At 37.5% G+C, this 144,179-nt stretch overlaps 5 protein-coding genes across 8 annotated transcripts in view; 2 read left to right on the forward strand and 3 right to left on the reverse strand.

Annotated features, from left to right (window-relative positions):
* Positions 1-3,626: 3,626 nt before the first annotated feature.
* On the reverse strand, positions 3,627-17,483 carry CLEC9A (C-type lectin domain containing 9A). The gene is made up of 6 exons (XM_003265473.4): positions 17,396-17,483; positions 15,518-15,598; positions 8,314-8,460; positions 6,053-6,204; positions 4,404-4,525; positions 3,627-3,759 (listed from the first exon to the last, which is right to left on the reverse strand). The coding sequence occupies exons 1-6, from the start codon at positions 17,481-17,483 to the stop codon at positions 3,627-3,629; spliced, it is 723 nt and encodes a 240-aa protein (XP_003265521.2).
* A 9,831-nt stretch (positions 17,484-27,314) lies between these two features.
* CLEC1B (C-type lectin domain family 1 member B) lies at positions 27,315-45,933 on the forward strand. 2 transcript variants are annotated; one of them, XM_003265472.4, is made up of 6 exons: positions 27,315-27,361; positions 39,751-40,011; positions 41,760-41,879; positions 42,020-42,174; positions 43,767-43,873; positions 45,707-45,933. In XM_003265472.4, exons 2-6 carry the CDS (start codon positions 39,948-39,950, stop codon positions 45,849-45,851), a joined length of 591 nt encoding a protein of 196 aa, XP_003265520.1. In that variant the 5' UTR covers positions 27,315-27,361; positions 39,751-39,947; the 3' UTR covers positions 45,852-45,933. The 2 variants fall into 2 exon arrangements, with proteins under 2 accessions (XP_003265520.1, XP_003265519.1); XM_003265471.3 differs by lacking the exon at positions 27,315-27,361 and adding an exon at positions 40,657-40,755.
* Positions 45,934-54,234: 8,301 nt separating this feature from the next.
* Positions 54,235-68,375, reverse strand: CLEC12A (C-type lectin domain family 12 member A). 3 transcript variants are annotated; one of them, XM_003265469.3, is made up of 6 exons: positions 68,095-68,375; positions 60,780-60,878; positions 60,325-60,513; positions 59,100-59,251; positions 57,703-57,812; positions 54,235-54,959 (listed from the first exon to the last, which is right to left on the reverse strand). In XM_003265469.3, exons 1-6 carry the CDS (start codon positions 68,183-68,185, stop codon positions 54,803-54,805), a joined length of 798 nt encoding a protein of 265 aa, XP_003265517.2. In that variant the 5' UTR covers positions 68,186-68,375; the 3' UTR covers positions 54,235-54,802. The 3 variants fall into 3 exon arrangements, with proteins under 3 accessions (XP_003265517.2, XP_003265518.2, XP_004092173.2); XM_004092125.2 differs by lacking the exon at positions 54,235-54,959 and adding an exon at positions 55,572-56,309; XM_003265470.3 differs by lacking the exon at positions 60,780-60,878.
* Positions 68,376-103,391: 35,016 nt separating this feature from the next.
* CLEC2A (C-type lectin domain family 2 member A) lies at positions 103,392-133,032 on the forward strand. Its single transcript, XM_003265664.4, has 5 exons — positions 103,392-103,486; positions 109,780-109,860; positions 113,165-113,331; positions 117,733-117,836; positions 132,735-133,032. Exons 1-5 carry the CDS (start codon positions 103,432-103,434, stop codon positions 132,805-132,807), a joined length of 480 nt encoding a protein of 159 aa, XP_003265712.2. The 5' UTR covers positions 103,392-103,431; the 3' UTR covers positions 132,808-133,032.
* Positions 133,033-136,148: 3,116 nt separating this feature from the next.
* KLRF2 (killer cell lectin like receptor F2) overlaps positions 136,149-144,179 on the reverse strand; it is a 14,707-nt gene continuing 6,676 nt past the window's right edge. Inside the window, exons 3-6 of the mRNA XM_003265468.2 lie at positions 143,148-143,195; positions 138,777-138,925; positions 138,406-138,518; positions 136,149-136,293 (exon numbers count right to left, since the gene is read on the reverse strand). Coding sequence (XP_003265516.2) covers positions 136,149-136,293; positions 138,406-138,518; positions 138,777-138,925; positions 143,148-143,195 — 455 coding nt within the window. The remainder of the gene's footprint in view (positions 136,294-138,405; positions 138,519-138,776; positions 138,926-143,147; positions 143,196-144,179) is intronic.

Consider the following 144,179-nt stretch of genomic DNA (forward strand, 5'->3'; position numbering starts at 1 on the left):
TGGAAGTGAGGCACAGAAAAAGCTGGATTGGTTTCAGCTTGGAGTTTGCCTTATTTGAACACAATTCAAATAGTTGGCTACATTTGATTGGCCAAAGCACAGTGATTGGCACAAGTGTAGGCTAGGGTCTGTTTACCCCTCAACTTGTTATAGTTGACATTATGTACAGAGAATCCTTTAGGCTGAACTTAAAATACGTAAGAAGGCAGCGTTAGGCTAAACTTGATTTATTAATAACAACAAACTTCTTTGGAAATTTGTATTTATGAACAAATTGTAGAAGGGCACCTACTTTGGGGAGCTAAGGATTTTATTACCAAATATTTTTGACAATGAGTGCAGATTTTCAATGAAAGTAGTTCATATAATAGGTACATAACAAGAAATGAGAAGTAAGCCTGCAGTTAAGCAATCATTATGTAAGCCTTGTCGCTACAGAAAGAAAATATGACTGATAGGAGGAAGTCAAATGATTTTGTGGACTAAGCTGTAAAACAGAGACATGCACTCATTGAAGTTTTGACTCCTAGCATCCTGTGTGGCTGCAGTCTAGCTCAGAGATGGATGACGAGCTTCTCTTTAAGTGCTATTGATATGAAGGGTATAGCTGCCTGCAGAGTGAGTTTTGAATGGTATGTCATTCCAAGTCTGGCACTACGGGATAGTGTCACTTTAGATTGTGAGGAGGAAAAAATAGCATACATTTGACATACTTCAGCTCCTTCCCTCAGCTTATTCTTCTTCATCTTTCCCCTTAATCCCTTCGTCTTTACAGCAAAACTCACAATATTGATCACAATGTGAACAAACATTTCAAAACAACAGAATAAGTGAATAGGATAACATTCTCACTACACACTTTTGAAAAATCGATATTAAGAAAAGGAAATAATGATAAAGTGAATTTTAAAATCTGATTTGCTAAGAACAATATCCAGTTGAGAATCAGAGAGGGGCACTGTATGAATTGGTTTTTCTGGATGAGACTTTTTTCTTTCTAGGTTCTTGTTTATGTAATTCTGAAGAAATTGCAGGAACAGTCAAATGAGGAGCCCAGCCTTTCCTGGTAGAGCTGAGATCCCGGTACACAATAAGCTCTTTCTTTTCCTGAGGATATTGAACCCACTCTCAGGATTTATCAACAGGAAACAGGCCATGAGCACTGTAACAGCAGGAAGTGTGAGAAGAGTAATGGGGAGCTTTTATTTTGAGGATGCAAACACATTATGAACAAGGTAGAAAAGTCTAGTAGGTTGTCTCCGGGCCAGCTTTAATATTTGGGAGTCAACTCCTCTGTAGAGAGATTCTTACAGTATTTGAAGATTACAAACAGCAGGATCCTCTGATTTAAAGTCTGCATGACTTTTGTACACGCTTCATTATATGAATAGATTTTTAGGCTCGAATAGTATATACTATTATTCTACCAATATTATTATTATTATTATTAAGTATATATTTTTATACATTTAATGTACTTTAACCAAACATGTAACAAAAGCTCTTCACATTTGCAGGATAGTTTTTAGTTTTCTTTTCGTTTGTTTAAGACTAACTTAGAACTCAATGAAAGAGATCTAAGATGCCCAATTCATTGTTGGTGGGACTAGGATATAAGACTGGCATACTCAGTGTTGTATTTGAAAAGCCTGGGTATCCTGGACCAAAAGCAACCTGCAGAGAAGAATCACCCAGCTATAGCATCTGTGTGGAAAGTAGCGTTGTTGCTGAGGAGATTTGTAGGAGTTGAAGTCAGCTGCACGGTAGATAAATTCTAATTTGAAAATACTGCATCATACACTACGGGATGACATCAGCTGAAGGATGTTTGCCTTTTGCTTTATTGTACTTTTTAAAGAATGATTATAAATGCTTCATATCCTTTCTCTAAACATAGTTCCATGACAATACTTTGAAGAATCTTTAAGGCAAACAGTCTTTGCTAGTAAATTCCGCTATTGTTTCTCCTTTATTCCAGGTTATTACATTCAGCTGCCAACTGTCAGCTGTAAAAATCAAACACAGGAGACAATATATGCTGTGTTTTCTCTGCTATTCTCCTTTTTCAGGTTTGGCAGAAAATTAGAGAAAAATATCTTTTACTTAAACTCCCACATTTAAACTCTAGGTGAAGGGTACATAAACAAAAACATGCTCTTCTCATCCTTACACAACCTTACCCATTGTAAAAGGTCATTTAGGTAAGAGGATATTTAGTTTCATTTAAATGATTTCCAGTGACTCAGAGAATTAGGTTTTTTTTTTTTACTTTATATATTTAAGTGATGCCTTTATGCTTAGGAAGAAAAGATGATAATCTAATGAATCTCAGCTCCTCCTTATGAGAAATGAAAAATTAAATAAAATTATACTGAATTAAGCAAATATTTATTGAGAACCTACTATGTGGTACGGCGTTCTTGTAGGGACGTAAGTGATAACAAGTAATATAATAATAATTAAAGAATCTGTTCTTTCTGTAGATCACAAGGTTCTTTGCTATTAATGGTCTCTAGGGAATAAGATAGTCCATGCTTCAGGGAGTCTACAGACTTAGGGCAGAGAATGTCTATAGATTTATTTGAGGAAAATCCATTAACTTTAAAGCAGATATTCTCTCCAGAGAGTTGCTGACATTTTACACAGAAACTTTAACTTCTCAATATCCCTGCAACAGGAGCAATAAAAGGGATCATTTTTGCCTGGAATGCACAAACAAAGGTTGATGTGTAGAGATGACTGGTGTAGTCCAGAGAACAAAACCAAGCACGGATAGAGTGTTCAACTCTGTGCAAGACTATTCTCAGCACTGACATATATTTACAGTCTAATCCTCATACAATATTTTGAAGTAAGTTCTGTTGTTATCTTACAATGAGGCAGTTGAGGCACTGAAAGATGTTATCGAAAGTGCTGGCATGTTAATCTTGAGGGACCAGACCATGAGCCCTTTGGTTTGCGAATGCCAGGCATGGTCATTGAGAGGAAAGAGGGAATTCACAGGATTCTCTGGAGAATATTCTGATCCTGGCATCCTGACTATTCCTTCTGCTTATGTCAAATTCTAGTAGTTCATCTTTCTAGAAGAAATCAAATCTTAAAAGGTACATTGTCTGCCTTTCTTCCAGTTTGGAAATTCGTATCTCTGTTCTTCTATCCTATCAGTCTAATAACATAATGCCTGAAAGCCTAGAAAATGCATAGAAAGATCTCACAGACAGTGAGTTTAAAAGGCCAAATTTATTTATTTATTTGAAAAATATTAGTCAGCTGTAACTGCATCACCTCCCGCAAAAACATAGATGTGTACCTCCTGTGAAATTTATAGTCATTCTGGGCTTTAAACAATAAAAATGATTTCCATGTGTTTGTTCTTAATTCTTCAGGGTTTTGTCCTCTGTAGCTCTAAATAAGTTTTATTCTTGCACTGTGAACAATATCAAATGAAATCTGGATGGTGTGGAAGAATATTCCCAAGTGTATTATTGAGTCCCAGGGTTGCTAATTTCATTGCCCACATTTTGGTTTACTGTTCTGTTTCTTTTTGGGGGGTGGGGGTGGGGGTGGGTTTTCCAATGGCGTGTTCCAAATAACAGTGTAATAGAACACTTTGAACACAATTTCTTTCAGGCAGTGGATCTCAACGCATACTTCTCACAGATAAAATACTTCCAAGTGCTGCAGTTAGATGAAAGAAGGGAATTGTTTTTCATGTATCCACAGACTTGGTTAGTTGACGGGGATCTCTCTACTGGCAACCTGGAAAGGCAAGTCAACATTTCTGAGGTTAGATTTGGGGGTTTCAGAAATGCTCCTGAGGGTAACTAAGGAGAGGTGTGTGGCTGCTTGTTTTGTTTAGTATTAACGTAGCACCCTCCTGTGGTGGTCTCATCCTCCTTCTTCAGTAACTGCTTCTTTCTCTCAATAAAGAATGTTAATATAATTTGAACAAAAACAGCACGTAAAGAAAAAGAAAACATAGATACCCAAAGACAGTCCCTAAATTAGAATCTCTTTGCTGACTCTTAATTTTCAAAATACTAAGGCACCTGATTCTGCTTCTCCATCTCTCCACTGCCATCTGAAAAGCTTAATGTGGAAATGAATACTTACTCTCTAAACATTGTGATACAAAAGAAACACACTTGATAATTATATTATTCATCAGACACTCAAATTGTGAGGTGAATTTTCTATAAGATAATAGCAGCAGGGCTGGGAAGGAAAAAGACTTAGAAGGCATGAAGCTACTCTTAATTTTGTTAGCTTTAATCCCAATTAGCCACCTGTAACATTATCATGCTGCTTGTCCCTTGGAGAAAATTCATGGTACAAGTTAAAATAAATTTTTGAATTCCCTCATGTTTCTAACTTTTCTTGTAGCATTTCACTCAGAGACTTACAGGCCAGGAGAAGGAGAGGAGCCATCTTGCCAAAGCCAGCGTCCGCTGTGTCCATCCTGAGACAACCCTACCCAGTAATCATAGCTTCCCTGAATCTTCCTCAAGCTGCCAGTGATAAAATCCTGTAAGAGACAAGAACTGAACTGTGAAATGAGAGAAACAAACAAACAAAACTCTAGTGAAATATAAAGTGTGACATTTTGCCTAACTAGAAATTAATGGGAACTTGAAATCTGGAAAAAGAGAGAAGGGAGTATTATAAAAAAGTGCAGATATACTTTTTACACTCTTTTCTATTGCTGTATGATCCATGTGGTGTTAAAGACTATGAAAAAAATAGACAACTGGGATTTTAAAAGTTTCAGCATATTCAGAGCCTGGCAGGTAGTATACGTCAAAAAAAAAGAAAGTGTTATACTGAATCTTCATTATCAAAAGTAAAAATATTCTTGACATCATGGACCACATAGAATGGTCTTTCTCAGTATACTTCGACGTGGAAAAATAGTTCATGAGATTCCAGGAGCACCTTAACTATGAGCACATTCGGTTAGAAGAAGCATTTCTAATTTGTGTCATCAAATTTGCACATAAAATAACTTTTTGCACATACAACTGTAATAATTTACTTCAAGTGTTCTTGGTTTACTGCATATCCTTAACAAATTATTTTCTCATGATTTTTGTTGAAATGAACTTCATCTAATTACTGAATATAGCAGGCATACATTTTTTAAAGGGCCAAAAATGTGCAATTTTGCATTCTATTTCATATATCTGTGGGTAGAATGAGTTCAAGGAAACATCTTGTTGTTCACTTGTTTTATTTTATTATTATTATTTTTTTTTGAGATGGAGTTTTGCTTTTGTTGCCCAAGCTGGAGTGCAATGGCGCAATCTTGGCTCATTGCAAACCTCCACCTCCTGGGTTCAAGCAATCCTCCTGCCTCAGCCTCCCATGTAGCTGGAATTACAGGCTCCCACCACCATGCCCGCCTAATTTTTGTATTTTTAGTGGAGGCAGGGTTTCACCACGTTGGCCAGGCTTGCCTTGAACTCAGGTGATCCACCCACCTTGGCCTCCCAAAATGCTGGGATTACAGGTGTGAGCCACCCCGCCCAGCCTATTCACTTGTTAAGACATTGGTAAACTAGATTTAAGGCTTATTAAACATTTCATTTAGCAGATACTTATTTTTCAAGACCTATTTATTTCATGGCATCACTTCAGTTTTTATACTTCTTTTTTTCTTGATAATTACAAGATTATTATAGGTTATTATATTTGCCTACAGCATTGAAAATAATATGTTAAAAACATATCTGCAACTATAATGTATGTATATCTTGAAGTGGATTATCATGCTACGAAATAGTATTCTCCTTATTCCTTCCTCTTTTTAATTAACCAAGGACATAGAACAAACATATTCTTCTCGATTTCAGATAACCATCCTGTTTTTATGTTTTCCCATTAAAAAGAAAACAAAAAATACGGATTCCAACTTTGTTTCTTTTAAACCTTTAGTTTTACAATTATACTGCTGTTATAGAATATTAAGGAGTTTTATCTTATGAGAATGAGGGGTTTCTTTTAATAAGTAAAATGATATTTTCAGAATAACATGAGACCACAAAACAGTGTTTACCATTTCTTCTTTGCTCTCTATTTGTAGCAGCGTGGAACCTTCCTTTAAATAATTCTCTTGACTGGTGTGCCAAATGCTCCAAATTTCAGAGACATAGTAACAGCTTTCTCTGTTCTGAATCCAATTGTTTGGACAAGGACTGCTGTTATAGGCTTTGAATATAAACATTTTACTTTAGTATCTTATTGTAAAATATTAACAACATATATCCCCCCAAAAAGCCTCTTGCCTCACCCACAGTGAGGCTGAATCCCATAATGTAATGGTTCACATGATGTAGCACTTACCAATTTCAGCTTTTCTGAGGCTCAATATGGTAAGATTCATGTAATAATTTCTATCTGCAATGGGCCTTTAACTTAAATATGAAATTAATTTTGGGATATATTTGACTAAATTTTTTCTCTTCTATAATAATTAATCTGATTATTCCGGTTTTATCAATCTTTCCTTTCTTTGAATTCACATCACTTGTTTGCTTATTGTTTCATGTCTGTTAGTCTTACTGCCCCAATTTAGCCAGAAATGTACTGGACCATTGGATGGATTGAATAATAAGCCTTGAATTTATGTTTAAATTCTGAGAGCTAAACAAGGAAATATTTTATAGATAATGGAGAGAACAAGTAATCCACCTTAAGGAGTGATTTGAAAACATGCAGGTGAGGAAAATTGGAGAAGAACATAAATGAACAATATGCTTAGTTTAGGACTCTGATACAACTAAGAAGTAAGCCTTAATATTTAATCAATTTTATGGAACCTGTTTTAAGATGGAAGATAGTCACAAAAGAAGGATGGTCAAATGTGTAAAAGGGGAGGCAAAGAGCAAGAATTTGACCAAGTGTTGGCCGGGCGCGGTGGCTCAAGCCTGTAATCCCAGCACTTTGGGAGGCCGAGGTGGGCGGATCACAAGGTCAGGAGATCGAGACCATCCTGGCTAACACGGTGAAACCCCGTCTCTACTAAAAATAAAAAAAAAATTAGCCGGGCGTGTTGGCGGGCGCCTGTAGTCCCAGCTACTTGGGAGGCTGAGGCAGGAGAATGGCGTGAACCCGGTAGGTGGAGCTTGCAGTGAGCCGAGATGGCGCCACTGCACTTCCAGCCTGGGGGACAGAGAAAGACTCCGTCTCAAAAAAAAAAAAAAAAAAAAGAATTTGACCAAGTGTTTCTGGCACTGGTTTATAGAAGGAAAGACACTGAAACTTCCACAACTCTGGTTTCTAGACAGTCCCTGTATTTAGGCCAAGAAATAATTCATCAGTAGCTTCCATGGGCCAGATGTTGAGTTGTTTAAAGCTCTTCACTATCTTTTGTTTGGAATGCCTGCTAACCAATATCCTGAACACTGTTAGAGTTATAGTATAAATAGTGTAGACAATGGTATTTGTGGCGTTGAAGAACACGTTGGACTTGTACGTCTCCAAAATGGATATTGTTATTCTATTCAAGGTTGATGGCTCAGAGGCGGGCCTCACTCGAGTTTGCAATGGCCTGCTGCATGTAGAAACATTGTTGGGCACACAGTGATCCTTCAAACATTTGATTAAATTTTAATCAGAAGGAACTATGGTTGATGTTTGACTTCTCTCACTGGCAATTATGTAAATGGTATCGAGTCTAGGAAAGTTAATTCTCTAAACTATATGTACAAGCATTATGAAATGCCAATTAAGTAACCATAGAATACATGACAAACTATATGACAGGTACAAATAGACTCTGCATTAGGTTTAAAATGCTTGTAAAGCATATAAAAGATTAAATTGGAGTAACTTCATAGAATTTTTAAAAAGAGCTAGGTCCTGCTTTGTAAAATAATTTTGTGGTGAATATTCTCATTTTCAAAATGAATTTTTCTGCTCAAAGCTATCTAAACTTGAATCTAAAACAGTATCTAAACTAAATATATTGGGAAATTTGGAGCTAGAGTTAAAATATCCTTACAAATTTGAATGGCTGGATAAAACTATTTTTTTTTTTGTGCCTGTGTTTTTTTAATCTGACCTACTAATTGCACACACACCTCTTTGGCATTTGACCGTACATTTCCTTTAGTTGCATTCTTCTGGATCCCTAGTGTTTCCACGTAGTATTGGATGTTATAAATAAGATTGAACTGAAGAGTGACCAAAATTATGTCACTCTTATTATAAAATCCTAACAGTTTTGCAGAGGACAAAATGTGTGTCACTGTTTCTTTTGAGGTATTGGTGTATATATTTAGATGTATACAGTGGAAACTGATTTTTATCCATTACCTGAACTTAAAGAGTTTTGCATGAAGGTTTGACAATATTTCATCTGAAGGGCATGGCTTCTCTTCCATTCTGTAAAGTTTAGCAGTGCCCTCTCTTGTTGGATAAGTTTTTCTTGCTGCTGCATCGCAATGGTGGACACCTGCAACACTTCAAGTGACAGCAATCATTCCTAATAAAATCCTGACATTTTATAGCAAAATAATCCTTCAACACAGACTAAAGACAACTATAAATTACTATTATTTTTGAGACTTGAAGTTGTATTATTTTAGGTTTTTGCTTAAAATTTACATTGTACAAGAATCAAACACTATAAAGGACGTGGAATAAAATGTCTCTTTGCTGCCATTTTTCTTTTTTCTTTTTTTTGAGAGGGAGTCTCGCTCTGTCGCCCAGGCTGGAGTGCAGTGGCGCAATCTCGGCTCACTGCAAGCTCCGCCTCCCGGGTTCACGCCATTCTCCTGCCTCAGCCTCTCCGAGTAGCTGGGACTACAGGCGCCCGCCACCACGCCCGGCTAATTTTTTTTGTATTTTTAGTAGAGACAGGGTTTCACCGTGGTCTCGATCTCCTGACCTCGTAATCCGCCCACCTCGGCCTCCCAAAGTGCTGGGATTACAAGCGTGAGCCACCGCGCCCGGCCTGCTCCCATTTTTAATTCACTTGATTTTACTACCCCCAAACAACCAGACTTACCAATTTATATTTTATTATTTGGGAGCTTTTGAATATTACACATAAGATAAAACAAAATGAAACTTTACAAATGAAGGCAAATAAATATAAAACTCGCTCTCTCCCCTTAACACAAGTGGTAACAATATATTTACATGGTTTTGCACCTTTTGTTTTATCATTAACATGCGTATTTGAACACAGTTCCGTATCAGTACATAGACATGCAAAATTTAGTTCAGTAGCACAACCAGGAAATTGACATTGATACAATCAAGATACTCGGCTCCTCCATTACCATCAGGATCTGTCCTTGCTCTTTTATAAGTACACCCACTTCCCTCTTGCCTTCACCCCTTGTTTACTCCTGGCAATCAGTAATTTGTGTTCCTTTTCTATTTTATCACATGAATGACATATAAATGGTATCTTACAGTATGTAACCTTTTGCTATTTGCTTCGTTCACTCAGAATAATCCTCTGGAGACTCATGCAGATTGTTGTTTAAATAAATAGCTCACCTATTTTGTATTGTTGAGTAGAATTCCATGATATGGATTACCACTACTAGTTTAACTGTTCACCCACTGAAGGACATCCGGGTAGTTTTCAGGTTTTAGTCATTACAAATAGAGCTACTATAAGCACTCATGTACAGGTTTTTGTGTGAACATAAATTTTCATTTCTATGAGGTATACGCTCAAGAGTGCAATTGCTATGTTTTAAGGAAGTGTGAAGTTTACATTTTTAAGAAACTGCTACACTATTTTCCAGAGTGGCTACAGCATATTACATTTCCACCAGGAATGAGTGAGTGATCCGCTTTCTCTGTAGCATGACAAGCATTTGATGTTGTCACTTATTGTTATTTTAGCCATTCTGATTATGTATGTAGTAATATCTCACTGTAGTTTTAATTTGCATTTCCTTAATGGCTAATGACATTGAACGTCTTTTCTTGTGCTTATTTGACATCTGTATATTCTCTCTGGTGAAACGTCTTTTCATGTCTTTTTGCCATTTTCTCATTGGATGGTCTAGTTTTTTACTAACTAGAGAGTTCTTTGTACATTCTAGGTTCTAATCCTTTGTCAGATATTGATTTACAACTATTTATTCCCAGTCTGTAACTTGCCTTTTATTTACTTATTTATTTTTGTAGAGATGGGGTCTCACCTTCTTGCTCAGGACAGTCTTGACCTCCTGGGCTCAAGGAATCCCAAAGTGTTGGGATTATAGGCATGAGCCACCACACCTGGCCTGTAACATTCTTTTTACCTTCTTCCTAGTGTCTTTTGCAGAGTATGTATGTTTTATTTTGATGAGGTCCATCCAGCTTACCAGTTTTTCCTTTCATTAATCATTTTTTAATGTAAGTCTAAGAATTATTTGCCTACCTTTAGATTCTGAAGATTTTGTCCTATGTTTTCTGAAAGTTTTACAGTTTTATGCTCTACATGTAAGACTGTGATCTATTTTGAGTTAACTTTTAATTTTTGTGTAAGGTTGAAGTCTTAGGCTTATTTTCTTTTTCTGTTTTTCTTTCCTGTGGATGTCTCATTTCTCCAGCACCATTTGTTGAAAAGGCTATCCTCCTTCTTGCAACTGATTTGCACTGCTGACAAAATCATTTGGGTATATTTGTATGAATCTATTTCGGGATTCTTTATTGTATTTTATATCTGTCTTTTTGTCCACTAATACACTTAGCTTTAATTCATACAGGTTTTGAAATCAGGTAAATTGATTCTACTCAGTTATATAATTGGTTTAAAATAAGTTTATGATATGTTAATCATTATTAGATTGTGGCTATTGAATAGACATATTGTACAGAGAGAATGGCATCAAGAAAAATTAATTAGTGAATTCAAAAACAAATAAAAACACCTATGCATGTCAGCCAGACCTTTAGGATTAAAAATCCTCTTTTAGAGCGAAATAGAACATCAAAAAAGGAGAACAAATGGGCAAATCTGTAAAATTATTTTCGTATTTTTAACCACAAAACGGAGGTAACCAAGATCACACGCAAAAATCATCTGACTAAGAGAGGCTGGGCGTGGTGGCTCTCGCCTGTAATCCCAGCACTTTTAGAGGCTGAGGGGGGTGGATCACTTGAGGTCAGGAGTTTGAGACCATCATGGCCAACATGGCAAAGCCTTGTCTCTACTAAGAATACAAAAATTAGCTGGGCGTGGTGGCGTGCACGCGTAATCCCAGCTACTCAGGAAGCTGAGGCAGGAGAGGCACTTGAACCCAGAAGGCAGAGGTTGCAGTGAGGTGATATCATACCCCTGCACTCTGCACTCTGGCCTGGGCAACAGAGCAAGAAAAGAAAAGAAAAAGAAAACATTTAATTACATAGCTACATATTCTGATCTGTTTTACTTATCAACATTGCTGCTGAGAAGAAAATACCAGAAATCAAAAGCCATGGACTAGAGAAAGCAGATGTTTATGCCCTGTCCATTGGTGGATAGTTAAAAAAACCCAGGCTGTCAGCTGCTTGGATCTTTTTCCCTCGTTTTAGCAAAATGATGGATCTAACCCGAGTCAAGTGTAGGACAGTGATGCTCTGATTTTATCCTATTAATAATCTGGCATGTTTAGACACTGAAAAATAATAATTTTCCTCTTAGATTCAAGATACAATTCTAAAATTTTATATTTAGATACTTTTTTAGATTAGCTATATTACAGGAGCTGTTGTTTATTAGTGTCTGAGCAGCTTATACTATATGAAACTGTAATAAAACTGGAGAAAGGGAAATGAGACTTCTCTTCAGAGTTTCACCCCAAATGGGAAGCGAAATATAGCACCTTTACTGGGGTTGAAGTTGTAATAAATTTGCAATGAGGAATAAAGACAAAACAATATAATTACCTAGGGAAAAATAGTAAAATACTTTTAACGTCCCCCAAATAAAATTATTTGTTATATGATATTATACATTATACCTAATTGATGAATTAAGAAAATGAACAGTAAAAACAAATTAAAAAGCTGATTTCTTAGAAAATATTTTGAACTAGAGTTTTTTTTAATAAAAAAATTAACGGCATAAATAATGTGGTAGAAAAATTAGAAAATGTGAAATAGTAGGAAGAAACTAAAAATTAAGTCTACTTACTTTGAAACCTACCACTCAAATAATGGCCATTAGTATTTGGTTTATATCTATTGAAACTCTTTTCTATGTATGTATATAGAAAAGTATTTTATATACAACATTTAGAAAACCATATTTTTATATAAATGTCTTTTTAGAAATCTGCTTCTTTCACGAGAAAATATTGCATAACCATATTTCCAAAACAATAACAATGGTTCTAGATTTCTTTAAATAATGGCATTGTATTCTTTTATATAAACATGGCAATTTAACCGGGTCAGATAGGTATGAACTGTCCTTTAGTAATATAATGAGCAATTTGTAATTAGCACTTTCATTATATTCATGTTATGATACTTTTAAATAAAAGGTTATAGTTTTCATTTACTACTTTTTGTCAGAAACATGGTCCTATTTAAAAAATATATATGTATATAATTTAAATATATTTTCATATTTGTCTTACAATGCAAGTTTTCATAAAGAAAATTAGATGTAACACTTTAATTTAAAATGGAACATAATCAAAATGGATATTTATTAAAAAAATAAACATGACTTTTGTAACTCAAAGCCTACTGGCTATAACATAATCTATAACCAGCTGGGACAAGTAATTAGTTATTGAACAGAATGTTTCACATGAAGAAGCTGCTTATTGCTTAACACAACAGTTTTATTATGGTAACTGGTTTTATTTTTTTAAAGCCTTAAGTGTTAAAAATGTATAAGAAGACCTAGGCAAATTATAAATTTAAAAACAACAACAATAAAAATTAATAGTCACTAGAACAAAAGCTAAAGGAAAATATACTTTACACCTGTATAGTGATATTTAAGTTTTGTAAGTATATATTTTTAGCTAGTAAGACAAAATAAAAAGAGCAAAAACTTTTATTCGTAAGAATTTTCTAGAAATTACTGGAAGTCTTAAGCACATGGTTTTCTAGCTATGTTTCTTTTATCCTCATCAAAGTAACATTTTCTTCATATAATTTGTGTTTGGGGAGTTAATATTTTTTAAATATATACTACATTCATAGGATTAAAACATTTAAAAAAATCCAAAAAGTAAACATTGAAATATCTTTTTCTCCTCATCGTCACTATTTATCTCACTCCTCTTGCCCTCACTTTTAGTATTTCTTATATAACTTTCCATTGTTTGTTTAAATTCAAGAAAATGTTCATTCTTAATCAAATTGTAACATAGCTTATACATTTAAAAAATAATTTCAGCTTTTATTTAGATTCAGGGGTTACAAGTGCAGGTTTGTTACTAAGGTACATGATGCTGATGTTTGGGGTACAATTGATCTCTTCAGCCAGGTTTTAAATGCTGCTTTTTTGCACTTTACATACAGAAGTGTTTCTTCTTTCTTTTGTTGTTCTTGCTTCAAGGTATTCTATTGTATAGATGATGTACCATTATTTATTAACATGGTCTCTTATCAATGTGGTGGGGGGTATTTGAGGCTTTTCCCCTATTGTTAAATTGCAGGTTTATCTATAGGAACAATTTCCAAAAGTGGTACTGCTGGGTCACAATTAATTAATACAGTTTAAAATAACTCACTATCTTAGGAACATGATTTATAGGTTTCATATAAAGAGATTTCGTTTACTAGACGGAGAAGACAGGTATACACTGAACAGCAAATCTTTTGACAACATGGACAATGTAGAGTGTACTTTTTTTTTTTTTTTTGAGACAGAGTCTCACTGTCACCCAGGCTGGAGTGCAGTGGTACAATCTTGGCTCACTGCAACCTCCACCTCCCTGGTTCAAGCAATTCCCCTTCCTCAGTCTCTGGAGTAGCTGGGATTACAGGTGCACACCACCACTCCTGGCTAATTTTTTTTGTATTTTTAGCAGAGATGATGTTTCACCATGTTGGCAAGACTGGTCTTGAACTCCTGACCTCAGGCAATCCGCCCGCCTCGGCCTCCCAAAGTGCTGGGATTACAGGCATGAGCCACCACGCCTGGCCTAAAGTGTACTTTTATAATCACCCTTATTATGTAGTGTATGATTTTTGTCTATATAGTAGACAAAATATTTGGCAATCGGAGACTATAGATTTATGTTTATATAAAAACCAAATTATATATCCCATTCACTTGACAACAGTGCTTCAAGGTGTTGCATCTTCAGTTAATTTTGTTTGTAATTGGAAACGATTTTATTCGTTAAGTTTTAAAATCTTATTACCCCAAATCATTATCATTTGTAAAATAACATTGAAATTCATTATATAGAATTAACATTTAAAGAGTATTTTTTGATATTTGCAACGCAAGTTAAATATGGATTCTTATATTGTAGAGTTACAATGAAGTTTGGCAAAGTGTCATTTAAAGTCCTCAATTTTTACAGAAGAAAGTGGATTATTAGATGTTAATTGACTTAACTGGTCTTTTAAATATAAATTGTTTCCACAGGTATTTAATATGTGTGCGTCTTAAAAAACAAACTCACATTTGCCTAAAATATGTATTTTTTAAGAAGACCCAAAGAGAGTAGATAGAGAAAAAGAAAGCTGCCTTGAAGTTCTAACATTTCTGTTAAGCTGTGAAACTTTATTTGAGGAGACCGACAAAGTAACAATTACTGATTAAGCTCTTGGCAATTCTTAAAACGTTCCTCTAAAAACCAACAGAAAATGAAGCTCACGACATTACCTAAGCAAGATCAAACTTCCTATACTTTGTGAATGCAAATCTGAACCTTTCCCTTCCTTATTCTCAGATTCATATTTCTTCCTCTCCAGCTGATGTCTTTTAGATAGAGATATGATTTGCAAAGGCATATAAGAAGGAAACATCTACATTTTTCTTAGTGCTAGCATGAGTGATGTTAGAGGTTCATAGTTCTTTTTCTGGAATCTGAAGCTCTGTAATTATTATATTTTATAAAAATTTCACTTGCCAAACATAAAAGTATGTCTTCTATTTGGACTAAAAAGCAATGTGATTAAATGTGGTCGAACGAAGCTCTCGGGTTTGCATTAAACATTTTAAACTGAAACTTGCCTAATATAAATAATCTTCTAAAAGTCAAATTTAATTTAAATGTATATTAGAAACAGAAAAGCAGAATGTGAAATCTTTCAAATTGCATGCTTTAGCACGTTAACATGACTCACAAATTGAATCAGAATATGTTATTATTTTCATTGTTTCTCCCAGAGACCTATAGCACATGATTTGAGTTAAAAAACATGCAATAGATCATTGACAGTTATCAGGGGCATCCAAGTGCTCAGAGAGTTCTATCAAATGATTGAAATTTGAGGCCATTATTTTATATCATTTATGTGCATTTACATATTAATTGATTTTCCATCCATTTATAAATTATGAAGTTTTATATATAATGATATACATATTTTGAAAATATCTTTTAGTACTTACACTTGACGCCCAAGAAAATGGATGCTGTTAATAATCCCATGCAGAAAGTACATGAAATCACCATCACAAGACAGCATGCTCCTAACCATGGAATAGGAAAAATGATACTGAGTTAGAGAAAGTAGATAAAAAAGACGGGGCAAGGACAGGTTGAGATTGCGTAAAAGAAGGAATTAACACTGGCATTTCTACTGAGAGTTGTTGAGGCCTGGAATGTGTAAAAGAAAAGGAAAAAGAGAACCTTTGCTCAAATGCATTGAAATACAACTCATAACTTGGAATATATGTGATATGGAAATTGCCAAATTAAGTAGATTTAATAGTATACTTCTGTTATCCTTATCTTTGATGTCACACCTTACCAACTAGTTATATGTATTCTTTTACAACAATCTTTTAGAGATTCCCCCAAGCCAAATGCTGGCTTTATGTTTTGAGATAAAAAATGCTGTCTCACATCTCCCCATCTCTTCAGTGTTACTTGAACATGATTAAATAAAAGAAAGATACACGTTTTAAATATACACTTTTAAATATACATTTTTGGAAGATGAACAAGTCTTCCAAGGTAATTTTACAACCCTGCAGAGAGGATGAAAAAAAGGAATATGTGATTTTTTGTATTCAAAACACTAATCAGAGAAAAATAGTTAAAATTTATCTTTGAACATTGTGATAGGCAGAGAAATGCCCCTGCCTGACATGCCAGTGTCATAATTCCTGGAACTTCTGAGTTACCTTATGTGGAAAAGGGACTTTGAAGATGTCATTAAGTTAAGGATTTGGGATGGGAAGATTAGCCTGAATTATCTGGATCCTTTTTAAATGAGAGGTAGGATATTGGAGGGACAGAGCATGGCATGATAATGGAGACTGAGAAACATTTAAAGAGGTTATGTTGTTGGCTTTCAAGACAGAAGAAGGGTCCATGAGCCAAGGAAAGCAATAAATCCAGCTCTAGAAACCAGAAAAGACAAGGGATCGAGTCTTCCACTCGATCCCTGCCAACACCTTGGTTTCAGCCCATTGAAATCCATTTCAACTTGTGACATCTAGAGCCCTAAGATAATAAATTTACATTCTATTAATCCCCTAAGTCTGTGTGATTGGTTACACCAGCAGACAGGAACTAATATAGATATTACATGATACAGACAGAACTAATCACTGTAGCCCACAACTCTAGGCCAATGAGATCTTGCCAGTTTTTCAACCTATGTTTTCTCTTTTTCTTTTTTTTCTTTTTTTTTTTTTGAGACGGAGTCTCGCTCTGTCACCCAGGTTGGAGTGCAGTGGTGTGATCTCGGCTCACTGCAAGCTCTGCCTCCCGGGTTCATGCCATTCTCCTGCCTCAGCCTCTCCGAGTAGCTGGGACTACAGGCGCCCGCCACCACCACGCCCAGCTAATTTTTTTGTATTTTTAGTAGAGACGGGGTTTCACCGTGGTCTCCATCTCCTGACCTCGTGATCCACCCACCTCGGCCTCCCAAAGTGCTGGGAATACAGGCGTGAGCCACCGCGCCCGGCCCTCTTTTTATTTCTTAGTATTTATCAGATAATTTGCAGAATGTTTTAATAGGAGTTCAATTAATTAAAGTTGTATTTTTTTTTCACGTATTTCCCAAATCCAGCTATTCCTTTTCTTTTCTAGAGAGGCAGAGGAAAAAATAGTTCCACGTATTTATCAAGTTCATTGCTCTTTTTATTTTTCAGCTTTACTTACTCTTTCTCCACTTCATTAGCATTTCAGGGACATTACAGTACCCTTAAGTAGATTATCTCAGATTAGAATAAACATCTTGGCCTCATGATAGAGCAGAAAAAAAACAAACAAACATGAACTCTAAAGTCTCACACAAAATAGTTAGAACTGGTTACCTGAACATTTGGAAGACAGACATTTCTGGTAAGTGTTTGGTGCTGGACTATCCCACTGAAGAGAGGTGTATATTTCTTCCTCGTGCATGTCTGAGGTGCTTTGATAGGAAAGCAGCCCACACAGGAGGCTGGAACAAATAACTCCTCTTGTGGTTTGGAGCAGATTGGTGTAAGAACTGAAATTGGTTACATTTTCACAGTAGTGGGAAAATATGTTTGTGTTTAAGGAGTAGAATAGATGCACCTTCATTCAGAAAGTGGAAGTTTATGAAGTCTAAGCCAAAACACAACTTGGTGAAAAAGGAAATGAGAGAGAACTGAATTCAGAATGGCCAATGATAGAACATTTTTTATCCGGTTTCCAAAATGTAGCAGATGTTGAAGGTGATAGCAGTGAGTTCAGAAGAAAAAGATGTAAGTGCAAAGAACACACTTGCATTTGGTATAGGAGATGAAGCATAGGGGTGACCTAGATAGTGAAGATATAAAGATAACTCACATTGGGCAAACCACAATGTAAAGGGTGGGAGATCACTGGGTAGCCTTAAACAACAAAGCTAGGAAGGGATTTCAACCTTAAAATAAATTTACATACTGTATATCTGTTAGTGTAATGCTACTTACTGTGATAAATAAACCTCAAAATATCAGTAACTTAACACAATAAAAGTTTGTATCTTACATAATGTTTTAGCTCCAGGAATCCTAGAGAGTGATAGCATTCCTCCAAATGAGACTTGGGATTCTTTCATCTTGTGAGACATTGGAGTCCTTGACTTCTATCCATTGGAAAAGAAAAGAGAAGGCGATGAGTCCACACCTGCTCTTGAAAGCTATAACCTAGAATAGCATGTCTCACATTCACATCCACCAAAGGCATGCCCACTTTTGGACATGAGGTTTGAGCTTGAAAAAGGCATTTTTTGCCTGGACAGCAAGCTCTTAATGACCACTTCACTCTAGAAGGAAAGCATGAATTATTTAGCGTTTCTGCCACATCTTGTGACTATAGCATCAGAAATTTGAGACTTTAATTATCATTCATCATTTGACCACTTGTCTTTATGGCCAAAGGTTATGTCTAAGTAACATAGTCTATGAGTCCCAATAATATGCAAAATTACACTGTTTACTTTTGTTTCAGTATCTCACTGGATTCATCAGTCTTCTCCCTAGCAATCAGGCCCCCAGAAGGAAACAAATGGCACACTCAAGGGGTAATCAAAGGGCATTTAATTAAAGGACTGTATATAAAGTTTCAGGAAGTGTTAAGGGAACCAAAAAGGGGTGTGACATATGCACTGGGAAGCTGTAAGGTCACCTGAAGAATTAAGTTGAAAATGTTTATTGGAACTGCATGACCTGCCTGACAAGGGCCCTGGACTAATATAGACAACGTGCATCCTTTGCCAAACCAACACATGGCAGGGAGAGAGCCAGTCGAATAAATACCCTACCTCTGATCATCAGTGCCTTCCATTGGCTGAATTAACTAGAAGCCAGGGGCCAAGTTTGTTTGCCCTGATAATGTGTTCATTTGAGCTCAGCCTCTCAAAGCACAGGTTGGAACTGAGAGAATCCCCAGGGGCAATTGAAGAGAATATCCAGCCAATTTTATTTATTTAATTTATTTATTCAATTATTTTTTTTTTAGACAGAGTTTCACTCTTGTTGCCCAGGCTGGAGTGCTGTGGCCCTATCTCGGCTCACTGCAACCTCTGCCTCCTGGGTTCGAGCAATTCTCCTGCCTCAGCTTCCCAAGCAGCTGGGATGACAGGCACCCGCCACCACGCCCGGCTAATTTTTGTATTTTTGGTAGAGACAGGGTTTCACTATGTTGGCCAGACTGGTCTCAAACTCCTGACCTCAGGTGATCCGCCTGCCTCGGCCTCCCAAAGTGCTGGGATTACAGGAGTGAGCCACTGTGCCTGGCCCCATTCTTCAGTATTTTATATGATGCTCATGTGACCTGAGATTCAGATCTGAAAATTAACGTAACTTAATCCCACATAGACTTAAAGCAGGATCACTTCTATCTTGAGGAGAAACAGAGGAAGAAATCAAAAGCATACCAAATGTACATTGAGACTAATGGTAGGAACACAGTAACAGAAGCTTAAGTTGTCATTAATTTCTAATTGTTCTCAAATTTTATCAGCACTAAAAATCAGGCTCAGAAAGACTCCTTTTCCCCAAATATAGAACATTCCCTGATAAATTTCATTGTATGGAGCCATTGGCTTCTCCCAATGAAGGACTAATATGTTCCTTTTATTATTTTTGATGTTTTTAATCGTACCTTTATTTATTGTTAATTATATTCCGAGTACTATTTTCAAGAACTTATACATGAATTATTTTGATCATTACCAATAGCTCAATGAAATAGGCACTATCATTGGTATAGAGTACAGGCATATCTTGTTTTATTGAGCTTTGCATTATTGCACTTTGCAGATATTGCATTTTTTAAAAAGTGAAGATTTGTGGCAACTCTTTGTCAAGCAATCCTATCGGTGCCATTTTTTCCAACAACATATGGTTACTTTATTCCTCTGTGTCACATATTGGTAATTCTCATATTTCAAAACTTTTCATTATTATTACCTGTTAACGGTGATCTTTGATATTACTGTCATAATTGATTGGGGGACCCACCATGAACTATATACCCATATAAGATGGTTAACTTAATTGATAAATATCAATAAATACTGTGTATGTTCTGACTGTTCCACCAACTGGCTGTTCCATCATCTCTGTACCTTTTCCTTGAGCCTCCTTATATTCCCCGAGACCTAACAATATTAAAAATAGTTCAATTAATAATGCTAGAAAGGCCTGTAAGAGTTGAAGGAAAGAGTTGCATGTCTCTCACTTTAAATCAAAAGTTAAAAATGATTAAGTTTAGTGAGGAAGACATGTCAACAGCAAAGATAAACCAAAAGCTAGGCTTATTATGTAAAACAGCTAGCCAAGTTGTGAATGCAAAGGAAACATTCTAGAAGGAAATTAAAAGTGCTGCTCCAGTGAACATACAAATAATAAGAAAGCAAGATAACCTTATTGCTAATATGGAGAAAGTTTAGTGGTCTAGATAGAAGATCAAGCCAATTACAACATTCTCTTAAGCCAAAGCCTAATTCAGAGCAAAGCCCTAACTCTTTTCAATTCTATGATGAGTGAGAGAGGTGAGGAAGTTGTAGAAGAAAAATTGGAAGCTAGCAGAGGTTGGTCCATGAGGTTTAAGGAAAGAACCCATCTCTAACAAAAAAATGAAAGATGAAGCAGCAAATATTGATTGAGAAACTGGAGAATGTTATCCAGAAAATAAAGCTAAGATAATTGAAGGTTGCTACATTAAACAACAGATTTTTAGTGTAGATGAAACAGCTTTGTATTGGAAAGATGACATCTAGGACTTTTACAGCTAGAGAGGAAAAGTCAATGGCAGGCTTGAAAGCTTCAAAGGACAAGCTGACTCTATTGTTAGGGGCTAATGCAGCTGGTGACTTTAAATTAAAGCCAATAGTCATTTATCATTTCAAAAGCCCTAGAGACCTTAAGAATTATCCTAAATATACCCTGCCTATTCTCTATAAATAAAACAACAAAGTCTGGATGACAGCACATTTGTTTATAGCATTGTTTACTGAGCATTTTAAGCTCACTGTTGAGAACTACTGCTCAGAAAAAAAGCCTTTTTTTCCTCAAAATATTACTGCTCATTGACAATGCCTCTATTCACTCTAGAGCTCCGATGAAGATGTACCAGGATATTAACGTTTTCCCTCCTGCTAACACAGCCTCCGTTTCTGCAACCAATGGATCAAGGAGTAATTTTGACTTTCAAGTCTTATTCTTTAAGAAATAAATTTCATAAGGCTATCACTGCCACGGAAAGTGATTCTTCGGATATATCAGAGCAAAGTACATTGAAAACCACCTGGAAAGCGTTTCCTGTTCTAGATGTCATTGAGAAGATTTGTGATTCATGCAAGGAGTCAAAGCATCAGCATTAACAGGCGCTTGGAAGAAGTTGACTCCAACCCTCATGGATAACTTTTAGGGGTTCAAGACTTCAGTGGTGGAAGTAACTGCAGATGTGCTAGAAATAGCAAGAGAATTAGAACTGGAAGTGGGGCCTGAAGATGTGGCTGAATTGACGCAATCTCACGAGGAAGCTTGAACAGATGAGGAGCTGCTTCTTATGGATGAGCAAATAAAATGGTTTCTTGAGACAAATATTACTCCTGGTGAACATGCTGTGAACATTGCTGAAATAATAACAAAGGATTTCAAATACTGCATAAAAACGAGACTCCGTCTCAAAAAAAAAAAAACCCTAAGGAGGTAGGTGGATGGATTTTAATATACAGATGGAGATTGATCATAGATAATATTATGGGATCTTTGGGATGTCGATTTTCTGTTCAGAAACCTTTGTGGCTGTGGCGTCTTTGCCCGAGTTCTTGTCCTGCATCTATGGTTGCTAGATTGTATGTTAATATTATACGTAGCTCTGTAAGAAACTGCCACACTGTCTTCCAAAGTGGCTATGCCTTTTTAACTCTCACCAGCGGTGAATGAATGCTCCTGTTGCTCCACATCCTTGCCAGCACTGGATGTTGTGAGTATTTTGGATTTTAGTCATTCAAATAGTATACAGTGGTTTCTCATTGTTGTTTTAATTTGCAATTCCCTCCTAAGGTATGACATTGAGCATCTGCAACACTGAACTTCTTAGCTCTCCAAACAAGGCTCAGCCTTGTCTGCATTTCTTTCCCTACCCTCACTTCCCCTTCTACTTGGAATGTTATTTGTAGCATTTGTGTCCTGTAACCCTGCCAATCCTTCCCAGCCCTCAGAGCCTTCACTGACAGCATCAGGCAGCTCACTCGTTCCTGCTGCCATAGTAATTTGTGCATAACTTTTCTTGAGGTTTATCACATCCTGTTATTATATGCTGTTTCTTCTACTGACATTGGTTGCTACTCCCATTTCTCAACCTCCTGGCTGTCAGGCCTCTGAGCCCAAGCCAAGCCATTGCACCCCCTGTGACTTGCACGTATACATCCAGATGGCCTGAAGTAACTGAAGATCCACAAAAGAAGTAAAAATAGCCTTAACTGATGACATTCCACCATTGTGATTTGGCCTTCCAAAGTGCTGGGATTACAGGTGTAACTAACTGCACCTGGCCTTGCTACTCCCGTTTCTAAATAAAATTTCAATCTGAGTAGAAACTAAAGCCAATTCCTTCCCAAAATGGTGAGGGCACTGACACAAGATCGAAGACCATTAGCACAGTCAGTAGCACCAGACAATGAGTCAGCAGAGTCAGTAAAGCCTCAGGCCACGAGTTAGAAGACACTTCACAGATTAAAGGAAATCAACAGAGGAGTAAGAAATAACCAGGGAGGGCCTCCTGGAGGTGTCGTGTTTGACTCCCTTTCCCTCTCTCTATCTCTATGTCGTGTTTGACTCCCTTTCCCTCTCTCTATCTCTAAAGAGAAAGTGCAGAGGACATTTTAGACTGAGGGATCAGTAGGAGCAAGAGTAAGGAAGCTGCCTGATTTTCAGAGGCTCTTTACTGCCTGCAGCATCAGGCCTTTGAAATACACTTAGGTCTTTCCAGCAGCAGCTCCAGCCTTCACCTCCACTTGCATCTTCCCTCATCCATCTCTGCAGATGATACATACTCCCACATATCATTCATTATTTCTCAAATATATCAGCTCACACCTTCATATTATTTTACATTTGTTCAGAATCTTTCCTAACCTGGAATGCCCTTTCCCCTTTCTCCTTTAATCATGCCTTTCTTATAAAGTAGGTTCAGATTACCTTCTCTGTCAACATCATCTGTAATGACATACCTTCCCCCCTACTGCCAGTGGTTCTTACCTCTTCTGCAGAGAGTCTCATCAGTTTGAATCATTTAGATCTTGGCTAACTTGGGAATCTTTACCATTGTGTGGATCAAATACCCAGATCTTGATAAGAAAAATAAAAATGCTGTTGTCACATAAATTGCTGGGTTTAATCATCTGTGGGCCTTAGAGTATGTTTTCTTCAGGAAGGTAGGCCATTGTGCTTCACAAGAGATTGCAAGTTATTTGAGAAGAGTCAAAACTTGTTGCCAGTCTAGCAGAAAAGCATTTCAACTTCGCCACAGATTGCCACAGCCGGGTACAAGCGGGAGCCCCGCCCCTTCCAGGTTGTGGGGGTGGGAGCTGCTGGATGAGCTGCTGCCGCGCTCCGCTCGGGGGCGCTGGACCACACCATCTCTGCAGCCTGCGCTCTCGGGGGCCTGGGAAACTTGACAGTTTCTTATAGAGCTAAGTATAGTATTAACATACAATCTAGGAACCATAGAAAGTGGGAAACCTGTACACACTGCCGAGACCAGCTCGGTCAGGGAGACCCTAACCTAGCGGCGCTAGAGGAATTAAAGACACACACAGAAATATAGAGGTGTGAAGTGGGAAATCAGGGGGGTCTCACAGCCTTCACAGCTGAGAGCCCCGAACAGAGATTTACCCACGTATTTATTAACAGCAAGCCAGTCATTAGCATTGTTTCTATAGATATTAGATTAACTAAAAGTATCCCTTATGGGAAACAAAGGGATGGGCCGAATTAAAGCAATAGGTTGGGCTAGTTAACTGCAGTGGGAACATGCCCTTAAGGCATAAATTGCTCATGGTATTGTTTGTGGCTTAAGAATGCCTTTAAGTGCTTTTCCACCCTGGGCAGGCCAGGTGTTCCTTGCCCTCATTCCCGTAAACCCACAGCCTTCTAGCATGGGCGTTCTGGCCATCCTGAACTTGTTAGAGTGCTGCAGAGATTTTGTTTATGGCCAGTTTTGGGGCCAGTTTATGGCCGGATTTTGGGGGCCTTGCTCCCAACACACACAAAAACTGGCACACATATTTTCACTGGAGCTTTATGCATAATTGCCAAACATTAGAAGTAATTATGATGTCTTTCAAAAGATGAGTGGATAAACAAACTGTGGTACATTCATACAATGGAATATCATTCGACAATAAAATGAAATGTTGTCAAGCTATGAAAAACATGGAGGAATCTTAAATGCATGTTACTACGTGAAAGAAGCCAGTATTAAAAGCTATCATATTATCCTAGCTATATGACATTTGAGAAAAGCCAAGACAAAGAAAACAAAGAGATCAGTTATGACCAATAATTCAGGGGAAGAGGAAGATTGATAGGAAGGGGGAAGATTGATGAGTAGATAGGGCACAGGGGATTTTTGTCTGCAAAAATGTACACCCATGTACATAAGCAAGGCTCTGAATTTTTTAAACTTTTCAAATTTTGAGGCAGGGCCTATTGAATGGGTTGGGGGAGACCTTCCTGATTGATAACTACTAATGTATATACAAATTTGAGACAGATATTTTGAGGGAGAGTGGAATTCAGGTACAACATACCTATTACCCCAGAAAGGTGTCAAGTGGAAGTAAAAAAAAAAAAGAGGTGTGTGAGGTAAAAAATTAAATTCTAAATGAGGACATGGAGGTTCTTGCGGAAAGTTTTTTCTTGTATGTGTGTATATATATATATATATACACACACACACACACACACACACACACACACTATGTTTATCCACTTGTTCATCAATGAAATGAGCATTTAGGTTGTTTTCATATTTTCACTATTGTGAACATGGGAGGAAATGAGATATTTGCAAGACCAACTCAAACATTGCATTAAATGGTCCATATTTAATATAAAGAAATCAAGATAATTAATATATACCTCTGGCTTTTCAGATAATGGATGTAAGCCCTGTCCTGAAAGGTGGCAATGGAGCAAAAGACCAGTAATATAAAATAATTCAGGAATCCATAACATGGCAAGACAGCAAGGATAAAAATTTTTAGAGGATCTCTAAAATTTCTACCTTACTCAACATAGAGAATAAGGAACTGGTAAGTATGTAGGTCTCCTGTCTTTTGTTAAAATTTACAGAGGTGAGGTGAGAAGGTAAGGATAAGCTAAAAAAAATTATTGAGTACCTAATAATAAAATGCTATGCTCTCAGGCAAGTCTATAAATGATCACATTTAATTCTTCCTTTGTGTGCAAACAACAGCCCTACAAGCCTGGTAATATCATTCCTAATTTTTAGATATGAAACCTAGGCTTTAGAGGATAAGAAACTTGATTTAGATCACACAGCCTGGTTTTGTATATTGAATAGGATAACAAGTAAAAAGAGACAGAGGAAATATATACTTCCTCATTTAAGTACTTATTTTTGTCTTTCATTATTGAATTCCAAATCTAACACATTATTTTGGAAAAGAGAATCTAGGGAAATAATAGTGTACAAGAAGAAGAAAATAAAATATAAAACAAGAGAATAATTTAAAAAATACATTGTATCTTGAATTTATAATTGTTCTAAGGTGGATACGTTGTTATTGTATAAAGTTAAGGTTTACACAACAACTCACCTGCCTTCTGACAATTCTGACAATCAAATGCAATACTTTGGAAAGTTTTAGGAGAGCACGTTTCACGAGGAAATCAAATTTTCAGTCTAGGTAAATGAAAAGTATACTGAAAGAAGAGAATTTACAACTGATTCTGGGAAGAAGCTTTAAAAAGTAAACATTTAATGGGACTTTTATTTATATTGGATTTAATAGAGTTTGGAGGCAGAGGAAAAGGCGGCATAAGAAAACAACTTTCTAACTTGTGCATTTTTTTCCAATGTCCATCCACAGCACAGAAACCATGGTGGTGTCATGGAATATTGTCAATTTCTGATACATTTCATCACGGTCAAGTCAGCTCCAGGAGGCAGCATCATGGAGGATTTGACTTATGTTCTGCTTTTGTCTTCTACAGAACTTTGTGTCTCAGTTATCTCCTTCCTGGCTGGGGTTATCACATGGCACATCCAACTATGAGTGTGGGAAGATGGCATAATCCTCTGACTGTGTCAGATTCTTAGGAAAGTGTGACTCTTATAAGGTGGCACAATCTCTTCCCTGATGTGTGTCAAGTTCTTAGAAAATTGTGGTTAGCTATTCCTTTTTCTTTTGGCAGGTTTTTGTCTTGGTGTTTACCAAGTGATCCGAGATAGAGAGAGAGGGAGAGAGGGAAAGAGGAGAGAGAAAGAGAAGGAGAGGGAGAGAAGGAGAGAGAGAGAGAGAGACAGTGAGATGGGGAAAAAGAGAAAGGGAGAGAGAGGAGAGAGGGAGAGAGGGACAGAAAGAAATGGAAGAATTGAAGGAAGGAAGGAAGGAAGGAAGGAAGGAAGGAAGGAAGGAAGGAAGAGGGGAGGGAGGGATGGAGGGAAGGAAGGAAGGAAGGAAGGAGGGAAGGAAGGAAGGAAGGAAGGGAGGGAGGGAGGGAGGGAGGGAGACAGGCAGACAGGCAGGCAGGTAGGTAGGCATTTCTAATGCACTCACTCATCTTCTAGTTTTCTCTTAAGTAACTTACATCATCTCAAAGAAAAATGTCCTCTACCTTCTCTATTTTAGAAGCCTCCAATCTGGTTTCTGAAAGAATATCCTCCTGGCATCTCTAACAAGGTATAAATATCAAGGATTATGTTCATAAAAAGAAATCTCTAATTCCCCAAGCTCAATTTCTGGCATGTGCAGTCAGAATTTTTCACTAAAACACAGAGCTTCCTGAAACATAGTGATATCACACAATTTTAAAGAGGTTCTGAAAGCCACATATTTTCACTTCAACCTTGGGAACACTCACTCTTCTAATACACTCCACAACTATTTGTCCCCATTTTGGAGATTTCACAGCACACTCTCTTTAATGCCATTATTAAAGCTGGCACCAAAAAGCATTTAACACCTGTCCACTCCCCCAAGGACACAGCTGGTGTTCTCTGAACTCCTACCTCTTTTTCTCAGGTTATCTCCATCTCAGTTATTCCTTGCTCCAGCAGAATCCTGAAATGTGAGTGTCGCGTAGCTCACTTCTTTAGACATTGTAAAGGAAAACACTACTTTATCTAATTAATGTTTCAGTATCTTGAGGCCTGGGAACAGCATGTCTTTTTCAAGGCTGGGAGCTTTGATACAGTCACTCAGCTGACCCAGACACACTCTACTGTCCCTCTGTAAGAGAAGAATGACAATTTGTTTCTCTGCAGAGAAAGTGAGAAAAGTCAAATATTCTCCTTAGAAATATTCTCATTAGAATGTTACAGATCTCAAACTGTCTGCTCTGTCAGAACTGTTTCTTGCTGTGCAGCACAGAAGGGGTGCTTGGAGGCACAGCAGGAGGAACATGAGGGAATTCCCATGATCCTCGGGGTACAGGCTGCTCTGAATGTTTCAGCAAAGAGTCAGATTGTCTTCTTTACATCTATCTAAGGCTAGCTAATCTGCCTGGAGACGTTGGCTCTAGTTTATTCTCAGCCACATTAGATATTAAGCAGAGACACACATTAAGACAGAAAGAGCTGTGCCACACGCCTGGCTGCTATTATAGAAAATTCAAACGTGTGTGTGTGTGTGTGTGTGTGTGTGTGTGTGTGTGTGTGTGTGAGTGAGAGAGAGAGAGAGAGAGAGAGAGAGAGAGAGAGAGAGAGAGAGAGATGGTGTTGGTAATGGGGCATGGAGAAGAAATTGATAGCTACTTAGCGACTTAACATGAGTATGAATGGGAGTGCCCTCTGCTGGCATGGTTGGGAAAGTTCCTAACAGAACAACCACCCTGGGATAATCCTGCAGACGGCAAGGAATACACAGGACAAGATTTTAAAAAAATAACTACCTGAAGTTTCAGGGGAGTAAAAGTGAAAAAACAGGCCGATTCTAGAGAGAAAGAGACCGGCACATGGTAAGGTGTTTTTGATTTTAGTTTGTTTTTCAGTCATTCCTGCAGGGTAGCAGAACTCTTGTAGGAAGCATGCGGTATTTCTGGACTACAAAATCAGATGATGCTGTGTGGGACAACCACAGCCACAAACAGTGCTGGAATAATTGGATATCCATACAACTACTGGATAATGGTGATCTCTGGAGTGTCTTTAGGACTTGAAGCCTCTTTAAACTTCTGTTTATTTACATTTTTTAAAAACTTAATAAAATAACCAACCTCGGCCGGGCGCAGTGGCTCACGCTTGTAATCCCAGCACTTTGGGAGGCCGAGGCAGGCGGATCACGAGGTCAGGAGATCGAGACCACGGTGAAACCCTGTCTCTACTAAAAATACAAAAAATTAGCGGGCGTGGTGGCAGGCGCTGTAGTCCAGTACTCGGAGAGGCTGAGGCAGGAGAATGGCGTGAACCGGGAGGCGGAGCTTGCAGTGAGCCGAGATTGCGCCACTGCACTCCAGCCTGGGCGACAGAGCGAGACTCCGTCTCAAAAAAACAAAACAAAACAAAACAAAAAAAACCAACCTCTATTTTCTCTCGCTTAGGTCTAAAAATGCTCTGAAAAGACGCATCCAGTAAAACTGAACTAAACTCACTGCGCAAAGCATTCTCACTGTGATATTATTAATTTCAACATAACATGAGCAATAAAGAGTTGACAATTTGCATAAACAGTGTTCTATTATCTGGAAGAACAGGAGAAAAACAACATGTTGCACATGTAGCTGGTCATAGGATTTATAGCCATAGGATTTACATACACCTTAAAGAATTGAATCTACTTCTAATCCCACCGTAACTTTTCATTAAACTTACTAATTTATATAACAAAGTAAATTGTTGTTAAGGATCTGCAGGAGGTGGAGTAATAGCCCCCAAGGATGCCCATGTTCTAATCCTCAGAACCTCTAAATATGGTGGCTCACCGTGGCAAAAGGGACATTTCAGATACCGTTATGGTTTTTTAATAGTGTAACTGATAAAATAAGCTACAGAGATGCTGTAAGTTTTGAAGGTTACAGACTTTGAGATGAGAAAATTACCCTGGATTATCTGGGTAGATGCAATTTAATTACATGAGTCCTTAAAAAGGGAGAATATTTCTTAGATGTGGTCAGAGAATGGTGTGACCAAAACAAAGAAAAGAACGCTCAGGGACATGCAATACTGCTAGCTGAAGAGGGAGGAAGGGAGACAGGAGCCAATGCATTTGGGCTAGATGATGGAAAGGTAATAAGGAAACAGTGTTTCCCACAGAGCCTTTAGAAAGAAATACATCCCTGACGAGAGCCTTGATTTTAGCCCAATGAGACTCATATCAGACTTTTAATCTGCAGAGCCTTAAGATAATACTTTTGTGGTAATTTGTCACAGCAGCAATATGTAGTCAATACAGAACCCAGGAAAATATGGGGAAGAGCGCTATATATGAGTGATGAAATTAAGGAATCTCCTCTAAAGCTTTCCTTTGGGGAGAGGCAGAAGATTAGATAACTGTACTTAGGGGAAGGATTTGGTATGAGTTTTGTGGTTTCAGATGACTGGGGAGTGATCTAAAACTTCCGAGGTTCATGTCTGTGTGGAGATTATCTTAGTCAAAGGTGTCGAGCTTGAGGTGCACTCACCCCACAGGTGTGAAGCAGGTGCAGAAAGGCAATGTAAAAACTTTCGCATTAGGAACATTGTGCATGATCTCTAAACACCTAAATTACGTATGTTGCTTGTTCATACTTTTTGTTTTTTTCAAATTGATGAAATAATCAAAAAAATGTTTGGAGGCTCTAAGTTATATATCAATAAAACTCCACTATCAAAAATATTGAAATAAATAATAAATCTATGCTTATGTTTACTATTCTAGGTGAATTAAGAAAAGGCAGAGACCATTGACATGAGGACCAGTTGAAATAGATGATTACAAAAATAAGAAATTAAGAGTGGTTTTCTATCTCTGCTCTGGTCCACGTCCAGAGTTGGTTCCTGCCGGTGGGTTCCTGGTCTCGCTGACTTCCAGAATGAAGCCACGGACCTTCGCGGTGAGCGTTACAGCTCTTAAAGATGGCACAGACCCAAAGACTGAGTGAGTGGTAGCAAGGTTGATTGTGAAGAGCAAAATGACAAAGCTTCCACAGCATGGAACGGGTCCCAAGCGGGTTGCTGCTGCTGGCTGGGGTGGCCAGCTTTTATTCCCTTATTGTCCCCTTCCGTGTTCCCTTTCTGTCCTATCAGACTGACCTTTCTTTAATCCTCACTGCAATTGGCTGCTTTTAGAATGCTGCTGATTGGTGCGTTTTACGTGGCTGCTGATTGGTGCGTTTTACGTGGCTGCTGATTGGTGCGTTTTACGTGGCTGCTCATTGGTGCGTTTTACGTGGCTGCTCATTGGTGCGTTTTACAATCCTCTTGTAAGACAGGAAAGTTCCCTGAGTCCCCACTCTATCCAGGAAGGCCAGCTGGCCTCACCTCTCGTAACTTCCACCAGATTTTGCAGAAACTGGGTTTTCATCCTCATTTCCTTAGTTCTTTCACATACCTTAAAGTTTCCTAACAAAGTATTAACTTCTCACTATCCATGAAATGATGCTTAGCTTGAACAATGATGAAGAATGTCACCAGATTCCTAATTATTTCTAAGAGAAAGAAGATTGATAACACTTATCACACACTTTCTATTATTATGATCCAAAAAGCTATATCGTCTATTGTTATTAGTGTATTATCGTATTAATTTAGACATTTCTGTATATACTTTTCTCCCTTAAAAACTTACAGCATCTCTGTAGCTTATTTTATCAGCTACACTATTGAAAAACTCACTTTGTTGCAGTCATTTACCAAATTCTCCTTATTTCTTCATTATTTTTTCAACTGTCTTAAATCTTACTGACCTCTACTCCTATCATGATTATCATCAGTGATTTCGACCTTCAGGTAGGTGACAATTCCAGTACTATGGGCTCTCAGTTCTTGAATTTGCCTCCAGTAACCTTACCCACACTCAGAAATCAGTTGCTCACACACAAAAATCAGTCACCCACTAGATGATCCTAGTTTAGAGCTATGCTATTCACTGTAGTAATCACTAGGCATATAATTGCTATTTAAATGTAAATTAATTAAAATTAAATAAAATTTAAAATTTATTTCCTAGGTCACACTAGTCATACTTCAGGTACTTAACAGCCACAGGTGACATTGGCTACGCAACTGGAAAGTGCAGATAAATAACATTTCCATTATTAGCAACATGGCTATTGAACAGCACTGCACTAGAGTGCAGACAATTTCATTTCCAATATGAGAAACTCCTCCATGATCTGTTTCAGATATTTCACTCTCTGACCTCCACCTCCTATCTTTCCAGCCCACTCTCTCTGCAGATTCTACACTCTACAGTATTTCAATGCCCACTGAGATAGCAACTTCACTGACCATGCCACCTTTTCATTGTTGTCAATCCCTCATGTCTCATTGCCTATTATACCTAGCATGCACCACTTACCAGGGCCAATTATAAAAATCATTTTCTTACCCACAGCGACAACTTCCTTGCTTACCTCTTCATTCATCATAAGCATCTAGAAAATGCAGCTTGGTTAAATCCAACCCTACCTGCTCTGTACATACATTAAAGTAGCTGAATGTGACCATATTAACTGGTTTTATCATACGTTTTTGAAATGTAACTTCTCAGCACTCTTACTAATCAATCTGTTCTGCAAATCTCCTAAAAGATTCTTCCCAATCTCTTTTTCTTTCTCAAACTCTCAAATTTCTTTCTGTCTTCTCTTTCTACAAACTAAATGGATAACCTGGCTTTTCCATTAACATTATCTTAAGAAAAAAAAAATTCAGAAAGAAGTTTTCTCTGTTTCACTAGTCAACTATACCAAAACATCTACATCAGTCTATAAGGTAGTATTCTTTTCAACAGTGGTTAAATTGTACTACCTCATCTAAGATCAATCTCCATCTGTATATTAAAATCCATCCACCTATCTCCTTAAAGATTTCAAGCTTGTAATTTTCCTTCTTTTTTTCTGACACTATCAATTTTTCCATTTTTTTAACGTCTACTTGTTCACTTACGTTCACTTCCCAAGATGATACAATATCTCCTATGTTAAAATAAGCAAAAGCCATCTTTTGTTCACCATAACACCATACACATGATCACTCCATTTCTCTAATTTTCTTAACAACAAATGGGTTCAAAAATTTCTCTATGATCTTCCCAAACCTATTCTAATTAGGCTGTTTCCTTCGTATTCCTTTTATTTTTTATTTTTTTATTTTTATTCTTTCTTTTTTTAAATTTTTTTATTTTATTATTATTTTTTTTTGAGACGGAGTCTTGCTCTGTCTCCCAGGCTGGAGTGCAGTGGTGCGATCTCGGCTCACTGCAAGCTCCGCCTCCCGGGTTCACGCCATTCTCCTGCCTCAGCCTCTGCGAGTAGCTGGGACTACAGGCGCCCGCCACCACGCCCGGCTAATTTTTTGTGTTTTTAGTAGAGACGGGGTTTCACCCTGTTAGCCAGGATGGTCTCGATTTCCTGACCTCGTGATCCGCCCGCCTCAGCCGCCCAAAATGCTGGGATTACAGGCGTGAGCCACCACGCCCGGTCCTTCCTTCACTATTTCCATAAAAATACTCCTGCTAAAGTCAACATTACCTCAATATAAACACATCAAAAGGCTAGTTCTCACGATTCATCTCACACATCGTATAAACAGATTTTTAAATAACTGATTATTCACTTTTCATAACAAACTTTCTTCTCCAAAATATTTTGTTCCCTAGGACACCATCCTCTTGGTTTTCCTTTCGCTTCACTCACAACCCAATCGTCCCTTAGATTAACTGATTCTTCTTTACATTAATTTAAGATGTTGTTGTGTCCTAGAGTTCAATTCTTGGTCTTCTTTTTTTTTTTTAAAAGAAAAACTTACCCTGAAATGAACTAAATTGGATAGTACCCAGAGAATGGCCAGAATGGGAATTAATTTCTTATAGATTCATGACTTGAGATAACAGCCATACATTGATAATGTCCAAAAATTGTTATCTCCATACCAGTGCTTGATCTACAGGACCACATATCTGACTGGATTCTTGGCATATTCACTTTGATATATTATAGGATTTTCTAACTTAACACATCAAAAAATGGGTACTTTTTCCCAATGTGTTTCTTCATCTTAATAAATGTACACTCCATACGTACAGTTTCTCTGATAAAAACTTGGAATCACCTTTGAGATTTCTTGCTGCTCTCACATGAATTAAACCTGTCAGAAAATATTTTTCACCTTGGAAAATATGGAAACACAGTTATTAAATGTGGAAGTATTATTGATTTAGAAGACCTTAAAAGAAACATTGAGTTAACATGACAGAAGGATTCATTCTCACTCTGTTCTTCCTGTTCTCACATTTCATGCCTATTTCAGAGGACACTTTTAAAGTGGGATTTAGATGGGAAAGTACCCAGAGAATGGCAAGAATGACAATTAATTCAGAACTATTTACAAAAAAGAAATAGGGAAAAGTGAAGATGAAAGCCAGAGGTATCAAAGACTTAAAGGAAACAAAAATAAACTAAAACCAGAAGGAAAATAAATGGCCACAAGGAGGAGACAGAGGATGGATATAGGATGGAATTTATTTTGAAATGTATTAATATATTTACCCAATCAGGTGACTATACCTGACCAGCATAATAAAATATCCCAATTAAAATGAAGCACTATGAAGACAGACGAATTGATTCAAATCCTGGAGCAACACTTACTTGCCCTGTGGCTTTCGGCAAGTTACTGAACCTCTGTGCTTTATTTTTCTTAATAGTAAATCTGTCATAAGTTTAATTCCTGCCACAAATATAACTGATAAAAGCATATAGAAAGAGCAATAAATGGCAGCTGTCATCGTAGAGGTAAGTTTGGATTATTCTGGATTATATTAAAAATGGAAGAAACCTGGGATATTGCCCAAGCACTGACAGTGAAGCTTCAACAAACCAATCCTCATTAGCACAACCAGGGTCTGCTCGAGCCTGTCCAGAAGAACTCGATTATATCACTTTTCTTCATTCATAACACTTTCCATAATATACAATTATCTTGATCTTTGCTTTCTATGTTTCTTTACTATCTGTGCTGACCACCCTCTACTATAATATAAGCTAAATGCTTGTATGATTCATTAACCGTTGGTCCCCAGAAAATAGAATTGTGCCTTGGACATCTGCAGTGATCAATAAACATATGTTCAAATAAATGATTAATTAATAGTCCCTGCCATGAAGTTTTGTAGTAATTTTAATTGGAAAGTACAATAGTAGATATACTTAACATTCTGTGAATCCTTAATTCAAATATACTAGATCATTTCACTTTCCCTTCGATACAGACAAGAGACAAGGAAATACTGGGTAGAAGCTGATGGTTCCTACCACACACTGGGGCCTGTTGTGGGGTGGGGGGAGGGGGGAGGGATAGCATTAGGAGATACACCTAATGTAAATGATGAGTTAATGGGTGCAGTACACCAACATGGCACATTTATACATATGTAACAAACCTGCACGTTGTGCATATGTACCCTAGAACTTGAAGTATAATAAAAAATATATATATATTATATATAAAAATAAGAGAGTGGTTCCCTGGCACGTGCCCCACCCTCAAGCCAGGAGACTGGCAGCCCCAAATGGGGACAGACATTCCTGTTTTCATGCCCCAAAAAGTTGCCTTTTGGCCTGCCATGCCCCCTACTCTGTACCCATATAAACCTTGAACTCCAGGCTCCAGTTCAGATGAGCAGACGAGGAGATGAGAAGACAAGCAGATGAAAGGTGGAATGACATGACAGAGAAAGAGAGAAGAGGAGGAACTTCTGAACGTCAAGAGGAGTTTGGCTGGGAGTGGTCAGAGAGTAGTTTGGCCGTTGGCTGGCCGAACTCCAGAGGAAGATCACCTTCCCACTTCATCCACCTTCCAGCTCCCCATTCATCCCACTAGGAGCCACATCCACAACTCAGTAAAACCCCCACATTCATCCTTTGCGTTCATGTGTGACCCGTTTCTTCTGGGATGCTGGACAAGAGCTTGGAATATAGAAAGCTGTCACACTGGCCCTCTGCCCTTGAGAAAAGGCCAAGGAGGCACTGAGCTGGTTAACACTTAAGTTGTCTGCAGATGGCAGAGCTAAAAGAGCATTGTAACACTGGGGTTCCAGGCACCCACCCCTAGACACTACAGTGGGGCCACAGCCCAAACTCACCCCAGCTCCTGCACCTGCCCGTCTGCATGCTCTCCCTCCCACAAGGGATTTGAGCTCATGACAGTCAAACAGACCCCTGTCACATACCCTGCAAGGGGGGCCAAAACTCTCCCATTTCACCTTAATCACACTATTTCCCTCAATCACACTGGGTGGATTAGATGAGATTAGATGGTACTGCTTATTTTTTATTTTTTATTTCTTTTTGAGATGGTCTGGCTCTGTCACCCAGGCTGGACTGCAATGGCACCATTTTGGCTCATTGCAACCTCTGCCTCCTGGGCTCAAGTGAACCTTCCACCTCAGCCTCACAAGTAGCTGGGACTACAGGCACACACCACCACACCCAGCTAATTTTTGTATTTTTTTTTTTTTTGGTAGAAGAAGGGTTTCAGCATGTTGCTCAGGCTGGTCTCAAACTCCTGAGCTCAAGCGATCTTCCTACCTCGGCCTCCCAACGTGTTGGGATTACAGGAGTGAGCTAGCATGCCTGACGTCTGGTATCGCTTCTTACAAGAAGTACATGTATTCGAACTTCCTGACCTTTATTCAGATGTTTGCCCTGCCTGAAAAACATTGCCTTCTCCTTTCTCCTCATAGTCAATATTTACCTTTTCTTCAAATATTAATGTAAATCTTAATCCAATTGATTATTTATTATTTAACTTTTTACTTACATATGTTTTGTATACATACGCCTGATCAACTTTGCCATATGACTGCAGACTGACACATTTTTTCCTTCAGTTTCCCTACTGTTTGTAACAAATGCTCTGCTGTAATTTTGGTCTGATAGTTATTAATTGTTTAGTTTATAACTTTAAAAAAAAGCTCATTTCACTTTGAAATCCACATGTTTAAGCTTTCTGTAAATGAAGGAGAAAATATTAATTATACTTTTCTATGACAGGAAATCCTACCATTTCCAAATTAAACAGTATTTAGTATTTGTGGAAAGCCTGGTAAGTCAAAGGCAAACAGCTTTAGTTTAAAAGTGGTATATGTTAAAAAGTCTCTGAATAGCTATCACCAGTTGCAAAATACTCACTTCCTTTTGTTTCTGTCTGGAATCATTATTGTGACACCCACAGTGGTCAACTCTTGTCTTTCTCTTTTACACATCCACTGGCCATCCCTGTATATTGATCAGTCTTAACCGCAATGTTATGTATTCCACTAATTTTCATTCTTACTGCACGTTCTCCTTGTCATTGTTATTAGTCTTTAACTCATTCTTCAGCCATAAACATAGATAATGGAGTCTATGAAAGACATCATAATGTAGTGGAAAGAATTTAGAAATCGGGTAAATGGTACTACTTTTTACAAGAAGTATGATGATGAAAAAGTTCCTCAAATTGCCAGGCGCAGTGGCTCATGCCTGTAATCCCAGCACTTGGGGAGGCCGAGGCAGGCTGATCACGGGGTCAGGAGATCGAGATCATCCTGGCTAACACGGTGAAACCCCGTCTCTACTGAAAATACAAAAAAATTAGCCGGGCGTGGTGGCGGGCACCTGTAGTCCCAGCTACTCGGGAGGCTGAAGCAGGAGAATGGCGTGAACCCGGGAGGCGGAGCTTGCAGTGAGCCGAGATCGCGCCAGCCTGGGCGACAGAGCGAGACTCTGTCTCAAAAAAAAAAAAAAAAAAAAAAAATTTGTATAGCTGTATATAGTTTCCTTAGTGAAGAAAAGGAGAAGAGAATAAGATATTCAAGCAGGGTTAAAATATTGAAGCAGAAATAAAATAAGCTAATAACAGGCCTTGGAGGGTGATTAAAAGGTAACTAGCAAAGACTCTGGATTTGGAAAAAGAAAAAGAAGCATTTGTGATCTCTGTCTCTCTTTCCTGCAGTTCTCTGCTTAATTTTTGCTGAGTAACTCAACTTACATTTATAGAATGTGGGGAGGGAGCAAAATTAGAACTCAGTGTTATCAAGGGCTAGTTCCTTTGACCCTCAGAGTCTCTGTCTTCACTCAGCTTGCTTCTAACACCACAAAGTCATGTAAGGGGGATACACAGAAAGGCAAACGAATACTTTGTGGAACACAGATAAGATATAAGACTCTCAGACTGTGGCTGGAATGATCAAAGATCCAAAAAGCAAGGTTAAATTACAATGAGAAAGAGGAATGAAGCAATGGGAAGTCCAGAGCCTGAGATACAGGAAAGGAGTATCTTCAAAGGCGACTGTTAACCCACTTTAGGCATTAAAAATAAATGGGACACGTTTTATAAGGAAATCAGCTGCTCAAGACCTAGAGAATGTGGAAACCTCAACAAAGCAATCTAATCGTTATCTTTAATACCATCTTAAAGTTTTTGTTAATAAACAAAAAATGTTTGCAATAATTAAAAAATTGTCTCAACGTCCTTGGATCTTACCTTTACATATCTGATTTAATGTAACAAGTTACATTTTCATATGTACCTGTTTGGTACCGAAGAGAACAGAGTAAAGCTTTATTGGAAAAGTGTTATTTGTACTATAACCTCCACACATTTTCTTTTCTCTCTGTTACTTTGTCACAGTTATTTATTCAATTATTTTTTAGTGTTTCTGTATATTTTAGGTAACAAAACACTAAAGTAAGGCAGTGACCAAAAGAACCTGAAAGAGAGGGATTATGGCGACAGAATAGCCTCAGGACTTGCTGATGAGTAGATGTAGAAAGGAAGGACGAGAAGGAGGATCAAACCCCATTCCAACCCCAATCTTCCAGAAAAGCCTGAGGATTAGTGATGGGAGAGTGAAAAATCCCTTTTGGTTGAAACAGAAGTTATGAGAACAGAAGCAGTGGTAAATGAATGGTAAGTGACTGAATTTACCCAGCTTATGATTGGGAATCCCTGAATATTTTAACTGAGATGACAAACTCAGCAACAAAAATGGTGTTGGGATCTAATTTTTTTTTTAATTTTTAGTCCTTTCTTAAAATTTGGCATTTATTTCAAGTGTGTTTTTTTTTTAAATTAAGAATTAGTTTTGGTAAAAATATTTGAATCATACTAAGTTTGGCTGTCCAAAATTAGGGAATGTCTTTTATGTGTGTTATGTTTATTCTTCACCTCATTCTCAAAATAATTTGAAGAGTATAGAGGAAGAAATTTAGAATGAAAGAGAATTTTAAGTGAATTGACAAGAAATTCAGAGTGAAGGAGATAGCAGGGGAGAAAAAAATCTACGGGCTATGCCAAAGGGCATGTTAATAAACAAAATATCTGCTACTACAGCCCACATAATCACTATATTGAAAAGTCCAACTAACACTCTGCTAATTAAAGAAAAATAGAATTCAAATTATTTATAAGGTAAATGCCTACTACTTAAAGCTTTGCTAGTCATGGCAATTTAACAAAAATAAAAATCTGCCGTAGAACTATGTAAGAGCTACTCTATGGCAAAATAGACAACATCCTCCCCAATATTCCTATAATAAATGCATCAGCTAGCTTTGTATGGCTGTTCTTGTAACTACTTTCAATGCAAGCTAAAATAATGTAAAAGCCCATTTCATAAAGTTAAATGTGTGCAATACATATTATATTGTGATGAAAGGGTGCTAGGAACCATTCAGTCTTAACTATTCATCTAAGCACCGCTGTACTTGAAATGAAGTGATTTCATCAAATCAAAATTCTTCCATTCCAGGAAAATCACTTTAAAGCACAAACACTACTAAAGAACAATGCAGCAAGTCACCAACTCTGTATTATTTTACTTGATTTGATAGTTTTCCTTCAATACCTAAATCTAAGCAATATCAGGCCTGCCTCATGTGGATCTTTTAATTAAAAAAAAAAGATGTATGAAATATGCAAGAAGTTGCGTAAATTCTAGGTCATAATCAGGAATGATCTCTTCCAACACAAGACTATGAACCAGCTAATTTAGCCCGTATCAGATCCAATTATATTAGACTTGCTTCTCACAATGAGACAAACTATATATCTGCTGGTGAGCTACCCATGAATTTTCATCAGAAATCTCTCATTTGAGCAATATAATTTAGACTAAGCTAGGGCTAAGATAAAGCATGAACCTTTGTTCTTAGAAAGGATACACATGATGGAATGTCCCTTTATTTAGTGTTGAAGATAAAAAAAAAAAGCAGGAAGCAAATACCTTATCTACTCCTTTACCACAAGTTATTATTATTTTTGTGTTTTTCTGTTCAAGGTCCATGTATCTCTGAGCAGCTATGAAAAAGCTTCCTGGAAAACAATGAGCAAAGGAAAACAAATGTGTCCCATCTCACATGGTTCTACCCTACTGGAGACAGGAAGATCATACACTGACAGTAACTGAAATTGTATTGGAAACTACATTTTGCAAAGTCATTGAACTCTGAGCTCAGTTGCAGTACTTGGGAAGCCATGCAGGATGAAGATGGATACATCACCTTAAATATTAAAACTCGGAAACCAGCTCTCGTCTCCGGTAAGAATGCTCAGAGCCAATAATTTGGAAATTAATTTAAAAAATGAGTTGATTCAATTTTTTCTTTTTCTACTATTGATAGTATATATAGTTTAATTTCTTTTTCTTGAATGATGTTAATGCTCTAAAGCATTTGAGTAGTGTTTTCACAAGCTCATACAGACCTATTTAGATTACAAACATCCAATATATGTGCAGGGAAAATTGCATTAAGGTACTGAACGTTTAATGCTCGAGGGCATAGAAGTCAAGGGGATAAGGGAAGAGAGTGTTTGGAAACTTCATTTTCTATATGTGAGCAAATGAGTGTGATTCTTCATTTGCTGCTTATTAAAGCAATTATTTGTGGCATGGGTGGGCATAAAACAAAACAAAACAAAAAAGACAAACACACCAGGCCTTAAGAGCAAGTAATATTTTAGCTTGGAGAGGTAAAGTCCATTGGGGATGAGGATGGATGTGTGGTATGGTGGTGGGCCATGCCTATTGTTGATGATCATCAGGAGAACACAGGTGAGATCTGCCAGCAAAGCTCTTTCTATTACTTGGAGGACCCTGAGAAGGCAGGGGCAGGGGCAGGGGTGAGCCTTCCCCATGGCTAACCTATACTGCCTGCTCCTTTATATCTTTATTGTATGCCTACAGTTGGCCCTGCGTCCTCCTCCTGGTGGCGTGTGACCGCTTTGATTCTGCTGATCCTGTGCGTGGGGATGGTTGTCGGGCTGGTGGCTCTGGGGATTTGGTGTAAGTGTTGACTCTGCCAGAAATTTGATTGGAGGAAGGTAATACTGAAGGGTCATGGCATATCCCACTAAGCTTCTCAGTAGTCACTATTTGTCTATTTGTCACTTCTCCAATTGTCCTACAGATAGTTGCCAAGAGAATCTCAATAAAGGAGAACGCTGACCATTTCCTTGTGATTAAAATAAGATCTTAAGATTTTAATTAATTAAAGGTTATTTTTAAGAATGTACTACTGGCCTTTAAGACCCTCCTCAGTGTGGATCCAAACTATCTTTAAAAACTTTTTTGTCCCTTTTCTTATCTTGCATATCCTAAGAACCAGCCAAACTGGAGTTTTTCAATTTCATATATAAATTCCATATTCTCTTGTCTGAAATGTTTCTCATTCTATTCTCTCTACCTAATATTTTCTGTTTCTCATTTTGTTTACTAAATTATTTGTGCATTTCTTCTTTCTGTAATTCTCACGGCCCTCCAATAGCACATTGTAGTCTTTGTAATTGTTGCTTGTTTGTGTATTTGTTGATTTTTTTAAAAGATGTCAGAATCTAACATTTATCCTCTTGTATTTCTTTATTATTCACCTGAATATCACAAGTACTTTAAGCATAACAAGAAATCAGCATGCATTTTTAAATGAATTAATAGTTTGGCATCACAGAAAGAACAAAAAATAAGAGGTCATTCACCTCTATAACTCAGCTGAGAAGCTTGTATTCAAGCAAATGAATACAGGCTCTGGGGATGTTATTGATGTTGGGATTCTTTATTTGTGATTGTCTCCTTCAAATAGTTCACTTATTAACCCTCAGGTGTCAGTTCTGTGTATTTCTTAATTTGTTCTTTATAGCCCCTTCACACTTTTCAACATTCATTTAATCATGTGAATCTAGTAAACTCTTCATATATTGGCAATGTTAATGAAATGAAAATTCAGTGACAGATCTTTGCATCATTTCTATGGTTCTAATTACAAATTATTACTATTTACTTTTTAAACCTAGCTGTCATGCAGCACAATTACCTACAAGATGAGAATGAAAATCGCACAGGAACTCTGCAACAATTAGCAAAGCGCTTCTGCCAATATGTAATAAAACAATCAGAACTAAAAGGTACTTTCAGTAAGTATTGTTTTTTAAACCTCTTCATCTCTCCAATCCCTGGAGCATTTCTCTGATGGCAACTGAAGGGAGTCTTGAGATCTGCAGAAAACATTGAATGTGGAGAAAATGTACACCATTCCTGTGCTTGGTTTCTCCAGAAGGTCATAAATGCAGCCCCTGTGACACTAACTGGAGATATTATGGAGATAGCTGCTATGGGTTCTTCAGGCACAACTTAACCTGGCAAGAGAGTAAGCAGTACTGCACTGACATGAATGCTACCCTCCTGAAGATTGACAACCAGAATATTGTGGTAAGAAGATTCTTATGTCAAATATTTTGGAGGCAAGGGAGAGAAACCTCAAATGTAACACTTGACCTTTTTTGTTTTTTACATTTTTCCTAACATTTTTCAGTTTGTACTAATCGAAGACCCTTATGAAACCTGGTAAGAATTACAGAACCCAAATATTCAATCCAATCATAATATTCTACAACCTTGCTAGAGTTGATCAGTCAAATTGACTTGTCCCTTCCTGACACCTCAGGCCTCAGTGTGTCACACATGAAGAGTCAGCCCAGTAATGTTCATATTGATTTGTGTCCTCTGTTGTTCTAACTTGCTGTGCTGTCCACTTACTGTTTCTGTGGACTCAAGACGCATACAGAAGATATCCAGTTAAATAATTAGCTTTTCTTTCCACTCCAGCAAAATAAGATAGTTTTCTAAAATCTCAGCTCTCTTATATAGATAATTTGAGACATATATGCATATTCTGAATTTGTATTAGTCTAGGCAGATGCCAGGTTGAAGATTTATAACTAAAAGTAGTCATGCAACTTTTTCAGAAAAAGAAATTGTATAGTTGGATTTCAGGTAGAATTTATCTGTCAGTTCTTATTGGGAAGTATATAATATTGATATATTTTAAAGAAAATATTAGGATATAATAGAATGGTTCCCAGTGGCTCCAGCTTTAAGAAATAAACAGTCACATGTGACTTTCACACAATATCTCCTGTGGAATGCCATTTTGAGTCTCACATATCTGTCAAGAAGCTCAAGTCATTTTTTATTTACCAAGAATGCATTATCACTTGTTATTCCAGGAAGTCTGAGAATACATAAGCATTTGGCCTTCACATAATTTTGTTACCCATAGATTGATTGATTCACTTATTCCTTCATTAATTCAGCAACTATGTGCTGAAACTATTCCAGAATTTGGACCTGTGCAGTTAATAAGACCGAAAGAAAAATGCTTAACCTCAACAAGAGTATATTCTAGTTAAAGCAACAGCCAAGAAACAAAACAAAGGATATAGTATATAGTTTCGTAGATAGTGATAATTGCTAATTAGAAGAAAGTAAATAGGGAAAGGTAGATGTACATTATTTACAAATCCTTTTGAGAAAGACATCATAAATGCCTTTATTCAATTAACTGAAACAAGTTAATACTTCTATATGTAAGATTTTATAGGCAAGCTGAGCAATAACCAAAGCAGGTAGAGCTTTAACTCTAAGGAATATACAGCTCATCAACAATGTATTTCTTTGCGTTTCCTTTCTCTGCTTACATTTATTCCTTTGAATCATATTTGGTATTCTATTTGGCAGTATAATACTCAACTGATTGAAGATCTAAATATATGTTATAAACACAAAGGAAGATTAGAATATCAGCTATTTTGTGTACAATTTTACCTGTGTCCTACAAGTTTTTTTTAAGTTCTCAGACAAGTCAAATTGGTATAATTTCAAACATCAAATGTAATCCATTAATACTAATATAGACATGTAATCCAACATTTTTTGTCCAACGTCTTATCATGAAGCTTTGTCTATCATACCAAGAGCTGTGGAGGGATTCTGACCATTGCGTTTATTTATGTTTACAATAGGAATACATCAAAGCCAGGACTAGTTTAATTCGTTGGGTCGGATTATCTCGCCAGAAGTCTAATGAGGTCTGGAAGTGGGAGGATGGCTCGGTTCTCTCAGAAAATATGTAAGTCACTGGACACTTAGAATAGGAAGCAGTACTAGAAACTCTTTTTCTTGAGATTCCTTTTTCTCTCAGTCCAAGTCACTGCTATGGGTTGTATAAGCAGCAGCTGAGTCACTTACCTGCTAATTCAAACAAGAGAGCACTGGTCATAAGACAATTCTTCTTTCTACTCTCTCCCATTATTTTGCTCTTTGTCTAAGCCACAGTCCACCTTTATCTCTGATATTATTCCCATTCATTTTTATATTCAACTTTACCATGAAACACTATGTGCATGTATGTGTGTGTGTGTGTGTGCGTGCGCACACATGCGCATGTCTGTGTGTTTTTGTGTTTTGCTTGCTCTGATTATCTTCACATATTTTTAAAACAAAATTTCATTATCATTATTTTACAGTTGAAAGTTGTTACCTTGAGAGTCCTTTTGAGTTTTCAGTATTGTTTTGCCTACTCTTCTATTCTAGGAGTGTCCAAGAATTGGATACATTGTATTTCAAAAGATAATTCCAGTGTCCATTAATGAAGCTTTGTCCTTCTACAAACAATCCAGGCAAAGGGATTAATTGCATCAAGAGTTGAGCTGCTTCCTATACGGCTTTCCAATCTCTAGTCTCAACATCTTTTGTTCATCCCGTATATCAAAACTGCAGTCTCTCTTCAATTAAAATTTAAACTGATAACCAAAACTTATATAATCTGATCATTACTGAAATTATTAAATTTTAAACAAACATTTATTAAGTATTTACTATAGGTGGGATCTTAGGATACTACAACTACAAGCAAACCTCTTCACACACCTTGGGCTTTATCTCCTATTGCTTGCTGCCTCATTCACAATATTGCAGGCAAATTAGGGTTCTTTCCATTCTTCCAACAAATCAAACTCGTTTTGTTACCTTAAGGCTTTTTTCTTGCTATTTTCTTCTTCTAGAATGCTCTGCCTCCACAACTCCATGACCATCTCCTCACAGAGACTCAAGTCTCTGTTTAAACATCACTTCTTCAATGAGGCTAACTCTATCAAAACTAAATTAGCCTCCCTTAAACCCACATCCATACGGTCCACTACTGTTTTGTTTCTTTGTAACTCTTACCACTGTCTGAATTTTTCTGGTCTATTTTTTGTGGGCTTCTTACTGGTATCGCCCCACTTAAATGAAAGTTCCCCAACAAGAAAGACATTAGCTTGCTTGTCTTTCTTTATCAGTGTATCCTCAGCACATAGAGCAACTTTGCCACATAGTTCTGCAGATATTTTCCAAATAAACTAATAAGTATATATTCCTTGTCCTCTCATTATAAGTAGTTTAGAAATAAATAAATATAACTTAACAGACAATTACAATACAACCTGCTATCCTAGATGATTTATCTTGTAACATAAATCCTGATTTCAAAACTACTGAATCAACTCACTTTTCCATGAGCGTATTCCCATCTAGTGCAGCTACTTCTCCTGTAGGGCTCTTCCATCTCCTGTCAGTTCATCTAAGTCCTGACCTTCCATCAATACCGAACTAAAGTCTGATCTTCTAGATAATGCATTTTCCCATTATTTTGGAGCCATCTCCATCACTTCTTCAGGGCTCCTATTGTACCTAGTGTTCCCTTGCTCTTAATTTTGTGCTACATCAAATTGATATTGGGCTTTTCAAGTATACATACCTTGTACTGCCAAGCAGGGTGGAACTTTCTCAACAATGAGAATCTTTTTTTTTTTCCTATTTTCCTCAGTCTCTATTTGGTGCATCAAACTACTATACACAGAGTTTGATTACTGATTGTTTGCTTAGTTTTCAAAGGAATTTATTCTAACTTTCCCATTCACAGGTTTGAGCTTTTGGAAGGTGGAAAAGGAAATATGAATTGTGCTTATTTTCGTAATGGGAAAATGTACCCTACCTTCTGTGAGAACAAACATTATTTAATGTGTGAGAGGAAGGCTGGCATGACCAAGGTGGACCAACTACCTTAATGCAAAGAGGTGGACAGGATAACACAGATAAGGGCTTTATTGTACAATAAAAGATATGTACGAATGCATCAGTAGCTGAAAATTGCTTATTTCTCCCTTTCTTCTCATTGGAGTTATTTTTAATATTATCTTTCCTATCAGAATTACCTAGACCCTTCTTTGAATATACAGAAGCCATCACGTGAGTTTATCATTTGCTTCCCAATTGTTCTGTTTTCCTTTAATTTTCTTTCTTCTTGTCCTTCATTTCTAATTACCTGAACATAGTATGATTTACTGCATCTTCAGATATACACATATAAAATCAAAATCAGGCCAATATAAGTTAGGGCTTAATTAATATAAGTTGTGCAAAATATCTATGTTTGAAATCTGTCCAAAATATCTAAGTTTGAAAGGCAGTGTAAGACAGTAAAAAGAATATTAAACTTAGAATCAGCAAAATAATTTAGATGTCAATTAACTAAATTACAATCATGAACCAGTTTCATAGCCTTTTTAACTTCCCTTTTCTCATATTTAAAATAAGAATAATAACACCCATCTTTTATACCTCACAGTTCTACAACCTAAAATAGAACTTTAGAGTGTTAACTGTACCAGAAACTCCATGAAAGCGAATACCATGACTTCCCCATTCACTATTCTATTACCAGCACCAAGCCGAGACCCTGGCTCACAAAACAGAGAGATATTTGTTTCTCTTTGTATAAGATAGTTCATGAGAAAAATGCCTCAATCATTAAAACATTACACAAATAGAATTACTATTCCAAGTCTACCTCTGGTTAGTTTCAACAGTAGTAATTTTCTATGCTAGAGAAGGAAAAGAAAGTTTGCAAGAAAACTCACAGGGTTTAACAAGTTTCAGAGGCTACTAGACAGAAGGACAAGTAAAAATGCTTTAATTAGTATTTTGCTAATAGTTCTGTGCTTTACTCTTGCTGAGTAACTCTGGAAGTATTTACAGAATATGTGGAAAGGCACACCCTTTCACAGGATAATAGGCAAAAATTGCATTTCTTTCCCACAGCTTCCCTTTTTTAACTAGTGGCTACAATTTATGAACATGATTCTCAAACATCTCAACGGAAGTGTTGGTTAAAACATAGAGAAACCAAATAGGAAACTCAAAAGCTGATGTTACTCAGTGCGAAGACTGAGAAGACACAGAGACCTGGGTTTTTACCAGCATCATGACACAATTCTTATACAAGTAGTCTTTAATACAGTTAGAGAAATATCACTACTTTAGAACTTACTCTCTATCTGGCTTTGGATAAGTAATTTAGTGTCTTTAAAACTCTATTTTCTCACCTTGAAATGGGTTTAATAATGTTACCTTGCTCATAAGTTAATTGTGAAGCTCATTTAATATGATTATATAAAGTATTGATCAGATGAGGATGTGGAGAAATAGGAACACTTTTACACTGTTGGTGGGACTGTAAACTAGTTCAACCATTGTGGAAGTCAGTGTGGTGATTCCTCAGGGATCTAGAACTAGAAATACCATTTGACCCAGCCATCCCATTACTGGGTATATACCCAAAGGATTACAAATCATGCTGCTATAAAGACACATGCACATGTATGTTTATTGCGGCATGATTCACCATGGTAAAGTCTTGGAACCAACCCAAATGTCCAACAATGATAGACTGGATTAAGAAAATGTGGCACATATACACCATGGAATGCTATGCAGCCATAAAAAAGGATGAGTTCATGTCCTTTGTAGGGACCTGGATGAAGCTGGAAACCATCATTCTCAGCAAACTATCACAAGGACCAAAAACCAAACACCGCATGTTCTCACTCATAGGTGGGAATTGCAATCCTAGTCTCTGATAATACAGAGTTTAAACCAACAAAGATCAAAAAAGACAAAGAAGGGCATTATATAAGTAAAGGGATCAATGCAACAAGAAGAGTTAACTATCCTAAATATATATGCACCCAATAGAGGAGCACCTGGATTCATAAAGCAAGTTCTAGGAGGCCTAAAAAGAGACTTAGACACCCACACAATAATAGTGGGAGAACTTATCACCCCACTGTCAATATTAGACAGATCAACGATACAGAAAATTAACATGGATATTTAGACTTGAACTCACTCTGGACCAAGCAGACCTAATAGACATGTACAAAGCTCTCCACCCCAAATCAACAGACTATACATTCTTCTCAGCACCACATAGTGCTTATTCTAAAAAAGAAAAATTTTTAAAGAGAGTTGTATAATTCAGCTGGCTATGATTAAGGAGAAATTACAATAGTCTTTCCAGAGATGGGTCTTTGATTTAAAAATAGATAATATAAAATTAATTGGTAAAATAAGATTTTGTTAAAATATTGACTTATTCTCAGTGCAAGAAGTTTTTAACTTTTAAATTTTATAATCTGTCTCTTTGACATTCTTCAGATTGATATCTCAGAATTTCACCTTTTTCTCTTTTAAAAAGGCATTGGATGTTCATTCTACCTTTTGTTGTCTCCTGTAACTTCTATTAATTATCTAATGTAAGAGAGAGAATTCTTTTTTTGAAAAACAGGCAAATGAAATATCTTTCGGACTTGTCTTTTATTCTGCATGTCTATTATATCTCTATCTTTATATATTTCATGTGAAAGTGATATTTCATTACCTAACTACATGAAGAAGCTCTAATCAAGTAATTAAAAATAAATAAACAAATAAATAAATGCTTACTGGACTGGTAGAAGCTACATAACCTTAGTAATCTTTGGTAAAATTAATTCAGTAAATTTAATCTGAAAATTTTGTCCAGTAATTTAAAATCCTAACATAATGATTAAATCTTCTTTATCTTTTTCACTAGCAATTTGGATTACTAGGGTTAATATAGTTAAAAATATTTTAAGAGTTAAAATAATAGGAGTATAAGATATGTTTTTGGTGAAGTTTATAAAACATAAGGATGTCAATTTTGATTAAGAAAGAAAATAATTGTGTTTTTGTTCTAGTTAAACTATTTAAGAGTTGCTTTAAAATGAAGGAAAAAATAAATAAATTTAAACAAAGAAGCCAGGGGAGCAAAAGTGAACTCTCAGCCCTGTGGTTGCCAAGAAAATAGTCGATATGGGGGAAGAGGAAAACCAAGTAACTATTTAAAACCAGAGGGTATAATGTAAAGGAATTGTTTTATTTTGTAGATTGGTATCACCGAACTTTTAAAAAAAATCTTTACCATAATGAATTGTCAAAATAACCATTTTAAGGACAAAATTCTTAATTTTAAATGCTACAGAATTTGAAAGCTTGTTTGGATTGATGCAAGACCCACAGCTCACTACTAAACAATCACTAATAAATACATGTGACCTAAATGCACAGGAGGTTATTTTTAAGAGAACAATTGGCCTAGTAAACCAGAAAAAAAAATGCCACTGTAAAGTCTGTTTGCCCTGTGAAGGTGTATTTGTTCATTTTTGCACTTCTGATAAAGACATGCTAGAGACTGGGTAATTTACAGAGAAAAAGAGGTTTAATGGACTCACAGTTCCACGTGGCTGGGGAGGCCTCACAATCATGGTGGAAGGCAAAAAGCACATCTTACATAGCAGTAGGGAAGAGAGAGAATGGGAACCAAGCAAAAGGGGTTTCCCCTTATAAAACCATCAGATCTTGTGCAACTTATCCAACACCATGAGAACAGTATAGGGGAAACCACCCTCAAGATTTAATTATCTCCCACCAGGTCCCCTCCTGCATCACGTTGAATTATGGGAGCTACAATTCAAGACTAGATTTGGGTGGAGACACAGCCAAACCATATCACTCCATCCCTGGACCTCCCAAATCTCATGTCCTCGCATTTCAAAATCAATCATGTCTTCCCAAAAGTCCCCCAAAGTCTTAACTCATTTTAGCATTAACTCAACAGTCCACAGCCCAAAGTCTCATCTAAGACAAGGCAAATCCCTTCTGCCTATGAGCATCCAGGCATTTCCATACATCCTCTGAAATCTAGGTGGAGGTTCCCAAAACTCAATTCTTGTCTTCTGTACACCCACAGGCTCAACACCACATAGAAGCTGCCAATACGTGAGGCTTACACCCTCTGAAACGACAGCCCAAGCTGTACCTTGACCGCTTTTAGCCATGGCTAGAGTGGCTGGGATGCAGGGCACCAAGTCCCTAGGTTGCACAGAGCAGGGGGATCCCGGATCTGGCCCACAAAACCAGTTTTTTCCACCTAGGACTCAGGGCCTGTGATGGGAGGGGCTGCTGTGAAGGCCTCTGACGTGCCCTGGAGACATTTTCCCCATTGTCTTGGTGATTATCATTTGGATCCTTTTTATTTACGGAAATTTCTGCAGCGGGGTTGCATTGAATTTCTCCTTGGAAAATGGGTTTTTCTTTCCATCACATCTTCAGGCTGCAAATTTTCCAAACTTTTATGCCCTGTTTCCCTTTTAAAACTGAATGCTTTTAACAGTACCCAAGTAACCTCCTGAATACTTTGCTGCTTAGAAATTTCTTCTATTGGCCGGGTACGGTGGCTCATGCCTGTAATCCCAGCACTTTGAGAGGACGAGGCAGGTGGATCATGAAGTCAGGAAATCGAGACCATCCTGACTAACACGATGAAACCCCTTCTCTACTAAAAATACAAAAAATTAGCCAGGCGCGGTGGCGGGCGCCTATAGTCCCAGCTACTTGGGAGGCTGAGGCAGGAGAATGGCGTGAAACCGGGAAGTGGAGCTTGCGGTGAGCCGAGATCGCACCACTGCACTCCAGCCTGGGCGACAGAGGGAGGCTCCGTCTCAAAAAAAAAAAAAAAAAAAAAAAAAAAAGAAATTTCTTCTGCCAGATACCCTAAATTATCTCCTTCAAGTTCAAAGTTCCACAAATCTCTAGGGCAGGGGCAAAATATTGCTAGTCTCTTTCCTAAAACATAGCAAGAGTCACCTTTACTGCAGTTCCTAACTGCAGTTCCTCATCTTCATCTGAGACCATCTCAGCCTGGATTTCATTGTCCATATCATTATCAGCATTGTGGTCAAAGCCATTCAACAAATCTCTATGAAGTTCCAAACTGTCCCACATTTTCCTGTCTTCTTCTGGACCCTCCAAACTGTTCCAACCTCTGCCTGCTACCCAGTTCCAAAGTTGGTTCCACATTTTTGGGTATCTTTACAAGCACTGCCCCACTCTACTGGTACCAATTTATTGTATTAGTTCATTTTCATGCTACTAATAAAGACATACCCAAGACTGGGTAATTTATAAAGAAAAAGAGGTTTAATGGACTCACAGTTCCATGTGGCTAGGGAGGTCCCACAATCATGGGGGAAGGCAAAACTCACGTTGCACATTGCAGCAAGAAAGAGAGAGAATGAGAACCAAGTGAAAGTAGTTTGCCCTTGTAAAACCATCAGATTTCATGAGACATATTCACTAGTATGAGAACAGTATGGGGGAAAATTGCCCTCCTGATTCAATTATCTCCCACCAGGTCCCTCCCACAACACGTGGTAATTATGAGCGCTACAATTCAAAATGAGATTTGGGTGGGGACACAGCCAAACCATATCAGCAGTGATTGCCCAACTCTCCCTATAAAATACCAAGTTAAGCACCCCAGGTGAAGAAGTTAATATGCTTCACATGAAAACCATGTTGGACTGGTTTTATGATAACTGGGTTATCCTCTCAGCAAATATACCTATTACCCAGGTCAAGGTAAATTTTGGGGTTCAGGGATCCCCTTTTACATTGGTGCCCCTCCCACAGAATCATAGGACTGTTTAAGAAGCCTTATCAAATTTGCTGTTCCTTATAGGTCTTATAGATGCAACTCCCTGCTGGAAACCCAAAACCTTTTTCACCAGAAAAGATAAAATAGGCTTGGCACAGTGGCTCACACCTGTAATCCAAGCACTTTGGGAGGCCAAGGCTGGTGGATCACCTCAGGTCAGGAGTTCAAGACCAGCCTGGGCAACATGGTGAAACCCCATCTCTACTAAAAATACAAAAATTAGCCAGGTGTGATGGTGGGCACCTGTAATCTCAGCTACTTGGGAGGCTGAGGCAGGAGAATCGCTTGAACCAAGGAGGCGGAAGTTGCTGTGAGCCGAGATCACGCCACTGCACTCCAGCCTGGGTGACAAGAGCAAGACTCTGTCTCAAAAAAAATAAATAAATAAAAGAAAGAAAAGGTAAAATGATCTGGGGCTAAGAATAAAACAAAACAAAAAAAAACAAACAAAAACATAGAGGTTAATAGAATTATAAAATTTAAGATGTTTAAACAAACTTTATCGAAGGTAGTTGTAAGCCCTTTACCTAAATGTCATTTGAAAATGCATACTACATCAGACTGAGAGACGTTTCCCCTTTCTAGTACTGTAAAGCTGAAGGCATATAAATCTGCTCTTTTAGTAAATGTTAATTGAACATGCTGAATGGGAACTAGTAAAATTGCCTGAGCCCACAAAGTATTGGGTAGAAGCTAGAGTGCTAGTCAGGACAAATACTCCACTTTATAGCCATTTGTGGCACATTTATTGGGGCTGATGGCAAAAAACTGTAAATACTTCCCAATGACAATATCGAATTGAGAATTTCCACCTGAGAGGCATTTACTGCCTTGCTATGGAATTTTAACTGAAGCTACCCCTATGCTAATAAAAACGATGGTGCCCAAAAGAGTCCCATAAAAAAATAAAAATGATTTACATAGAATCTTGCTACCTGAGGATATTAGGAGAAAATACTGATAAGTAGGGGGCCTCTTTCCTAGATTCTGCCATGCCTGATAGACAGCTTTCATGAGCTGTTGGCTTGTAAATGGCATTTCCCAAATAAACAAACATTGTTTGAAAGCTCCTGCTCTGGTTAAAGCAGGGTCAATAAAATCTTTTTCTTTTGAGTTATTTGAGTGAAGTATGTTTTTGTAAGCAAATTTATATTTCTGTTTGAGTTCTAAAATTTGGATTGTGATTTTATGACAGTATAGTTATTTGCATAAATTCAAAAAGCATCTTTTAAAACAGAATTTGAGACACTGGTTATTTTACTAAGACTTTAACTAAAATAGCATATTTTTAGGTAAAGTTCAGTCAAGGTCAACCTAAAGAAGCCTATATGGCCAATCAATTCTTGCTGCATTTTTAATTAATTAATTAATTTTTTTTTTGGAGATGGAGTCTTGCTCTGTCACCCAGGCTGGAGTGCAGTGGTGCGATCTCACCTCACTGGCACCTTTGCCTCCTGGGTTCAAGCGATTCTTCTGCCTCAGCCTCCTGAGTAGCTGGAACTGTAGGCGTGTGTCACCACGCCCGGCTGATTTTTGTATTTTTAGTAGAAACGGGATTTCACCATGTTAGCCAGGCTGGTCTTGAACTCCTGACCTCAGGCAATCCACCTGCCTTGGCCTCCCAACGTGCTGGGATTACAGGCATAAGCCACCATACCCAACCCTTGCTGCATTTTATGGAAAATTACCAGGCCAAGTATAATAAGCCTAAAACTTATTTTGCACACAAATTGGTCTTGCTATAATTTCTCTTTAATAGAAAAAAAGGGGGGGCTAAAGGAATTGCTTCAAAGGAAAACATTTAATACTCAATTTCAGCCCTAACCTTTTTTTTTTTTTTTTTTTTGAGTGGAGACTGAAATATTATTTTTTGGCTACAGTAATCCACTAGCGAGTACCAGATAATAATTTTTCTTCCTATTTTTAGTTGGTACCCTAATGGAATAGGTTCCTTTTTCTGTTCTGACACACAAATTACTCTTCTAATTATCAAACTATAAATGTTATTTATCTCTTCTTGTTTTACTTCCAAGAAAACCCAAATCATGATATTTTGAAGATCAGAGATGTGGCTCTCCCTCATTTTGGCATCCCACTGAGCCAGGATCTGTATTTCACTGAGAATGCTCTGCTGCAAAAACTATACAAGCACCCTTCCCTCTAGGCCCAGCTACTGTCACAGAAGAGAAAGGGGCATAAGATTGTAAGGACTGGTTTTAAAGAACAAAATTAGGTCAAGGTCAAACCTCCAAACCAAGGAGGGGTACAAAAATGCCTAAACAGCTGGTAAAACAAGTTTAGTTGCTTTCTAAATGATTATGTGTCATTTTTGCATCTACCCCAACCATGAAAATTTTTTTGCTTATTATAGAATTACAGGAAAATATTTACTAACAGGATAAAAAATACCTCGTAACAAAGCCTCTTGGGTATAATACTCCTGGTTATGAGTTATGAAGATAAACATCTATATATATATATTTCTTTTCAGAACAATGCTTACGTTTGCATAGCTAATTGCTGTATGTCTTTAACAAAAGCCAAGCTTACAGTAGCTCAACACACAGAAGTTAAAAATAAGTCAGTCTCGTAACTTGCCTTTACATTTTTGTTTATTGGCTTTTACTTAAAATAATAATTTTAAGAGGTAATAAGTGCATGTCCACATCCATTCTTATCTGAGCTAGTACAATCAATTGGCTATAAGTCTTTTGACTCATAAGGCCTTCAGCCATAGGGAGTCCCACGGAAGTATAGGATGGACCCAAGATGGGGAGCCATGCCACCCTGTCAACGCTATGGGACAAAATTAAAATTGGCTGGTTTTTGATGTTGCCTCTGGCAAATCTTGGCCAGAAGGGAAAGAATGTAAATGAAAATGAAAATTCGAAGGCCCCCCACAACCATCGAATGGACTTCCTCTTCCTCCAGGGTTCAGGCCATGATGGGAAGTGGGAGGTGGGACATGCTTCATTATACCTCTCCAGCATTAACATTCACAATCTATTCTCTCTGAAGCTTGCTACCTGGATGTTTCATCTGCATGATAAAATCCCAGGTCTTCAGACAAACTCAACCAATTATCAACCAGAAAATATTTAAATTTACCTATAGCCTAGAACCCCCACCCCCTACACTTCTTAAATGTATTTGATTGATGCCTCATGCCTCCCTAAAATGTATAAAATCAAGCTGCACTGGATTGGCCATCTTCTCACATATCATTCTTTTTTTATAAGTGCAGTAATAATATTGAACATATGAAAAATTTATATATCCACAATACATGTTATTTAAGTCAGGTGCGTTTCTTATAACCCTGAAAGAGAAAGTAAAGAATTACACTTGGCAAGTCAAATATTTGAAACATATTCACAGAAAAAAAAATTGCACTTCCAACATGATATTATTGCCCTAGACTCTGCATTGTTTAAACTAAATCTAATTTAATGTTCAGAGTATCAAGAATGTCCGAGTTAATTGTTCATGTTGCCACATATGCAATGTCAAATACTGCTTCATTTCTCCCTGCTTTTTCCACTTTCTAACATCTGATATTTGCTGTACTTCGCTTACAGACTTAGCACCCCAGCCCCTTCATATATAATATAATTTGGAATAATACCATTCCATAAGATTCTCTAGTCTAACTGGCCCAGTAGTAAGTCTTGGACCCTTTCTCCCTCAAGTGCTTTTTATAATCATCAAAGTCAGGAATTCACCTGAGGTATATGACACCTTAAGTTCAACATCATCTCCAAGTGACACTTGCAAAAGATTTTACTCTGAAGTTCTAATGACCAGCACATAAATACTAGATTAGTGATCAGGGACTATGCATTAAAAACAAATTTATAAATTAAAAATATTATCTTTTAGATTAATTTAGCATCAATACTTGGGTAAAAAAATAATGATATCAACCAGTAAATAAGTTCATCAATTAAATGTTTAAGAATGAGATTTATTTGTGGTGACATAGCACAGATGTCATTTATTACAGCCCCCTTTCAGAAACAAACCCCAAAACAACACAGAGTTAAAAAGTGAAGAGATATATATACATACATATATACACACACACATATATATCATACATACAATTATTATATACTTTTTCAGTTTTCTTTTTGGTAATTGAAAATATCTACAATGTTTTCCATTCCATTATAGATTACCATTCCATTTGCAATAATTACAAACACATACATATTCTACATTTTCAAAACAAGATTCCATCTGTACTCTCTCCTGACACACACATTACCTTTGTCTCTAGTCTTTCACTACAAATTAGGCCTTTAAAATATATATCCTTCTCCACTCCATTTGTAGATAGCTTATCTCCCATTGTATCCTATCATTGCCAACCACCAGAGGTAGGGCTGCCTTGTCTTTCTGACCCACACTCCTACACTTACTATTTCTATCTGAAGGAAAAAGCAAACAAACACAACAAAATAAAACAAAAATTCTATTTGCCATTATGGCCCAATGTGATGAGTATGCAGGGATCTGAGTGCCTAAACTCACTTGTGGTGGCACCTCAACACAGTCACTCAGAGCTGTCTCCTGCTAAAAATATATACTAAAAACATGTGTTAAATGATGGACTTCCAATAGTGTCCAGCAGGTTGAGACTCTGGTTTCTTTCTTCATCTGATATTTTCTGCTTCCCAAATTTCAGAGATTAAAAAATACAAATGGAATTTGCCACTATTTATATGTAAAGACTTTATTTTTTTCCCATTATAAGCAGAACACAACATATAAAGCCACTTAAAATAGTATATTTACAACCACATTCCTCATTTGCTACACAAATTATTTTATGTATCCTATATATGTGATATGTTAAGCCAAAGTGTATATTCTTTGACCTGAAATGCTCTTCTAAACCAGTCTTTAAATTTTTCATTCAAAAATGCTCATTTCAGAATGGAAGTTAGTGTAAACTCTATGGCAATTTTTCAAAGAACTAAAAACAGAATTACCATTTGATGAAGCAACTCCACTATTGGGTATCTAACCAAAGGAAAAGGAATTATTATATTAAAAAAAAGACACCTACACTCAAATGTTTGTTGTAGAACTGTTTGCAATAGCAAAGCCATGGAATTGTCCTAAGTGTCCATCAATGGATTATTGTATAAGAAAACATGAAACCGTGTTTTCTTTTAGGGTATATACACCAGGAATACTACTCAAGTATAAAAAAGAAGGAAATCATGACTTTGCAGCAAAATGGATAGAGCTGGAGACCATTCTCTTAAGTGAAATAACTCAGGAAGATAAACTTAAATACTGCATATTCTTACTTAACTGGAGCTAACTAATATGTACACATACACACAAAAAGTGGAATAATAGACATTGCAGACTCCAAAAAGTAGGAGGGTGGGAAGAAAATAAAGAATGAGAAATTACCTATTGGGTACAGTGTACACTATCCAGGTAATGGTTACACTGAAAATACAGACTTCATCATTATGCAATATATTTATATAACAAAATTGCAATTGTACCCCCTAAATCCATAAACTTTTTTTAAATGCCCATTTCAAGTGTCATTGATAACAAAAGTATCATTGCTAAAATTTATGTTTTGTTAGTCTGTGTATTCTTACTGAAGCATTTATCACACTATATTCTCTTTATCTCTAGCATAATTCAATCAGCCTGCACATACAATTGATGGTTAAGTAACTTTAATGATGAATCAATATTTCATTCATCTATGAACCCTAGAACTTAGCACAATATTAAGTATTTGTTAGTCCAGTGACTTTTCTGGGCTTCCACAGTTTTTCTTAGATAACATTATTTACAGAGTTCTCCATAATTTGGCTGCTGTAATTTTGTTAGTTACTTGTCAAAATTATGAGAAGACATTTATGGTAACTTTATGTATTAGAAAATACATCAAAGAAGCATGATAGAAAAGGGTTCTTTTAGGATGTAATTTCAATTAAAGCTGGTTTTAATTTAAATCTACAGTGCTCTTAAGGAAAATACCTCTACTCAAACCCAACTATAAAATTTTAACAAGAATAGACACTTACCAGGCAGAGGAGTTGATTATATTATCCACGCTCTCAGCAGAAATGTAATCTCTTTCAGGAGATAATCCCAGCCAATAGTCACGTGATCTACTCTGGGATTTTATAAATTCCTACAGGAAATACAGATGATCTGTTTAAGAAACAGTCTCCTACTTTTGTATTTTACATTATAATGTAATTTCTTACAAATTGCTGTTTTAAGGTAACATACTGGACATTGCACTACCACTATTAAATGTCATTATAAGAAATTGAAAGAAAGTACTCCTTACTACAAAATTTCAATATTTTTAACAATATCATTGCTGGTCTCACAAGAAGAGAGGCCCTACTAATCCATGTATAACCTTAATTTACAGTCAATGAAAAGTTCACAATGACAAGTTCAGTATTAAAAAATTTGAGCAGTAAATATTGTGTCCAGGGCCAAAGGAGGTGGGTAATGGCTATAAACAAGAGTTAACAGAAACAGAAAGAGTAGGAAAAAAATGCCACACACTCAGATGTGAGTGGTTACAGAACAGAATTCAGAACCAGTCCAGAATTTTGTAGCCAAATAACAGGTTTTTTTTCTTATTCCAGCCTTTAAAAATTTTTTCTAGAGTAAGTAACTGTGAATGGGTCACTTGAGAATGATCTGATGAGGAAGAGATTGTGGGTTGATTTCTCTCTCTTCTATAAAGGATGATGAAAGTTTCTTATTGTGGGGAAGCAGAGACTTTTAGAAAATGTAATTTGGTTAAAAATATATGATTACTATTTGAGAGACTAAAAATGCTATGTAATAAGTGTAACATGGAAACATTATTTAGACATGGAAAACTAAGAAAATGAATAAATCAATAAAGTTATTAGAAAACACATTTTTCCTGGGATTCAAGGACTCAGTGCAACATATCTGTTTGACACTTGCCTGTGCCATCTTACTTCAGTTCTTGTTTGTACATATTTTATGCTAACCTACTATAACTTGCCTATTTCTCTTAGTGAATTAAAAAATACAAAATGGTAGAAACAAAACATATTCTCCTGTGTAGTTCTTATGGAATTGCTAACCCTGAGGAATAATCTCTGTATCCTCTGTTTTTAGATAAATGTTTATAAATTATGTTCTGAGATTTGATTCTAGATTCTAATTTGGAAATGCTTACAGACCTATAGATTCTGGGTGCCCTGTAATACTCATCTACCTGTCAGCTAGTAATATTCCTCTTATGCTAAGGTCCTAAACTTGTATGTTTTACCTTGCCTATGATGTCTTGAGATAAGCGTACAAAGTTTCAGCCACTTCACACCCCAACCGAAATAAACCAGAATCACGAGTGGGTTGATTGAAGTCTTCCCCAACATGCCACACCCCTCTCTATCCCATGATGGTAGAAACACCTGGGCTTTACCAATGCATTTCTATTGTTTATCTTCAACAGGCTGGCATTCTGAGCAGCACAGGCCATTTTACTCTCCTGCCATGTTTGGACATCATCACTGAGGAAGTAACAGCTGTCCTTATGCCAAATCCATCTCCTTGGACAAGGCTTACATTTGTGCTCTGGAAGAAGAACATAGTTTTATTTGGGTTTTGTTGATAGTCATAATAATTCTTATTATTTCCTTTCCTCTCTGTGTGACATTGACCACATTTGCTGTTTATTCTTCTTTCTTTTTCTTTCTCTCTTTCCCTTTTTTTTTTTGACAGAGTCTTGCTCTGTTGCCCACACTGGAGTGCAGTGGCGTGATCTCAGCTCACTGCAGCCTCCACCTCCTGGATTCAAGCGACTCTCCTGCCTCAGCCACCCAAGTAGCTGGCATTACATGCTGTTTCTTCTTTTTACATCGAAGGGGAAGTAAGTGAATCCTGTATTCTAGTTCCTTATATACCGCCATAATGTGTCAGACACATAACTTGAACAAAAAAATTTCAAATTAAGCACTTGGAGTCAAGTGTATCTTCCTATATCAATTCCTCTTTGTTATTTTTTATATTCTTTAAAGACAATAAAAACTAATTACTGGAAACATTCTGTATAGTAATAATTAACCCCACCTATCTATACCAATCTTACCTTCTTTAATTTTTGTTCTCTGTTGAAGAACTTTGTTGAAAAGTTGAAATGTTGAAACTTTGAGGTTTCTCAGGAGCAAAAGGAGTATGTTTTAGCAACCATGACTATAGAAACTTATGGAGACACTAGAAGACCAATTCCCCCTGATCCCAAAGGTGAAGTCTCAGTTTATTTTTTTCTATGGACTTTGTTATCAATCACTGAAATTTAAGAATGAAGTCACCTGTAAAGAGGTGTCACTTCCTCCCTATCTTCTATTAACTTCAGTGCCCAGAATAATTATAGTACGTGACAGATTAGAGAAACTGACTTGTCTAACATTCTATTATGTAACCATTATCTCTTGATAATTTTGGGGCCTATTGTTATTATTACTTTTTCTGTTTTTCTTCTAACTGCATGGAAATATCAATGAATTCTCCATCAACCACATGTAATTCTTTCCCCCAAATTATGACTCCCTAGGGAAAGGCTGCTAGCTAATTATAAAATGATTCTTAAGAGACTCAGTGCTTCAGTTTATTGTCCAAAAAATAACTCCAAGAGAATACAGGATTACCTTGCTCTTTGCTATATAGCTCACGACATAATTTGGTGGCTACTATTTGCAGTGTGGTGGAGAGGTTCCTGATCTTGTTGGAGCTATTCATGTTACTCATCAGTTGCAGAGAAACATTTCTCTGGAGCTCTTCACTGATGTTTTGTAGTTTGTTGATTTTTTTCATTTCTATCTTCAAAGTTATGCGAACTCCACATTAAAAAAATGACAAAAAATTCACAATAGAGCCATCAACCTTTATCATTTGCAGAAGTAGTATAAAGATTAAAGGGGTAGGGAAAGCAATTACTCTACAGGAGTGAGGGAAAGAGACTAAGTTCCACATTGTAAGTCCTCCTTGTGGGCCTATCACCTGTCATTATAATAAATCTTCCACTCAAGGAATAAACTTTTGTTGTTAAATATTTGAAATTCTAGATACTTTCTCTTTTGACCAAAACAGAAGCAGTACATACACACGCTTGCCAAGACTCCCAATCCAATGAGCATCAGAAGGCACAGAAGAGTCAGAAACAAGGCTGCTGGACGCCATACACGGGAGGGAGCTGGAGGTGCTGTGAAAAGCAAAATTAACAGAGAGGCCTAAAAATGGTGTAACTTTCATTTGAATTATTTACTCATTCATTCATTCATTTTACCTTTATTTCCTAATATGCCTATTGGAAAGAAATGGATTTGCTAGCCATTGAAGAATAGTCAAAAAATATTTTTGAAGAATATGTCAAGAATAAATCAAAATCACTTGTTTTGTATGTAAATTGATTCTGGCAAGAGAAGCTGTTAACTGGTAGACCGATTTTAAAAAACAGATAAGCAAAAACAATTTATAACAGAGAATGGAGAAAACCAATCAACCTAGATATAGTGTATTTTGTTTGTACAAATTTGGGAAAAGTGAGTAGCTGGAAATTAACAGAGAAGCCAATAGGAGTAGTCTTTGCTTGAGTAGACAATTGTGGCATGTCAAGAAAAACATTTTCGGTTGTTTATGTATCCCCCTAGGTAATTATGAGAATTCAGCTGCAGAACAAACAAGATAGGCTGTCTCTTTGTAATGTCTTTGGGTGTCCTCCCATTAGCTTTTGATCTTAGTCAGTCCAGATCTACACCATTTTTATTGCAATTTTTCAAAATATTTTTCATGTTTTTTTGCAAGAAACTTTTATTGAATACTTCCTTTTTAGTGAATACTGAAGCCCAGAATGGACCATTTCTCTATTAAAAAAAAAGGAATTATAAACTTTATGAGTTAATTATTATCGTGACTATGTTATTTAAATCATCATTATGTATAAAGCTATTACACATTAGGTAAAGACTAGCTAGATATTTCAAGAAAATCCAATTCAGGGATACCATAAGAATCTTACTATACTTCTGAGCTATGTCTTACATCTCATAGTTGATGGTGCAATAATATTGTGAAATCCAGAGAGAATTACTAATAAATAGTAAAACTTAACTTCTGTAGACTTTAGAAAATACTGCTGAAAGAACTACATGTTCAAGATTTTATCTAAGATTAGAACTATAAATGCAAGTGCTTTCTTAAAATTATTTTCTTATTTATATATGTATTCAATTATTCAAAAGTTTATTCAATGAACTTATTCAATTATTAAAAAGTTCAGTTATTCAAAAGTTATCTTTTGAGTGCTTTGTATTTATTAGACATTATCCTGGGTGCTAAAAATATCAAAGTGAGCAAGATGTAAAAGTTCCTGTTTTCATAGGTACAAATTTTAATTGTAGGAGGAAATAGATAAATAGATACATAAGTGAGACAGGGAGAAAGGGAAAGAAAGGGAGAAAAGATCTCAAATTTGGCTAGGTTGTGCAGAGATTTGAAACTAAGCTGTTATAGAGAGCAGGCAGTTCAAATCTTATGAACAATAGGAACCAGCATGCAAAATCAGTAGGAAGAACATTACAGGTAGCAATTACATGAAGTTCAAAGACAATAATTTAAGGAAAAGATTTCTATTTGAAAAACAGAATATATTCAGAAGGGCAGAAGAATTGTGGCCAATGTGAAAAATGATGTTAAAGAAGGTTTTATTTGTTTTCTTTTGTTTTGTTTTTAAAATAACAAGGAGGAGACATTATTTACAGCCTTTTCTAGCCAGAATAAGTTAGATTTTTGGGGAAACCACTGGAAGAATTTAATCTAGGAGGGCAAAATAACAGAGTTGTTTTATCAGTAAGAAATCTGTTACAATATAACATGTGAAAGAGAACAGAAGTTTGATTAGCTAGCACTAGGGAATTTATGACCCATGGATAAATTAAGTATACATTTTTGAGCCAAAATCTATGGCACAAATTTCTGAAATTTTTCTTTAGAGAAAGTTGGTAGATATGCACATTTGTAGGCAGTATCTCATAGTGATAAGAAGCAAAACGCCATCTTTAGGATTAGCATGTGAATTAGTCCATTTTCACATTGCTAATAAGACATACCCAAGATTGTGTAGTTTAAAAGGAAAAAGAGGTTTAATGGACTCACGGTTTCACGTGGCTGGGGAGGCCTCACAATCATGGTGGAAGGTGAAAAGCACGTCTCATGTGGTGGCAGACAAGAGAAGAAAGAACTTGTGCAGGGACACTCCCCTTTATAAAACCATCAGATCTCATGACACTTATTCACTATCACAAGAACAGCATGAGAAAGACCCCCATCACATGACTGAATTACCTCCCACCTGGTCCCTCCAACAACATGTGGAAATTGTGGGAGCTATAATTCAAGATGTGATTTGGGTGGGGACACAGCCAAACCATATCATTCCACCCCAACCTCTCCCAAATCTCATGTCTCACATTTCAAAACCAATCATGCCTTCCCAATAGTCCCCAAAAGACTTAACTCATTTCATCATTAACTCAAAAGTCCACAGTCCATCTGAGACAAGGCAAGTTCCTTCCACCTATGAGCCAGTAAATTCAAAAGCAAGTTAGTTACTTCCTAGATACAATAAGAGTATAGGCATGGGATAAATATAGTCATTCCAAATGGGAGAAATTGGCCACAACAAAGGGGCTACAGGCCCCATGCAAGTCCAAAGGGCGTCAAATCTTAAAGCTCCAAAATCATCTCCTTTGGCTCCATATCTCACATCCAGGTCATGCTGATGCAAGAGGTAGGCTCCCACATCTTTGGGCAGCTCTGCTCCTGTGGCTTTGCAAGATACAGTCTCCCTCCTGGCTGCTTTCATGGGCTGATGTTGAGTGTCTGCAGCTTTTCCAAGTGGACAGTGCATGCTGTCAGTGGATCTACCATTCTGAGGGCTGGAGGACAGTGGTCCACTTCTCACTGCTCCACTGAACAGTACCCCAGTGGGGACTCTGTGTGGAGCTTCTGACCTCACATTTCCCTTCTGCACTGTCCTAGCAGAGATTACCCATGAGCACCCTGTGCCTGCAGCAAACTTCTGCCTGGACATCCAGGCATTTCCATACATCCTCTGAAATCTAGACAGAGGTTCCCAAAACCCAATTCTTGACTTCTGTGCACTCAAAGGCTCTATACCACATGGAAGCTACCAAGCCTTGGGGTTTGCACCCTCTGAAGCCTGAGCTGTACCTTAGCCTCTTTTAGTCATGGCTGGAGCAGCAAGTTCCTAGACTGTGCACAGCAGAGGGACCCTGGGCTCAGTCTGTAAAACCATTTATTCCTCCTAGGCCTCTGGGCGTGTGATGGGAGGGGCTGCTGTGAAGACCTCTGATATGCCCTGGAGTCATTTTCCCCATTGCCTTGGTGATTATCATTTGGCTCCTCACTTCAGCTGGCTTGACTTTCTCCTCAGAAAATGAGATTTTCTTTTCTTTATCATTGTCGAGCCACAAATTTTCTGAACTTTTATGCTCTGCTTCCCTTATAAAACTGAATGCTTTTAATGGCACCCAAGTCACATCTTGAATGCTTTCCTGCTTAGAAATTTCTTCTGCCAGATATCCTAAATCATCTCTCTCAAGTTCAAAGTTCCACAAATTTCTAGGGCAGGAGCAAAATGCTGCCAGTCACTTTGCTAAAACATAACAAGAGTCACCTTTGCTCCAGTGCCCAACAAATTCCTCATCTCCATCTGAGACCACATCAGCCTTATCACCATTTTTGTCAAAGCCATTCAAGAAGTCTCTAGGAAGTGCCAAACTGTCCCACATTTTTCGGTCTTCTTCTGAGCCCTTCAAAGTATTCCAACCTCTGCCTGTTGCCCAGTCCCAAAGTCTCTTTCAGATTTTTGGGTATCTTTACAGCAGCACCCTACTCTATTGGTACCAATTTACTGCATTAGTTCATTTTCACACTGCTGTTAAAGACGTACCCACAACTGGGTAATTTATAAGTAAAAAGAGGTTTAATGGACTCATGGTTCCATGTGGCTGGAGAGGCCTCACACTCATGGTGGAAAGTGAAAGGCACATCTCACATGGCTGCAGACAAGAGAGAACTTGTGCAGGGAAACTCCTCTTTATAAAACCATCAGATCTCATGAGACTTATTCACTATCACAAGAACAGCATGGGGAAAACCCACTCCCATGATTCAATTACCTCCCACCATGTCCCTCCTACAACATGTGGGACTTATGGGAGCTACAATTCAAGATGAGATTTGGGTGGGGACACAGTCAAACCATATCAGTATGTTTTGGTTTGAATTCTGGTTCTGCTGCTTATTGCTTGTGAAACCTTGGGAAAGTTATTTAACACCTTTTAACATCTCTGTGTCTGAGTTTCAATATTGTTAAAGAATGGGAGAGAGAAAGACTGCAAAGTATCAGAGACTAAATGATTTAATATTTATAATGCAATTAGAACAGAACTGGCACAGAGAAAACACTTAAAAATTGTATTTAAATATTTATTTATATGTGTATTTAATGAGACGAGGCTGTCTGGAGAGAGAGACAATTTTAGAAGAAAAATAAATATTACTATTTTTGACATTTTAAGTTTAAAAATGAGATTAGAACTCCTTACGGAAATGTGAATGTGGCATGTGTATTTTCTAGTCTTGAGATCCAGGGAAAGGTCATACAGAGATATTTGGGAGTCACTCTATTTAAAGTCAAACAACTGAATGAGGTAGATTAGAAGAGTGTACTGAGTGATGCAATAAAACGGGACTCAGGACAGGGCTTCAGAGTATTCCATCTTGTAGAGTTTCATCTAGGAGGAGGAGTCAACAAAGACTGATGAGAGGCAGGCATGGTGACAAGAGAAGCCATGAGGATATGTCAGGAGGGATGTGCAAAGAAAGCGTTTAGAGGACTGTTCAACTTTTTCAATGCTGCAGGGAAGTGAAGTAATGGAAGAGACATGTGACTATTGGGATGAAATAGGCAGGACATCAGTGACCTAAAGCTCAGTCTGTATGGCACCAAGGGGGCAGAATCCTAATAGAGTTGGTTGAGAACAGAATGAGAGGTGAAGAACTGAGAGTCAGTGACCAAAGAAAATGCTTTCAAAAGTTGAGTTGTGAAAGGAAAGAAAGAAGTTAAATAATAATGGAAAGGCTTAAGTAGTGGTCAAGCAAGGATTGTGTTTTGTTATAAAAGGAGGAGCAGAGTATATTGGTGAGTAGTAGAGTATGTTGGTGCACTAAAAAGGAAAAGCAGAGAAGGAAGAGAGAATAATGACACAGGAGAGAAAGGAAAAAATTACAGAAGTCTGTCTTTGAAAACGACACATGGACTGAAATTCAGAGCAAAATGAGGAGCTGTCCCTTCATAAGTACATACTTACCGTAAATACTATCTGGAAGGAAAGCAGAGTATCAGTAAGGACATGGTAGGATAGAAATTTAAATAACAAAAACAAAAAGTGTAGACGGATGCTTTTTTCTCACCAGAGGAAAGGTGAGAGTAACTGGGGTTGAAAATTTGTGTATTTTTCACCAGCAATATTGAACTCTGGGGCAGACTGGGTGGATATTCGGGTTTAACCAGAACTGGAGTTGTTTTTATTTGTTTGTTTTTGGGGTTTTTGTTGTGTTTAGTTTTGATTTGTTTGAGGCAGGATCTTGCTGTGTCACCCAGACTGGAGTACAGTCGCCTGATTTTAGCTTACTACAGCCTCCAACTCCTGGGCTCAAGTAATCCTCTTTCCTCAGCCTCCCAAGCAGCTGAGACTATGGGTGCCCAGTTAATTTTAAAAAATATTTTTTTATAGACATGGCATCTGTCTAGTTTCCCCAGGCTGGTCTCAAACTCCTGGCCTCAGATAATCCTCCCATCTTGGCCTCTCAAAGTGCTAGGACTATGGGTATGAGCCACTGCACCTAGCCAGACTGGAGTTTTTAAGGAAAAATTAACATACATTAAAGAGCAGAAGTGTAAGAGACTAAGAGTAGACATTACATAATACAATGTTATATTACATAATGTAGATTCTAAGCTGGATAATGAGAAAATTAGATGAGATTAAGAACATGAAGAAGACATGGATTCGATATTTCCATGAATTCAAGGAATTCTTGTGATGGGAACTTAAGGTGCATTGGCAAGAAAAGAGGTGGGAAAGGGTGTGAGAGGACAAGTAAAGGGCAATTGTTGGTAATATTAGGCTCATGATATGCCCATTCTCTTTCAGCATATAAAAGAAGAAATATAAACAAGGAAATAAAGACAGAAAATATTGTAAAATTCTTAGACCCTTCTTCTTTCTAAAAAAATTTCAGTATTAAAAAAGAAGCCAGCAGAATGAATCTGCTACCCTTTCTCAAGATTTACAATGCTCATCATAAATGGATCCAAGATGTAACAATGAAATTTCTGTTTATAGCAATGCTAGAATATTAAAGATGTTATATTCTGTGTGGGGAGAGGGGAGAGGACAACAACTTAAATAATATATGAGAATTTTGGCACTCTTCTCTCCTTATTTTTCTGTTTCTATCACCCTTCTTTGTGTTCTCCATTATCACTGTTTAAGTTATTTTTAACTCAAATACACTGATTTAAACTATGGATTCGCTAGGGCAGATTTCATTCCAAAAGGCTAGGAGCCAGAAGGTAAGAATCATACATAATAGGAAAACTATAGGATTCTGAGTAAGATGAAGAGTAGTTTTGTTTAAGTGAAAGTCAACACAAATGGCCCACTTATTTCATGATTTTGATTTGAATTGAAAAATACAAAGCTACCTGATATAATGTGGTTTTGAACATTATGAATATATTATGTCTTCTGATATTTCTTTACCTCTTTTCTTCCTTTATTCCTTAATGATTCATTTCATTTAACTTAACATATTTTATTTTTCAGTAAGTTAGTAAAAAATCTCCAAAAGAAGTAGGAGAAATTTTAGGGTGATTTATGCCTAGTTTGGTAGATAGTCAAATGAAATCCTTTAAAGGTCTCTCTGACTGTCTGACACAAAGCATTTTCTTATAAAAAAACACACACACACATATGAAATCATGACTTTCCTGAACGTATTTCTTTTTCCGTGGCTTCATCTCATAAAGAAATAAAATCTTCACACAACCCAATCATTTGAAAAATTCTGTCCCAATTATATTGAGTGTGATAATAAAATCTTCAAAAATGTAAAAGATTGAGTATTCAATGCACAGATAAGTGTTTTTACAAAACCCTTTTTTCCTAATCATTTTGTTTATATACTTTTGGTTCCTTTGCTTAAACATAAGAGACTTAATTGAAGATTTAAGTTGAATAATAGCTATATCACTAATATTGAAGATGCAAGGCTGTAACCACTTCTATTATACAAACTTACAACACATCAATAACTCAAAATCTTACCTTTTTCCCCAAATTTGCCAATTTCTTGGATTTTTTCTGTCTCACTGGAGTTCTGGAATTTAAGATCTGCATAAGTAACTTCTTCAGACATTGATGAATATGTAAAGAAATCTTGACAAAGTGTAAAACCACAGAAAGATGAGAGTGGGTTAACACAGCTGAATGTTAAACAGGACCTATAATTTTAAACTTCTGTTTATAAACGGAAGCTTAAGCTTACAAGTTTAAACTTCTGTTTATAAACCTACTGTACCAATCACCCATATGTCTGCAAATGAGCCAAATCTCATTTGTGGCTTCAGTTAAGAACACTGAACTGTTGCAACAGATAACGTCTTTCTTCCTCATATTTCTTCCTTTTTCTCAATTTCTATATATTTACCAACTGAAGAAAGTAGTTTTTGAAATTGTGTTTGGATAACATTACTAGTGTCATGCAAGAGAACACAAATAACTAGCACCACGTGGTGCAGACATAGTGTAGGATTTATTGGCAAAAAACTTTCAAGCAGAAAAGATGCAGTTCTCAGACACTCACTAATCTGCAGCTGTGGCCTGGCATAGATATTCCTTTTGTATCCTGATGAAGGTCCTGATAGAAGGGTTCTCTTCACTGGGAGACTGAACACACAGAGAGCACTCCCAAGGAGAATGAGACAGTTAGTGTCATTCCGTTGCCATGTTACATAGCTATAGGTTTGCCTAAGAGAGGTAGGGAATGCCTAGTTTCTCTAAATAACAATATATAGGTTGGTGCTAAAGTAATTCTGGTTTTTGCCATTAAAAGCAAAAGTAATTGTGGTTTTTGCCATTAAAAGTTTACAAAATTACTTTAGCACCAACCTATATATTAAGGGATTTGAGGCCCAGAAACCACACCAGAGAGTATGTATACTGACGGCCAAGGTCTGTATACTGAGGGCTCTGGAAACAGCTTTGCAGGCCGGGAAAACTATAATCAGCCTTGCTATCTCTCTGCAGACTGACTCAATCCATTTGATCTCCTCCTCAGCTAAGCTACCAAAAGTAGGATGGAAATGAGTCTCCAAAGTCCATCCAGATTTGTGTCTTATTAGTTTGACTCAATAGTCTTAGTATTTTTTATTTCATTTCTTGATCAAGAATGCAAGTGAAAGTGAGGGGGTAGAGAGGACTGTTTTTGAGTATGTTTTCTAATATTCATTAGTAAATCTTACTTTAAAATTCTTCTTGACATTGCCACATGTAAATCATAAAATGGTTAGGTATTATTATTATACATATAAAAGAGAATGCATAAATATTTTTAAAAATCAATTAAAAACTAATTGCTTTATTATGTCATGATAAACAGGAAAAATAAAAGGCTCCCTTTATAAGAGCTACTAAAAATAAATAGGAAAATATTACAGATAGAAATTAACTAGATATTTGCACAACCAAAATGAACAAAAAAATTTTAAAACTATTGAAGAAAAAAATAGAAAAACAAGCTGTGGGATTAGAAGCATCAATACTGTATAAAAAGAAACTAAATTCTCCTAAATGTATCAAAAACTCAATGTCAATTTAATTAAAACAATAGATTTTCTCCTGATAAAGAAAAAGCTATTGAAATAGATTTGAAAATATTACCATGAAAATATTGGCAGCCAAATTTAAAGGAAAATATATTCAAAACATGATTACTTCATCCTAAGTACTTTACTAATGTTGATTTTATCTTTACAACTCTCTAAACCAGGTACTATTATTATCACCCTTATTTTACAGATGGGGAAGTGAGTTGGGAAGTGAGCTGCGAAGTGGTTAAGTTTGTATCCAACATCACACAGTTGGTGAGTGGTAGAGTTGAGACCACCAAAGTCTCTGGTTTCTTGTTCAAATACATGCACAGGCTATAAGGCCTCTCCTGGTGGGAAAGACCAGCCCTCTATTTTTCCTAGGTGGATCAAATATTTGTATATAAATATTTGTTTATAAATATCTCTCTGTTTGTGAAAGGATGGAAACCAGCCACCACACAGGCAGAGTCCTGTTCTGTGTGCTGTTGCTCTGTTGTTTCATGTGGAACATTGTTTCATCAATCAACACTAGAAGATGAAACATATATGATGAACTGTAAAGGGAAACAAATGAAAAATCTCAAAGTCCTGTTTGCAAGGTGCTCTATTTTGTTGAAAATATTTGAATAACTATTACTTCATACAAAATCCTTGGTTTAGAGCCAGCTAAAACATTTATATCCACGAGAATAAGCTGAGATCTGAGATGACTAAATGGTTTCCCCTTCACAGCCTATATCAGTGTTTTAAAAATTTTGTTATTGATATATAATAGTTGTATGTATTTTGGAGGTACATGTGATATTTTGAAACCTGTATACAATGTGAATGACCAAATCAGGGTAATAAGAATATTCATTCCCCCAAACACTTACCTTTTCCTTCTGTTGGGAATAGTACAATTCTTCTCTTTTAGCTATTTTGAAATATACAATAAATTATTGTTAACTATAGTTTTCCCACTGTACTATCAAATACTAGAATTTGTTCCTTCTATCTAAGTTTATTTTTGTACCCAACCAACTTATCTTTATCCCCCATCACCCCTTTCTAAGCCCTGGTAACCACAATTCTACTCTCTGCTTCCATGAGATTCATTCTTTTAGCTCTCACATATGAGTGGGAACATGTGATATTTGTCTTTCTGTGCCTGGCTTATTTCAGTTAACATAATGACCTTCAGTTCCACTCCTGTTTCTGCAAATGACAGGATTTCATTTCCTTTTATGGCCAAATATATTGTGTATATATACTACAGATACCTGCACTCCCATGTTTATTGCAGCACTATTTGCAATAGACAAGATATGAAGCCAAACTTTATCAATTTTCATTCCAGTTGAATACTAAGAGACAATCTGCAAATATAATTACAAATGTCTTCCAGTATTAAACATAAGTGACATATTATCCATTACCTAAATTATGTATTTTTTGTGGGTTATTATTGTCAGGTCTCTGAGCCCAAGCTAAGCCCTCATATGCCTGTGTATATGCCTGTGACCTGTATGTACACATCCAGATGGCCAGTTCCTGCCTTAACTGATGACATTCCACCACAAAGGAAGTGAAAATGGCCTGTTCCTTCCTTAACTGATGACATTATCTTCTGAAATTCCTTCTCCTGGCTCATCCTGGCTCAAAAGCTCCCCTATTGAGCACATTGTGACCCCCACTCCTGCCCGCCAGAGAACAACCCCCTTTGACTGTAATTTCCCACTACCTACCCAAATCTTATAAAACGGCTCCACCCCTATCTCCCTTCGCTGACTCTCTTTTTGGACTCAGCCCACCTGCACCCAGGTGAAATAAACAGCCTTGTTGCTCCCACAAAGCCTGTTTGGTGGTCTCTTCACACGGACGCGAGTGAAAGTTATAATGGAAAAAAGGGAAAGAAATGAAGATAGCTGAAGAAAAGTGCACAGAGATAAAAATTTGGAGAAACACACCTTCAGAGTCACATAATTTAAAAGTTGAGAGACCACAGTGACAGTGATATACTCAAGTACAAAAAAGAAACACATACTTGGGATCCAAAAAAAAAAACAAACAAAAAAAACCATGTTACACATTAAAAGGAAAATTTAAGAAGATAAAATAACAGGACAATTTACAAGATATAGATAAGACCAAAGGAAACCATGAGGGATAGTGAAATACCCCAGGGCTAGCTACTGCGGGAAGCCATTACTACATTAGGCCTGAGAGAACAATGCTGGTAGCAATTAACTGAAGCAACAGGAACTATAGCTGATGAAGGCTGCCTCCCTGGAGGTACACTCAGTGAGAACAACTCCATATCCATTTCCTAGTGCTGTAGGGAAGGATTCGCCCACCTTTAAATCTTTGCCTATTCTTCCTATTAGCACAAACATACCTAGAGCTTCAGGACAATAGTGTCCAGGGATATTATACATAAGAGTCAGCATCCTAGGGCACTGTAAAGGGATTAGAATGGTGAAGAGTAGATCTACTGAAATCATTATCTGAACCATATGTAGGCCAGTTTTTATCATTTGGCTCGTCAATTGGTGTTTTGATATTTAATTCTTTTTTTTTAGGTTGTCTCACAATTTTTTATTAAATAACAGGCCTTATGTATTAAAAACAGAAATTTTAAATGATCTTCCTACCAAAAAGTTTTGTTTCTTTTTTTCTGGCAGTCACATAGAATATAAGCAGTAAACCTTGATTGATTGGAGCCCTCAAATTTTGCCTTCTCAGTTGTTTTACACATTTTATCCAAATTTTATAAGTATCTTTTTGTAGGTTTCTTTCATCTGATACAAGCTGCAATGCTATGACTAGAATTGGCTTTATTCTGGCTTTGTTCTCCAACAAACTAAAATTGGGAGGTTATATAGTGAGGAAGGAATGTAGCTATGTGCAGGCAGAAATGTAGCTGTGTGGGGAGTGTAAACCAAAAATGAAATTCTAAGGCCCCTCAACCATCTGAATGGACTTCTTCTTCAACCAGGGCTTTTTGAAAATTTAACCTGAGAGATGGGTTCAGGCCATGACAGGAAGTGCGTGTCGAGCACACTTCATTATATCTCTCAGGCATTAATACTTAAGTCTCTCTCAAGTCTGCTATCTGGAGGCTTTATTAGCATGATAAAACCTTGGCCTCTACAACCTCTTATCACAACCCATACATGTCCTTTCTATTGATTCCAGATCTTTAGATAAACTCAACCAATTGCCAATCAGTAAATGTTTATAGTTGATTGAAGTCTCATGTCTCCCTAAAATGTACAAAACCAATGTGTACCTGAACCACCTTGGATGCATGTTCGCAGGGCCTCCTGAGGGCTGTGTCACGGGCATGGTCATTCGTATTCGGCTCAGAATAAATCTCTTCAAATATTTTACAGAGTTTGATCCTATGTGGACAGGGGGAAAATAGAAGTTAGGCAGAGGTAAGGAAAAAATCATGCTGGGTGAAGGATCTGTAGTCTCATTGCCTGGGTGTGGTGCTCTGATGAGTTTCAGTTCCTTGCCTGAAAGTCGGTTTCCTGAGCAAGAAACTCAGGAAAACAAACAAGTTTCAAGTTTTAAGACCAGACAGGGTCCATTTCTATGTGTCAAAACAAAACAAACAAAAACACCTGTAAATACTAGCTCTATAAGATAACGGGGCCGATTTCAGTCTCTCTTTTCTTTTTATCACTTCCTCAATCATGGAGAATCTGGTCATTGATCCTTCTGGCTGCTTCATGCTGAGGAGGGGTGAGGTGGAATAATGATAAGGAATGGAAATGTGCCACTATAATCAGAAGTACTCATGAGTACCGGGTCAGCATCTGGCTTGTTGGAACACTATGATCTGGGTACTTTTATTTTAGTTTTAGAACAACATTTTAGGCCACATTGAACTAAGATAATAAACAATATAGGTAAACCAATTTTAAAATACCAGAGAATTTGGAGTGGATCCCTTGGGGGATCCAAGAGAACAACCCTAAGCCTACCAAAAAATATTCCTGATTCATTATATCTTATATGTGAAAAGCTGTGGTTTTTAAAGAGAATAATAACAACTGAAAAGTGCATATTCCTTTTACAGTTTCTTATCTAGGATCTTTGGCTGGGCTTTGAATATTAACTTAAGGCCATGTGTAGGTTCACCAGAGCATGACTGTTTCCCCTCGACGGATCCCACAGTGACTAGTTTTACTGAGTATGTTGAATTCATGGTTTAACACTGGCTAACTTGACAGACGAGTGGGTGGTCAGCAGCACCTCAAAAACACTGACCTATTGTGGTTGCAGCTAGTCTTCAGCCTGATGGGATTTCCAGGTCTTTGGTATGATTTGATTCCCTGGTTTCAAACAGGGAAGAGGCAAGTCCATACAGAAATGAAGTCTATTGGAGACACTAGTTAATATATTCCCTAATTGTTTCATGTATGACATAGCTTCTGTTTCAGGGGAGGAAAAAATCCTCAAGCATCAGAGAGTCCAGGAAAACAGTCTCCAAGTAAACATTTTGAAAGGGGCTAAGAGCTAACCCATTTCTGGGAGCTACCAGTACCCTCAGCAGGGCAAGGGGCAAGACCTTTTCCCAGGTAAGATTTATCTCTTGGAAACTGAGGTCCCCTTGGAATATGCCAGAGGGAGGATTGATTGCCAAACTTTATTTGGTTCCATATCGTTTCCAGGGTGGTATGACTACCTGCCCCAAGTCCATCGTGTTCCTCAGTGGGACCCCGTAACCAAGGGACTTAGAGTCAAAAAAGACTTATAGTCAATTAAACATTCTGGGCCAGACAAGAATAGAGGTGCCAGAGACTCATTACCATTAAAACTCAAAGCAATGCAAGAGCCAAAAACCAAAAAGTAAGGTTAATATTTCTTTCTTCTTTATTTATTTTTTTCTTTTGGCAGAGTTTCACTCTTCTCTCCCAGGCTGGAGTGCAGTGGCACAATCTCTACTCACTGCAACCTCCACCTCACTGGTTCAAGAGATTCTCCTGCCTCAGCCTCCACAGTAGCTGGGGTTACAGGCGCCCGCCACCACACCCGGCTAATTTTTTGTATTTTTAGTAGAGATGGGATTTCATCATGTTCGCCAGGCTGGTCTCAAACTCCTGACCTCAGGTGATCCACCTGCCTCGGCCTCTCAAAGTGCAGGGATCACAGGCGTGAGCCACCACGCCCAGCCAAGTTAATATTTCTATCATTGTTCCTGGATCAAACTGAGGGTCAGACTGCTATTTCTTCCAGCCCAATAACAAGATGCAGATGAACTGGGGAGGAAGAGAGTTTTTTATTTCTTTAACAAGTTATAGGGAGAAGGCCTGGAAAATATTGCCAGACCAACTCAAAATTACAAAGTCTTCCAGAGCTTATATACCTTCTAAGTTATATGTCTGTGTGTAAGTGCATTCATCTAAAAACATGAGTGATTAACTTCTTTTAATCTATAACTGAGATCTGAGTTCTGAAGACCTTCCTCTGGAGGCTCAGTAAATTTACTTAATCTAAATGGGTCCAGGTACTGGGGTGATTATCCTATCTTGTCTCCTGCTAAATCATGGAGGTTTGGGAACTTCCTTGAGATCTCCAATAAACTTGTTTGTGGAAGCCTGGGAAGTTTCTTCAGACCGCCAGTAAAACTCGTTTAATCCTAATCTGGTCCTGTTAAGAATTCCTTCATTATCTTGTCATGGTCAAAGGCCCAGCAAAGTCCTAGGCAAAACTCTTGGTGGGCTTTTGTTAAAATCCAGCCTTTGTATAAGGGCACTGGCTTTTTTAACTTTTAACATTTAAGTTAACCACTCAGTCAGTACTGAAACAGTTGTTATGGAGGCCTGCATTAGTGAGACCTGGCCTGCCACATCATTATAAAGCCAGTCCCCCGTGGCTTACATTTGAAGCATATCCGTTGCTTCATCTGGAGTGCTCCACTTGGCATTTATAGGTGGAGTAGGACAATTCTCCTTCTCAGAGTAAATAGTTCTCACAGTGTTTTATCCAGTCCACCAAGGAGGCTGTTCTTTTGGGAATAACCTCCTGTGTGCCTGGATTATATATACCCATCTGCAATTGTTCAATTGTGAGTTGTGGGTTTTGTATCAACTGGCTCTTCTACTCTGCAGCATTTAAAACCAAAGACATTGTGCCTAAATTAATTGCTCTCACAATTTATTTTAGTAAAGGTTCAGGAAGCTAATGATACTGATTTGCAAAATGGAACAATTCCTTCACATTATACCTTCTAGTTTCAGAAGTTACTTAATTCACTCCTTCCCCACATTGACTACCTTCCAGGAAACCACAGGTCTCAGAGGTACTTTCTGGTTTCCTGGCATAATTTTGTCCTTCGTGAGCAGCCTTGAGGCTAGTGATCTGAGTTCAGACAGACCCACATCTAGGCTTGGTTTGGCCCCAAGGCCTGACCCAATATTCTTCTACTTTAATTTTAGCTATTATAGATGTGAAAGGAAAATAAATCTTGGGTTCCCCAAATCACTAAGCCAAAGAGAGAAGTCAGGCTGGGAAATGTGTCAGGCAAACCTGGCTCCCATTTTATTCCATTGAATTTCACCCTGGCAATGTAAATTGATAGCTTATCTTCACAGGTATGGGACAAAGGATAGAACTTGAAGTCAACCCTCTGCTCATCTGAAACAAATGCATATCTGATTGCTTCCTCTGCCCTTTCGTTTGTATAAAAATGCAGATTCACTGATCTAGACTGAGGCATAAGTGACTGTTTCTTTACCCCACTCTCACATGTAATTGTGTATTTAGTGAAAGGCTGATCAAAGTCTCAAAAGAATACAATCATTTGTCTCTTATCTACCCACACCATTTTTTCTTTTTTTTCTTTTGAGATGAAGTCTCACTCTGTCACCCAGGCTGGAGTGCAGTGGCATGATTTTGGCTCACTGCAAACTCTGTCTCCCGAGTTCAAGTGATTCTCCTGCCTCAGCCTCTCGAGTAGCTGGGATTACAGGCATGCGCCACCACACCCAGCTAATTTTTGTATTTTTAGTAGAGATGGGGTTTGTCCATGTTGGTCAAGCTGGTCTCAAACTCCTGACCTCAGGTGATCCGCCCACCTTGGCCTCCCAAAGTGCTGGGATTACAGGCGTGAGCCACCACCCTACTCACACCTTTTTAAAATTTCTTCCTCTTTTCCCAATATCTGCCCCTTCCCCTTTAAATATTGAAGCCCTCAAAAGCATCTTTGGAGAAAGGCACAGACTTGTGTTTCAGGCACATATCCCTACCCTTGGCAAAATAAACTTTGAAATTAATTGGGACCTGCCTCAGATACATTTTGGTTTATATTGATAACAAAAACCAAGGGATTGAAAATTTTGCTTTTTTTTTAAAATTAGTTTTTATTTCCTTATGCCTCCAGTGAACCAACTTCTGAGGTGTTGAATCCATATCTAAATTCCACTGGTAACTTATACTTTTAATAACTGAATGCAGCACAGCACAGATGTATCTCCATACCATGGGTGACCAGGTTGCCATAGGTCAAAGGTTAATCTAATAACAGGTGTACTATAGTTTTCTTCCAAAACATAATGTTTCTCTCTCTGCTCCCCATTTCCATGAAAGGCAAATCACAGTAGGACCAATTTATTTGCAAAATCTGTTTTAATCTTATTATAGTTTGCCTGATGATTTGCATAAACTGAAGCAAGAATTATTGTTCATATAGGCTTTTTTAAATTGGCTTTGCTGGAACTTTTCATAAGGAATCTCAGATTTGATTTTTAAAGGCCTCTTGAGCACAACCAAGAATTGATCTGTGCTTGCAGATTTCTGTATGAGTTGGGTGAATTCCTCTTTTCTTGAGGTCCCAAAATAACTTGAGGTTTCTGGGCCTGAGAACATTCATGTTTCTCATCTATAAAATGTTAATATCTGATAGACAGCCCAGGATTTCTTGCTTCCTAGGTTTCCGTTAAAATTTAGGGTTACTAAGAATAAGAATTCTAGCAAATTGTATGATTCCACGTACAATGTGCCAAAGAAGATGTGTTCTTATTGATTAAAGAAATGATTTTGTTTAACTCAGAAGTTATCTAAAGGTTAATTCAAATTATCGATTTAGGTTGTTTATGAAACAGGGTAGAAAGGAACCAGTAACTAGGGGAGAGAGATATAGATTAGTCCCCTGTGTTAGAACAAGGTTTTCTTAAAATATTGATTGGACAAGAAGTTTTGATTTTGATTCTATAATCTGTTACTTTTTGAACACTTCTCAGATCTATATCTCCAAAGTGCAACTTTCTTATGTTTTGTTGCTTTCAGCTTGTCTCCCCTTGAAGGAGCCTGAAATGAAACCATCTCCTTCAACTTTGTCAGTTCCTGTATTTTATTTTATTTTTTTCCCTCTTGCCTTAACTGCTGTCATGGTCTGATGCTGAAATATTTATTTTTAAAGTCTAGAGAAACAGCGTTTTCCTCCAGTATAACTTGATTCTGTCCTCTTGGCTTTTCTTGATATGTCTACATCATTTATCAGGTTTGACTTTCAGGTTTTCAAGATGGGATTCCGATAGGGGAAGCAATCACAATGCAGGAGGTTTTTCTTTGCCTTTTGGTAATTGACCTAAGAAACAGATTTTACATTTTATCAAAATAATTTCATTGTTACTAGGTTTTTGATTGCTTAGGAAAACTGAGATTTAAGGAATTAAGGTTTTTACATCATTTAACTTTCTGTATTGAAACCCTTTCATAATTGGAAATGACCAGACATCTCATGAGCATCCAAAATAACTTCAAGATATTAAATTACACAAAAAGTTCACTTAGAGCATTTATGCCATTTATATTTCATTCACTTTTTAAGCAATTATCTATATTACTTACGAGAAAAGAGATATCAAAGCTATTCATTATTTCCTTGTTAACCATTTTTATAACTTGTATATATTAGATGTTCACCTAAGTAAGAAATATAAAGTTGGCCGGGCCTGATTGCTTACGCCTGTAATCCCAGCACTTTGGGAGGCTGAGGCAGGAAGATCATGAGGTCAGGAATCGAGACCATCCTGGATAACATGGTGAAACCTCTTCTCTACTAAAAAATACAAAAAATTAGCCGGGCGTGGTGGTGGGCGCCTGTAGTCCCAGCTACTCGGGAGGCTAAGGCAGGAGAATGGCATCAACCCAGGAGGCAGAACTTGCAGTGAGCCGAGATCGCGCCACTGCGCTCCAGCCTGGGCAACACAGTGAGACTCCGTCTCAAAAAAAAAAGAAACATAAAGTTAAATACATGGATACTTGCACCAATAATGCAAAAGTTTCAGCTATTTTTATTAAACTAACAACATTAAATTAGTCTTATTTATCAAAAAATCACACAAAGATAATTTTGTTCTTGGCTGGGTTTATAGTCTTATAATCTTTTTGTTGAACGCTGACACCTTTAAATATCTAGCAGAGACAAATGTAAAACCCAAACAAAAAAGTATGCTGACAATTCCAAACACATTTCTATTTTTATTTTACAAATGATCTAAAAGCTCTCTTGTTTATTAAAGATTTACTTAAGTCATGTAAACCTGAAAAATGCTTAGACTCATTTACTTAATTTATGAACACTTTTTAATTTATAAGCCAATTTGCTACCCTCTAAAAACAACACGTAACATCTAGACACATTTACTTACATACACACAAAGATCCAACAGCTTTTACCTTTAAATTCCAGCCATGAGATAGCAATACAGACTCACTGATTTATGAACATGTTCACATGGATAAACTTTATTTGTTCTGATAGGTAATCCAATAAAGGTTGTGAAACAAAATTTTGAGTAAAGCAGTTTCCATGATAGTTTATTTATTTATTTTTTTTGAGACAGGATCTCTGTCACCCAGGCTGGAAGTGCAGTGGTGTGATCAAGGCCCACTGCAGCCTCAACCTCCCAGGCTCAGGTAACCCTCCCACCTCAGCCTCCTGAGTAGCTGGGACTACAGGTATGCACCATTACACCTAGCTAATCTTTGTATTTTTTGTAGAGACAGGGTTTCACCATGTTGCCCAGGCTGGTCTCGAACTCCTGGGCTCAAGTATCTGTCCACCTCCGTTTCTTGCGCCCAGCTGGCAGTTTGATTTTTAAAGGCCAAATCTCTCCGGACTCCAAAGAACTCTGTAGCCAAACGGCACCACATACTAATCAGGCCTGCCTCTCCTTAGAGCAGCAGCATAGAAGCCTGGAGACATGGACTTCCATCCCATATTCGCATCCAACAGCAAAATAAGTCCAAATATAAGGCAGCACTACAATTCAAAGACTGTCTGAGATCAAATGAGATTGGGCATGTTCACTATGATATGGGTATAGATGTTCCCTCACTCCACTGGCCCACAGCCGCATGCAGACCAACCCTGAAGAAAACGCCCAAGTGGTCTGCACTCAGATCAAACCCTGATCTCCCACAACTACATCAACACACAAACAACCACCAGAATACAATCTAACTGCTACAACAATAAGCAAGTCCCAAGAGAGTCCAAACTGAAACAGTTGAGTTGCTTTCTCCCTGTTTGTTGGGCTGGTTCAATCTGCAAATGGAGATTCCTTCGGAATTTCTCAAATTGAGAAAAGCAGATCCTGCTGTCTGGACCCACAAATGACACTCACTTATCCAGACACATACTCAGTTACTAACAAGCCCCAAGAGTGTCTGAACTGGAACAGTCAGGGTGTTTCCTCTCTCCATCAGTTGGCCTTGTTGAACTTGCCGACGGAAATTCCTTCAGAATTTCTCAAATTGAGAGGAGCCATTCCCACTGTCGGTATCCACAAAAGACACTCACCTATTCACATGCAGATGTCAAATTTCAAAGGCTGTTCTTCCTAGGCAATCAGAAATGTGGTTGGGGCTTGCAGCAGCAATGCTAAATGGAGACTAAAACCCACATCCTGCCTAAAACGGATGGGCTGCTCCTTAGGTTTGCAGAAATTCTCCCAGCTGGTGACAGCCAAGCCAAGAGCAATGTCTTCCTGATGAGGGAATCAAAATCTGTTACTGAAATGCCAGAGGTTCAGTCTAGGTCCCGTTACTCATCGCACAGAATGCCAATCACTGAGGCAAGTATTTCCAGGGGAGATGACTTCATTCAGGAGCTGCAGCTGAGAAGAACTGCAGATCAGTTTCAAATTCATCTCCCCAAGTGACTGAAATTGGGGGTTTACATAGCAGAGGAGGAATGTAGCTACATGCACGAAATAATGTAGCTATGTGTGGGAAAACAATTTGAATTTCAGATAAAAATGACTAATTTTTAATGTAAGTATTGCTCATCAATGTTTGTATTTGTTGTCTCTGCAATTATTTGTGGTCGATTGAAATTCAAATTTAACTGGAAATCTTGTGTCTTACTTTGCTAAATATGGCCACCATATCCATAAGCCCATTGGAGTGGATTGGCTGAAAAAAATGAAGACAAATTTGTATAGGCAGCATACATTCTTTTAATGAGAAGAGTGACTTAGTCTCACCACGCACGCTAAAGTACACTCTCCCCACCCCTCTACATACTTTGTCAGTCAACCTATTCACCACTCAATCCCATGTTTTCACAGCATTTATCAAGTATTTAGGTGCCCAGTTAATACTTTCCAGATGATTGAGAGGCATCAGGACGTTCATTATGTTTCTTTTATGGACTAACTGCCTGCTACTCTAGGTCAAGTCACAGAAAACTTATGGACTGAAGCAAGAGCCCAGCTACTAAGGTTTCTGGAAAGTAACTTTGCTAGTAAAAGAAGCTTCATAATGCCTTCAATGGTTATTTATGTTGTAGCTTGTGTCAGAATGTCCTTCCTTTTTAAGGCTGAATAATATTCCATTGTATGTATATATGACATTTTTTTATTCCACGCATTGATGGACACTAGCGTTGCTGTAACCTGTTGTTAGCACAAAGTTCTAAATTCAGACTGCCGCAACAACAATAACAAAAAACTGAAATATATGCACTTATACACCAAAATGCTAGGTCTAGTTGTCACCTTCTCTGCCTCTTTAAATTTTTCAGGGCAACAGGAGATTTGATGGGGAATGAACACCCCACAGCTCTGTCCAGGAGTGCCTGGAAGTGAGGCCAGTCAAGGGAATGCTGCCAGACAACCAACTCAGCTTCAGACCATCTTCAGATCGTAACCCACCAGGGACCGCAGGCTTTGCCAGACCACATTTTTGGTTACTGCAACTCAAGTTGGCTTCTAAATCTCAAAAAATGTGATAATGATACAGATTTTTTTTATCTACTTTTGTCTAAAACATTTAAATTCTCATTCTGAAGTAACTCATCTCCAAATCCAATGCTAGAAAAACGGAAATAATTACAGGCAGATGCAATGATTTAAAAGATTCAAATGGTTCCTTGAAGTAAAAAGAGCAGTCTCATGTCAGAAATTAATAGGTCCAGTCTAGCACAATATTGAGACTCCAAACTTCAATTTAAACTCTACTTGGAAGGCTGTAGAAGAGGAGGCAGGCTGTTTTGCTGCCTCTTTTTTTTTCCCTAGCATCATCAAATTCTCTATTCATTGGCTGCTGTTTCTTAAACATTTCATGGGAAAGAGAAAATAGAAGCATAGGGATCTGCTGTTAATGGCTCTTTCTCTTACCAAGTGCTGTTGGGGGTTTTTCAGAAGTCATATCATATGACTGAAACTTATCTCCTGTCTGATTTCTTCTCAACTTTTGGGATTTTACAGATTCTCACCATTAGGATTTCAGTGTCTGGCAGTCCTCTGGCAAACTACTTTTTAAAAATTATGGTAAAATACACATAACAAAATTTTTCATCTTAACCATTTTTAAGTGTAAATTTCAGTAGCGTTAAGTACATTACATTGTTTTGCCATCAATCTCCAGAACTATTTGCATCTTGCAAAGCTAAAACTCTGTATCTGTCGAACAATGACTCCCCATTTCCTCTTTCCCCCATCCCTTAGCAACCACCATTCTACTTTCTGTTTCTATCAGCTTAACCCTTCTAAGTAACTCACGTAAGTGAAATCATACAGTACTTGTCCTTTTGCGGCTGGCTTATTCCACATAGCATAATGCCTTCAATGTTTATTTATGTTGTAGCTTGTGTCAGAATGTCCTTCCTTTTTAAAGCTGAATAATATTCCATTGTATGTATATACCACATTTTTTAGTCCACCCATCGTTGGACACCAGGGTTGCTTTAACCTGTTGACTTGTGAATAATGCTGCTATGAATATGGCTGTACAAATCTCCTGGAGATAACCTGCTTTAATTATTTTGGCTATATATCCAGAAGCAAAAGTGCTATAATTTAATGTTTAATTTGGGGGGGAACCACCATATTCTTGTCTGTAGTGGTTGCATTATTTTACATTGCCATGAAAATTTCACTAGGGTTGCAATTTATCCATATCCCTATAGTATTTGTTATTTTCTGGGTTTTTTTTTTTTTCTCCACAGGAGCCATCTTAATGGATGTGAGGTGATCTCTTAATATAGTTTTGATTTGAATTTCCCAAATTATTAATGATATTGAATGTCTTTTCATATGTTTGCTGGACATTTGTTTATGTTTTATGAAGAAGTATCTATTCAAATCCTTTGCCCAGTTTTAAATCAAGTTATTTGTTCTTTCATTTGTTTGTTTTCTGCTGCCCTATAAGAATTTGTGATATATTCTGGATTTTAATTCCTTATGAGATATGTGATTTCCAAACATTTTCTCCCACTTTGTAGGTTGTCATTTCACTCTGTGGATTATGGTCTTTGATGCACAGAAGTTTTAAATATTAACATAGTCCAATTTGCCTATATGAGTGGTAGTGGTACCACTTCCTTTTTTTATGTCTTGCAATGAGTAAACAACCTACACACACACACACACACACACACACACACACAGACACACTCTTAAAAAATATTTTGGTGGCCAGGCACGGTGGCTCACACCTGTCATCCCAGCACTTTGGGATGCTGAGGCGGGTGGACCATGAGGTCAGGAGTTTGAGACCAGCCTGGACAACATGGTGAAACCCCATCTTCACTAAAAGCACAAGAAATTAGCTGGGCGTTGTGGTGGGCACCTGTTATCCCAGCTACTCAGGAGGCTGAGGTAGGAGAATCACTTGAACCCATGAGGCTGAGGTTGCAGTGAGCCGAGATCACACCACTGTACTCCGGCCCAGGCAACAGAGTGAGAATCCATCTCAAAAAATACGTATTTTGGCAATAAGACTGCTTTTGGTTATGTAACCAAATCCATTCTCTTCTTCTATATTTCAGGTAGAATCCTAATTTTGTCAGTGGAGAGTGAGTGTATATGAAATTGTCTATATCTATATCTATATATCTGTCCCTAGTTCCTGTGCAGGGCTTCTAAAAATGTAATTTCCTGAACAGTAGGGGTGCTAGGGACATCTTTTATTATTTGGTTTTTAACCTTGGTTCCTAACAGAGAGTGCCTAACACCTTTGTAATTGCCTGCGTGATGGAAGCATCTGACACAGAGCTCCTAAATCCCTTGGAATGTTCTGGGCAATAGGAGTATCTCTGGTTCGAATGAGGTGACTCTTGGTAGGCTCTTAAATGAAGGCTGGTTGCCAGAAAGACGAAGAGATGGTTAGAGGCTTAGACATTTCAGTCCTACCCCACATTCACCATAGATGGGAAAGGGGCTGGAAAAAGAGTTAGTAATCAATCATGCCTACATGATGAAACCTCCATAAAAATCCCCAAAATACAGGGTTACAAGAACTCCCAGGTGGACAAACAAACTTATGTGCCATGAGGATGATGCACCCCAACTTTATAGGGACAGAAGCTCCTGCACTCTGGACCCTCTCAGACCTCCCCCAACTATCTTTTTATCTGGATGTTCATGTGTACTCTTTATTAATATCATAAACTGGTAAACATTGAGTGTTTCTCCAAGTTCTCTGAGCCCCTCTATCAAATTAATCAAATGTGATGAGGGGTCGAGGGAACCCTCAATCTGTAGCTGTTTGGTCAGCAGTTCCAGAGGCCCAGACTTGACACTGGCATCTGAAGTGGAGGGCAGCCTTGATGGGCTGAGCTCTTAATCTGTGGAATTTGATGCTAACTCCAGATGGATACTGTCAGAATTGAATTGAATTATAGGACATACAGTTGGTGTCCCCTAGAGCAGCAGTCCCCAAGCTTTTCGGCACCAGGGACCGATTTCAGGGAAGATAATTTTTCTACAGACCCTGGGGTAGGGGAAGATGGTTTCAAGATGATTCAAGTGCATTACATTTATTGTTCACTTTATTTCTAGTATTATTACACTGTAATATATAATAAAATACTTATACAACTCACCATAATGTAGAATCAGTGGGAACCTTGAGCTTGTTTTCCTGCAACTAGATGGTCTCTCTGGGGGTGATGGGAGACAGTGACAGAACATCAGGCATTAGATTCTCCTAAGGAGCATGCAACTTAGGTCCCTGCATTCACAGTTCACAGTAGGGTTTGCACTCCTGTGAGAATCTAATGAGCAGCTGATCTGACAGGAGGTGGAGCTCAGGCAGTAATGCAAGTAGTGGGAAGCAGCTGTAAATACAGATGAAGCTGCTCTCTCTTGCCTGCTGCTCACCTCCTCCTGTGCAACCCCGTTCCGAACAGGCCATGGACCATTCCTGAAAGGCCATGGACTGGTACTGGCCCATGGCCTGGGGGTTGGGGCCCCCTGCCCTAGATAATTTATTGATTTGAGGAGAAACCCCCTCCCCACACATCTGGTGTAGGAAGTGAAATATTAAGAGTATTGTAAGAAGAAAACAATCCCCCTGCCCCCATATATATACTTGCTTCTATGAGGGAGAGGTTGATCTTATCTCTAATGATTTGGTTGAATTTAATCTAAGCCAATCATACTGTTTCTATTCCTCTTGAAAGTTATCATCTTAAGAAGGAATATATGGTCTGTCAAGGTAAATGAAAAATGAGAGAAATCTTCTGGTTGAATTCTAGGAACTATTTTCCATTCATTAAGAAGATAGAGGCAGAGAGTGGCATGGTGCAACTTCATGGTAAGGATCACTAAGGATTGTCAGCAGCCACAAGAAGCTGGAAGAGAGGTGTGAAGCAGATTCTTCCTCAGAGCCTCTTTATTCCAGATTTCTGGCCTCCAGAACTGAAAGAGACCATATTTCTACCATTTATAGCTTTGAAATCTGTGCTAATTAATTACTGAAGTCACAAGAATACATTACATAAATAAGTATAAATAATTCTTATGTATAGAATAAGGTCTATACACATAAAATATATGCTTATACATGCATATGTGTTTGTTTGTATATGTATTTGTGTGTGTGTTTATATATAAAATTATATATATATCTATCTCCAAGCTGGAGTGCAATGGCAGGATCTCGGCTCACTACAACCTCCACCTCCTGGTTTCAAGCGATTCTCCTGCCTCAGCCTCCTGAGTAGCTGGGATTACAGGCACCTGCCACCACGCCAGGCTAATTTTTGTATTTTTAGTAGAGACAGGGTTTTACCATGTTGGCCAAGCTGGTTTCAAACTCCTTGACCTCAGATGCTCTGCCTGGCCTCAGCCTCCCAATGTGCTGGGATTACAGGCGTGAGCCACCGTGCCCAGCTGTATATGTATATTTTAAAGAGAATGTCTGTGGGGAGTAGGGTGTGTGTATAAACTTTACTTTGCATGGTTCTAATATGCATAAACTTCACTTCTCACAGTTTAATTAAATAACCCCAACAGCACAGTTTAATTCTTTAAGAGTGCTTATCTCTGTTTGTATTATATTTACTCTAAGTAATTGTATAAAGTAGAAACTTTCATGCTAGCTTTTCCGCTCACAAATCACTATATACATGTTTGTTTTGTGATTAACGACCAATCATGTCACTTTTTTCCAAGTCTGTCAATGATTGATTGGTCACCATGCATCTTTTATCAGTTAATACAGAATAACATGGAGAGTTATTCTGTATTGTTTTGTAAATGTCACACGGGTTTGTCACTGTATGACAAATTTCAAAGGAAATTTGAAACAGGAAGACAAGAAGAGGAAGATAATTGAGACAGGAAATTGGTTAGTGACACAAAGTACAGCAAAAAATGACGCTGGAAGGGAAAATAAAATAGAAGAGAAATGAAGTTAGAGAAGCAATAACTGTTGATAGGGTTATTAATACTTCACCTTTTGAAGAGTCTGTAGATAATGCAACCAGAGGAATTTAGTAAAGGCACACTCATTGACAAAAATAAGGTAAGTGGTTGTGATTAAAAGAATGAAGAGGTACCACAGGAAGTTATACGAGCTAAAGTGTTCACATCAAATGAACTCTCAATGTGTTTCCTAACATTTCAAGTGCAAAGAATAGTATGTTGGAAGTCTATCCAAATTTAGGAATAAAAAAGCTTGAGAAGGCATCTAAAAGATGCTGGCTCCATATTGTAAGTGATACAACAACAAGAGCACGTGCTCAATTCACACTACTCTTTTTTTTTTTAAGCAAAACATTTGAAACTCAGTGTTTTTAATGTTTTAATTATAGCATACTTTAAAAATATTAATTTTATTGTTGTTCACATTTCCCTATACGTTTATGAGTGAGAGTAAGATAATTTTCAATCAGGAAAAGTGGATAAAGGAAAAATCATACTTTTCCCTATTAGTAAAATAGCTTGGTGTGATATCAGCTTGTGCAGTAATTTTTATTATCACACACTACAGTGCAAAATAAAAACTGCCTGTATATGAAACAAGCTTTCATTAGTTCCTATGAAAACATGTAAAAACAATGGCTTTGTTTTCCCACATTTTACTAAACACTCCACAGGTACACTTAGAACACAGCGGTTAAAAATATAGAACAGAAAAAAGTTATTAAAAACAAGAAAATGGGGGCAGATCCACCTTGTGGCGTGAGAGAATGTGTACACTTTCCAGTGCAGGCAATTTATGTTATATGCCTCTGTCCGATCTGAGATTTTTAGGGAGACAATATAAAGAAGCCCGAAAGGGAGGGTATGGGACTCCCCATTCTCTACTCTGCGTAGCAAGCAGGTGGGAGGTGAGGTGTCCATTAGGCTGAATTCTCAGTGATCGCTGTGCCCCAGCCAATGGTGGGCTGCGGAAATCACGGGCTGTGGAGTCATTGCTGCCGGGGCAGAGGCACCGTTGGTGCATGCCCGGCTGCCGTTGCTGCCCCTGCCTCGTACAAACGTCAGAGAAGGCACATGACACGCCCCTGGGGGCCATCTGGCCGAAGTCCACCTGCGGGGCTGAGTGGAGGATCCTAGGTTGCTGTGCTGTTTCTCCTACTGTCTTGCTGCTGCACCACCCCTCAGAAAAACCGGGTCCTCAGTTTCCTGCGGTTTGCACTCACCAAATATAATTAGCAATTTGCAGTTCACCCGCAGGATTATTCCAGCCTCTGTGATCACACACAGAAGGATGAGCCTTCCTCGTGAGGGCTGGAGATGGAGGGAGAAGGGATCCAGAGTAAGGATGGGACGGAGGTTGTGGAGCAGAAGACCAACACGCCAGGTGGGTGAGGTTGTGTGATTATTCTAGCATCTTTTCTGGATCCCAGCTTGTACCCTTTTAGCATTGGGAGGGAGGGGCAGGGTAGGGGATAGCGACCATAATACAGGTCTTAAGTAAAAGCAGTTTTCATTAATAAAACAAAGACTTCAATAATAATAATAATTGGCGATTCCAGCCTTCTCCATCATATTGGAAAAGACAGTATTTCATTAAAAATACTTGGAATTTTCCCTTGGAAAAGGCAGTATTTCATTAAAAGAAGCTACGAGGAAACTGTTGGTTTTCTGTTCTGGAAGCAAGGCAGAAGAATTAGGAACACAGTTCTGCCAAATAGCACAGCAAAGTGGAGCCAAAGCACCTTCGAGGCTCCTGATGTTCAAATGTTAGGTCTTAGTTCCCTTTCTTGTTTTTCTAATATATTAATCGCTGAATTGTGAACAGTAGAACACACGGAAGATAGAGAAAAGAGATAAACATGACGGGTTTTTTTGTTGGTTTACTTGTTTTTTTTCTCTCTGGAACATAAAAAATGACATCTGTTTCTCTTTGGTATAATAGAAAGGAAAATAATGATCATCTCAATTTTTATATGTGGAGGCATTGCTTTTCTTCTCTGGGGGATTTTAAGATTTCCCAGAAAATGTAAGTAAACAATTTCTGCTAAAATTATTAAATTAAATTGTTTAAATTATTGTATTGTTGATTCAGTTGGATACCAATAACTAGCCTTTCCTTCCTTAATATAGAACAATTTAGAGGTAAAAGCATTTTCCAAGATAGTGCATCTAATTGCTCTTCAAACTTAGTCAACTGCTTCACGTTCTAGAATAATCAGTCTTTCAATAAATACGTATCAAGCTTCAGGCACAGTGCTACATGCTGATGATTCAACAATGAAAAAAATGGTATTTCTTGCCTGAAAGTAATTTATCTTTAACTGAATAAAGAAGCATGTAAGCAAACAACTGTAACACAAAAGAAATAATTACTAAATAGAACTATGTTGAATTTGAAGCAGGAAAGGAGATTATAAGTTAGCTGTTGTAGTCAAGGCTTTAATGAAGGGAGAAATATTTGTGCTGAATCTTAAAGTCAAGTAGGCATTTATCAAAGATCATCTTAGAAAGAACATACATGTCAGAGAATCACACCAGGCATAATTATGATGGAGTTACAAAGAAGTAGGGTGAGGAACTGGCAATTGTATTATAGTTCCCTAGTGCATTAACTCTTTCACTGCCGTTCATTAGTAATTTATACCTTCTCCTTCATCTCCATTCTCCTCATGCTCATTCTCATGTCTATACCCTTGCTTCCAACTTGTTCTAATTTTAACAATTTGTAGGAAACTTCCCAATGCTCCCATCACCACACCAACTTACTTACTCCATCTCTGCCCCTACACTCTGCCTAGACTCCTGGAACTGTAGATGCAGTATTCATGTTCTACAATAGATCCTATATTCTTTCACTGGATCAGTAATATCACCCTGGTAATTCTCCACTCTCCTACATCATCCTTTTTTCATCCTCAACTGAAACATCTCCATCAGCAAATATGACATACTGGTATCTATATCAACCTTGAAAAAATAAACAACAAAAACAACAAAATTTATTAGACCCCACTTATCTTTTAGCAACCAATTTATTGTCTTTCTCCTTGGTATAGCAGCCTCCTTAAAAACTTCCTTTGATGGCTTTTCAAAATAATTTTTTATCTTTCCATTTTCTGTTAAATCCACTTGGATCAAGCTTCCACTCTGCTTTTTCCACCAAACTTGTCTTTCAAGTTCACCAATAACTTCCATATTGCTAAATCGACTGGTCCATTCTCCTTCCTCACCTTATTATATAACCTGTCTGCAGCTTTTGGCACTCCCTTTTTCTAAAAAAAAAAAAATTCATTTGACTTACATGACGCCATATTCTTGTGGTTTGCTTCCTACTCTTTTCACCAACAACTCTGATTCCCTGATTGTCCTTCACTCCAATCTATTTTATGACAAACTACATAATTTCAGATGCATAAGTCCCATAAGAGTAGGTATTTCTGTATGTTATATAGGCTATTCGTAGAGCTACAAAAATGTCTGGCATGTAGTAGGTGCTCAATCGGTAGTTGTTGACTGCGTAAATGAAAGAACGAATTAATTAGTAAATAAATGAGAAAACTGGCTTTCTGGTGACCCAAGTTTTGAATTAAGTATTTGGGTTTTATATTGGTTACTGATTTGAATTTGATATTTTAAAATAATTTTGAACATGACACTTTCAAATAACTTTGATAACTTGATTTTTTCACTTCACTCTCAGGTCTCAACTATATAGAACCATATTGCTAGTTGATCCTTCCCATTGAGGATTTTCCCACTCACAGATTTGAAGATGAACCAATTATTCATTTTAGCTGTGGGTAGGAGGTGCTCTCAGAGCTTGTTTCTTTCAGGATTATACCTTAACAAGTAACTTCCTTTATCTAGTGCAGTAACTTAAGGAGTGAAAGTGGAGAGTAAAAAGGGAAATTTTAGCATTCTTTTCTCTCAGTGTTTCTTGTTTCATAAAGGACAAGGAAACAGCGCCTCCTTCTAGAGAAGTGCTGTCTTTGAAAGACAATATAGTCTCAGTTAAGTTGATGATAGGAACCAGCTCACTGAAGTTATGAATATAGAAAAACTTGTTTATTTACACTGCAACTTGTTCTAGAGAGCATAGTAAATTTTAGGAAAGGAACAGATGAACAAAGAAAAGTCATGTAGTCTAAAAATTAGGAGGGAAAATGGCTGGAAGATACTGAATTTCTGGAAGTTTGTTACTGAGTTTTTAAATTTTTCATAGGTCTCATTCTCCAGTGCTTATTCCTTTCATGTTCTGTTCTTGATATTCAATTTTTTTGAACTGATGTTTAAAGTTAAGTCATTCAAATTGAATATGTAAGTAAAACACATTTAATTAGTCTGAGCTATATAATAATATTTTACTCTGAAGCTCACTCTTTCTTTCTCTGATACTTTCTTTATTCTTTTTCTCTATTATCTGTTAATTTCAGTTGGAATTCCAAGGCACCTTAGAAACAAGACATGCCTAGAAAATTTAACTATATGTCCACAAGGCTGGAACTGAATCAGTAATAATTACTTCTTTCAATCTGAACATGAAACAACTTGGATCAACGGCTGAGAAAACTGCAAAAGTTATTATGGATCTCTGGCCAGGCTCGACTCTCAGAATGAAATGGTTAGATTTCTCCTTTGCAATATTAATCTCATTTAATAGCTACTAAAAGACAGGCACACTCCTAGGGTGTAATACATTAGCAAACCAAAGAATCAAAGATCTTTGCCCTTGTGGAGTTTACATCCTAGGGGAAGAGATAAGCAATGAAAAATTATCTTATTAAATATGTAAGTTATATATTGTGTTAGAAGTTGGAAAGTTCTATGCAAAAAAAAATACAAATTAAGGGATATAATGAGTTCTCCAAGTGGGTTTACTGCAGGTAAGATTATATCCCAATAAGATGGTGACATTTTAGCAAGGATGTGAAGCAGGTAAGGGACTATCTGGAAGTGAACTTTTCAGGAAAGGAAAATGGCTAGAGCGTGTGTCTTAAGACCAGTGAATGTCTGGAATATTCAAGGAACAGAAAAGAAGCAGCCAGTCAATGTATCTAAAATGAGGCAGCAAGTGAAGAATGTGGATCATTAGGGTCTTGCAAGCTATTGTAAGGAGTCTAATTTTTGCTCCAAATAAAATGGGGTGATATTGCCAAATTATGAGGGAAAATGTAATAGGATCTGACTTAAGTTTTAAAAGAATCATAATCCTTGCTGTGATGTGATTGGCTACTGAGTGGCAAATATGAAAGGAGGGAATCATGTTATAAGGCCTTTGCAGTAACCGTGCAAGATAATAATGGACTTAAACAGGGTCAATGGCACTGGAGGGAGTGAGAATGAGAAAACTAGAAGAGATCTACAACAGCACTCTGTATTTTGTAAAAGGAATCTTTGATGCATTATCTGGGGCCGTCTTTATATTGGTTTGAACTGAGCAAGCACAATGCAAACAAAACGTGGATGTGGGCAGATGGAGCTACATTCAGCAATTGGTAAGCCTTACTAACATGTATTTACTATTAAATGTGTAAAGTGCGGTAAAGATTCTGAGTCTATAATTGGCTTCCTCCATAGATTCCTCCACATCATCCTGCCAAAAGGCCCTCAAAAAATAGATGCTGAAGAGAATATTTAGACAAAGTTATGGTTTTTAGTGAGAGTTGGCATCACATACCAACATTTACGTATATATGTTGAATTGGTATATACCACATGTGAGTCACAAGTGTTCCCTTTATCCTGAACTGGATCCAAGTCTAAGCAGTTTGATCCTTTCCTCTTTCGACCTGGGACCTTGCCTTTTGTTTTTTTGTTGTTCCTTTGGCCTTTCATTGATGGGAGAGCATTAAAGGGTATACTGAAGCCTACACTTTCCACACCCACCAGTGGCCTGACATGGACGAGAGTAAGTTAAGAAGAGAACATGTTTGCCTCAGTTTACCTTTGTTTAAAATTCAAGAACTTCTTTATATTCCATAGCTTGAAAAAACTCATCATACACTTAGAATCTGTTTTGTTCTTAAAACACTTAAAAATTTCTCCAACGTCAGGGTGGAGAAAGTCATATAAAGGATATTGAGTTCTTAATATTCTTTGGTGAACTAAAGGTGACCACTAGCTACCATTTATTGACTGCCCACTTTGTAATAGATACTGGTTCTGTAGCACTCCATGCCAGATATTACATGTTGTATATAATATAATAAAATTAGTAGCAGAAGTTTCTAAATTTGAGACAATTCTCTTATGATTATTGTGTTTACATTCAATTTGGGGTGAAAATGCACAATGATTTGAGAGTGATAATGTACCCAATATTATATTTTATCTTTGAAAAATGTAAAAAAAAGACATAGATTAAACTTTCTGACTATAAAACATAATGTTATATTTTCTTGAAAGAAAATATTAACAGCTTAATGTGGCATTACATATTATATATAGGCCCATCAAAAAATGAGACAGGAGTTAACACTGGTGTATTAATTTGCTAGGTCTGCTGTAATAAATGCCACTGAATGGGTGGCTTAAAGACAGCTCTGGGGCCGGGCGCGGTGGCTCACGCTTGTAATCCCAGCACTTTGGGAGGCCGAGGCGGGCGGATCACGAGGTCAGGAGATCGAGACCGCGGTGAAACCTCGTCTCTACTAAAAAATACAAAAAAATTAGCCGGGCGTGGTGGCGGGCACCTGTAGTCCCAGCTACTCGGAGAGGCTGAGGCAGGAGAATGGCGTGAACCCGGGAGGCGGAGCTTGCAGTGAGCAGAGATTGCGCCACTGCACTCCAACCTGGGCGACAGAGCGAGACTCCGTCTCAAGAAAAAAAAAAAAAAAAAAAAAAAAAAAAAAAAAAAAGACAGCTCTGGAGGCCATTAAGTCCAGGATCAAGGTGTTAGTAGGGCTGGTTTCTTTTGAGGCCCTTCTTCTTGGCTTGCAGATGGCTGTCTTCTCACTCTGTGTTCATGTGGCCTTCCTTCTGTACACACTCAAGTCTGTGTCTAACTTATTTCTTCTTATAGGGACGTCAGTCATATTGGATTAAGGTGCACCCTAAAGACCTTTTCTTACCTCAATCACTTCTTTTTTAAAAAAAAACAAATACCTTATCTCCAAATCTGTTACATTCTCAGGTACTGGGAGTTAGGCATTTAATGTATGAAATTTGGAATCCTATAATTCAGCCCATAATGGTTGTTATTAGTTGGCACTATGGATTGGATAAGCATAAAAATACACATATATTTTGGGAATGGGCAGGATAAAAATTTGAAGTTATCCTAGAAGTTAAGAAAGTGTACACCAGTACTGTGAAGTTCCCCCAAATAATTACAGTATAACCAAAAATGTATCATGATTAACCATCCTATTTTCCCCCATTTTGAATTTTGAATTTTGAATTTTGAATGTTTATATGTATGGCATAAAATATAAATGTAGAAAATCTTTTCTTTCGATTTTATTTATGTTTACTTATGTGTATCATAATCTATTGAGTAAAGAATACCTGTTTCACTACAGTGATGGTGATAAAGAGTGGCCAAATGAACATTTATTTCAGCATTAATAGACCAATTTTGTAATATATGAAAGGTATGTTCAATGACATGTCAGTTACACTCCCCATCTTTATAATTTCTAAATGGCTAAACACATTGATATATCAATGTTTATTCTACAGTATAAAGGGAAGAATCCAATCCATCACAAAATGATTTATAATATCAACACAAGTTTCCAGGACTGTGTTGTTAGGCACTGAAGTCACAGAGTGTCCTTTTCTTCCTACCATCAGGGTCCTGAGGTAAAGTTTGGAGAAAGATAGGAGGAGAGCAACAGCTTATTTCACTTCCTCTACTCCTTCCACATTGCACGTGTTTTAGAAACAGGGCTAATGAAATTTACATTCTATTTTCGAGGCTGTGCTCAGTTACTTCTCAGGAGGTCCAATAAATAAAGAATTAATCTATTTGTTTTGTTCCAGGTTCAGTATTGAAGAAGGTGGTGATTGTGCCTTCATACATAAGACAGGCATAAGTAGTGCCAATTGTAATGATACAAAAAAAAAGATATGTTCACAGCAGAAAAAGCTACTGTCCTTAGATAAAGAGTTCTCCCATACAGGAAATAAAATAATTAACAAAAACCCATCCTTTTTATGTATCATAAATGAATATAGATGCGTTTCTCTTCCTGTGAAACATGTTTTGACTGATGAGAATTTAAATAATATTCATCTTCATTTAAATAATTATCAAGAAACCTAGAAATTAAAATGAGTTTTTACATGGTGTTGCTAGATTATATAAATTGTTGCATCTAAACCCATGGGCATAATGGTGATCTTGGTCAGAACTGATTTATCAGCAGTTCCTTGGTTGAACAAATTGAAAGGTAAAGGGAAGGGAGTGAAAGATACCTCCACTTGACTGAAATTCTATTAAATATGACTAAAAGAGATAAAAAGATATGCAAAATTTGGTAAGCATCCAGTGCTTCACTCATCTTAGTGGTATGTCACTCATTTAAGCGAACTACCATTCAACCCAGCAATCCCATTACTGGGCTTATACCCAAAGGAATATAAGTCAGTCTACCATAAAAACATATGTGTTGAGTACGTTCATTGCAGCACTATTCAAAATAGCAAAGACATGGAATCAACTTAGATGCCCATCAACGGTAGACTGGATAAAGAAAATGCGGTACATCTACACCGTGAAATACTACCCAGCTGTAAAAAAGAATGAGATCATGTGCTTTGCAGCAACATGGATAGAGCTGGAGGTTGTTCTACGAAATGAACTAATGCAGGAACAGAAAACCAAATACCATGTGTTCTCACGTATAAGTAGGAGCTAAACATTGAGTACACATGGACACAAGGGAACAAAAGGCATCAGGGCCTACTTGAGGGTAGAGGGTGGAAAGAAGGTGAGGAATGAAAAACTGTCTATCAGGTACTATGCTTATTACCTGAGTAATGAAATAATTTGTACTCCAAACCTCCATGACCTATATAACATGACCATTTACCTGTATAACAAACCTGTACATATACTGCTGAAACTAAAATAAAAGTTAAAAAATAAAATTTGGAAAGAAGGTCCCTGGGAGAAATATTCAGAGGTTGATTAGGGTCTCTGACCTTGCATCACCATCAGAGACCAAATTTCCTGGAAATATTGAGCCACGTACAACTTCCCATGATTCCCTAGGTCTTTAGTCAAGTTATGAAACTAGCGAATTATTTACATTAAGTCGGTTTGTTGTTGCTGTTGTTGCTGAAACTAGTGAAAGCATCGACTTTTGTGCTATGAGTCATGGGAGCAAAAAGTGAGTATTTAGAGATGGAGAGGACCACGAAGAAGGAAGCCCTGGTGACTTGAAGAAATCATGGAGAGTTCTCTGGATTCTCACAAACCTATGGTGTTTAGATTCCAGGTAATACTTACACAGGTCTCAGAAGGACAGAGGGCAAGGGTTAACATCTGGCTGTTATTAAAAGTCTCTGCACCTCTTAATATTTTACTTTGGCCTGGTTTTCTTTTCTTCACTTTTACATTTCCTGATATAATGAGTAATTCTCTTTTGAGTATTAACTTGTACCATGAACTATGCTAAATATTTTTACCCCTAAATGATGAATAATTTTTATCATTTTTTGCTTAAATAAATGAGCAAATGAAAAATTGTCTACCTGGGATTATAGTAAATGGTAGAACCACATTTTAAATTCAGCTGGGTCTCACACACATTACAGACATTCAAACAATATGGAAAATAATATTGAAAAAATAGATGGTTGGCTGGGCGCGGTGGCTCACGCCTGTAATCCCTGCACTTTGGGAGGCTGAGGTGGGCGGATCACAAGGTCAGGGGATCGAGACCATCCTGGGTAAGATGGTGAAACCCCATCTCTACTAAAAAATAGAAAAAATTAGCAAGGCGTGGTGGCAGGCGCCTATACTCTCAGCTACTCAGGAGGCTGAGGCAGGAGAATGGTGTGAACCCAGGAGGCGGAGCTTGCAGTGAGCCGAGATTGCGCCACTGCACTCCAGCCTGGGCAACAGAGTGAGACTCCGTCTCAAAAAAAAAAAAAAAAAGAAGGGAAAAAATAGATGGTATGTTTAGCATCATCAGACGCAAATTTTGTCAGCATCTTCTCATCTTCTCATTCTCTATGGGGCCGGGATTTAATAGTGTGTAAATTGTGTTAGCAGGTTAAATGCAGGTGTTATTAAATTATAGTTTACATTCTGTACAAGAACAAAATAATCCTAAAATTTTCAGATTATTGTGCTACAAAAAATGGCCATCGTTAGCAAAAGGAGGATGGGGAATGAGACTTATGCATTTTTAACGTCATTAAACATTTCCATTAGCCATCTCTGGAGTGGTGACTATCACATTAGAAGGGCACTGCTTTGCATCTCCTAATGATGACATTTCTATCAAGCTGTACTGAAATATAAATAATGTTAAAAGGAGTCAGAGCGCCCAGTGGAGAAAATTTGACAGGTAAAGAAGAAAAGAGGAAGGAACAAATAATGGGCTACGGGTTGAATTTTATGAACGTGAGCAGAACTTTGAACATTTTTAAGTATACTTATTCAGGCTAGGTGAGTGGATTTCATCCCCTTCCAACTTATTCTGAGGACAGTACCCAGAGTGAACATATTAAATGTATGTCAGATCACACTGCTATTCTGCTCAAAATAATTTTCCATCTTCCCATTTCACTTAGAATATTAGCCAGAGGCCTCAGAAAGGCAAAAACAGAATTACCCTGTTGGTACTTAGCTGAACTCTTCTCTCACTGTTCTCTTCCTCCAGACACAGCTGGCTTCCTCACTCTTTCTGGAATGTGCCGGGCATACAGGAAAGCTTTTATTTAAAGAATGGGCTGGGCGTGGTGGCTCACACCTGTAATCCTAGCACTTTGGGAGGCTGAGGCGGGTGGATCACCTGAGGTCAGGAGTTCGAGACCAGCTGCACCAACATGGAGAAGCCCCGTCTCTACTAAAAATACAAAATTAGCCAGGCATGGTGGTGCATGCCCATAATCCCAGCTACTCAGGAGGCTGAGGCAGGAGAATCACTTGAACCCAGGAGGTGGAGGTTGCATGAGCCGACATCGCACCATTGCATTCCAGCCTGGGCCACAGGACAGAAACTCCATCTCAAAAAAAAAAAAGACACTGTGCTTCTGGAAATAACCTAATTATTACCAGAGGAAGAATTCATGTCTATGCCATACAAGAGCTTTCACCCTTTAGAAGTGTTTTACTGAAGGACACACACACACACACACACACACACACTGATCAAATTGCAGAATGAAGCATACAGAGAATGGCATTTATTCTGGCAAGAACTGTGCAAATTGTTACAAGAAACATAAGGGATGGCAAGTATGAATAATTGTATTTCAACAGATGCAGGAAGCAGTTGAAATATGGCTTCTCAACATCTGGGGCTTGCACACTTGCCATCTGGAAACCAGATTGGGTCAGTTACATGTGGAAAGGAGTAAGTTATTGCCAGATCACATTTCCATATTAAAAGAAGTCTCCATTACCAGGTTCTTTCTTTAAAGACACCAAATAGACCAGTGAGTTACTAAAAATGGAAGGAGGTCGTGAGAAAGCAAGTCATACTATGAACAGGACCTCACCTTTTGAATTGCCTCTCTAGCAAAATCAACTGCAGAAAGGAAAGACACTGTCTGTTAAATGAAAGGTAATAAATGGAATTCGCAGATGGACAAAAATACCTCCTGAAATCCTGTAACCCAGCAGGGTACAGATGAGACACGCCCTATGCAGATACAGTGTGCAACTACCGGTGTGACTCTGAGTGCCCGTTTTCTGTCTCTGCACCGAAGCACCAAAAGCAAAGATTCCAGGCTGAAGCAAATATTTTTCTTTCTTTCTATTTTTTTTTTTTTTTTTTTTGAGACGCAGTCTCGCTCTGTCGCCCAGGCTGGAGTGCAGTGGCGCGATCTCCGCTCACTGCAAGCTTCGTCTCTGGGGTTCACGCCATTCTCCTGCCTCAGCCTCCCCGAGTAGCTGGGACTACAGGCACCCGTTTCCACGCCCGGCTAATTTTTTGTATTTTTAGTACACGCAAGGTTTCACCGTGTTAGCCAGGATGGTCTCGATCTCCTGACCTCGTGATCCGCCTGCCTCGGCCTCCCAAAGTGCTGGGATTACAGGTGTGAGTCACCGCGCCCAGCCCCAAATATGTTGTTTTATCTGTTAATGAGAGCAGGGAGCTCAAACTAGGGAAAGGTGTAAATAAACAGGATCATTTCCATTTATAATACAAGGAGGCAAATTAGTTGAGATTATTACATAGGTAATTGACGAGGATTTGATTAGCCAATGGATGTAATGTGCCTAACATGGAGTAAACAGACAGTACCTAGTGCCTATACCTGAACACATTTGGAAACATGGGGTATTTATTATTTGAGCAAACACCTCCAGCAGGCTTAAACTCTTTGGACAAAAAGCTAATGTCAAATACTGAACAAAGGAAGTTGCTAGAGGAGTGTCTTACTCATTTCTTTTGAAAATCCTAGTAGACTTTTTGAAATCTCACTTTAGTACTTCGTATCTTCTGTAATTTGGTGTGAAAACTTCAATTTTCACATCTACACATATAAGCACTCACACAGATACATTTACTGAAATATAGATGCCTGTATTCATATATTCTAGAACACATAAATACCTGTCTATTTATCAACTGAAAATACATATATACACATATATGCATATGCCACATATTTAGACACATATAGACATACATTAATATATTTACATGTATATGCACAAATATAAATGTGCATATAAAATACATAGTGTATTTATATAGTAAATATATATAGTAAAAAACTGAATTGGCTATATCTACTAGAAGATAAAGTAGACTTCCATAGAAGGCACATTGCTATGGATAAAGAAGCACATTTCATAATGATAAATAGGTCAATTCATCAAGAGAACATAATCATAATTGTGTGTGCATCTAATAAGAGAGATTTAAAATACAAGAAACAAAAACTGAATTGAAAGGAGAAGTAGACAAACACAATTCTAACTGGGAATTTCAACCACCTTCTGCCAGTTATTGATAGAATAATTAGAGAGTAATTTATAGAAGAAGGCTGAACAACACCATTAACCAAACTTTCATTAATACTTATGAAATACCCACCCAACAATAGCAGAATTTACTTCTTTTATCAAGTTCATGCAAAAAAATCAAGACAGACCATACCTGGGTCACAAAAAACATTAAATAAATGCCAAAGAATTTTTAAAAATTGAAGTATTCCTTTAATCACAACTGAATCAAACTAGGAACCAGTAACCCACATTATATCTGGAAAATCCCCACATATTTAGAATGCAAAAACATACCCCAAATTAATGCATAGGAAAAAGAAGAAATTACAAGGAAAATTATGAAATATTTTGAACTGAATGTAAATGTGAACACAACATCGTTTCGTGGGATGAAGCTAAAAGAGTGCATAGGAGGAAATGGAGAGCAAAGCAGTGCTAATATTAGAAATGGAGAAAAGCCTTAAGTTAATCTAGGCTTCTACATTAAAAGAGAAAAACAAGAGAAAACTAAACCTAATGTAGAAAAGAATGAAGTGAAAACAATGAAATAAAAACGAGAAAACTAAAAGAGAAAATTAATGGAAACAACACCTGATGTTTTGGAAAGATCGACTTTTATACAGTTCAAAGATGGATAAACATCTAGCCAGATCAGTAAACTAAGACTAAGAATAGAAGGAAACTTTCCCAAGCTGATAAATAGCGTCTTCAAAACCCTACACTTAGCATACCTTATGATAGAAGATAATGGTTTCCTCCTAAGACTGGAGACATTGCAGGAATAGGAAATCTTCCCCTTTCATTCGACAATTATGCGGTGCTAGCAGTAAAAGAAGGCAAGAAAAAGAAACAAAAGGAATGCTTATTAGAAAAGAAGTAAAATGGCCTTTATTCACAGTGGCATAAACACTTCTGCAGGAAATCCTAAGGAAGCTAAAAAACAGATAATAGAAAGAATAAGTGAATAGTTCAGCAAAGTCTGAAGATGCAAAGTAAATAAACAAAAATAAATTACATTCCTACATCCTAACAATAGACAATTGGATTTTTTTTTTTTGAGACAGAGTCTCACTCTGTCGCCCAGGCTGGAGTGCTGCAGTGCTGTGGCGCGATCTCGGCTCACTGCAAGCTCCGCCTCCCGGGTTCACGTCACTCTCCTGCCTCAGCCTCCCGAGTAGCTGGGACTACAGGCACCTGCCACCACGCCTGGCTAAATTTTTGGTATTTTCTTTTAAGTAGAGACGGGGTTTCACCGTTCTAGCCAGGATGGTCTCAATCTCCTGACCTCGTGATCCGCCTGCCTTGGCCTCCCAAAGTGCTGGGATTACAGGAGTGAGCCACCATGGCCAGACAATTGGAAATTTAAGTTCACTCTATAATACCATTTGCACTGATATCAAAAATATAAAATACGTGGGGATAAAAATGATGATGTATGTGCAAAAGTTGTATACTAAAAACTCTAAAACATTGCTGAGTACTAATTAAAGGAGACTGAACTTTCAGCTAAGTGACAAAGTAATTCAAAAAAGAAAGATAATCTCAGCAAATGGTCCTGGAACAATGGGATATTCATATTTTGAAAATTTTACATCGATTTTTATGCAAAGTATCCCATATGCAAAGCTTTTATCAAAATGAGCCAAAAACCTAAATATGAGAGCTAAAAGTTTAAAAAGTCCAGAAAAAAATGGGGTAATCTTTGTGACCTTGAGATAGGCAAAGGTTTCACAGAGAAGATACAAAACTCACACACCATGGAAAGAATGATAAATTTGGCTTTATTTAAAAGAAATACTTTTGACATTTCAAAAAAAACTGTGAAGAAGTAAATAATAAAGTCACACAATGGGAAAGAACATTTGCAAAACATATATACAATGAGTGACTCATATCCAATATTCAAAAAGAACTCATAACTTAATAATAGGCAACCCAATGAAAAACTGGCAAAGTATTGCACAAACATGTCACCAAGGAAGACATAGGATCAATATGCACACAAAAAGATGCTCAACATGATTAGTCGCTAGAGGAATGTAAACTGAAACCATATGCGAGATCAATACATATGTAGTAGAAGAGCTAAAATTAAAACAGATAGACAATAACAAGTGGTGTTGAAGATATGAAGTAACTGCAACTGTCTCATATATTGTTGATGGAAACTGAATCTCATACACCTACTTTGGAAGACAGTTTGACAGTCTTTTTTTTTTTTTTTTGAGACCGGTCTTGCTCAGTTGCCCAGGCTGGAGTGCAGTGGCACGATCTTGGCTCACTGCAAGCTCCGCCTCCCAGGTTCACACCATTCTCCTGCCTCAGCCTCCCGAGTAGCTGGGACTACAGGTGCCCACCACAACGCCCGGCTAATTTTTTGTATTTTTAGTAGAGACGGGGTTTCACCGTGTTAGCCAGGATGGTCTCGATCTTCTAACCTCGTGATCCGCCCACCTTGGCCTCCCCAAGTGCTGGGATTGCAGGTGTGAGCCACCGCGCCCGGCCAGTTTGACAACTTTTTATAAACATACTTATATGATGCAGCAATTCAATTTCTGGGAATTTATCCAAGAGAAAACTTGCTCACACAAAAATGCTTGTGTACAGCAGTTTCATACATAACAGTCACACCCTAGAAACAAAAGTCCATCAACTAGTGATCGAAGAGATAATTTCTGGTATAACATACAATGGGAATACTACTAAGAAATAAAAGGGAATGAACTACTTACATGCACAACAACTTGAGTGAATCTCAAAAGCATTATAAATGAAATAAGCAAAAGACAAGACACTACATATTATATGACACCATTTATATAAAATTCTATGAAAGGGGCTGGCCGTGGTGGCTCACGCCTGTAATCCCAGCACTTTGGGTGACTGAAGCCAGAGGATCACTTAAGCCCAGGAGTTCAAGACCAGTCTGGGCAATATAATGAGACCTAGTCTCTACAAAAAATAAAATTAGCAGCGCATGATGGTGCGCGACTGTAGTCCCAGCTACTTGGGTGGCTAGGGCAGGCGGATTCCTTGAGCCGAGGAGGTCAAGGTTGCAATGGGCCGAGTTTTCCCCACTGCACTCCAGCCTGGGCAAACACAGTGAGACCCTGTCTCAAAAAAAAAAAAAAAAAAAAAAAAATTCCATGAAAGGAAAAACTATGTTGATATAAAGCAAATTAATGCTTGCCAGGGTCCAGGGTCAGAAAAGATAGTGATTACAAAAGGAAAAAAAGAAAGATGATGGAAATGTTCCATAGCATGGTTGTTGTGGTGTTCATATGATTGACTCTACGATCCTTTTGTTACTGATGAGTTCATTTTCAAATTCCTTCCCTAAACTAACAAGTCTGCCTACTTTTATCTTTGATCTAAAATTAGTACTGACATTTTCCATTTGGATTTGGTGAGTCTCTTTTGACTGAAGCTTGCTCTGTGCCTAAGTAAGTGACGTACATAAAAAGCTTTCTAGTCCTCTCCTACTATCTCCATCAGTTAGCACATTGCTATGAATAATCCAGAGCTACGGGATGGCAGAGCTGATGGCTTCATACATCGGATAAGTAAGTTTTATAGAGTGAATGAGAAGGAACTAAAGGAAAGATAAAACAAAATACAGGACAGCTTAAAAATGTGGACTCTTTACTTACCGTGAAAGTCTACTAAAGTAAGTGAGGGATGGGGAAGCACTTCTGGAGAATTGTGGAAGCCTGCTAGAGCATGTAGAGTTTTATGTCTGAAAGAGAGGGTATAAGCTTGTGTGAAAGAAGGTTTTGGGAGAGAATTTTATGGTACGTGTATTACATCTCAATGAGAATGTTTTTAAAATGTACTTTCACAGGAAAAAAATTGCTTAACACTTTTATACAGAATAAAAAGCAAATGCTTCACTCTGGAAGGAGGCTTGATGATTGTGACTTAATGAGACTGAAAAGAACTTTTCAAAAATTGTTAAGATTCAGCTAAGGATAACAATGAAGTTTGTTTTCAGTGGATTGAAACATAAACCAATAAATAAAAACAAGGTACACATACAAACACCCTCCATTCACAATAGTTCTGAGGGTTTATGTTAAAGAAAACGAATGAATTGTATGCCAAATGACTGGAATAGGAAGCCTGCCAAAACTTTAAGATAAAGACAGTGAAGAGATAAAAAATAAAATCTTGAAATGAGTTATGGACTCCAGCTGAAACCACTGTTAGAGTTTACTGATATGAATTCCCAGGGCAACTGGGATAATTCTTTTAATAATAAGTAAGCCTGATACTCTTAAGGGTTGAAGAGACCTCAGTAGCTACCTAGTAAAACTTTTCATCTACTGTGCCATTTCTAGCTACAACATTTCTAGCGGCCTATACTAGAATGTTTTCAGTGATAATATCTCTCCGTCTTAGAAGACTTTCCATTTTAATTTAAGGACGTTCTAGTTAGGAGTTTCTTTAGGGTAAGGTTAAATTTACTTCCTTGTATATTCTAACTGTTGGTTATAGTTACGAACTCTTGATCTATGAAAACCTCATAAGAAAATTTTTAAAAATTATTCTACATTTTACACAGTTGGACATTAGTATTACAAAAAGAAATAAGATTCCATTCCTTTCTCCAAATAAATTAGTCAGGCTTGTCTGGGTAACAGATTTAAGAGTTTAGAGAGTAAAAAGTGGAAGAAAATTTATCTCACTGCGTAACGAAAAGAGACAAAACATGAAGTACTATGAAGCATTTACTGGAGGATTATGAGAAAGCCGGGCTGCAGGAATCACTAGAACATCTATTCTGAGAATTTAATTAAAGCATAATAAAAATGCTCCAAAAGAAAAGATACTAATAAAATGAAGAAGGGCCAAGAACACAATAAAAACCATGTGAAAATAATGGTTATAGAAATATAATGTTTGAAATAAAGAACATTTTGAGGAGTTAATTAGTAGAATGGACGCTGATTAAGAATGAATAAGACCTAGGAGACGCTATTAAAAACATGACAGAAAAGAAAACAATTAGAAAATATAAAATAAAAGCTGAGAGATATGAAAAATAGAAGTAGAAATGCCACCTTCCAGATAACAAGAATCTGAAACAGAGAGAGAGAGAAAAAGAATAGTGGATAGGAAATATTTGAAGAAATAATATTCCAACTTCTAAAATTAATAAAAGCCAAATACCTCAAACTGAAACTTCAAAAGTGTGCAAACAAAATAGATAAGAAAAAACATGCATCTTGGCACAATAGAGTGATATAAAAATATACAAAATTTAAAAATGAGGTAATAGGAGATGTTAGTGAAAAAGAGAAGAAATGAGAGGGATAACAAATCAAATGGTGGCTATTAGAAAAGACTACAGAACTAGATGGCTAAAAGTTTGCAGAAGAAGATACAATAAAGAAAATATCCAAAAAGTACAAATAATCACAAAAACCACAAATATTAAAATTTAATAAAACATTATGGAAATAATTCATCAATTATTATGGGGCAAACTCTGTTCCCTTAAAATTTTATATATTGAAGCTCTAACCCCCTCTACCTCAGAATGTGATCTGGTTTGGAGATAGTGTCTTTATCACGTTAAAATTAGGTCGGTAGGGTGGGACCTAATTTAATATTACTGGTGTTCTCATAAAAAAGGAAAATTTAGAGACAGACCCATATACAGGGAGAACACCATCTTCAAGCCAAGGAGAACGGCCTGGAGCTGATTCTTTCCTTACAGACCTCACAAGGAACCCATCCAACCAACATCTTAATTTCAGACTTCTTGTCTCCAGAACTGACAATAAATTCCTGTTAATTTTAGCCGCCCACTTTGTGACAACTTGTTATGGCAGGCCTAGCAAACTAAAACACTAATGCATTTATAAATACAAAAAAAAGAATGTAGAGGTCTAAAAAAAATAAAATGCCAAAATGTAATGAGAATAAATAATTATAGAATTATAGAAATTAAAAATAAATAAATTGAAAAGGCAACTAAAATAGAGTAATCTACTGATCTTTCAAGAAACAGCTAATTTTTGTATTGGACATCTTGCTTCAAAAAATAGTAAAAACCCGATTTAATAGACTTTTTGATTTCCAAACAAAGTCGGAACAAGACAAAAAGAAACAGACTCATCTTCTTATGAAATTAGAAGTAGAAATTCCAAGAAAATATTTATTTACTATATACAACAAAGCAGTTAAAAATTCATATTCAAGAAGATTTATCTTAGGAATGCTTTGATATCAGAATATCAGTGCAAGCTACCCCACTGAAAATTTTTGGAAGGCCACATGATTATTCAGTAAGTGCATTTGATAACAACAAGAAAACATATAACATTCAACGTCTATCTGAGATAAGTCCCTCTTAAGAAACTGGGAATAGAAAAATTCCTTTCTAAATTGCTAATGTTGTATGTCAAATTTATACAGCATTTTCACAGTGCTTAATAACGAAAATTTAAACATTCCATTTAAGATTAAAAACAAGAAAAAAATGTTCACTGTAACTACTACTGTTTAGCAATAGTGTAGTACAATGCTAAAGGTAACCAGTGATATAAGAAAACAAAAGGAATTATAAAGGAAAAGGATTGCAATGGAAGAGTTGTATCTGCAATATTTTCAGATAATTTGATTATATAAAAATAAATACCAACAGAATCAACTAAAAAACTATTCGAAATAATACCAGAGTTCAAGAAGTTTACTTAAAAGAGCACATTTAACAAATCAATGCTATTTCTGTATATTAGAAGTGTTGTTTTTATTTAGTTTTTTCAGCTTTTTTTTTGTTGTCACTGTGAGAACAGTAGGGATGACTTCCAATCTATTGCAAATATGGCATGCCAGAACAGGAATGAAGGACACGTATTTTAATTAAAAATAAAAACTGCTAAAGAATTTTCCAGAACACTTACACATTTTTGTACTTCAACCAGTTGTGTATGTGTTTCGGTTGTTCTATTCCCTGCTAACACCTGATACTGTCAGTCTTTTTCATTTTAACAGTGCAAGTGGCATGTAGTCATATTCCATTGTGGTTTTATTCTGCATTTTGCTTGTGACTAATAATATGGAACATCTTTTATGTGCTTATTGCTCACTTGCATGTATTCTTTTTTAAGTATTTGTTCAAGAATTTGGTTCTTTTTTTTTATCAAGTTGTTTGTACTTGTTTAATTTAGAGATATATCTCTAAATTACAGACCTTTTAATATTTTCGGCACTAGTCTTTTTTGCATACATGTATTGTGACTATTTTCTCCCAGTCTGTAACTTGCATATTTATATTCACAACAGTGTCTTGTATCTTGAAATGGGCAGAGGTTTAAATTTCTCTTTCTTTCTTTCTTTCTTTCTTTCTTTCTTTCTTTCTTTCTTTCTTTCTTTCTTTCTTTCCTTTCTTTCTTTCTTTCCTTTCTTTCTTTCTCTTTTTTTTTTTTTAAGACAGAGCCTCACTCTGTCGCCCAGGCTGGAGTGCAGTGGCGCGATTCTGATCACTGCAGCCTCCGCCTCCTGGGTTCAAGTATTCTCCTGCCTCAACCTCCCGAATAGCTGGGATTACAGGTGCCTGCCATCACACCCAGCTAATTTTTTTGTGTTTTTAGTAGAGAAGGAGTCTCACTATGTTGGCCAGGCTGGTCTCAAATTCCTGACCTCAGGTGATCCACCCGCCTTGGCCTCCCAAAGTGCTGGAATTACAGGCATGAGCCACTGTGCCCGGCCCTTAAATTTCAATTAAATTCAATTTATCATTTTCTTTTAATTTTACACTGTACTTTCTCTTCTCTCTTTAAGACATCTTAACTAATTCTCATGGTCACAAACAATTTATTTTATGTTTTCTAGAAATTTAATGGTTTCAGATTTTATGTTCAGGTCAATGATATGTCTTAAATTTTGTAAACTGATGTTGTAGTATGGTAAAGTCTTTTTTTCTCGGTTGTTTCAATACCATTTGTGTAAGATGTGGCTTTGCCCACAAATTACTATTTTGAGTGTCTGAAATCTGTGCAGTGGTTTGTTTTTTTTCTTTTTTTTTGTTTTTTGAGACAGAGTCTCGCTCTGTCGCCCAGGCTGGAGTGCAGTGGCGCAATCTCGGCTCACTGCAAGCTCCGCCTCCCGGGTTCACGCCATTCTCCTGCCTCAGCCTCTCCGAGTAGCTGGGACTGCAGGCGCCCGCCACCACGCCCGGCTAATTTTTTTGTATTTTTAGTAGAGACGGGGTTTCACGGTGGTCTCGATCTCCTGACCTCGTGATTCGCCCGCCTCGGCCTCCCAAAGTGCTGGGATTACAGGCGTGAGCCACCGCGCCCGGCCTGTGCAGTGGTTTTTATCTTTTCCTCTTCCTTGTTCTTCATTTCTCCTTAATCTTTTTAAAAAAAACGCATTTTGTGTTTTCTATCTTTCTATTGTTTCTGTTGATGTAAGATAAATTACCAAACTCTTCTTCCTATCAAACATTCTCTTTGTAAACATCTTAGAATCTGGCTTCTCTCAATCCCTTCTTGAAATTGCTTTGTTGCACATTATCTGTAGTCTGGTGATCTCATGAAAACTAGTAACTTTTTTTAGTTTTCATTCACTAAGGCTGCTTTAAGCTCTGAAGAAAGAGAGAAAGCTTATGATTTCTTTTTAAATTTTTCTTTCTTCAAGTCCTCTTTTCTAATATTTAAATACATGTATGTATATGTACATGTATATATACATACATATAAAGCATATATATGCATATAGGCATGCATACATCTATATAATCTGTGTTTATGCATATATGCACTATATACACATATAGTCATGCACCACAGAACAATGTTTTGGTCAATGACAGATTGCATAATGACAATGGTCCCATAAGATTACAATAAAGCTGCCCTGTAAAGGTGTACCATTTTTTATCTTTTGTATGGTATTTTCACTGTACCTTTTCTATGTTTAGATGCAAGTATTTAGCATTGTGTTATAATTGCCTGCAGTAATTAGTACAATAACATGCTATCCAGGTTTGTAGTCTAGGAGCAACAGTCTGTAATATATAGCCTAGGTGTTAGTAGGCTATACTGTCTAAGTTTGTGTAAGTACACTCTATGATGTTCCCACAATGACACAATCACCTAAAGTCACATTTCTCAAAATATCTCCCCATCGTTAAGCTATGCATGACTGTACACACACACACATACACACACACACACACACATTCTTCCTAGATTGTTTCTACATCTACTGATGATCTATCAGCTACAATTACTTTATCATTAATAGAATTATTATTTGTTCTTAACCTCATAGCATTTCCACGAGTGTCAAATCCTGAGTCTTCTCTAATTTTGTTTGCTTACCACAAATAAATAAATTACTGCTTTTATCTTGAATATTCTCTTGCTGAAACACATTGTTTCTTTCCTCCATGGCTTAAAGAATAAAGAAAAACATATCTCTCATTTAAGGTCTTCTGTCATGACTTTATGACTCCTTTCTTTCCTGTCTTTAATTCTATTGCCTTATATATCTGTTATAAACATTTGTTCTAATCATGGACCTTTTGATGATCTTTATGCTTTTTTGCTTACAATCCCCCATTCAAACTATTTCTACCTTTTGAGTAAACTTTCCTTCCTCATTCCCCCAAGACTCAGTGATTTCTCCACTCACCACTCTCTCCAGCTGAATAGCTATAGCAATCATTTTTTGGTACTTATCTTCCTTGCACTTTGTGATGGTTTGCTATCGTTTGTTATTTTGAGATGCATATACTTGATTGAGGGTTTCCTGATTAACAATTATAGGAGAGGAATACACTAGTAATAATATCCAGTCAGTGTTTATTCAGAAATTTTATAATATGTGTTGATTTAATTTGCAGTTTGCAAGTTGAAAGAAAACTGGAAGACTGGCCTTATGTGCTTCCTGATTTTTATTTTTACAGTTTGCATTATTATGATAGGTGAGTGGTTTAATTCATACACTTTCTATGGTTCTTCACACCTGATGGGTCCATGTATATCTCAAGTTTAACTCCAAATCTCCCAGATCTAGAGTGAAAAAGGGTTTTATAGACACTTGTCCTCAAATTTTTACCAGTTCAACAGTTTTTACCATAATCCTTGCCTCTCCCCAAAACACTCTCAGTTTTATAATAAAATTATGTTCTTGACTTTATAGTCCTCGATGCTTAAGAAAAATAATCTTAAATTCTTAGATGACCACCAGATGGCAACAGCCAATAGCTATGTTACTGAAATGCCAGGGGTTCAGTCTAGGCCCCATTGCTCAGGGTACAGAAAGCCAATCCCGGAGACAATGACTATTCCCAGGGAAACAGGATTTTTATTTGGGTGGTATCAACAGGGAGAATGGGAGATCAGTATCAAATTCATCTACCCAGTTGACTAAAATTAGGGGTTCATATAGCAGGAAAGAAAGGTAACTACGTGTGAGAAAACAAGAATTAGGGAGAGGTAAGGAGGATGTTAGGCCTGGTCAACAGGGAGCTTACCTAATGGTAGGGGTAGGGAAGAAGAGTTGGTCAGCAGGGAGCAGGTGGTCGGTTGGAAAATCATGACAGTGAGGAGTCCCTTGTCTGGAAGTGGTGATCTGGTGACTTTCAGTTTCCTGTTAACTATCTGAGAGGCCTAAAGGTCAGATTCCTAAAGAAGGAACTCAAATAAGACAAATGTTAAGTTTCAAGTTTTAAAACTAGGAGGATCAATTTCTATATTTATAAAAAAAAAATCCCACATAAACATCAGCTCTATGGGCTTGTTACAGATAATTTTCTTTTTTAGAGTTTGTGAATTAGTGAGCCAATGTTAAATACACCATACTCTGTTATTTGTATTTAATCCTCATTAGACTAGGATACAGGTATAAGAAAATCCATTTACAGACAAAAAATATACAGGACAGAATGAGTAAGTTGTCTCTCACAAATAATACATTCCAGACCTAGGATCAAAAACCTTGGCTGTATAACTCTAATGCTTGATAAATTTTAAAAACTATGCAGCTTGACCTTCATAATTGTAGCATTCCTTTAATTTCTTTTTAATCAAGAGTAAGTTATGTCACTAATAGTTTGTCCTATAAAACTTTATTTATTTCTATTAGTTGGGATGCAAAATCTTACCTCTACCCTCTCAGGGTTTTTCTGCTGGGCCTGAGAATGAAATTGGCACAAAACACATCAACTTGAGCAAAGCACATGCGTTTAGTTAATATAAGTTTGACGTGACATGCATGTCCTCCTTATGAAAGCCTAAAGATGCAGGTAGAGTTGCACACTTATATACTGAATTCAACAAAGGGTAATAAATTATGAAAATGTGGCAAGACAAAGGGGTTTGATCTAGGGTAATTAATTGGGTAGAAAAGTGACCGGAAAAATAAATGTTAAATTAACAAATGCTGTTTGCACACATTTCCTTTGGCCTCAACTACCTATCCTTGACTATAAGAATGTTGCTTTCCTTCTGGTATAGAGAAGATATCTTTCACGTAGGTATTTTATCTCCTGCTTATAAGAAAAAGAAGGAAGCTCGGAGTGTTTTCTCTTGCATCTGCTGTTTTAAAAGTGCCTTTAACTCAAAAGAGTCTATATGCTTGAGTGACATATTTCGGGGCATCATGTTCTGAACTCCTTCACTATCATATTAAGTTAAATGAAAAAAAAAAAAACAAAGAAATAACGGCATATGTGACCTGTTGCAAGATTGTCTCATTGGAGTTGCAATATTTGTAAAAATGAAGTTGTTAAATTTCCTCTGGGTTCTATGGGTTTATTTTGTGAAAAAGATCCAAAAGTAGAATTTAATTCCTGAGCCATGGCCAAATAGTCCCCAGCACTTGGTTTTCCATATGCATGCTTTGCTGAATTTAGCACTTAAATTTGGTTAAGTAGCACCACTCTTTGTTTTGTTTTGGTTTGATTGGGTTGGGTTGGGTTGGGTTGGGTTTCAGTCATTCTCAAGAATACTGATAGCCTTCTTGTTTATAGTCTCTACTGTCAGTGTAGTCTTAGAGCTTAATGTTATTGCTGTCTAAACATCTGGAAGTTAAATATAGACAAGAGTTTCTACAATAAGTTTTTATGTTCATTTATTCATTGATTAAAAAGCGCAGAAAGACAAAAGACATCTATGTGGCCAATAAACATATGAAGAAAAGCTCATCATCACTGGTCAGTAGAGAAATGCAAATCAAAACCACATGAGCTACCATCTCAGGCCAGTCAGTATAGCGATTATTATTTTTTCTTTCTTTTTTTTTTATTATTATACTTTAAGTTCTAGGGCACATGTGCACAACGTGCAGGTTTGTTACATATGTATACATGTGCCGTGTTGGTGTGCTGCAACCATTAACTCGTCATTTACATTAGATATGTCTCCTAATGCTATCCCTCCCCACTCCCCCAACCCCACGACAGGCCCCAGTGTGTGATGTTCCCCTCCCTGTGTCCACATGTTCTCATTGTTCAATTCCCACCTATGAGTGAGAACATGCGGTGTTTGGTTTTCTGTCCTTGTGATAGTTTGCTGAGAATGATGGTTTCCAGCTTCATCCATGTCCCTACAAAGGACATGAACTCATCCTTTTTTATGGCTGCATAGTATTCCATGGTGTATATGTGCCACATTTTCTTAATCCAGTCTATCATTGATGGGCATTTGGTTTGGTTCCAAGTCTTTGCTATTGTGAATATTGCCACAATAAACATACGTGTGCATGTGTCTTTATAGCAGCATGATTTATAATCCTTAAGGTATATACCCAGTAATGGGATGGCTGAGTCAAATGGTATTTCTAGTTCTAGATCCCTGAGGAATCGCCACACTGTGTTCCACAATGGTTGAACTAGTTTACAGTCCCACCAACAGTGTAAAAGTATTCCTATTTCTCCACATCCTCTCCAGCATCTGTTGTTTCCTGACTTTTTAATGATCACCATTCTAACTGGTGTGAGATAATATCTCATTGTGGTTTTGATTTGCAAATATAGATTATGAGAAGCTAGTGGTTCCATTTCTCAAAATAGAAGCCAGGGAAATAGAAAAAAGTATATACTGCTTGATCACCAAATGATCTTCCTTACAGACAGGGGAAGTTAATTCATCCTCATTCTGGGGAGAGGGGAAGCTAACTTACAGGCCTCAAACTGTGGGAACAAAAAGTAAAATTAATACACCTGAATGAGTAGAAACACTTTTTAACTTATGCTTTATCTGATCATTTCTTTCTTTTTTTTTCAGCCACATGGTACAAACATGCTAAACCTGTGGCATGTTCAGGGGACTGGCTTGGAGTGAGAGATAAGTGTTTCTATTTTTCTGATGATACCAGAAATTGGACAGCCAGTAAAATATTTTGTAGTTTGCAGAAAGCAGAACTTGCTCAGATTGATACACAAGAAGACATGGTAAGAAAACAGAAAAGTCTTCAGTAATTTCAGAGATTGTCTGTATAAAAACATAATAAAACAATAATAGCTAATACTATAATACAATCGATCCTTGAACAACATGGGTTTGAACTGTGTGGGTTCACTTATACATGGATTATTTTTCCTCTGCCACCCTTGAGACAGCAAGAGCAAACCCTCCTCTTCTTCCCCCTCCTCAGCCTACTCAATATGAAAACAACGAGGATGAAGATGTTTATGATGTCTTCACTTCCACTTAATGAATAGTAAATATATTTTTCTTATGATTTTCTTAGTAGCATCTTCTTTTCTCTAGCTTCCTTTATGGTAATAATACAGCATATAATTCAAATAACATGAAAATATGTGTTAATTTACTTTTATGTTATCAGTAAGACTTCCAGTCAACAGCAGGCTACTAGTGGCTAAGTTTTCTGTTTTGTTTGTTTGTTTGTTTGTTTTTAAGACAGAGTCTCACTCTGGCACCTAGGCTGGAGTGCAGTGGTGCAATCTCAGCTCACTGCAGCCTTGAATTCCTGGGATCAGGCAATCCTCCCACCTTAGCCTCCTGAGTAGCTGGGACTACAGGTGCAGACCACCACGCCTGGCTAATTTTGTTTATTTTTTGTAGCGATGAGGTCTCACTATGTTGTCCAGGCTGGTCTCAAACTGAGATCAAGCAGTTCTACTGCCTCAGCCTCCCAAAGTGCTAGAATTAGCATGAGATACCATACCCAGCATGGTTAACTTTTTGAAGAGTCAAAAGTTATATACAGACTTTTGACTGCACAGGGGGTCAGTGCCCCTTATTGCCACATTGTTTGAGTCAACTGTATATGACAATATGTGCTAAACAGTGTTCTAAGCACTGAAACTAGAAAATCTCATGTAATCTTCTACTAACACCCATGAAGGATCTATACCCAGGAGTTCCAGGCTTCCCAGCAAAAGTAGTTGAAACTCCAGCAAAGAGGGAGGTTAGACCCCCTTACATGTCCCTAGTAAAGGGGCTGAATCCAGGAGGCTGAGCAGTGACATTCTGCAGGACCCACTTCCATGGCATCTGACAGGATAGGACCCACTGGCTTGGAGTTCTAGCCAGCCATCAATAACAGCATTGCACCTCCCTGAAACAGCTCCCAGAGGGAGATGTGGGCAGCCATCTTTGCTGTTTGGGTGACTTAGCCATCCAGCCTTCAGGCTTTGGAGAGTCCAAGTTGACCAGGGGTGGAAGTGGTCCCCCAGCACGGCACAGCTGCTCTACAAAAAAGTGGCCAGACTGCCCTTGTAAGTGAGTACCCAATCCCATTCCTCCTCACTGGGCAGGATCTCCAACCGGGGTCTTTAGCTGCCTCCTACAGGTGTGCTTGGGCCAGTAATAGGTATGTACCTCCCTGGCACAGAGCTCACAGAGGGAGGGGCAGGCCACCTTTGCTGTTTTGCAGGCTTCACTGTTGGTACCTACAGGTATCAGAAAATCCGAGGTAAATAGGGACTGGAGATGGCCACCAGCATACCACAGCAGCCCTATGATAAAGTGGCCAGACTGTTACATGGGTGCGCATCTCCTTGTCTCCTCACCAGGAGGGTCCTCCAGGCCTGGGCCTCCAGCCCCCCTCCCAAGAGCTATTGAGCCAGTAGCAGCTCCGGAATGTCTTAGAGAGAGCCTCCAGGGGCAACGGGAAACCTCTCTGCCACTGCCTCTGCACTGGAACTGCCCTTGCTGCCCTCAGACTAATGAAGGAGCAAAGACCCTAAGTCTCTCATCCACACCTCCAACAAGCTGCAGGAGAGGAGGCCAGTCCATCTCCACAGGGTCTGCCCACCCACCTTGCTCATCACCAGACATGGAACCCCCAGCTTGGGCCCACAGCAGAGACCCTCCATCCTGGGCTGATTGCACTGAATGATTGCTTACTTGCATCTCTCTGGAGCAAAGCTCCCAGGAGAAAAGTAAACGACCATTGGCTTTAACCACTACTAAGTTCTCTTCCATTGCTGCCTCCAAGTTGGGGAAGAAACATAAACACTGAGATCACCCAAGAGCTGCAGTGGGCAGCCTAGGATTGCCAAGCCACAATCTATAACCAGCACTCGACGGGGAGAGAAACCCACATTTTCAGAACATTGAGAGAGAACATGGCTGCAACTGTGAGGAAACGTAAGGGAGCCACACAATGGATCAAGAGTCTCCCAACTGACAAATATGTCCAAGCACAACCTACAGGATCACACCTCAAAGCTTCAACACCAAAAATATCTCACTAACATAACCCCTTCTAAAACTAAAGAAGTCACCTTCAAATAAAGACCCTGCACAAAGATTCAGCCCTATGAAAACAAACAGAAGAGAGGTCTATTGACTGTACTAAATATACACTGCAGTTAAATTAACACCCACTGCACAGATGAGAGAGAATTAATGCAAGAACTCCAGTAACTCAAATAGTCACAGTGTCATATGTTCTCCAAACAACTGCACCAGTTCTCCAACAAGAGTTCTTAACCAGGCTGAACTGGCTGGAATGACAGAAATTCAATGCTATTCCTGTCAAACTACCAATGATATTCTTCATGAAATTAGAAACAAACCTATTTTAAAATTCATATGGAATCATAAAAGAGCCCAAATTGCCAAGGCAATCCTAAGCAAAAAGAATAAAGCTAGCAGCATCATGTTACCTGACTGCAAACTATACTACAGGGCTACAGTAACCAAAACAGCATGGTACTGGTACAAAAACAGGCACATAGACCAGTGGAACAGAATAGAGAGCCCAGAAATAAGGACACACACCTATGACCATCTGATCTTTGACAAAGCTGACAAAAACAAGCAATAGGAAAAGAACTCCGTATTTAATAAATTGTGCTGGAATAACTGACTAGCCATATGCAAAGGATTGAAGCAAGACTCCTTCCTTATACCATATACAAAAATCAACTCAGGATGGATTAAAGACCTAAATGTAAAACCCCAAACTATAAAAAGCCTGGAAGAAAACCTAGGCAATACCATCCTGGACATTGAAACAGGCACATTTCATGACAAAGACAACAAAAGCAATGGTAAAAAAAATGCAAAAATGGACAAATGTTACCTAATTAAACTTAAGAGTTTCTGCACAGCAAAAGAAACTATTAACACAGTAAACAGACAAACTACAGAATGGGAGAAAACTTTTGCAAGCTATGCATCTGTCAAAGTCTAACATCAGCATCTCTAAGGAACTTAAAACAAATTTACAAGAGAAAAACAACCCTATTAAAATTGGGCAAAGGACATAAACAGACCCTTTTTAAAAGAAGACATACATTTCACCAAAAAACATGAAAAAAAGCTCAACATCACTGATCGTTAGAGAAATGCACATTAAAACCACAATGAGATATCATCTCACACCAGTCAGAATGGATATTATTAAAAAGCCAAAAACTACAAATGCTAGCAACGTTGCAGAGAAAAGAACATTTATACACCGTTGGTTGGAGTGAAAATAGTTCCACCATTGTGGAAAGCAGTGTGGCAATTCCTCAAAGAGCTAAAACCAGAACTACAATGGTTGCAGTGGTGTTTACGTGATTGATTTATGATTCTTTTGTTATGGATGAGTTAATTTTTAAATGACTTTTGTGAACTAATCAGTCTGTCTACTTTTATCTTTGATCTAGTACTGACAGTTTATATTTGGATTGGGTAAGACTCACTTTTAATTAGTTAATTGTTCTGTTTAACACAGAAGTTTTTCAGTGCCTATGTAAATTATGTACATAAAAAAACTTTCCAGTCCTCTCCTATTGATCTCAATTAGCACATTGCCATAATTAACCCAGAACTATGTGACAGCAGATATGACAGATATAGCTATTGGTTAATGGGCTTAATACTTGGGTGATGAAATAATCTGTAAAACAAATCTTCATGACACAAGTCTACCTATGTAACAAACCTTCACATATATCACAGAACCTAAAATAAAAGTTAAAAGAACAAAAAGCTAATGAAAATGTTTGTGGCTTAATAGCAAAAAGCCAATAGAGGAGTGACTAAAGCCATCACTTAATAGATTTCATTGCAGTAAATTATATCCATATAGAAATTAGTTTTATCTCTGATTATATGAAAAAACATACAATATCAGTGACATTCATACTAAAGGGTATCAATGACTTGATTGTAGCCCAATTATTTGGAGATACTTAAGATGCAAAAAAGCAAAATGAAAATCTTTCTGATAAAACTAACCCAAATATCAACATCTGTGCTGTTTGTTGTTATAGAAGCATCAGGGAAGACAAATTAAAATGTGAATCCCAAAAGATAGAATAATTGGGGTGGGAAGCATGTTCACTGAGTAACATATTAAGTAATCGCTGATTCCCTTTGCTTTGTGAAAGGAATTTTTGAAGAGGTATGCAGGAACTGATATGCACTGGATTGGACTAAGCAGGAAACAAGGAGATTCTTGGAAATGGACAAATGGCACCACATTCAATGATTGGTGAGTTTCCAATGTATTAGGAATGTTCTTATTCTGGTGTGTCATATGAAAAATTTTAAATCATTTTGAGTTGTATTATTATAAACAAATCTTTCTCTTTTCTATGTGTAATTAACTTTTCAGTCTCCAATCTATGACATATGCCCTTTCACATTGAAGCATACCCTAGAGCAACCCATTTTCTTCTCACCTTGTTAAATAACACATGATGAAATCTTCCTTTTTTATTTTTATTTGTTATTTTATCTTTATTGTCCTGACAATTAGTGCTCTTTTGCTAATTCAAATTTAATCATTCTGCAAATTTTAAGCCAAAACTCATGTATTACTTGTACTTCTTTCCAACTAAAGTGTATATAAGATTTCTTTGTCTTTAAAGGGTTAAAGACTTTATAGTTGTCTTTAACATTTCAAATGCCCATCACAATGAATACTATTTATATTTATTTGTTGCTTATTTTATTTATTTTTATTTCTGTAAGCATTTCCTGGGTGGGTTAAAATTGTTAAAAGTGTTTCTTGGGTTAAACCGTTGAGGATTGTGTAGTTGTCTTTAGCTTTCCAGATGTTCATCATAAGCAATATTATATTTATTTTTTAAATTTTTATTTTTTATTTAGTTTACTTTTTTATTTATATAACTTTCTTGGATACATATGTTATCTCTGCCTTATTATTTTAGTAATGTGCTAGATTAAAAAAAGCAACCAATAAAACAAATATTGAAATATGCAAGACAGGACAAATTATACTTATAAATAAGGAAAGGTTTGGTTATCAACAAAGAAAATTAATTAAAAAATATATTTTAATTTTACTGTAAGTTCTGGGATACAAGTGCAAAATGTGTAGGTTTGTTACATAGGTATGTGTGTGCCATGGTGTATTGCTGCACCTACCAATCCATCATCTAGGTTTGAAGCCCCACATGCATTAGCTATTTGTCCTAATGCTCTTCCTCCCCTTTCTCCCACTCCCTACTGCCCCCAGTGTAAGTTGTTCCCCTTTCTGTGTCCATGTGTTCTCACTGTTCAACTCCCACTTATGAGTGAGAACATGCAGTGTTTGGTTTTCTGTTCCTGTGTTAGTTTGCTGAGGATGATGGTTTCCAGATTCATCCATGTCCCTGCAAAGAACATGAACTCATTCTTTTTTATGGTTGAACAGTATTCCATGGTGTATATGTACCACATTTTTTTTTAACCAGTCTATCTTTGATAGCCATTTGGGTTGATTCCACGTTTTTGCTATTGTAAATAGTGCTGCAATCAACATATGTGTGCATATGTCTTTATAATAGAATTATTTATATTCCTTTGGGTATATATCCAGTAATGGGATTGCTGGGTTAAATGGTATTTCTGGTTCTAGCTCCTTGAGGAATCACCACACTGTCTTCTACAATGGTTGAACTAATTTCATTCCCACCAGCAGTGTATAAGCATTCCTATCTCTCCACAGCCTCACCAGCATCTTCAGTTTTTTGACTTTTTAATAATTGCCATCTGACTGGCATGAGATGGTATCTCCTTATGGTTTTGATTTGCATTTCTCTAATGATCAATGATGCTGAGCTTTTTTTTCATGTTTGTTGGCTGCATAAATGTCTTCTTTTGAGAATTGTCTGTTCATATCCTTTGCCTGCTTTTTGATGTTTTTTTTTCTTATAAATTTATTTAAGTTCCTTGTAGATCCTGGATATTAGACCTTTGTCAGATGGGTAGATTGCAAAAATTTTATCCCATTCTGTTAGTTGCTTGTTTACTCTGATGATAGTTTCTTTTGCTATGCAGAAGCTCTTTAGTTTAATTAGATCCCATTTGTCAATTTTGGCTTTTGTTGCTCTTGACGCTTTCATCATGAAATCTTTGCCCATGCCTATGTCCTGAATGATATTGCCTAGGTTTTTTTCTAGGGGTTTTATGGTTTTGGGTTTTACATTTAAGTCTTTAATCTATCTTGAGTTAATTTTTGTATAAGGTGTAAGGAAGGGATCCAGTTTTAGTTTTCTGTGTATGGATAGCCAGTTTTCCCAGAGCCATTTATTGAATATGGAATCCTTTCCACATTGCTTCTTTTTGTCAGGTTTGTCAAAGTTCAGATGGTTGTAGACGTGTGGCATTATTTCTCAGGTCTCTATTTTGTTCCATTGGTCTATATGTCTGTTTCGGTACCAGTACCATGCTGTTTTGGTTACTGTAGCCTCGTAGCATGGTTTGAAATCAGGTAGCATGATGCCTCCAGCTTTGTTCTTTTTGTTTAGGATTGTCTCAGCTATATGGGCTCTTTTTTGGTTTCATATGAAATTTAAAGTAGTTTTTTTCTAATTCTGTGGAGAATGTCAAACGTGGTTTGATGGGTATTGCATTGGATCCATAAATTACTTTGGGCAGTATGGCCATTTTCACAATATTGATTCTTCCTATCCATGAGAATGAAATGTAAAAAACAATACTGTAAGCAGTCTCTTAGGTTTCTATTGCAGTATGTTTCAAAAGTACCAAGTAAATATAAATTTTATTTTTACTTTTTGAAAAGTGCATTGCCTAAAATTACGCCAGAAAACTGAATTTTTTTAATTTCAGGAATCTTTGAATTTGGCAAACACTCTCTCTTTGCATATAGATAGAAAGGAAAGAAAGAAGAAAGGAAGGAAGGAAGGAGGCAAGGAAGGAAGGAAGAATGGAAGGAAAGAAGGGTCTTACCTCTATCTTTGTATATCTATATGTGTCTATCTGCCTATCTACAAGTTGTTCTAAATAGGGTTACAGATTTTAACTCCAACACTTATGTTCAGTCTTATTTTTCCCTTAATATGCCAGATATTTTAATGCAGCATATGGTGATGGGTGGGTATATTTTCTGGGAGCTCAGTGTTTGGTATAACATATGTAAAATCACTCTATTCTTAATTGTCTTTTTGATTACAGCTGTAAGTGGTTCCCAGACTGACTTATAGTATTCTTTTTCAGGTTTGAAATTATAGGGAATGGATCCTTTGCTTTCTTGAGTGCTGATGGAGTCTATAGTTCCAGAGGATTTATTGATATCAAGTGGATTTGCAGCAAACCTAAATATTTTTTATACAGCGGAAAAAACTTGACTACCACACTGAAAGATTAAAAGAACTAATTATGCAAAAGTGGTTTTCTCACTTATTCTGTTATACAATATAGAACCTTGTGAGTAAGAAACAAAAGAACCTAATGTTGCTGAATACATGAAGGATTATAGACAGAACTTTATAAATTCAAGATACATATCTGCTCCAGTATGTGCAAAAATCAGAAAAATCCTGATTCTACTAAGAATTCAGAGCAAAGAAAGTAACAATAAACAGGTGACCTGCGGCTACAATGATGGTTGTAATAAGTCAATTTAAAGGGATTTATATTGATAGGCTAGCCAAGAATTACAGCTTAGAAGTTAAAAAAAAGTAGGTGTTCTATACATGTAAATATTTAAAAATACTAACTACAGTGACTTTGGCTTAAAGAAATGTTGCAAGATAATCACATACAACTGAACATTTACTTCAACAATATCTTTAAGACAAGGAAATACCCCTCAAAAAGAACACTGACTTTATTGTCCTATATCATTTAGCCTGCTATAACAAAATACCTTAGACTGGGTGACTTATAAACAAGAGAAATTTATTTCTTACAGTGTTACCAAACTGACAGAGGTTTGGTCTATGTCCCATAGCTTGCTACACAGAAAGCCAATCACTTTGGCTTCTGTGAGACAAGTATTGGCAGGGAAGAAAGCTTAATTAGGGTCCTCCAGCTGAGGAGAACAGATCAGTCTCAAATCCAGCTTCCCAGATGACTAAAATTAGGGGTTTATATACTGGGGCATAATGTAACTACATGCAGGAAAACAGGTATTAGGGAGGAATAAAGAAGAGGAATTGGCCACAGGAAGTAAGAGGTTGATTAGGAAAACAGGAATTAAGAAGAGGTAAGGAAGAGAAGTTTCAACTCCTTGATACTATATGGTAAGCCTGAGGGTCAATTTTCTGAGGAAGGAACTCAGATAAGATAAATATAAGTTTCAACCTTTAAGACTGGGAGGGTCAATTTCTATATTTATCAAAAACATCTTACATGGGGCAATTGAGCTAGTTTCAACAATTCTGGAGGCTGGAAGTCCAGGCATCAGTGGATTTCGTGTCTGGTGAGGGCCCATTTTCTAGTTTATAGATGGAAGCTTCTTGCTGTGCCCTCCCATGGTTAAAGAGACAAGGCAGTTCTCTGGAGCCTTTTATAAGGGCACAATCCCATTCAATATGGCTCCATCCTCATGAACTAATCACCTTCTGATGGATGGCTCCATCCCCTAATACCATCACACTGGTGATTAGCTTTCAACTTATGAGTTTTGGGAGGACCCAAGTACTCAGAACATAGCATCTACAAATAATAAACATTGATAAATTATGAGTTATACATAAAAATTATAACATACTATATAGACTAGAGTAATAAATATCAAAGTGACCAAATAGTAGGTTAGTGAAAAAAAATGCAATCTCCCAAGTATGAAAAAGGAAAGAAAATTAATTTGGGGCACATCTTTGGATGCTTCATAAAATTTAAATTCTATAGGGCATTCAAAAGGTGGTATCAAAGATGCCTTGTTACATTAGTGCAGATTTAATTAACTGCCTGGGTAACTGTGATCTTTCAGAACAAGTAGGAATGTGAGTATAGATGGATAGACAGTAAGAAAAGCTAGAGAAAAAAAAAGTATCTTGATTACAGTGTGAAAATGAGACAGGCAGGTGGGAAGTAGTCCCCTGAAGAAACTCCCACCAGTCTGCCCACTGAGGTGGAGCCTTGGGAAGTTCACAACTTTTGCAGCAAAGAAGAGCGAGCATGGTCCCTCCTCTTCCTGTGTGGAACCTGAGATTCGAATGGTCAGCAGGAAGTGCTCTAGCAGAGGATCCTGTTTTCCTTTTTTTTTTTGCTTTTCACCCAATAAAACCCAGATTTACTCATCCTCTAAACCATCTGTGAGCCTAAATTTTTGTGGACATGGGCAGGAAAAGAACACCATCTTTAGCTGAACTAAGGAAAAGTCTGCAACAATTTTGGCACACAACATGGGGGATCGAGAAGAGGTGAATGAAATGGGGACTTGAAACCTCTCACTGTTGCTCCTAAGTATTTTCATCCTCCAAGCCCCCTATTAAAGGATCCAGGCCCTCATTTGCCAGACCCTATAAAGAACATGGGGGGGGGGTGCAAGCCAAAGAAACCCAAAACAGAGAAAATACAGAATAGATGTTTTAAATGTGGAAGAACAGGTCAGTTTAAGAGGGAATGTCCTGAATGGGAAAAATAAAAAGAAGTCCTTCCACTCATGACTTTTGAGGAAGACTAGGGGGGGCCAGGGGCTCTGTCTCTTTTATCTCAAGTCCCACCAAGAGCCCTTGATAAACTTAGAGGTGGGACCCAAATATGAACTCATAACCTTTTTAGTAGATTCAGAAGCAGCCTGCTCCTCTGTTTGTTTCCCTCCATCTGATATCACCTGCTCCTCAGAACTTTCTGTCTCAAGGGTAAAGGGAGAAAGAGTTAATGCAAAAATCTTAGAAGAAACAGAAGTCAGTATAAAAACCAATCAACTCATATAAACCTTCTATTAATCCTGGAAGCAGAAATTAACCTATTAGGAAGGGACTCAATGCTAGAACTAGGCATCAGCTTACATGTTGGCCCAGAGGGATTCCTCACCTCACTAAACCTACTTACCAGTGTGGATGAAAGATAAATCCATCCTGATGTCTGGTCAAGAGAAGAAAATCAGGAAGACCTCAAGTCCTTCCGAAACACATAAAGCTAAAAACTGCTGGGGAAGTAGTAAGAAGAAAACAATATCCCATTCTCCTAGAAGGCAGAATAGGCTTGAAGCCCATAATTTAAAGTGTCATTCAAGACGGGCTTCTTGAACCCTGCATATCCCCTTTTAACAACCCAATACTGCCTGTAAAGAAATCAGACAGGTCATACCGACTAGCACAAGACCTCAGAGCTATCAACCAATTAGTCCAGATGACTTATCCTGTTGTCCCTAACCCTTACACCATCCTCAGCAAAATCCCATATGACCATCAATGGTTTACAGTAATAGACTTAAAAGATATCTTTTGGGCCTGTCCATTGGCTGAAGACAGTCGGGACATATTTGCTTTCGAATGGGAAGATCCTTATTCTGGACAGAAACAACAGTATTGATGGACAGTTTTGCCCCAAGGGTTCACAGATTCCCCTAACCTTTTTGACCAAATTTTAGAACAGGTTTCAGAATAAATTCATACCCCAAAACATATATGTCTGCTCCAATATGTGGATGATCTTCTCATATCTGGTGAAAATGCAGAGAAAGTAGCTGCCTTCTCTACACACCTTCTTAACCATTTACAAGGGGAAGGATTATGAGTTTCAAAAGGAAAACTCAAGTTTGTAGAACCTGAAGTTACATATTTAGGGCTCTCAACAAGTAAAGGCAAATGAAGGATGGGACCCGAACAAGTAGAAGGAATCAGGTCCTTACCTTTGCCTCAAACTAAGCAGAAGCTCCGAAAATTTTTAGGATTAGTTGGATATTGCTGCTTATAGATTCACTCATATGCTCTAAAAACTAAACTTTTATACCAAAAATTTACTCAATGGAAACCTGACCATCTTCTGTGGACTTCTGAATAAATTCATCAAATTGAAGAATTAAAACATATGCTTATAACTGCCACTGTTCTAGCCTTACCCTCCCTAGAAAAACCATTCCACCTTTTTGTTAACATGAATAATGGGGTGGCTTTAGGGGTATTTACCCAGCAACATGGAAGCCACAGGCAGCCTGTAGCCTTCCTGTCAAAGGTTTTAAACCTAGTACATGTGGGTGGCCCGAATGCATTCAATCTATCGCAGCAACCACATTATTGACGGAAGAAAGCAGGAAGTTAACCTTTGGGGGAAAATTAGTGGTAAGCATACCCCATCAAGTTAGAACTATCTTAAACCAAAAGGCAGGAAGTGACTCACTGACTCAAGCATCTTAAAATACAAAGCTATTCTAATAGAAAGAAATGATTTAACACTAACCACTGATAACTCACTCAACCCAGCAGGTTTCTTAATAGGGTATCCAAACCTAAAAAGAGAACACATATATTTAGATTTAATTAACTACCACACAAAAGTCAGACCAGATTTAGAAGACACTCCTTTCAAAACTGGGTGGCATTTATTTATAGATGGCACCTCCCAGGTAATTGAGGGAAAAAGACATAATGGGTATTCAATAATAGATGGAGAAGATTTAGTAGAAATAGAGTCAGGAAGATTGGCTAATAATTGGTCTGCCCGAACTTGCGAAGTGCTTGCATTAAGCCAGGCTTTAAAATGCTTGCAAAACCAGGAAGGGACCATTTATACTGATTCTAAATACTCCTTTGAGGTAGCTCATACCTTCGGGAAGATTTGGACTGAACAAGTTCTTATTAACAGCAAAGGCCAAGATCTCATCCACAAAGAGTTAATCACCCAAGTATTAAATACTCTCCAGTTACCCAAAGAGATAGCTATTGTCCATGTTCCAGGACACCAAAAAGGCTTTTCCTTTGAAAGTCAGAAAAATAACCTTGCAGATCAGGTAGCCAAACAGACTGCTATTTCCTCTGAAGTGCTTGTTTTTCACTTAACCCCTTGTTTTCCTCCCCCTACTGCAGTCCCCATTATATCTCCCAATGAAAAGGAAAAATTAATCAAAATATGAGCTACAGAAAACCAAGAAGGAAAATGGATATTACCAGATCAAAGGGAAATGTTATTGAAACCCCTCATGAGGGAAGTCTTGTCTCAGCTGCATCAAGGGGCCCACTGGGGACCCCAAATTATGTGTGACACAGCAGAGTTTATGGGTGTATAGGAATTTATACCCTAGCCAAACAAGTTACAGATAGCTGTCTAATATGTAAAAACAAACAAACAAAAAAAACAAAAAACAAACAAACAAAAACTAATAAGTGAGCTCCAAGAAAATCACCACTTGGGGGAAGAAATCCAGGACTAACACCATTTCAAAGTGTTCAAGTTGATCACACAGAAATGCCTCCAATTGGTTGCCTGAAATATCTATTAGTAATAGTGGATCATCTCATTTACTGGGTAGAAGCTATTACGTTTTCAAATGTGACTGCTAATAATGTAGTTAAGGCATTAATTGGAAATATTATACCTAAGCTTGGATTAATAGAAAATGTTGAGTCAGATAATGGGACTCATTTCACTGCACGTGTTTTTAAAAAGTTAACCCAAGTATTAGAAATAAAATGGGAATACCATACCCCCTGACACCCATCTTTATCAGGAAGAGTAGAAAGAATGAACCAGACTCCGAAGAACCACCTAACCAAATTAGTCCTAGAGACTTGGTTCCCATGGGCTAAATGCCTCCCCATTGCCTTGTTATGAAACTGAACTGCCCATCAAAAATATATTGGCTTATATCCTTATGAAATGCTATATGGGTTGCCTTATTTACACTCCACTGCTGATATTCCTACATTTGAAACTAAAGATCAATTCCTCAAAAGCTATGTACTTGGACTGTCTTCCACTTTCTCTTGTCTCTGAACTAAAGGCCTATTTGCACAGATGCCATCCTTGGTGTTCCCTGCACATCAGCACCAGCCTAGGGATCACGTTCTCATCAAAAGCTGGAAAGGAAAACTTGAACCAGCTTAGGAAGGACCCTATCTAGTGTTCTAGACTATAGAAACCACAGCACAGCTGAAAGGGGATGGACACACCACATGTGAGTGAAAGGAGTGACTTCCACAGTCAGAGAAAAATGGGCCATCACCCTAAGGCCCACCCCCACCAAACTAACTCTAAAAAGGGCTTGATAATCACTTGTTTATTTTCCCTTTTCTTTCCAACAGAAAGTCACCGCGTCATCAATGCGACTCAAACTAATCATCCCTTAACCCTCGAGTTTGATGCTTGTTCAGTTATCTCATGTGGAGATGAAAAAGCTCAAAGGCAGCTATAAAATGTAGATAAGTATTTATGTCCATACTACATTGAGTCAACCAAGTATAGGTATGGAGCCTTAAAAAGTCCCTGTGGTGACTGGACGATGTTTGGCAGACCACCCAGTATGGACGGTGGACAGCCAGGCCCCCTTTCTCAAAGAAGTTGTGAGGACTAACACAGAAACTCCAACTTATTCATGGTCCCACCCCACCAAATTGTAAGTCATTTCAGTGTAAACCTTTATTGCTAATTATAGATAATCTCCAAACAATGGCCCAAGAACCCTCCATATTTGAATGGTATTGGTTAGGAGCAAATGTTACAGAACGGGACCCCATAGGAATCTTCTCTCTGAGGTTAGCTAGAGCATTGGCTAAGAATAATAAAGAAATCCAATATGGGACCCAACACTCTCCCCAAACATTTCAGGCTCAGCACTCTTCTCCCATCTCTAGAACCACCCAACTAAGGTAATGGTTGTAGGGGTAAAAGATTTAAGGCAGACCATAGCTCTAGAGATGGGGTACAAAGATGCAAATGCCTGGCTGGAAAGGATTAAATATTCCATCCGCACTCTAAACAAAAACGATTGTTACGCTTGTGCGCACTGCAGGCCAGAGGCCTAAACATCCCCTTTCCACTCGTATTGTCCTCCAGCTGACCAGGCTGGAGGTATTGTAAGGTAAAATTGTAAGGTAGCTCTCTCCCAACACCCCACAGCCTGGGGTCATGAATCATGCCGAGCTCTCTCTCTGCTATTCCTCAAAGTCCAGGCCCCTGTGAGTCAGCCCCCGAGGTCCATCCAGCTTCCATCTCCTTATGCCAATTTTACCTTGTGTCTCTCATGACAGAGGGAAAACTTAGCATTTCTTGGAGACCTAAAGGGATGCCGTGAGCTTAAGTCATTCCAAGAGCTAACCAATCAGTCTGCCCTGATCCATCACCGAGTGGATGTATGGTAGTATTGTGGCGGACCATTGCTGAACACTTTGCCAAGTAGCTGGAGCAGCACTTGCGCTCTGATCCAATTGGCCATCCCTTTCACCCTGACATTTCGTCAACCAAGAAGGATAAAAACAAAGCATCATAAAACAAGAGATGTCCTTCATGGGTCCTTTGACCCTCATGTTTATATAGATGCCATTGGAGTCCCGAGAGAAGTCCCAGATGAATTTAAGGCCCAAAATCAAATAATTGCAGGGTTTGAGTCCCTACTATTCTGGTGGTTAACTATAAATAAAAATGCAAATTGGATAAATTACACCTATTACAACCAGCAATGATTTGTTAACTATACTAAAGACGCTATTAAAGGAATAGCTAAACAGTTAGGACCCACCAGCCAAATGGCTTGGGAAAATAGAATAACATTAGACATGATACTAGCAGAGAAGGGTGAGGTCTGTGTCATGATTGGAACTCAATATTCTACTTTTATACCTAATAATACTGCTTCCGATGGAACCATAACAAAAGCATTACAATGTCTTACTGTTTTATCCAATGAACTAGCTAAGAATTCAGGAATAAATGATCCCTTCACTAATTTAATGGAAAAATTGTTCAGCAGATGGAAAGGACTAATGTCCTCAATCCTTACTTCTTTTGCTATTATAATAGGTGTGCTTATTCTTGTAGGATATTGTATCATATTCTGTGCCCGAGGCCTAGCACAAAGGCTTATAGAAACAGCTCTCATAAAAACCTCCCCTACCTCTCCTTCTCCATATTCAAATAGGATCTTATTCCTAGGTGATCAAGAACAGCAAAGCCAAATTATGTTAGAAAAATTTGAAGAGGAAGAATGATCAAAAAAACAAAGAGGGAGATTGCCAGAGATGATAAATTCCTCTTCAAAGGGCTTAATTGTGTAATGTCCTTGTTCTTTGTTCAGAGGCCCAACCTCCTTGTACTCTCTTGTTTCTAGCCTGCAAACAGCCCTCCTGTTCTTGCTGTGCCCTGACACACCCAGACATGTCTCAGCCTCACTCTACATTCCCTTCCTTATTTGGAAAAAGTTTAGCCTTCTTGTGCTCCGCAGGCAGACCTCTTCCCTTCCCTCCTTCTCCCTCATCATGTGCCTACCTTATACAGAAGGTTTAAGTGTTTAGCCAATTGGGACTAGTTTAGGTTGTGTGGTCTAACTCCAGCCAATGGGGAACGATACAGAAGCAGGGACTGCATTAGGAATAGAAACCCTTATTCTCCTTTGTTCGGTGTGCTCTTGCGATAGTGGCTGATGCAGGCAATACCCTTCTGCAGAAGTAAATTGCCTTGCTGAGAAATCCTTTGTCTCAATGCTGGATCTTCTTTGTGGCCCTGAGCACTTGTTTCTAACATTAAGAAGGCAAACCAGCTGGGCACAGTGGCTCACATCTGTAATCCCAGCACTTTGGGAGGTCAAGGTGGGTGGATCACTTGAGGTTAGGAGTTCAAGACCAGCCTGGCCAACATGATGAAACCTCATTTCTACTAAAAATTCAAAAATTAACCAGGCGCAGTGGTGCACACCTGTAATTCCAGCTACCTGGGGGGCTGAGGCAGGAGAATCCCTTGAACCCAAAAGGCAGAGGTTGCAGTCAGCCGAGATCATGTGACTACACTCCAGCCTGGGCAACAGAGTAAGACTAAATCTCAAAAAAAAAGGGCAAACCTTGGCTACACTTAGCACTCAAAGTAACTTACCAGGTTTTACCTTAAAGTTAAAAATTGCTAGGCATTAGGGGAAACTACTGAAAATTTACAAGCAAGGTAAGAACAGTAAAACGTGTTTTTGTTTGAAAAAGGTTATAAGAAGGCATGGAAACGTAAACTTTGGCCTAGGGATAAAGGATTGTTTTGAGATAAAATAGGAAAAAGCTGAAGGTTCAAAGAAGTGGTGGAAGAATTGTGAAAATTAATTTTGCAAAAGAGGTTCTCTTTGTGAACATATTGGCTACATTTAAAAAGGATATTATATGATTTTTCTGTAAATTGAGCATTGAAATAAAATCATAACAAGGTTTTCCTATGGTGCTAATCTGCTCTTTGGCAAAATTTGTAAAGTGTTATAAAAGGTTTTTGCTTCTTTAAAATTTCTGAGTCATCATTTTGGCAAAATAAATAATTTATGGTAATTTGGAATTCCATTTCATATTATCAGTATTTTAAACCTTGAACATATTTGACAGCCTTCCCAAAATCAAACTTCAGTTTCAAAGTTGGCTTCCCTGGCACCTGGCTTTTCAAATACTTCAGAGGGCCCCCACAGTGTCCAGAAAAGTGAAGTAAACAGGATTATTTGACATGTAGGTACATGGGATTGCCAAAATGTTGTTCAGTCTTTTTTAGGTTATATCTTGGTGAATAAAGCTAATGTATGCTCCAAAATTGTATGGGATTTCTATAATTCTAATGTCTGGGTGTATGCTATCAATCATAATTAAGGTTGTTATGTTAGGTTATTGTAAACCACGGAAATAACCAAACTTCTTTGTCAATTGTGTTTCTAAGTGTAACTACCCTGGACATTTTGCTATTCACAGACAATTATTGTCTTGTTTTAATCCTTTTCAAAGACGGTTTATAATAAGCTATAGAACTTTGACAGGTGCTCTTAAATACAGATCTCTGATAACTTTAGAAATTATGACATTGGAATAAAGAAAACTGTATAGAGCCCACGAAGAGCTGAAATGTTCATGAATGTCAAGCAAAACAAGAGTTAACTAAATAAACTGTACTCAGAAAGCTGAAGCAACCTTTTTAACCTTTGCTTGGAATATTGCTGATCCTTGTTTTGTTTTGCAGAGTCAACATTATTTTGAAGTATTTATGGCCTTTAATAATTAAATAAGGTGTACACTCCTGTAATCAAGACCTGGAGCATGTTTTTTTCTCTCTGCCTGGTTCCTCTAGAATTTGGAAACTATCTGTGAGTGTTCTTAACTTATAGCAATATGGTTGTTTGCATCAGTGCAATAAGAATCCATTTTTCTTTTGCAACAGGACACAATTGGAGAAAGTGTTTATTTTACCAACACTTTGACTGGAAGGCTAAACTTCCCTTTAAGGAGTCAATCTCGAGTTGCAGAGCCAATAAAAGCCCAGTGAGGAAACTGGCCTCATACCCTTGCCTACTCAGTCCCTGTACAGGGTTCCTGACCTGTGGTCAGTAAAGAATGTCACTTTCTAACAGATCTAGAAGCTCCAAGTTTATCCTGGGACTTTAAGAAGGGAGGATCACCCAACTCATAGGTTTTTGAGGATGCAAACCCACGACTGGGCTGGGCTTTAAAAGGTCTTATCTGAGATTCCTCGTGGAACAAATTTCCATCAAAGCCAATCCAAAAGGCCTATGTAGAAATAGTAATTCTTTCTGCACTTTATGCAAATAATCAGGCCGAGCATAAAACTAAAGTCTATTTTGGAAAAAACTCAGTCCTAGGATGATTTGTGTTTTTTTTTTTTTAACAAAAATGAGGACTGCAGAGAGAGAACTATATTTCAAAGCTTATACATTTGTTATTAAATTCTAAAATCACTAGTTGTTTCAAAGTTTTTGCTTATATTGTAGACTAATCCTGCATGTCCCTGTGAAGCAACCAGCAATCTCTGGCTGCAGGTCAGAAAGAACAAGAGGGATGGGTAATGTAAAAATCTGGATCAATATTCTAGTTCTGAGCAATTATCCTGCAAATCCTGCCAGGTGATGGGAATAAATAGGGTGCCCATCACCCGAAGGTTTCCTTTGTGGGAAAGTAAGACAAAGGGAGCTAACCAAAGCCAAGCAGCATGCACCCAAATCCTAGCAACATAACTATAGCCACCAGTTAGCCGGGTATGTCACAAGACATTCTTTCCTCTCCCTTGTTGGAGGAGGACTCAGTTCCACACTTTCACCTTAGCATTTAACTTCTGATAAGGAGTCCATGCAACTCCTCTGAGACATGTCTTTGTCCCAGACTCAATTCTAAGCTTCAGGTCAAAGCCCTAGGAAAGAAAACTGGATCTGAGGGATCCAGAGGCAGATGATAATGGAAGTTAAAAGGCACAGTGCAGGTGAGTGTGGCTGGTGTCTGCTGATTAAGGCAACCCCAAGCTTCCTGTTTCATGGATAAAGACCACATTGATATCCATGGCCTAAATGAGGTTTAGGGAACTCCAAGGCTACTGACAGTAGGTAGGAAAGAGACGTAGGTTGAGTGGACATTTCCTATTCTTTAGCCTCTGCTGCTTCAGTGGTGAAAGCCGCTTTGGCACTCTTGGCAGGACCTGCCAATGTCACCAGGACTCAGGGATGCAAAGATGGAGAAGGGAAAAAGGTTGCTCTTCCTTCTCTCCCTCACATATCCTGGGTATCTGCTAGGAAGAGAAGGGAGTCAGGGACACCTGCTCCCCTCTTTCTGGATGGCAAGCCATTTAACTTCAGTCTGTGCCCCTTTCAAATGCATCCTGGACCCCTGGGACTCCTTTAAAAAATGCCTTATTTTTCCTTTCTTCTCCTCTGTTCTCTCTTCACAGTTAGGTACTTGTGTCTCCTTACTATGAGATACTCCTCTCAGTTAGGTAATTGTGTCTCTGTACTATGGGACACTCCCCTCAGATACATCCTCCAAAGTGGAAAAGGTTAATTTCCCAAACCTTAAACTAGTAGGCTTAGGATTGGGCTCAGGGGAAGGGAACCCAGGAGCCCAACATGCCTGCAAAAGGGTATTTTTTTCTTTTTTTAACCAGTAGGGCTTTTCACCTCCCTCTCCCTGTGCAAACTGATAAAAGGCCTCGGAATTTTCGAACCATTCTTACTCCTCCTCTTGTTTTGTTTTGTTTTGATATATGTTTTCTAATAATCTGGTTTGTCTGTTCTTGCCTTCAGGCCATCAAATTCCAAATGGTCATGCAACCGGAGCCTCCGACAATGGCTTCTTCTGCTGGGACCCCTTAGATAGGCCTCTGAGGGAGCTCTGACTGCCCCAAAACAGTGCCCCCTGTCGGCAGGAAGCAGTTAAATCAGTCTTCATCCTTACCCTTAATATAACGGCAGTTAGATGTACTTCTTTAGAGGGGGTAAATTTATCAATTTAGAGCAATTCATCCTCCTCTTTCCATCTTTGATTCACAGTTAATAGGCTACAAATTTTGATAATGTAGAATAAACTACAGAAAACTTCTTGAAGGAGTTAATTGCCTCATTTACATAGTGGACATAGCCGTTGCATTTATTATGAAATGTTTTAAATAAGTTCTTACCAATATGCCAGGGGTTTGGTCTAGGTCCTGCTGCTCACCACACAGAATGCCAATCACTAAGATGAGTTTTGCCAGGAAAGAAGGCAATTGGAGGCCGGGCACGGTGGCTCACGCCTGTAATCCCAGCACTTTGGGAGGCCAAGGTGGGTGGATCACGAGGTCAGGAGATCGAGACCACAGTGAAACCCTGTCTCTACTAAAAATACAAAAAATTAGCTGGGCGCGGTGGCAGGCGCCTGTAGTCCCAGCTACTCGGAGAGGCTGACGCAGGAGAATGGCGTCAACCCGGGAGGCGGAGCTTGCAGTGAGCCGAGATCGCGCTACTGCACTCCAGTGGGTGACAGAGCGAGACTCCGTCTCAAAAAAAAAAAAAAAAGGCAATTGGGTGCTGTAGTCAAGGAGAGTGGGAGGTAAAGTTTCAAACCTGTCTCCTTGACAAACTAAAATTGGGGTTTACATACCAGGGAAGGCAGGAAAAAAATACTAGGAAGAAGTAAGAAAGCAACGGATGAGGGGTCTGGCGTATGATTGGATGTGGTGATCTGATGAGTTTCTGTTCCTCACTTGAGGGTCAGTTTCCCGAGGAAGGATCTCAGATAAGACAAACGTGAGTTTCACTTTTGAGGACCAGGAGGGTCAATTTCTATGTTTATTCAAAAAAGTCATAAATATCAGTTCTATGAGGAAATTGGGCTGGTTTCAAAATGAGAGGAAAAGTAAACTTTATATAGAATTTCATTTAGAAAAATAAAGTAGTTGGATTAAATATAAGTTTGATAAAAGGGGAATGAACTGTGGCATCACATTAAAAACAAGCCACATGGCAAATTCCTTCAAATAGTCATTTTATGCTTACTGCATTTTAGTACTTTATTGCCAGCTATAAGTTTGATTTCTTTTTAATGAAAATTGAGAACACTTAACTTGGAGGAAATGACAGTGAAAGAAATGGCATAACTATAGCCATGTGCCTGGTCTATTTTCCACCAAATGTTTAGAAGGAGTTAAAATCCAAGGAATAGAAAACACATATGATAGATGCAGTAGGCAGATAAGGGCGGATCCCCAGAGAATCTCTGACCCACCCCGAAAGTGTTTACATCAGACGCTTTTGTGTAGGTGAGGGAACCTACCCAGGGCCTTGTCTGGTCATGCCCACGATGGACTGGGGGCCTGCTTGCACACTGGGAGAATGGGGTAGAGCCACCGAGAATTCAAAGCTTATGCAGACAGGAGGAGCCTGGCCTCTTCAGCTTGTGTGTGTGATCGCCTGGTATTCAATCTGTGAGGTGGCACTGTTGGCAGGATGCCTCCCCTGGCTTTTTTTTTTTATACTGAGCGTTTTCTTTTGATAAATTCTGCTCTCCTCACTTTTCAATGTGTCCACGTGCCTAATTTTTCCTGGCCGTGTGACAAGAACCTGGATTTTAGCTGAACTAAGGAGCAAAAGATCCTGCATCATGTACACAGAAAAAGAGGCAGAATTAGATTAAATTTAATTTTTTAATATACTGAAAAAATAAGGTTTTGTGTTTTTCTGTTAAAAATAAAACCCACAGAAACAGAGAATAGCGTGCTAGTTTCCAGGGGGTAGAGGGAAAGGGAAATGGGAAATTGCTGCTCAAAGCACAGAAAGCAAGATGAATAAGTTCTAGAGATCTCTTCTACAACATAGTACCTACTATTAACAATTTAGTAATGTGCACTTTAAAATAATTGAGAGGCTGGACACGGTGGCTCACGCCTGTAATCCCAGCACTTTGGGAGGCCGAGGCAGGTGGATCACTTGATGTCAGGAGTTCAAGACCACCCTGGCCAACATGGTGAAACCTCGTCTCTACTAAAAATACAAAAATTAGCTGGGCATGGTGGTGCATGCCTGTAATCCCAGCTTCTCAAGAGGCTGAGGCACAAGAATCACTTAAACCTGGGAGGCGGAGGTTGCAGTGAGCCAAGATTGCGCCACTGCACTCCAGCCTGGGCAACAGAGTGAGACTCCGTCTCAAAAAAAAAAAAATTAAAAGACTATATCTCGTGTTGTGTTCTTATAAAAATAAAAGCAGGTAGACACAAAAGAACATAAGGACATATTTGGAGGTGATGGATACGTTTAGTACCTGAGCTGTGGTGATGGCATCTCAAGTGTAGACAAACTCACCAGAAAGTAAAAATTAAGTATGTGCAATATTGTGTATATCAATTTGACCTCAATAAAGCTTTAAAGAATAAAGACATATATTAAAAATAAAAACAAGTTATTGTAGTTTTTTCATTTAGAAGCATTACATTAAAATTTTGTATTTGGATAGAAAAAGAAATAAATTTGTATTTCACTAAAGAAAAAAGATAGGCACTGTTAACATCCATACATACTTCTTTCAATTCTTAATTTACATGCACAGATTTGCTTTTTTTGTTTGTTTTGAATATTTGGCCACATGAGTTTATTTTATTTTATTTGAATACATTTAAAGGGTACAAGCATAATTTTGTTACATGGATATATCACAGAGTGGAGAAGTCTGAGCTTTTAGTTTATCCATCACCTAAATATTGTACATTATACCCAGTAGGTAATTTCTCATTACCCACTCCCCACCAAACAATTCAGGCTATAATACACAGATGAAAAATTCAGAATTCCATGCTTCAAATATTATATTTGTACATATACTGCTTTCCTTCCAATCTACCACATAGCACATATAGCTAAATAACGTTCCTTTAAAGTTGTTTTATTCCATGCTATTTTAAATGCAAAAAAAATCAAACTATTAAATAACTATTAAAATAATTACTAATTTTTTATTTGGCTTTTATTGTCAATGCCATGGAAAAGACAAACCAGAAATCCAAGTATAGAGTAAAAGTTCTGTTCAGAAGTTGTCTTTATAGTCAATTCAGGATAAAATACTTTTCTCCTATTTAGATGATGTCTGTTAGCAGAAACTTTCTGTTAGCAACTTTACCTAAAAATCTTAAGTCTTTAAAATCTGGCTCTGCTTTAACATGCAAAGTATTTCTATATTTTGTTGTACATTTACACACCACTGGTTCTATTGTGCGTCAAGATTGCATCTCTCTGGCAAATGCCTTTAAATGTGGAGCTACAGTCTTCAGAATACACCCACTTTCCTGTAATAACGGCACAGCTCCTGTCATCAGTTGGTCCAATCACCGAAAACCTAAGAGATAAAGGACAGATTTTTGAGCATTTATCTTAAAATGATGGTAGTATCTTTTAAAGTTTTCTCCAGCCAAACTTTTATAGGTAATTCCTCAGCAGCCAAAGTTTTTCAGAGGTTTTAGAATGGAATTTTCATTGCTAATGCAGCCTCTTTTCCTCTTTCCTATCTTAGTAACAACACCCTGAAAGCTCAGACTAGACTAGAAGACATCCCAGTTTCTTCCTTACCTCTCAAACCTCTCATTATATATACCTGCAAGACCTGAGTATTCTATTTCCAGATTATCTCTTCTATCCACTCACTTCTCCCAGCTTCTCAACTTAGACTCAAGCTACCATTATCTCTCCCTTATCTCTAGCCATAGCCTTCAAACTGACCTCCATAATTTCAGTTTTGTTTCCTATCTATTAATTTTCCACATAGCAGCATAAATAATTTTTTATAAGGTAAGTAGATGCCAAAATGGAAGTTTTCAATAGAAACTACATAGTGATAGATAACGCTATAACAATGTGAGTTGGGAGGCAGTCGCCCAAGATTTTGTTAAGTCAAAGTAAAAACTGTTAGATGACTCTTAAATTCTTCATATAACTTCCACAGTATAAGGTTAGGATGATGCACAATGTATAAATGGAATGCCTTTGAAGACACCTATTTCGTAAACTATTCTTTCTAGTCACTAATGATTGTTTAAGAAAATACAGACTGAACACTGTTATAACCACCTGCATATGTGTTGTTTTCCTTAAATGATAAGATAAAAGCTTTTAAAAGGGATATTTTACCTTTATAGTAATGTGGTTTCCAAAAAAGTAAAAAATAATATTAATTATAATAAAAATTAGTAATAAATCTTACTTTTTTCCAAGTATTGCATTAAAAGCAGGTCCAGGAAATGGATACTACTTCATCCTTTAGTTTTATGTTTATGAAGGATGATAATAAATGTAGAATAGATGTATCCAGGAGTAGATGAATCTCTAAACTGAAATGAACTGTGGCTCCATGGCCTTTGCTCCAAACTTACCACATCTCAAGTGTTTTGGTAGTATGACTAGTAACTGAAAGCATGGAAGAAAATGTCTAAATGTGACACCAGAATTTTAAAGCCCTCTTACATGCAATACCTCATATTGTTCACGTAAGAACAATGTGAAGAAAGCATCATGGATCTTTTTATACAGATAAAGAAGCAGGTATCAGGCTGGGAGTGGTGGCTCACACCTGTAATCTCAGCAGTTTGGGAGGCTGAGGTGGGTGATAGTTTGAGCTTAGGAGTTGGAGACCAGCCTGGGCAACATGGCAAAACCCCATCTCTACAAAGCATACAAAAAATTAGCCAGGTGTGATGGCACCACACCTGTAGTCCTAGCTACCCTGAGGCTGAAGTGGGAGAGTTGTTTGAGCCCAGAAGGTCAAATCTGCAGCGAGCCACAATCATACCACTGCACTCCAGCCTGAGCCACAGAGCAAGGCACTGCTGAAAAAAAAAAAGAAAGAAGGAAGGAAGGAAGGAAGGAAAAGAAAGAAGGAAAGAGGAAAAAAAGAAAGAAAGGAAGAAAGAAAGAAAGAAAGAAAGAAAGAAAGAAAGAAAGAAAGAAAAGAAAGAAAGAGAAGAAAAGAAAAAGAAATGGATATCAACAAGTTTAGTTGAATTTCTGAAGGGCAAAATTTTTAAATTCATGCTTTCTGATTTCAACTCCAGACCTTTCTACATATTCCAGCTTTTATTTATAGGTGAATTTTGTCTTTGCTTTTGCCACATGAAAAGTATTTGCATAAAATTATTTCAAATGAGATTTAAATCAGCTTAGAAATTTAAAAATTAGTATGAATTTTGGACAATTAAAATGCCAGGTGACAAAATGAATACTTTCCATCCCATTTTTCAAAATTGGTGAATGTTAAAGAAGAGAGGAAGCAAAGAAAAAAAGGGGGGGGGAAGGAAAGAAAGAAAAGAGAGAGCTAAAAAGGAAAAAGGAGAAAAAAATTTAAAGATAAGGGAAAACAGAGAAAGAAGGAAAAAAAGAATGGAAAGTGAGGAAGTTTAATACAAAAATAATTATATAAATAAACATTAGCACCCTTCCCTTACAAATAACTACTCACAATTCTGGAACTAAAAAGTGTTCATCTATCCACATCCATAGGTTCCCTTGGAATGTAACATATAGTCCAATCCAACCAAAATGTCCAGGTTTTAAACTGTTCTGTATGAACTCCTGCAGAGGAAATAGTGTATTTATTCATTCATTTGTTTAAAAAAATTTTGATGCCTTCTATAGTGTAAGTCTCTGTGCCGGCATTAATAAAATATATTTTTTCGTATGCATTAGCATTTTTTCACGAGCAATAGTAACTGCATTGTGGCTAACACATGTTCAACAGCAACGACAATAAACCTCCCATGCTCCTTAGGCAGTGAACTTGCACCTAGCCATTTTTCCTTGTGCAGTTAGATCCTGTTTTTGATTTCTCACCAGCTCATCCAAATTTTGAATCACCAGTAAATGTGCCTGTAGCTGTGTACAATCACGTTGACTCTCTTTCCACGTTTTAAAAGAAGTTGAAAACCAGTAACATTTCCCTTTGTTCAGCAGCCAGTCATTTGGGCACAAATAATTGTGTCCTAAAGGAAAATATAGGGGAAAATTAATTAAACTTTACAGCCAACAGGGAAGATATAAATATTATCAAATGTGACTACCTGGAAAATAAATTTTTCCAACTCATTTTTTTTTTGGTCAATAAAAAGCAGTTCAGGCTAGGTGCAGTGGCTCACACCTGTAATCCCAGCAATTTGGGAGGCTGAGGTGGGTGGATCACCTGAGGTTGGGAGTTCAAGACCAGCCTGACCAACATTGAGAAACCCCGTCTCTACTAAAAATACAAAATTAGCCAGGCATGGTGGCCCATGCCTGTAATCCCAGCTACTTGGGAGGCTGAGGCAGGAGAATCGCTTGAACCTGGGAGGTGGAGGTTATGGTGAGCCACGATCGAGCCATTACGCTCCAGCCTGGGCAACAAGAGCGAAACTCTGTCTCAAAAAAAAAAAAAAAAAAAGGAGTTATGTAAAATGAGAATAATTTACTAACCTGTGTATTTCCAGGAGTTGGGCAGGGTTTTGGATGATGGAGTAGGGGAGAACAAAGCCTGTGAATTCTGATCCCCATAATCAGAGGAAGCAAATTATAACATTTTTGACAGTTAATTACCAACTGAAAAAGTAAAAGCTTATTATTTAATTTCCTCCACTATCTGGTTCTAATTCCTTTGACATTTCAAGATTGTCTTTACAACCTGCACTTCATGTCTGTGAGATTACTTACTATTACTGATGCATTGGGTACTTATTCTCCTGTGTTTTTCGTTCATACTGTTCCCTTAGTCTTGAATAGCCTCCTCTTCCTTCTTTACCCACTAACTTTTTCTTTAATGTACAATTATATTTCCACCTCAAAAAGGAAGCCTTGAACCAGTCAATTTCTGCTATCTGTAAGACTCAACACAGAGATACCATAATTGATACCTTTGCTAAAGCAAAGGACAAATGGTTTACGTCCTATTCACTTGTAAACATCTCCATATCTTCCACCTGATTGGAAGGTTTGTGAGATGGGACTGTCATATTCATCTTTGACTCTCTTATCATTTAGTACTTTGTATGTAATAAATGCTTATTGTTGAATGTTGAATGGTTGGATTAAATATTTCTAAGTTAAAACATCATATTTTCATTGTTAATATTTTAGTCTGTCAACTATGACCCTAAAATTTTATTTAAAAATTACTTTTAGAAATTAAACTATATGTCCAGCTAAGATTTAAAAAGTATATGAGCCGGTATAATTTGAAGAAGGTTATTATGACCTAAATTTAGATTTATGAAACTTCACATATATTCTTAACTCATTAATACATGCTGTATCAGGGCAAGTGTGGCCAATGCTGAAAAATTATAATTTAAAAAAAATTGAAAAGATTCAGGATAACTAAATTGTAATTGCAGTTGTACAAATACATAGTTGTTTGCTAAAAGGTATGAAATGACCTCTAATATACCTCCCAAATTATGATTTGAGAGGGGATATTTATTAACTATTATTAGTGAGAATGTGCCACTTGGATGAAATAATTTTATTATGTAGATATTGACAGACTGGTCAATGAAGTACCTACCACTGGAGTGCTGCAAAACACAATGAAAAAACTCCAAATGGTGAGTGTAGCATTGTAAAACACCAAAAGATGCAAGATGTGGACACTAACTGTCCAAAAGAGTTATTGTAGGTAACTCAGATTTAAGTCCCATCTTCTAAAAGAAGAAGAAATACAGGATGAAAATTGAGAAAAACATTTATTGAGCAACTCTTTATATCAATTGCTCTCTTAGATGCTTTACATAATAATAACAACATACACATATAGCCATTGTTGTGGGCCAGGCAGGTTTCTAAGCACCTTATATACGCTTAGTTTCTAAAATAACTTTGTAGAGTTAAGTGACACCAGGAAGATATGAAAAGGAAAATTCAGAATATGAGAAATTGTGCCCAACCATGACCTACCTTTTGACAAATAAATGGCAAAAAAAAACCTAAAAGGAGGGGACAAGTGTCTATAAATTAAGACTCAAAAGGCATATTAACCAAATGCAATTAAAGTCTTTGATTATAATTCTAAGAAATCAAATGAAAAGAAAAAAAAGACATTTTAATGCTGACTATTAGAAGATATTAAGAAGTTATTGCCAGTTTTATTAGGAATTGTGGTAGACAGAATTCTAAAATGACCCCATAGGTCCAGCCTCTGGTGCACATGACCTGTGTAATTTATTCATAACTATGGGTAAGACCTGTGAATATGATGAAATATCACTCACATGATTAGGTTATATTAGATAGCAAGATGACGGGATTTTGAAAACAAAAGAAGGGTCCCCGTCTGTTGATTTTGAGTTAATCTAAAGAAAGATTATCCCAAGTAGGTCTGGCTTAATCAGATGTAAGTCCATGAAAGAGGGCTGAGGCCTTTCCTGAAGAGAGAGAGAACTCCTGTTGCCTTTAAAGAATTCAGCTTCCATGTTTCGAGAGGGTGTACAAGAGTGACACGTGGCAAAGAAATGCAGAGGCCTCCAGAAGCTTAGAGGAGTCATAGCTGAAAGCCAGAAAGAAAGCAGTAACCTATACCCTACAACCACAAATAATTGTGCCAACACCATAAGAGAGAGCTTGGAAGAGGAACCTCAGCTCTAGAAAGATGGGTGGTCTGGCCAACATCTACACTGCATTGCCTGTGAGACCCTGAGCAGAGGACTTAATTAAACTGTGCCCTGACTCCCAACTCATGGGAACTGTGAAGTAACAAGCATATGTTGTTAAACTGCTGAGTGTGTGGTAATTTATTATATATCAATCAAAAACAAATGCAAGAGTTATAGTGAGATTGTGATTGTATTAAGCAAAAGGAGCCTTTAGCTATAAGATTCACATATTGAAGTATTTAAATATTCAGTGGTATAATATCTAGTCGCTACTTTAATATAATCTAGTTTGAGGGAGTGATGATGGTGAAGATATAGATGGAAAATATTGATTATGTATTGATAATTATTGATGCTGTTTTAAAGGTACAAGAAGATTTATTATACAATTCTCTCTACTTTCATGTATATTTATATAATAAAAATTTCAGTATATAATAAAAAATAAAATCCTATTGAGTCGGTGTCATTATTACCTCCAATTTACAGATGAAGAAATTGAGGTACATAGGGATTATTTAACTTTATATATTGATACAGCATATACATATCAGAACTGAAACTCTAACTCTGTTAGCTCAGTTCTATAGCCTATGTTCTTATCCACTGCACTATACTGCCTCCACACTGTATTACTGTATTAGTCAGAGTTCTCCATAGCCACAACCAATGGCATTTACATATATGTATATATGTGTGTGTATACACACACACACACGCACACACACATATATACACATATATAGAGAGATTTAAGGTATTGTCTCATGTAATTGTGGGGCAGGCAAGTCCAAAACGTACAGAATAGGCTAACAGGATGAAAACCCAGGAAAAATTAATATTATATCTTCAGTCTGAAGGAAGTCTGGAGGTCAAAATCCCTCTTCCTTTGGGGACCTCAGTAGTTTTTCCAAGACTTTCAATTGATTGGATAAGATCCACCCACATTATGGAGGATAACCCATTTCACTCAAAACCTACAAATGCAAAATCCAATTTCATCTAAAAAATATCTTCCCAGTGACATCTAGACTGGTATTTGACAAACTGCCTGGGTATTGTGGCCTAGCCAAGTTGACACAGAAAATTAATCACAGTTTGTTTAATCCACATGAAATATTCTATGATACAGTTATTATTATAATATCCTCATTTGAAAGTTTAAAAAACTATGTTTAATTTGCCTAAATTCATGTGAAGAGTTGTTTGAAATCTCTTGATTCAAACATAGGTCTATCTCAAGCCCACACTCTTCGCACTACAGCCAACAGCCATTACATGGCACACCTATCAGTGGATACTCGATAAATATTTGGCAAGTTAGGTATGGCAGGAAATCCACTATCATCCTGTTGTTGACTCACTAAAACCCTATTTTTTTTCCTCCTAGAAATCACCACAATCGTCCTGCCTTTCAACCATTTGATACACAGCAGTGGCACTGAGGAAGAGGATGTCCTTTTCAGTCCCATACCTGTCTCCACCAGTGCTGTTGGCTTACTCTGTAACATGGGTGAATACAGGAAGAGGGAAGTCAAAACTGAATTTACCCCTAAGAGTAGCACATAACAGACAAAAAGAGTATTACCTGATAGACTGCTGATGTTTACATTCTGGGAGAAATCCATTTTTTTATCTGTTCTCAGTTCAAAGAAAAGATATGAGAAACATTTAAAAATTAATAGCAATCTAGAATAAAGTACCAGCAGAAAATGAAGGCATACTAATAAAAATTGTGAGTTTCTCTTCTCCTATGCATCCACTCCTCTTCTTCCCCAGATTTAACTACATTTCACCATATCTGTTTTTAGTCCTTTAAGTGCAAATCACAATTCTATTTTTTAATTTTTATTATTTTTATTTATTTTTTTGAGATGGAGTCTTGCTCTGTTGCCCAGGCTGGAGTGCAGTGGCACGATCTCGGCTCACTGAAAGCTCTGCCTCCCAGATTCACACCATTCTCCTACCTCAGCCTCCCGAGTAGCTGGGACTACAGGCGCACACCACCACGCCCAGCTAATTTTTTGTATTTTTAGTACAGATGGAGTTTCACGATATTAGCCAGGATGGTCTCGATCTCCTGACCTCGTGATCCACCCGCCTTGGCTTCCCAAAGTGCTGGGATTACAGGTGTGAGCCACCATGCCCGGCCTCCAATTCTAAATATTATGTGAGATCTTAGACTTCATATATGATATTACATTTTTGTATATTTTTTTTTCCACTGGACTTCTTAATTGACATTCTTTTATCTTTTCTTTTTTTTTTTTCATTTTTATTAGTATTCTTAACCTTTTTTTTTTTTTTTTTTTGACACAGGGTCTGGCTTCGTCACCTAAGCTGAAGTGCAGCGGGCCTGATATCATGGCTCACTGCAACATCTGGCTCCTTAGCTCAAGCCATCCTCTTGCCTCAGCTTCCCAAGTAGCTGGGAGTACAGGCGCACACTTCCACACCCAGCTAAGTTTTGTATATTTTTTTTATTAGGGATGGGGTTTCGCTATGTTGTCCAAACTGGTCTGGAACTCCTGGGCTCAAGCGCTCCACCTGCCTCGGCCTCCCAAAGTGCTGGGATTACAGGCATGAGCTCCAATGCCTAGTCTTGATCTTATTTTCCCTT

The sequence above is a fragment of the Nomascus leucogenys genome, chromosome 23, assembly GCF_006542625.1.
Source record: "Nomascus leucogenys isolate Asia chromosome 23, Asia_NLE_v1, whole genome shotgun sequence".
NCBI classification, from domain to species: domain Eukaryota; kingdom Metazoa; phylum Chordata; class Mammalia; order Primates; family Hylobatidae; genus Nomascus; species Nomascus leucogenys.

Coding starts and splice junctions, on each gene's coding strand:
- CLEC12A (XM_003265469.3), bottom strand. CDS start 68,185: ATGTCTGAAGAAGTTACTTATGCAGATCTTAAATTCCAGAACTCCAGT. Junction 60,514..60,779: donor GGGAGTCTTGGCAAGCGTGT/GTATGTACTGCT, acceptor TTTAATGTGGAG/TTCGCATAACTTTGAAGATA. Junction 57,813..59,099: donor TAAACAATAGAAATGCATTG/GTAAAGCCCAGG, acceptor TATTTCCTGTAG/GAATTTATAAAATCCCAGAG.
- CLEC2A (XM_003265664.4), top strand. CDS start 103,432: ATGAATAATCCAGAGCTACGGGATGGCAGAGCTGATGGCTTCATACAT. Junction 113,332..117,732: donor TTGATACACAAGAAGACATG/GTAAGAAAACAG, acceptor GCTTTGTGAAAG/GAATTTTTGAAGAGGTATGC. Junction 117,837..132,734: donor GGCACCACATTCAATGATTG/GTGAGTTTCCAA, acceptor TCTTGCCTTCAG/GCCATCAAATTCCAAATGGT.
- CLEC1B (XM_003265471.3), top strand. CDS start 39,948: ATGCAGGATGAAGATGGATACATCACCTTAAATATTAAAACTCGGAAA. Junction 42,175..43,766: donor TTGACAACCAGAATATTGTG/GTAAGAAGATTC, acceptor TGTTTACAATAG/GAATACATCAAAGCCAGGAC. Junction 43,874..45,706: donor TCGGTTCTCTCAGAAAATAT/GTAAGTCACTGG, acceptor TCCCATTCACAG/GTTTGAGCTTTTGGAAGGTG.
- CLEC9A (XM_003265473.4), bottom strand. CDS start 17,483: ATGCACGAGGAAGAAATATACACCTCTCTTCAGTGGGATAGTCCAGCA. Junction 15,599..17,395: donor TCTGTCTTCCAAATGTTCAG/GTAACCAGTTCT, acceptor TTCCATGGTTAG/GAGCATGCTGTCTTGTGATG. Junction 3,760..4,403: donor TCCTCTCCTTCTCCTGGCCT/GTAAGTCTCTGA, acceptor TTGCCTTTCCAG/GTTGCCAGTAGAGAGATCCC.